Source organism: Xyrauchen texanus, chromosome 43 (genome assembly GCF_025860055.1).
Source record: "Xyrauchen texanus isolate HMW12.3.18 chromosome 43, RBS_HiC_50CHRs, whole genome shotgun sequence".
Lineage (NCBI taxonomy): Eukaryota > Metazoa > Chordata > Actinopteri > Cypriniformes > Catostomidae > Xyrauchen > Xyrauchen texanus.
The window spans coordinates 1,891,997-2,036,175 of NC_068318.1; the positions used below are offsets into that span (position 1 = coordinate 1,891,997).

Consider the following 144,179-nt stretch of genomic DNA (forward strand, 5'->3'; position numbering starts at 1 on the left):
GCTCATTACCATAATGTTGACTGCTCTTGAACTTCCATCTGACGCCCACGCCGCCCAAGACTCGCCGCGCCGCTTCTCGCCGCAGAGAGACGCTGGCTGTCATTGAAAAAGAATGACTTCCGGTCGATTTGACGCTCTCGCCACCTCTGGTGTGAACGTACGGTAAGCTGTCCTCGTATTTCAAAGCGGCTTGCCGCCGGCCGGCCGCGGTCGATTGCCGCGAGGCAACCGCCAGAGAAAATGAAGCGGGCGGCCCGCCGTCTGAACGCACCTATAGCCGACAGCTTGGGGACGGCGGCAAAACGAAGCCGTGCGGACATTTTTTGCTATCTGGGAAATGGGCGTGACGAATTCGGCGGCAAACGCTTCATCCCCGCCAGTGAGACGCACCTATAGCCGACAGCTTGGGGACGGCGGCAAAACGAAGCCGTGCGGACATTTTTTGCTATCTGGGCAACAGACCAACTGCCCATTTCCAATTTATTGTATAGCTGTATGTTCACCAACAGACTAACTGCCCATTTCCAATTGATTATATAGCTGTATGTCCACCAATAGACTAACTGCCCATTTCCAATTGATTGTATAGCTGTATGCCCACCAACAGACTAACTGTCCATTAGCAATTTAATTTATAGCTGTATGTGTCCACCAACAGAATAACTGCCCATTAGCAACTGGTTGTATAGCTGCATGTCCACCAACAGACTAACTGCTCATTAGCAATTTAATTTATAACTGTATGTTTCCACCAACAGACTAACTGCCCATTAGCAATTGGTTGTATAGCTGCATGTCCACCAACAGACTAACTGCTCATTAGCAATTTAATTTATAACTGTATGTTTCCACCAACAGTCTAACTGCCCATTTTTAGCAATTAGCAATTTAATTTATAGCTGTATGTTTCCACCAACAGTCTAACTGCCCATTAGCAATCGGTTGTATAGCTGTATGTCCACCAACGGACTAACTGCCCATTTCCAAATGATTTTATAGCCACCAACAGATTAACTTCCTATTTCCATATGATTGTATAGCTGTATGTCCACCAACAGACTAACTGCCCATTTCCAATTGATTGCATCGCTGTATGTCCACCAACAGACTAACTGTCCATTAGCAATTTAATTTATAGCTGTATGTGTCCACCAACAGACTAACTGCCCATTAGCAATTTAATTTATAGCTGTATGTGTCCACCAACAGACTAACTGCCCAGTTCCAATTGATTGTATAGCTGTATGTCCACCAACAGACTAACTGCCCATTAGCAATTTAATGTTGTTCTATGGAGACTCAACAGCAGGTTCATGGGCTATTCATTTGAAACATTTAGAGTAACATTTACATTCAATTTTATTTACAAAATTTATTTGGCAGCACTCAGAATACACAATACAACAAGTTGATGCAACAAACAACTCATAAACATGCATAATTAGCTTAAGTGTGAGACTCAAAGCTCAATTATTAATCATTACCATTGTAACAGACTTATAGTTGGAGAACCATTGCAATAGACTTGAACATGGAGTAGGGGTTAAGGGCTCCAAATTCAAATCTATACATGCAATTTAGGTTGGAGTGGGGGGAAACAGTATGCTTTATTATTATTAAATAGTACACAACTCAGCACTAAGTTCATAGACAATTCATTTTAAACACTTAGAGTAACATTTACATTCAATTTGATTGAGAAAATCCACTTGGCAGCACTCAGAATACACAATACAACAGGTTTATGCAACTTACAACTCATAAATATGCATTAGCTTAAAGTAGCTTAAAAATGACTTCCCACGAACCATGCAATTGGAGCCATTCAAACAAATTGGAAGTGGGCACATCCTGTAGATTCAGTGAAAAAAGCCTTGAATCATATGCCAGCAACTTCAGTCATCGAGTACTCCTTACTGTGGCCTTCAGATACAACATATAATAAATTCATGTCCCTCAGTGTTAAGCAAGTACTGTAAAAAAACAAAAACTTTTCAAGCACAAGTCAGCCAAATAACCACTTAACGACGTCATTGGGACTTTGTGGAATAAATAATGCTTCTCAACAACTTCTCTGGTGATGTAATGTGGAATAATGAAGGCCTCTTTTACACTTCTTTTGTTGGGGGTAGCCACAACTGTTTCTTGTTCCAAAGATGTTCTAAGGAATGTGTTTTTGTCTCTGTTCTCACGTTTCACACGTAACTGAAACATGTATGTCACCCCCATATAAGGTAAAGAACTATTTCATTGGTGAGGGTCCAGTGGAATGTGGTTTTCTGGACCATAAAACAGAGTGTTGAGACAATAAACTTAGAAGAGGAGATTTGATACCATTGAGTCTCTGTGTCATTTCTTTTCTTCCCTCAGCTGAGCCGTATCGAGATGGGGATTGCAGATCAACAAATAAATTAAATACATTGGATGACAAAATTATCTAACAGACTTGAAACTTTGCACGCTGTCTAAGGACATGTTGTGTTCGTTTTTGAGGAGACGAGTCAAGTTTTCAAGATAAAAATAGTATTTATTAACAAGAAAGAATAAGTACAAAAATAATTTGCCCAGCTGGGGATCTTGTCTGCTATCCGTAAGATCAGCTCAAAAGACCATGTTTCTCCTGTGTTCCCTTCTTTTCTACATTTCTTACCCAGGGTGTGTTCCTTTTGTTCTGTTTTCTACTCTTTTGATTGGCTTATTTTTCCCACAGGGGCATCTCCAATATTCTAAGAGATAAGTTCCAATCATTCCGTTGGTTCGTTTTTGCCGCAGTGGGATTACTGGTTTTGCCTCCCATTGGTTCGTTCTTATCAGTTCCTTGCCTAAAGAATTTCCAATGTAGAAAACCGCCCATCTCCTGTGTCAGAAATGCAGCCGTAATATATCACATCTTCACATTCAATTATCCTTTTAGCGTTTTTGGTTTTAACATATATTTTCTAGTTAGTTACACACATCGTTCATCATTTGTTAGCAGGCATACATTGTTTAAGATTTGTATACATATATACTGATTAAGATTGTAACACACAACAGACACCCTGACGATACACATATGTCAATTTCAAGTCGTTCGGACCTTTCGGAGCCCCATCCATCAACCTGTTGTAGAAAATGAATTAAACAAATTGCACATGGACTTTTTCTAGAAAGCTCCCACAGCCCCCAAATTTCACACGGTGGTAGCCTGACATCCCTCGAAAGACATACTGAGACCACAAGGCTCTAGAAAAAAGGAAACCTTTTTTGGAGTTTGTGCAAGATTCTCTCACAAAGGCCTCTTGCACTTGACAGAGCCTCATGAATGATGAGAGACAACTAGGTTTAGGGTTTGGATATACGCTCAGGAAGGGTCTAGAGACCCCAAATTTTGGTTTCTGATTCGGGGGGACCTGACTCTCGTGTACCAGGAGTTTCAAGATCCTGCGACCTTCTGACCCCTCTTTTCTAGACGTCCCACTATCCCTTTGAATCTAAGCATTTTTCACAACATGTTCGTGGACAACGTCCCTAAATGGGCCAAATTAATGGAAAAAAGTCAAAGGGTCACGAAGCTCTCCACGCTGTCTAAGGACACCCTGATGACACACATGTCGTTTTTGAGTCGTTCTGACCTTTCGGAACCCCGTCCATCAACCCCGTTTTAGAAAATGAATGAAACAAATTGCAGATGGACTTTTTCTAGAAAGCTCCCCCAGCCCCCAAATTTCACGTGCTGCGTAGTCCGGGGCCCCTAGTGTGTCTTAGTAAAAGCACAAGTCTCTAGAATGAAAAATTATTTTTGCTTTAATGCAAGAATCAACCTCACAGGCCTCTTGTTCTCAAAACCAGAGAGAGCCTCTTGCATGTGCAAAGTCATTTGGGTGTTAATTTAAGGTCTAGAGCTGAAAGAGTGCATTCAGAAAATGCCTAGAGCCTCCAAATTTTAGGCCCTGATTTGGGGGCCCTTGGGGCTCCAGAATCCCAAACTTCGAGGTCCTGTGACCTTTTGACCCCTTTTTACAAGAAATCCCACTTGCCCATTAAAGCAATGCAATTCCACAGCGGTTTCATGGAAATTTCACACAGTGACACACCAATTGCCCTTTATCAAAACACTAAGAGCACCAAGGCCTAGGATGCAAAAAAGTATTTTTCATTATTTTCAACAGATCTCTCTTGCCTGTCATAGGAATCAATGAGACAGGCTCAAATGTAGGCCCATGTGCAACAGTGTATTCATCGGAGGCTTTAATACTTAGCAAGCCCCCAGGGCCTCAAAAATTTAGGACCTGACTTGGAGGCCCCTGAGAATCCACGGACCCGCTGTGAAAATACACTGTACAAATTGTATGTGAGATGTGCTCTAACTTTGCTCCCTGAGCTCCAACGGAGCCGAAATTTCGCACAGACTTCTCCTGTGATTATTTTTTTTTTCACCTTCAAAATATGCGTTTTTAAGGGTGTGGGCAGGCACAGCAGCCACCAAACATGTGGCCCTTGAATTCACAGTGTAAATCCATATTTGGGAAATATAGTTGGTTAGGGGGCAGATAGCGGGTCTGTGGGACTCTGGGGGCATGGCACAAGTGGTCAGGGGGTCTCAGGGTTCATTTCGGAAAAACAGTTGGTTAGGGGGCATATAGTGTGTCTGCGGACAGCCCTGCGCCCTCCGGGTGGTCAAGGGGTCTCATTGGTCTATTTTGGAAAAATAGTTTGTTAGGGGGAAGATAGCGGGTCTGTGCGTCATTCCCTGATGGAGGGAACTAGATGTTGTCTTCCCCTTGCCACAACACTGTACCAAGCCGCTGTAATGGCCGAACCTTATTCTTGGCTCCTCAGTGCAGAACCTGACTGAACAGAGGCACATCCTGCCTTTTATACACATATGTCCAGGGGTGGGACATGCAAATTCTGTTCGCCAATTTGGCATTGGCCTTTTTCATATTCAGAGGTATCTGAGGCTCCCTTTTTAATTTACCACGGGAATTCACCACTGTCATTATAACCGGAGTGTGCATTCCCCCCAGCGCTAATGTTAAGGAAGCGCTCCGTGAACTGTATGTGGCTATTAGCGAACAGCGGAACGCTCACCCTGACGGACTGCTTATTGTCGCCGTAGATTTTAACCATGCGAATCTCAAGACAGTGCTCCATCAGCAAGATCAGTATGTCGCCCCCACCTCGGCTACTCCAACCACATCTCTGTTATGTTTATCCCAGCATACAGACCGCTCGTCAGGTACACAAAACCGCTTCAGAATCAGGTGAAAACCTGGCCAGCAGGAGCCATCTCTGCTCCTCTGTTCAGGGAGGCTGCAACATATGGCGACTCTACTAACTTGGAGGAATACACAGCATCAGTGATCTGCTACATCAGCAAGTGCATTGATGATGTCACTTTGACCAAGACCATCACCACACGACTCAACCAGAAACTGTGGATGTCTGCGGAGGTGCGTAGGCTGCTGAGGACCTGAGATTCCACCTTCAGAGCAGGCGACAAGGCGGCCCTAAGAACACATGTGTACACCATCCAACTTTTGCACATGTCCATAGTTGCACTTTAATTCATTGTCACTTTATACCTGGCTGCTACCTCAATAACTGCTATGTCCATAGAACACTTTTTCATAGTATGTTATATTTACATTTGGCATTTTTAGAAAGTGCCATCTTTTTGTACTATTCATTACAAATGTGTACTGTGTCTATTGTCCTGTTCCGTTTAGTAATTTATTGTACTGTCCCGTACTTTTTTAGCACACGTTTGCACGTGCACTTTATGTAGAAATAATATGTAGAAATATTATTTAGTCTGTGTAGTCTCATGTGGTTCTGTGTTTGTCCTATTTTATTTTATGTAGCACCATGGTCCTGGAGGTACGTTGTCTCGTTTCGCTGTGTACTGTACTAACTGTATATGGTTGAACGACAATAAAAACCACTTGACTTGACTTTATATTTATTTTATTAGGTTATGAAGTTTGTAACTCTTTTGTTTTAAATATGTTTTATTTTGTTTTGTGGTGTTAGTCATGTCCACCTTTTTATGGGAATATACAAAAAGTTACTTAATTTAATAAACTTAATTACATTGAGGAAAACTTTTCCAAGCAATTTAATACCATTTTTCCAACAATAAAAGAACTGGTTTGAACTGACTTGTTCTAGATCTAAAACTTAAAATAATTTTTGCCAGACGAACAAGATCAGATCTAATAATTTGTCTTAAGCTGGTCCAACTAAATTCATTTTATTAACCATTAGTAAATGCCAGATGAGCAACTGTAACAATAGTGAACTGTTGCACTGGTAGTTTGATAGCAACTGCTTATAGAGCTAAGCACCACTCATATATCAATCTTCACCAAAAGTGAGAGTCCATCCTCAAACTAAGAACAAGCGCCAATCTTCACCACAATGGTAACTGCAAAAACACCAGCCTAACAAACAATACTTTTAAATGCCAATATAACACAACATTAAACATGAAAAAAAAACTCTTCTTATTCTTATTCTTCACCCCATCCAGTCTCCTGTAACAAACATGCTGGGAAATTAAGTAAACTTCAATTTTACAGTTCCCTTTAAAAAAGCTACACTTCTGATGCTGTGCTGGGAGTGCTTTGGGAACATTTTCATGTGTGTGACCAGCTGTGAATATGTGTGTAACATGTCAATGGACATTAACCAGAATTTATAGCCTCTGCCGGTGTAATCATTGGATGCACCTGGGCCTGGGCTGTAAATAGATGCGTCACCGGAGCATCGTCAAATTTTTTGTCTTCAGAGATCATTCTGTGTGTGTGTTTCTACGAGTTGGTCAAACTTTCTTTTCTCTGTTAGGAGTTAGAATTGGTTAGGCAGTGCGCAGTGAACCTTTTCTATTTCTCTTTTCTTTAAAAAAAAAAAAGTTTGAAAAAGAATGATTCATAAACAAAGCAAGTGGTGTGTGTTCCCATGTTTACGCTCTATGGCTGAAACGGACACACACCAGTTTTTGTTTTGTGTGTTTGGGGGAGAGCATGCTGCTCTTGCATTGGGGCGGGGCAGGTGCGAGCCTTGCAATCTGTTTACAGTCAAAATGCTTCGCACTTGTCTCGCTTACTTCCAAGAGCCAGCGCCCACTCTTTCATCGTGGGGCTCTTGCATATATCTGGCTGAGGAGCGAGAGATGGGTCCTTCCCTATTGCTTGTGTAGTATATTTTTTATCAAGTTAATCAGGAGTAATCAATGAAAACATTATTGATTTATACCACAGTTATGTCTGAGGGGCAAACATGCAGTTTACTCTATGTAAAGGCCTGTGACGTGATGAATGTGTGCTCACATATGTTTGACAATTTGACTGTGTGTGCAGAAACATAAATAGCATTACTTAGGGGGGAGAATTGATCTCTTCCAAAGGACTTTCTGTTACTTCTTAATATGGTAAGACCAGAGTCAATGAAGAGCATGATAGATAATGCATGTAAGCCCCACCTTGTTTGAGGAGGTGTATTTAAGTAAAACCAAATCAGAGATGGTTCAGTTGTTGTTGTTGTTGGTACTGTGGTTTCACCGTAGGCAACTTGGCTTTATTGTGTGATAATAAAGTCTATTCTTCTGAAATCAAAACCCCAAAGATGCTGAGTGATTTTTCACAAAATTGGCATGAAAGGCTACAACAATTGGCGCCCGAACAGGGACAGAAGAGAGCAGAGTCTTTACATCACAGGCTGGCTGGGAAGGCGAACACAAACACGGTGGCCACCATTAGGAGGTAAGCATATTTTGCTTATAAACGTTTGTGTTACTTGCCAGTTCGCCTGTGGTGGTAAGAACGCTCAAAAAGCTCTTCTAAACCAATAAAAAAAGGAAAATAAGAATAAATAAAGGGTTTTGATTCCAGAAGAAATAATTGCATGCAATCATCTGTAAATTTTTGTTAATTGTTTTGTGTTTATAAAACCTGTAGGAACGGGTCACTCAAAAGAGTGTATGTTTATAAAACCTGTAGGAACGGGTCACTCAAGAAGGGTGTATTTGTGTGTATAAAACCTGTAGGAACGGGTCACTCAAGAGGAGTGTGTGTTTGTGTGTATAAAACCTGTAGGAACGGGTCACTCAAGAGGAGTGTGTGTTTGTGTGTATAAAACCTGTAGGAACGGGTCACTCAAGAGGAGTGTGTGTTTGTGTGTATAAAACCTGTAGGAACGGGTCACTCAAGAGGAGTGTGTGTTTGTGTGTATAAAACCTGTAGGAACGGGTCACTCAAGAGGAGTGTGTGTTTGTGTGTATAAAACCTGTAGGAACGGGTCACTCAAGAGGAGTGTGTGTTTGTGTGTATAAAACCTGTAGGAACGGGTCACTCAAGAGGAGTGTGTGTTTGTGTGTATAAAACCTGTAGGAACGGGTCACTCAAGAGGAGTGGTAGAATAGTTAGTGCTCTAGAATTATTTTGTGTTATTGTGAGCTCTGTGTTTATAAAGGCCTTGTGTTTGTAAAAAGTGTGGTCATTTCTGTGGTTTGTGAGAGTATCTGTATTTGTGTTTGAAAGTGTGTAAAGAGCAAGTGTGTATGCACGTGTATGACTGAGTACAGACATAAGCCCAGTACAAAGATTGGACTGAAAGCCTGTCTTGAGAAACTTTGGAATAATTAACTTTGTTAAAATATAGAAAACTAAAAATGTTCCAAAATATCAGCCTGTGCTGCATAAATGGTAAGGGGTATATATGCAATTTACAGCAGAGAAAATATATTTGGGCTATTTTCAACCTTCCATCAATATATGGAGGCAGAGAAGAGCTGATATAACAGGAAGAAAAGGCACCTAATAAATATTCTGGTTGTAAAGTGGAGATAAAACCAATGATAAAGATATATAGATAGAAATATACATTTAATATAGATGTAAAACAAAATTAGGAAAAAAGAAATCAAAAAGTTAACTTACAACTGACTGGAAAACATTTAGTCTTGGCTGTTCTTAGTCTAGCAGCTGTTGATTGGAATGTGCTAGAACATAACTCCTAAACTAGACTGTAGCATAGAAATGTATTTGACTTCATGCAGATAATCTATACATTCAAGAGATATTGTAGGGTGTGTGACCAAGTTAGAGAGACTCAGCTTTGCTGCGTAGACAGAAAGTTAACTCTTAGCTTGTGAGGTTTTTTTTAGACTAGCAGCTGAAAAATATGACAGGCCTCTGAACTACTCAGTCACAGAAGAGAAGTGAACTTCATACAGAGAAGTCAAAAGATATCTGTGCTTAAAGTTTAACCTTTAAAGCACAGGGACAAGTAACAATAAAACATTTGAAATTGAAATTAAAAATTTAACAACGTTGAAGATATTAAAAATAGTTTGAAAAATCAAAAATAGTTAGGAGAAAAATAAAATAATAAATAAAGAGAATAAGAATTAAAGCTTTAAGTCCAGTGTATTGCATTAAACTGAAGTCAACTAAGTAATTGGAATTTAAACAAAGGTTGTATTTAAGATAAGTGTTGTTATATTACATAAGGTAAAACTCCAGTGGAAAGAGTAAAATCTAGAAGTCCACTGTGTAACATCTCAAAGAAATGAGAAAGCAAAATAAATAAATAATAAAGTGACGTGAATGAACTTTGTGTATTAAAAAGTAAAGGTGAAAGAAATTGGGAAAATTGTTTCAAAATATTGCCGTTGAAGATTAGTGTAGAAAGAAATACATTTAAAAAATAAAAGATTAATTTATTCTCTAGATGTATTGATTTATCTAAATTAAGGGTGCTAAAATAAATTTTCATTTTTATATGCCAAGTAAAAATGAAGAAGGAACAAGTGGAGAAATAAAAACTAAAATCTAGATGAAAACTGATCCTAAAAAGTAAATTGACAAACAGATAGGAAATGTATTCATGTATGGGGTATAATAATTCATATATTAGAAGAAGATAAGGAAAATGATTTAGAAAGACATTTAGATTAAACGGTTAAAAAATAAATAAATAAAAAGATAAGAGTAAAAACTAAGAACAGGAAAAATAAAAAGAATAAAGTAAGAGCTATATCCAGAAAGTTTAAAATTCACTGAGAAATATGAGGCAGGCCAGAAAAGCTGAGGCATGCAGAGGAGGGTAAAATGACAGGATACTTTTTAAAAAATACCTCCCTATGTGACCCCAAAGGTCAGCTCCCAAAGGTCAGCTCCAAATACTTTAGATAGAATGTGTATGGTATTTCTCTTAGTGAGGCCAGTAGTTATCAAAGCCACAGAAAATGGGAAAGGGAGATTAAAAAGAAGGATTTTGAAATTGGAATATGAAAAGTAAATCTTAAATGTGAAAATTTCACATTCATGTGTCTGTTTTATGTTCTGTCTAGTCCAATATGAGAGAATAAAATTTTTAACAATATTAAATTAAACTATAATGTCCTGATATATACATTTGAAAACCCATGATTATATGTTTTATTTTTGATGTGTTTAAATATGTCTGGAGAACAATGTACATGTGTGTGCAACTTTATTGGTGTAAACTTGATCAACCAACAAAAATAAGACAGATAGTGTTTATTATTTTTGTTAGAAAATGTCTGACTGGAGAGATTGAGTAACACCTGATAGTGAACGGAGAGGTTAGACCCGGTGTCTCTCATAATGTCTCTAGTCAAACACAGGGGGCGCCCAAATTTAGAAAAGACAGATAGCTTTTAAGATTAGCAATTTCTTTTATTTCTTGTTTTATATAGTGTAGGCATTGGTTGATCGTGGGTACACTGAAAGTTGTAACTGAGACTAGAATAAAGAATAATTTAAATAATTTCATGTTCTCTATTGTTCAAATTAGCTCAGAGAAATTTTTTCTTGGGTTTGTTCTATGACCAGTCATGCAAGATAAAATTGAAATAAGTCCCAATATGTGGTGTATTTGTTTGAAAAAATATTGATAATGCTAAGGAAAAACATGGTAATTGGTACTGGGTGAAACCCATAGAGAAACATTAAGATTAAATTGAAAATCATAAATAATTTGATGTTCATGTGTCTATTCTGTGTGAAATTGATGCTAACTATGTTTTACTCTTTCTGTTGTCAGCATTGTGTAAGTCATTTCAATAACTCATTCTGGAACCAGTCTCTCTCCATTACAGATTGCTGAGCCAGATGATTTATTGAAGTAGCTTATGTTACAGGAGACAGTCCGGAGAAAAGAAAAAAGACTAAGAAATACAGTATGTGGGCTGTTATATGATTGGCCCTCCTACTATCATGAATGCTGGTAATCATTACTGAATTGACATTTCAATTGTGGATTCAAATTTCTCTTCATAAGTTGATTTCAGTCATATATAACTAATTGGATGTTTGATTCTCCAAATGCCATCCATGGGTGCAATATCCATGTCTAAATTGTTCTGAGGGTCTAAATTTAAATCCAGCATCTAATTCCTAATTTGTTGATGTGAAGGTTAAATTTTAAAACTTAATGGCAAAGTAAGAGTAACATATTGGATTGTTTACTCCCCTAAATTTCCCAAAGACTACCCTCACTTTAAAGAAAAAGCTTAATCAGTACTGCAAGGAGTTAATTAAGTGTCTATTTCTAGTAAGCTATTTTTTATTTTAAGTTAAATTCATGAAAATACAACCATAAAGGTATACAGTTTATGCACAGTGACATCTGTCTCTGCTATTTAACTGAATAATTGATCATGAAATGCTGATAAGCATAAGACGATAATAACTGAAAAATCATATTATTAATGGATGATAACATTAGGATATAAACAATGAGACTTGTAAAAATTCAAAGGACATAATGTATTTTACTGATCAATTATTGCAAAACACAAGATATATGTCTGAACTTCCATTGTGCCACTTTACTATTTTATTTTGTTTAGAATCTTTAAGTTATTTTCTGTTAATTTAAAAAGGTAATTTATGTTGGTTTATTTGACATAATGTAAATTCCTTCTCCTGAGAAAGAGTAAGAAAAGAGAGAAAGTAATCATAAGAGAGTTTAAAACGAAAACTTAAATTTCTCAATGGTCTGAATACTAATGCGCATTAATTTTATTGCACGAGGAGGGAAGGGATAAGAGAAGTAGAAATTCTAGAAGTTTTCTTGAAGATGGTTTACAATGGCAAAGGTTGAAAGCAGATAATATAATAAAGTATATTTGATTATATCATTTTATTAAATTACATTTATCACTATTCTCTGTTGTAGAATTACATAAATGTGTTATTGTGATTTTCTAAGGAAAAAAAAAAGGAATAACTGTAACAACAGTGTGAAGGAGTGCAATCTCTCCCTCAAATTCTTTCCCTCTCGCTCTCAGTTTGAGTTTTTAAGTGGGCTAAAACCATATCACTAAATTGTTTTATTTTCTTTTGATTTTATTTTCTTTTATATGGAAAATGATGTGATTTGACAATAATGTTAGATACAGTAATATGAAGGGAAGGTTCAAACAGCTTTCCTCATCATGATTAAAGATTTGTTATTTTCAGAGGACAATTTGAACTGAAGTGTTCATACTAAAGATAAGAGATTTGGTTGAATGTACATCTGGAAGAATAAATGTGGGTTCTAAAACTACTTAGAAATTATTAAATTAAAGTGATGATTTAAATTAAGCATCTTAGAAGCTTGACAGAGGCGACCCTGTATTTTGATTTGTTCTGATGATTAGTCTTCACCAAGAGACAAAGTCTTTTATGACCTTTGCTAAATGAGAAAATATAACAACTTAAATGGAAATTAGTGAACTGTAAATGAGTTCAATTGTTGCATTTTACTTTTCATTTGGACAGTTTCAATAGATTGTTGAACTTTGAATAATGCTTTGTGAATTTAACCATGTTTTGGACTGTCTCAATGTTTGAGCAGTTGTAGATGGCTCCATTGGCTGTGATGGTTCTCAGGTGATGCTCCCTGAAGCAAGGGAAAATATCTGTTTGCTGATACCAGATTATTAAAGATTGGATAATAAGACTGAGCGGTACCGAGAGCAGAGACAAGAGATGATGACCCAATGATGGGGAAAATTCTCCAGTGGCAAGAGGTGACGACCCAATGACGGGTAAAGACTCTCCAATTGCAAAATAAGAGCTGCCTAAGACAGGGCGCCACCGCCCTGGAAACATGCCCAAGAAGGGTGAACGGGGTTTAAGGAAGTGGATGGATGCTTTTAGGAAAGAAGCATCAAAAGGGAGGTCTAGAAGAAACCTGCCAGAAGTTGTGAGTTCCACTCAACCCGACTGTGTCTTAATAACCGCTTTATTAAAATATTTTATCACAGCGATGAATAACAAGCATGCTATCACTGTGTTATCAGGGGATCACACCCCGTGTAGAAGACCAATTATAGATTGATTTTGGAGGTAAAGCTTTGAGAACCATTACATACAAAGAAGTGCCTAAATTTTTAAAGTATTAAGCAAACCTGGGACTGTTTGCATGATGAAGAATTACGATTGGAAAATTATTTTTGTTTATGCTGTTATTGAACTCATGTACATTTTAATAATAATGAAGAATGGAAAAGAATATATGATGGTGACTAAAAATTAGCATGCCCTGATTGCCAAAAGAAATGGGGTGCACAATTAACTAAAATTAATATAATGTCTGGATAATAACATTGTGGAAGGAATAAGATTCTGTTGTGTGTGATCATTGGTAAAATTATTTTGGATTCGAGCAACAGTAAAGCAGATGACTTTGATTGATGTGAATGGCCCAAGGCAATGGCAACTACCCTGAATGGACAGAAAGACCAACTTGGGAGGAAATTGATTCCTTCAATGAATATATAAGAAGATATGAAGAACCACGCCCTGGGTGTAAGTGCTGGTTAACCTCTCCCCAAAGGGTGACCCTCTACGATCGCAAAGTATCTGGGTTGAAGACATCTACACTACAAGCAAGACCTCTTAAAATTAGGATGAATATTTTGTTGATACACTCTACATAACTGTGACAACCAAAAACAAGACCAAACCAGGAGCACGTACATGCTTAAATATGTTAATTTGTGACTATAGAAAGTCACAGAGGAGGGAATATGTAGTATATTTTTTATCAAGTTAATCAGGAGTAATCAATGAAAACATTATTGATTTATACCACAGTTATGTCTGAGGGGCAAACATGCAGTTTACTCTATGTAAAGGCCTGTGACGTGATGAATGTGTGCTCACATATGTTTGACAATTTGACTGTGTGTGCAGAAACATAAATAGCATTACTTAGGGGGGAGAATTGATCTCTTCCAAAGGACTTTCTGTTATTTCTTAATATGGTAAGACCAGAGTCAATGAAGAGCATGATAGATAATGCATGTAAGCCCCACCTTGTTTGAGGAGGTGTATTTAAGTAAAACCAAATCAGAGATGGTTCAGTTGTTGTTGTTGTTGGTACTGTGGTTTCACCGTAGGCAACTCGGCTTTATTGTGTGATAATAAAGTCTATTCTTCTGAAATCAAAACCCCAAAGATGCTGAGTGATTTTTCACAAAATTGGCATGAAAGGCTACAACACTCGCTCTCTCCCCAGATCCAGCTGATGCTTCTTGTAAGCCTCTTCGGTTCACGAGGGGGGGCGCTGAACCTCTGTACATTCCACGCACAATAACAAAGCGGCTGAGAAATTACTTGAGGTGGTTACTCGGGCTGTGGCCAGACTACAGCTAGACTGGCCATGTGAACAAGAGACCCCCCCCCAAACGCTCCAAACTATAAGACAGATAGTCTGGTGGCTAAAAAAAAAAAAAGAGGAAGGGAACACTATATTAGTCCCTTCCTTTCTCTGATGACCTCCATGACAAGCTTTCTCATTCATGGAGGAATCTTTTTACTTCCTGTGTCTTCGTGCCCTCGATGTCGACATATTTGACTATCGTAGGTGCTGAGACACTGGGTTATACGTTGATGCGTTGGGTTATCTCTCGCCTGGCTCTATATCATCACTAAAGAGACCCACTCTCCCCACAAAGCCATGCAGGACTACCTCCATGCTAGTGGGGAGGGCTTATCAAGCAGCTGGTCAGGCTGGTGCTGCTCTGCACACTATGGCAGTCTTGCAGGCATACCAGGCTGACCTGCTAAGGGAACTGAGTGCGGGTACCACGCTCAACTAGGAAGCTTTCTCTGAGCTTCGGGGGGCGGGGCCGTCCTGCTAGAAGAGAGGCTCAAAAACAAAACGTGGCGAGTCGTGCTCCCCCTCGTAAAGACTGGGGGCAGTTTCGTCACCCTTAAAAGCCCACAAAGCAAGACATCAGGTAATTTCTAAGAGGAAGAAACCCTGACGGTCTTGCCCAGCCTTATGGGGGTAGCTCCCCTCGGGACGGGGCGACGAGGACATGTGTATCATCCACTTCGCCCCTCCCGGTACCCCTATGAAACCTCTCCATTCCCGCCACCTCTGGTGTTTCGGGAGTTAGAGGCTTCCAATGAAAAGTTGGGTGTACCGCTGTTTCCTGCCTTAGTCCAGGACACTCGACACCCCCTCAACAGGAAGTGTTAAAATTAATACCCATCTCAGAGAACCTGGCAGCGTGGAAACTTCTGCCAGATATTTTTATGTGGGCCCTAAAGAACAGTAGAAAGGGGCTACAGAATTCAACCACGTAATGGCTAATATATTCACTGAATGTCCACACTGTAATTGTCCTCCCTGTTATTTTCCACCCTGACACTGCCCATTTAACTGGATGTACATCAGAATTTTTTTTGTCATTTAGCTTGACCAGTATTACAGTCTTTCATGATGAAATCTGAAGGTGTTTTTAAAAGTTTCAAAGCCGAAATGCCACCGAATTGTAGGAATGACCCCTAAAATATTATGTACAGAACCGAGGCCTTTATGTTTGCAAGCACAAATGCAAATTTGTGAACACCAACATGTAAGAAAGCATCTAATACTCAAAGGGTTTGTGTATGTATGTGAGCATGTGTGTGTATGCGTGTGTGCGAGCGTGCATGAATGTGTGTGTGTATGTGCGCAGTTTGTGCATGTACGTGAGCAAGTGTGTGTGTGTTACTGCAGATGTTTGTGTGTATGAAAGCCCAAGGCCTTTATGTATGCAAGCACACATGCACATATGTGAACATGAAACATGATGAACATCCTCCTGAACACTCTTATTTTTTATTTCTCCCATTAATTTTCAATGGCTGGTCATTTTTGACCGGGAACACCACAAGTGTGACTTTGTGCCATTTTGTACAAAATAAAAGCAAACTTCCTGGTTAAACATTAAAGCACACTAGTGTGATAAATAGTAAAGGCTGTTTTCATATTTTATTTAATATTTCTAACATTATCAACAAATAATTTTTTTTTTTTTTCAGGTGCATAAGCTCAGGTCAGTGAGGCATACGATCAATAAGTTCCAAAAATAAATAAAAAATCTATGCTAACTGAAAGAACAACCCCCCATGTGATATCCTTTCAGTTGTCTAGAGTCCCGTTTAACTTGAATGTTGAGTATTTACCTGTAAGCTGGCAGAGATATCTGCACAGACAGAGTAACAGATTGTGAGTGCACAGCCTTTAGAACAGGGGTGGGCAACTATTTTTTATCTATTTTTGTAAAGGGGCCACATTGGGTAGTGCATTGGGGGCACATTGTATTCCTTTTGAGATACAATGTTCTGCATTGATTTGGTTTTTGTATTTTTTAAGCCCAGAAATAGTTGTGTACTCAATTTTATGAAGTGTATCTGTGACTAATGGGACTATTCTGCAATTGCCTTAAGTATTGTATTGCTCTACAAAGGTATAGATACTTTTCTAGAAACTGAATAAAGGCTGAGCTTATACATTTATTTTACCATCTCTACTTCCTTGTTAATTTATTATTCAATTTAACAATCTCTACATCGGGAGTTTTAATATAAAAAAAAAAAAATGGAATATTTATAGATCTTTTTAATGTTTGTGAAGAAAAGCATGCAAGTTTAATTAATTTTGTCTAAAACATTAACGGTTTACATGCTAAAAGTGGCATGATATGGGTCTCGATGGTTTGACTTTCAGTACACAACTGCATGAATATGATAAATGATTACTGCAAGAGTTAGATTAACATACAGGTGCCAAGGGACTTCAACATTTCTAAATTGCACAAATAAAAAATACATATACATATTCGTCTCTGGCTTGCTTTTGCTCGCATGTCAATGATGCCGAGATCTACTTTTATATTTAATTTAATCACTGAGAAGGTTTACCTGCAAAGCAGCACCAAACATCACAAGCAGCCTCAAGAATGGACACAGAGTAGCCGTATAACACTTTTCCTTGAGCAGAATATTGCACTACAGATCGCTAAGTTTGTTCAAAGGGCAAAGCCCGATAGAATTAGCGCACTCGCGTGCATGGTTGCCAGATTGCACAAAATAAGTATAACATTAAGCAGAATATTTCCAGTTTGCACAAGTATAAATTTCAAATTGGGGATGTTTCGTCTCTTATCTGGCAACCCTTAGCATGTTAAACACTTGTGGAAACGCGTTAGGTCTCAAAAAACGCTTTTATGATAAATGAGCGGTGGAGGTCATGTGGAGGGCCTGATCTGATCTGATTTGCTTTAGAAGAAGTGTTGCCAAGCCTGTCACATCCCATTCATTCAGTTTAAATATATTCTGTAAAACTATAGAGTATGGGATTTTAATCCACATCGTGACCTTGGTCATTGGAAAATACAATATTAATTTATTGGTTATTAATGTACAGCAGAATTCAAAAGTCTGAGACCACATTGAAAATCTGGATAAAATAAAAAAAGTGAAACAAAGAAAACTTGATTCTTTTTCATTCTGCATTTCTTCAAGGTCATTAATCAGATGCAAGTCATTTTGTGACTTTTGTACAAAAGGTCAGATTTATCCACTTCCATTGAAGCATGCAAGATGCTCTTTGGAACATTCTAAAATCATGCTGAAATAACATGGATTATCTGGTTATGCACAAAGTGCACAACAAAATTAGATAAATTACAACAATGTGTGTGCTTAACAACAGCTCAATTAGTAAAATAAATAAATGTTTCTTTAAAAAAACTAAAAACTTAAAGACAAGAAAAACTATTGGTGCTTTTTATGTAAAAGTTGCTGCAGACACAGGGTTTGACCTGACATCACAGGAGCTTCATGGGATTAGTTCTATTAAGCTCCTTCTGGGCTTTATGTCAGGAATAGAACAATAAGAAGTGGAGCAGTGTCCTGATCAGGCAATGCCACTGTCCAACTGTTTGCCTTTTCATCATTAATTCTCTAAAGAAATCACTTGAGAAACGTGCACTGGATGCCTTAAGGTAAGAACATATATATTTTTGGATATTCCTTAGTCTGACTGTGCCTCTTGTTAGTTGTTATCCTGGCAAGATAAGGACTCTTGCAAATAAAAATAAAGAAAGAAAGAAATTAGAACAACAATTAAAATAAAATATACTATCCTTAGATTAAAAATGTATCAAAATGTTTCACTGTTCATAATATCTCTAATGAAGTAATTCAACACATTTGGAATATTTTCTGTTGTTTTGAGATACGTTGATACGAGATACATTGAAGCAACAATTCCACACTCTTTGGAGTCTATTGAGCAGCATGTAGCTCGAAGCATCACGTTTTTGTCTCTTGGTGAGCTTACACTGATTTTGGAGCAACAGTGTGCCAACTTGGGCATGTGTTTTCAAAGACACATTTTCTAGTCATGAACCTGCATCAAAAATAAAGAAATAAATAATATATATATATATATATATATATATATATATATATATATATATATATATATATATATATATTTACTATGCCTGAATAATTATGTATGCAGCTTTGATGACCTCTATTAGATGAGAGACATGTGGAATTTAATTGATCACAAATTCATTTATCACAACACAGGAGCATTTAAAATGTACAATTTTTTGTTTGCTCACTGGGGGCTTAAAAACACCAAGGCATGATTTTCTGTAAAGCTGCCATGAAACAATAAGTATTGTAAAAAGCATTATACTAATATCCGATGAATATTAACCAAAAATACATATTATAAATGCAAGAAGTTGATAAAAAAAAATCCGTGGACATTTTACGCATCTGCTACAATTCTACCTAGAATTGAACATTTAATGTTGAGTAATTTTGTCATTGTATTGTATCAAGTGTGTGTTTTTTTTTTTTCTTCATGAGTGGTATTTACATTGTAAATGTTCTATTTCAAAAGGCCTTTGTGGTCAAATGAGCATGAGTCTACACAATATTTCTAATAGAGCAGATGTTTATTTTGCTGTAGTGGAAAGAATTCCTGATGCCACTCCACATAACAAAATGAGCAGGAGAAAGAGAAGGAACAGCCGCAGAAGGAAGAGCTCCAGCAGCAGTAAAAGTGAGTGCTGACCTACAAGTGGAGAATAATCCTATAAACACTGTCTGAGTCATGCTTAGCCCATGCCTGCTGTTCCACAGCCAACACACACAAAGACACCAGTGTAGGATTAGGAGGTGATGACTATATTTGTAGCACTAAGCATCATAATGCATCAATTAGCTGTTATTCTTTAAAAAGTACTATTCAAATTAAATGAATGACTCCATAGCATACTTTCACCAAAAAAATTAAGATGAAAAAAAATTACTTTTCACAATATTCAAACTAAATTACAATTGTAACGGATAAATAAAAAAATAAATAAAAAGCACTTATAGTGGCAATACAATGAGTAAATAATCACATAAATAAACAAAACATAAATACTAGCCTTTTACAAATAATAGGTAAAGTCAGAAATGGCCATTTCAATGTGATAAGTATTTATTTAATCTGTTTTTTGTTTTTTTGTTCCATTTGTTTTTTATAATTTTTTTTTGTACAGAAAGTAGCTCTCCATATAATTATGAAAAACATACAAAGACTCTAGTGGACTCTGTGGTTCATGGGGAGGAAACTGCTGAGAAGGGAGAGACAGACTCTTCCTGTAAAGAGAACATACTCTCAGAGTCTGAAGATGAGAAAGAGACTGAGGCCCCAACCAGGGAGAAGAAAAAGAGACAAAAAGAAAGCTATGAAGATTTTCCCAAGGACAAAAGGAAAAAAGCCAGTGTATCAGATCCAGTGGAAAGGGATACAAAATTTAAATTGACTCATTCTGTGACTGTTGATAATTTTGGACTGTCTTCCCAAAGAGTTGTGTTAAAACAATGCCATGAGACTTCTGTAAGAGGAACCATAAGTAGTGTGATAGCAATCACAACTACTGACTTTAAGTGCATGACGCCAAGCATGAGAATTGAGAACAGTGAAGTAGTGACATCAGATGATTTGGATATCAAGACAACTCTCATTCTTCAGAACGACAAAGGTAAAGGAGTACAGACTCATATTAAAAGTAAAACTGAGTCAACTCAAAGTCCCAAAAATTCCCACCTCTACTCATGGAACCAACATGGAATAGATTACAAACAAAATGTCTCTGAGAATTTTAGCTATAAAATTAGAAGTGCAGATCTAGATGCTGCCAAGAATCAAAGCTCATGGGACTGTCCCGAGGATGCGGATTGTCTCAAAAGCTGTTGTAAAAATAACTTTTGTTGGGGAAACACAGATGGCCAGACAGAAACAGATTTCACACTGGTTGATGGATCTTCCTGTTGTTCATCACCTTCTGATTTCTGGCAACCTCAGAATTTTTTTTTACTCCCTTCCAGTTTCAGTAATGAGGCATTATGGGATATTCCTCCCCCGGATGAGTTTGCTGATAGGAAGAGTAATGCACTGGATGATCTTGCAGAAAATGTTGCCTTGTGTCAGATCACTCCCATTAAAAACCTCAATGGTCATTACAATTCCAAGTGCACTCTTATGTCACCAGAGGGTTCCTTGTGCCACAAAGGTTTTACATGCCAGAATTCATTAGATGGGTACAACAGGAAAAATGATACCACTTGCTGTAAACAACTATCCAACCTAAGTCCTCAAGAACCCTTATTCATAAATCCTAGAGATCCAATGAGCAGATCTTCTTTCACTAAAAACTTCATCCACAGTCTTGAAAGGAAGACACGCTTACGCAACAACAGCATCGCAATCCTAGAAACCAAAAACCATCCTTCAAGCTACATGGATACATCTCCCAAAAGACGGAAGACTTTCCCTGGAGTGGCATATCAGAACCAGGGCAGAGACTGCATTCCCTTGCACAGAGAGTCATTTTCATCTGGCACTCTTTCTTCTTTTTTCATGCAGTCACTTCAATCCCAAGCAGAGAGGATGGGTAAATTCTATGTAGAAGATGAAAGACTTTTCCCATTTGGGGTTGAAAGATGCAAATCTTCCAGTAGCAGCAGCTATAGACCAAGCTCAATCTCTACAACTGGTCCTGACTCTTTTAGTCCCAAACTTAAGGCTTACAGTACAATCTATACATCCAGGTCAGATGGGAGTCCAGAAGAAGTCTTTTTTAGAGCTGAACAATATCATAAGCCAACACAGCAAGACGAGGATTCAGCGATTCCAGATGCTGAGATGTTTGTGGATGGGACAGATCAAGAAAGCACTTCAGCAGACCAACTTGAGCAGCACGAGGTGACTGAAAGTGGCTTTGACGAGGAGATGGTGGAAATGGATGAGCCCAATCATGATGGTGACATCACGGACAGTCATCAAATGGAACTTCTTATGCATGTTATTCCACCGTCACTGTGCAACTCTGAAGAACACGTCATTGAAGGGTTTCTCTATAAACTCAAGCTTAACACATGTGAGGAAGAGGAGGCTGAAGCCCCAACAAAACGAAGGGGTTCAGTAATGACAATAATCACTGGGGACTGGGAGCAGAGGTGTCTACACAGCAATTCTTTCATATCACCTGATGAGGATGTTACACAGGAACATCAAATATATGCTTTGAGCACTGTGAGCGAGTCACATTTTGGGTCTCTGGAAGCTGTGGAAGAGGTCCAGGACTTGTCCCAAATTCAGGAGGTCACAACCTCTGCACATTTTAGTTTAGAGAAAGACATGGAGTCAAATGTAAAGATAGACATGTCCTTCCTGCAGAATGGAGAAGCCTTAACAGAGAAGTTAGCAAAGGATGATCAGAAAAATGTTGAGGAAACGGCAAAAGTTAATTCAAACAAGGTTTCCACGCAGTCAAATGAAGCCTCTGATAACAAAAACACAGCCATCTGTTGGACACCCATGATTTATAAAAATGAGTCATCTGAACGGCAAAGTGCCTCAAAAAGTAAGCATTTGAATATTTCTATGCATCCTTCAAACTCTGGTTCCCAACAGATGGGTTGTGACATCTGTTGGGAACCAGAGTTTAAAGGATGCAGATCTGTTCTGATAGCATAGCACAACAGGAAAACAATCACGCTAAATGTTATATGAATTGCAACTAACCATAGTGTACAGTTAGTTAATAATAAACTTCTTAAAAATGGAAGAAAATATATTTTTTTTTGCTTCTAATAATGCGAGTTCAGTCACACTGTATGATTTTTTTGGTGCAATAAACTGGCCATATTTGGTTGATGCAAACATGGACAGGTTGTTTGACATCCCCTCGAAAATCATTAGGTAAGGTGGAAACAAAATGACCCAGAGAACATTAAATATGGGTTCATCTGCAGTGAGAATAAACATGGTTTGTGCCAGCCACAGTTTGTTTTGCGCAGTGAATTATTGGCTGCTGGCTGCATAGAAACATACAAATTTAAGAGATATTTAGAAACCAATGTTGACCATTTTCTTCTTCAGCCAATGTCATTTTAATAATATTGGCTATTGCTAGGCTTATGCCGTTCATGATTATAATACATAAATGCTTGATTTGTTAAGAACCACTGCCTTTGTAGTTCAAAACTGCATCATCATTTTCTCTGGATTTATGTCGCTGGAATCAGGCTGATTTATTTTATCTTCATTTTTATCATTCATAGATTCATTAGAGGTCAAAGAGTGCCTCAGGCCTCCAGCAGACTCAATTCATAAAGATTCAGAGGACAATTCAGACCATTGGGCAAAGAGACGGAAGCTGTTCAAAGAGAGCAAACAGCGAAGTTCTGCAGGAGGAAGCTCCATAACTAGCAATATTACTGAGGAATCAGGTGATCACGTAACAAATATATTTTTAAATTTGATGTGTGTATTGTCTAATTGAATTTTAAGGAAGTTTCTGTGCACATATTCTGCACAGAAGTCGAAAAATATAATAATGCATTTCTTGGTAATTATGGCCTATACTGTAGACTACCAGTTGAAAGATTGGGCAAACCTACTAATTATTTATTATGATTATGATTATTATTATTCAAATTTTATAATAAAGTTTAAGTCATGGAAACCATGAAATAACATTGAAGGAAGTATAGGAATTATGTAAAAAAAATAAAACTTACATTTTAGCTTTTCCACCCTATATTACAGTTCTGCACACTCTGGGCATTATCTTAATCTTCTTAACATTTTGAACGCTTTTTAAACTGTTTTTGAGTTGTTCCAATTAATACTGGACACTTGTTGACTTCTGGCAGCTTTACCCTCTTCTGTTCCCTGGATGCCCGGTGAAGTGTATCCATATATTTATTAAAGAAGATTGTTAACCCTCTTGATATAATACTGTTTTGTGTGTTATTTTTATTAACATACAAAAACAAACAAATGCAAATGCTTGTGATGCTGTACAGTGTACAGTATATACATACTTTTTAGGACAGAATGTGTGTATGCACACAGAATACAAGTATCTCTCAGGTTGGGCAACGCCCATGCTGAAGCAATGTTCAATGATGCATGCACAATGTATTTTCTGCAAATGCATGAGCATTAAGGAATGCTCACGGTAGGCATTCTTTTAAAAGAACGCTGCCACCACATCTATAATTTCCTGCAACACTCCCTCATTGGAACACAGATGGGTGATATGTGAAGCTCAGACATACAACGAGGAGAATTCAAGGAGCCTTCACCCGGCACAAGCTTTGTGGGCCTCTTGCTCTTCATTTGTAGCATTTTTAACCTGTGAATGCCAATGGAATTAGAATGATGATCCAGTTAAATTTGGTGTATCCGCAGACAATATGTGGTGTCTATCTCGTTGTGGAAGGAGAGAATACATGCTGAACACTCCAAAATGTGGTGTGCGCTCTACTTGTCTCGCACACAATTTTTCAGGAGTGAACGCCTCTACCGCGCCCCAGCATATGGTGCTATTCTCACCAAGTATGTATACCGAACTATGCAAAACATGGCGTGCGCCCTACTTGGCTTGCGTGTTTCAGGAGTGAATGCCATTACCACGCTGAACCACATGGAGGACATTGATGAATGGAATCCCAACCCTGTGCTCTTCAAAGAGTTGCGTGCCACTAATACACAATCTCCTAAAAAATCTAAGCTACAAAAAAGCACTCGCAGGCTATTTGAAAAATTTCCTGTGTATTCGTGCTGCAGCTGTTGAAAAGCTGCTTCGCTCGTGACTTTCATCAGGGCCACAACCTGGAAAATCTAATGCTCCTCCAGCTTCAGCCCCATCAAAAGGCACTGATCTGGTAGTGAGACTACAGCACCCATGACTGAGACACAAAGCGAGTTAAAATCATGTGTCCTTGCAAACATGAAAATGAGAGTAAGCAACTCAAAGCTGTTACTCAGATATACAGTTACATACTTGAAAAAAGAGCTCTTTTTCCCTTATCCCTCTGCTGCAAACCCACACACTCTTGGCCAGAAACCGAGGTTCTGTGCCTTCTCTCACTTAACACAAATGCTTTGAGTGTGTTACCAGGCATTTTCAGGTGGAAATCGTGATGTATGGTTACACAGTTAAATGCGTGAAGGAGAATTATTATTTTTTACTTGCTAGCTATTAATTAGCCTGCGGTACCAGCCTCGGCCACCAGGTGTCACTATCAGTAAGCATAAAATCTTCTGCTTAAGGTGGCAGATGACAGCTGTGGTACTTGATCAGTTTATTTAAATTTGTTGTAAAATATGATAGGAATGTTTTGCAAATCTTAATCAAGGAAAGAAACATGGGCTACTGTATATAATGTTTGAGTGTCTACTAATACATGAGATCCCACAATTAAATTAATATACCTCAATGTTACTATGTTTCATATGGCATTTGCTGTGAAGTGTGACAACAGGAGTTCTTTCTGGTTTATTTAATGACATTAACCACCGGGAATATCGATGCTGCTATTGATATTGTGCTTTTTTAATTTGTTGGCCCATGTAAACATGTGCTACATAGACGTCTTTGACCGTTACGACACCTCTCGCTCTCAAATCAAATCAAAAATCAAATCACTTTATTGTCACACTACTGTGTACACAAGTGCAACAGTAGGTGAAAGTCTTGTGTGCAGTTCCGAATAACATAGCAGTACCAATTACAATAAACAACATATTTACACAACACAATTTACATAACAAATGTACACGTACTTACACAACACAATATACAATGTACAGTAAACAATACTCACAATATAGAATACACATACAATAAAAAAAAAAGTAAGGGTATATAAAACACATATACAGTAGTTGAATTGGGGAGAATATATTTGACAGTCCAGTGTGTGATACAAGATGATAATTAATAAAGTGCAGTGCTGATTGTTGATCATTAGAGATCAAGTGTTCAAAAGTCTGATTGCTTGGGGGAAGAAGCTATCATGTAGTCGGCTGGTGCGGGTCCTGATGCTGCGATACCGCCTGCCTGATGGTAGCAGTCAGAGCAGCCCATGACTCGGGTGGCTGGAGTCTCTGATGATCCTCCAAGCTTTTTTCACACACCGCCTGTTATAGATGTCCTGGAGGGAGAGAAGCTCATCTCTAAATGATGTTACTGGCAGTTTGCACCACCCTTTGCAGGTCTTTGCGGTTGTGGGCATTTTGTGTGCTATTGCCGTACCAGGCGGTGATGCAGCCAGTCAGGATGCTCTCTACAGTGCTGGTGTAGAACCGTGTGAGGATGTGGTGGTTCATTCCAAACCTCCTCAGCCGTCTCAGGAAGAAGAGGCGCTGATGAGCCTTCTTCACAACGGCCACAGTGTGGACGGACCATGTGAGTTCCTCAGTAATGTGGACACAGAGGAACTTGAAACTGCTGACTCTCTCCACCGGTGCTCCATTAATGGTGATGGGGCTGTGTTCTTTCTCTTTCCTCCTGAAGTCCACCACAAGCTCCTTGGTCTTACTGACGTTGAGGGAGAGGTTGTGCTCCTGACACCAGCGTGTCAGAGTGTGCACCTCCTCTCTGTAGGCTGTTCTGTCATTGTCAGTGATCAGACCTACCACCGTCGTATCGTCAGCAAACTTAATGATGGCATTGGAGCTATGTGTTGCCACACAGTCATGTGTGTACAGGGAATACAGGAGTGGGCTGAGAACACAGTCCTGCGGGGCTCCATTGTTGAGGGTCAGTGATGACGAGGTGTTGCTGCCCATTCTAACCACCTGACGTCTGCCTGACAGGAAATCCAGGATCCAGCTGCACAGCGAGCTGTTTAAGCCCAGAGCCCGGAGTTTCTCATCAAGCTTGGAGGGCACTATGGTGTTGAATGCTGAGCTGTAGTCTACAAACAGTATTCTCACATATGTGTTCCTTTTTTCCAGGTGGGAGAGAGCAGTGTGTATTGTAGATGCAATGGCATCATCAGTGGAGCGGTTGTTGCGGTAAGTAAACTGAAATGAGTCCAAAGAGTTGGGCAGAACAGAGCAGATGTAATCTCTGATTAACCTCTCAAAGCATTTGCTAATGATGGGGGTCAGAGCAACAGGACGCCAGTCATTTAAACAAGTGATTTTGGCTTGCTTCGGTACAGGCACAATGGTTGATGTTTTAAAGCATGTGGGGACTACAGACAGGGAGAGGGACAGGTTGAAAATGTCCGTAAAAACACCAGCCAGTTGGTTCGCGCACGTTCTGATGACGCAGCTCGGAATGCCATCTGGACCCGCGGCTTTACGGATGTTCACCCATCAGAAGGAACTAGTTATATCCGCAACAGAGACTGAGAGTGAACCATCCTCTGTAGCGTCAGCCGCGAATACTCTCTCGGAGGGCGGTGTTATTGTCCTCAAAACGAGCATAAAATGTATTAAGCTCATCCGGGAGAGAGGCAGCGGTGTTCATGGCAGTGTTTTTATTCTGTTTATAGTTCGTGATGATGTTAATTCCCTGTCACATACTTCTAGAGTCTGTGGTGTTGAACTGTCCCTCAATTTTGTGCCTGTAATGGCGTTTGGCTGCACTGATAGAGTTACGGAGGGCATAACTGGCTTGTTTACGCTCCTTCGCATTCCCGGAATTAAAAGCGGAGGTCCGTGCATTAATCGCCGTTAACCCATGGTTTCTGGTTGGGGTAGATCCGTATTGTTTTGGTTGGCACAACGTCCTCTATGCACTTCCTGATGAAACACGTTATGCTATCAGCGTAAACCTCGATGTCATCATCAGATGCGGACCAGAACATCTCCCAGTTAGCGTGATCAAAACAGTCTTGTAGCGCAGAGTCTGATTGGTCAGACCAGCACTGGATAGTTCTGAGGGTGGGTGCTTCCCATTTCAGTTTTTGCCTGTAAGCGGGCAGAAGCAGAATGGAAGAGTAGTCCGATTTGCCAAATGGTTGGCGGGTGAGGGATTTGTAGCCATCCCAGAAAGGAGAATAGCAATGGTCCGATACCCGGTCCCCTCGTGTGTTGAAGCTGATATGTTGGTGGTATTTTGGTGCTAATGTTTTAAAATTAGCTTTGTTGAAGACCCCGGCAACAATGAACGCAGCCTCAGGGTGCGCGGTTTCCTGCTCACTTATACTCCCATACAGTTCCCTGAGTGCCCGGTCTGTGTCGGCTTGTGGGGGGATGTACACAGCAGTGATAATGACCGCTGTGAATTCCCTCGATAACCAGAATGGTCGACACAGAAGCATGAGATATTCCAGATCAGAAGAGCAGAAAGACTTGATAATATGTACGTTCCTCTGATCACACCATGATTTGTTGATCATAAAACATACACCACCAGCTCTGTTTTTACCTGAGAGGTCTTTCGCTCTGTCTGCTCGGTGCACGGAGAACCCTGCGGGTTAGACGGCCGAGTCTGGAATCTCCGCAGCCAGCCAGGTTTCTGTAAGGCAGATAACGCAGCAATCCCTCGTCTCTCGTTGAAAAGAGGTCAGCGCTCTCAGCTCGCAGAGCTTGTTGTCCAGAGACTGAACATTTTCAAGTAGAATACTGGGTAGCGGGGGTCGATTTGCACGACGTCTTACTCTGATGAGAACGGCGGCTCATTTTCCCCTTTTCCTTCTGCGTTTCCGCGGCCGGGCAGCCCAGACAAAGGGCTCTCCTGGCGTGTTTGTAAACAGCGGGTCGGCGTTGAGGAATTTGAAGTCCGGTTTTCGGTGTGTAATTGCCGAACCAATGTCCAAAATCATTTGTCTGTCGTACACAATAAGGCAGACAATATCCAAGACAAAAAAACACAAAACTGTAAACAAAACAAACAATAAACTGCAGTGTTTTGACGGAGCCCGCGACGCAGCCGCCATACTCGGCGCCATCACAAACTGGGCTACAATAATATGTGAGCAACGTGTATGTACATGTTTGTATTTTTGAGAAAATAATGTTTATGCATGGTTTAAAAAAAAAAAAAAAGGTTAAGTCATTGAAATAAGGCCCAGACTTCTTAGAACTGGATCTAAGAGTTTTTGCTACAAAATGATGTGAAAACCATCCTGATCACTCATTCATACAAAACAATTTAGTAATTTAACTTTTGTAAGACACTTTTAGTGTTAGAATGGTCATATGTGAGGAGGCGTGAATTATCATGAATATTGATTGTAATTCACACCTGAGGAGACAAAGATCCCTCCCCTTATCAATGAGGAATGAGACAGAAAGAGAATGAATGTGAGGACTTAATGATAAAAATCAAGTTTTAAGTTAAAAGAAGTTTGACTATACATTTTCTTTAAATAAAGACTTTACTTAAAAATTTTAGACCTACACTACCATTTAAAAGTTTTAGAAGAAGTCTCTTCTGCTCACCAAGGCTGCATTTATTTGATCCAAAATACAGTAGAAACAGTGATATTGTGAACTCTTTTTACAATTTAAAAGAACAGTTTTCTATTTGAATAAAAATTCAATTTGTGATCAAAGCTGAATTTTCAGCATCATTACTGCAGTCTTAAGTGTCACTTGATCCTTCAGAAATCATTATAATATGCTGATTTTCTAATATGGGCATATTTAAAGTGCATTTTACTCATTTACACCTGAACAGATATTTGCAAGCATAAGCTTTGTTGATGATAATGAGGCAGCATAAACACTAGTTAAAATTGATCTAAACATTCATATTATTTTTATACCATATTACATATTATATTTTTATCATACAGCATACAATATAAATCCCTGCTTTAGCCAAAACAACATTTAAATGTAACTAAAACTTGCTTATTAGGAGTCATATTTCAAATTTCAATACTCTGAATCCTGACTTACAAGCCTGGAAACAGTCCCACAAGTAAATGATGTACATGTTTATATAAAATAGCATGTCAACTAATGTAAGTAAAACTAAATGACTTACACATCAGAAATTGTATCCTCGGCTGGATCAAGTCACTCTTCAAAATGCAAATGTTCATCGGAGTCCCGCTCTTCTTCAGAGGAAAAAGTTAACTCTTCGTCACTATCCAGGAGTTTCCTTGCCTGTGTATCATGCGATTTTCCAAATGCACAGAAAAGTGAATGAACTTGATGTTTTTAAGGCACAGCCGGGGCCGTTTAAAATTTGCATCGATCGTCTTCAGCACATTTCCGTATGAATAGCACCCTCTGCCCGTGGGTGTGATCACATTATGGATAATTAGCTGAGCCAGGGCAAATTGTACATTGCTTTGTTTCATACAGATTACATTGCAGGAGAATATTTGTTATAAATTTGAATGATTTTATTTCAAAGTAGACATTTTAAGCTTTCTTTAGACATATGTTTCATGATTGTGTGATAAGTATTTGCAGAGTTTCGGTTTTGACATGTTTAAGAAATATGGTCGCGCACACAGCTGAAAGTTCACCCCTTTTATTTTCTTTATTTTACAAAAGCACAATGTTTTGTTGTTATTGTGAGTGTACACATATAAACGTAGACTCTTTATAGTCTCTAATGATGTCTTACACTTATCTGTATGCCCCAAAAATGATGGAGTATTTTATGTTGTTTCCGCTGTAATGACAAAAAAAATCAAGCAGAAAGCGCCGGCGACCCCAGAGGGTTAAAGGAAGATGCAAGGCTGCTTGATGAAATGGTGCATACTTCGTGTTCAATTATTGTCTAGCTTTCTGGTTGACCTTGTCTGTTAAATGAGGGGAAGCACTGAGAACTTTTTGTCTCTTAAATATTGCAATGTATGCAGTGCCTGTCCTTTTGTTGTGATGTGTGTACAACTAATATTTACATGTACATTTATTTTACGTTTAACAAAAGTCGTGCAGACTTATTTACTTTGGAACTTCATCACAATCGAAGCTCGACAATGTGAGATAATGAAATACAGGTGAAAATCCAAAGCCTGCATAGAGTTTGCAAACCAAATTGTCAGATCTTAATAATCATATAATGTGGGTTGCTTTTGGACATATGCTACCAGTATGGTATTCCGATTAAAATCCTTCCAGCTCACATTCTCATTTTCTATATTGTGTTCCAGCAGCATGTGGTCAAACATCCAATAAAAGAAGCTGTTGATTTTAAATGCAACAACTCCAAAAGCCAACTCACGAGAAATCGGGGGAGGAAATTCACCATAAGCAAAGATACAGCAATCACAGAAATATAGAGGTGGAGATTCAATTACTAATAATCTATAGGTGGTGAGACAAGTGGCTGGCAAAAACTCATCACATCATCGCCTAGGTGAAAATTCTCAACACAAATAATCAAATACAAACTTGAAATGTCCAGAATTGCAGGTTTATTGGCACATTTGAAAAATATCTCAGAGATCTGCATGACACAGTCATAAGAATAAAGGAATGCCAACACATAATGCTCTCAGAACTGTGTGACGTGCTGTCACTCCCGGACACAAGAAGTTCTTTAGAATGGTGGTTCAACTGGTTTTGCTTTGGGTCCCAGATTTCACAAGTGCAAAACTACAAAACATGAATTTAATGGATCTTGCATGGGTCACCTTTTCTTTTAACTTGCAGTTTTGCTCATGATTTTCAAGTATAAATGTGACAATATTTTTGATTTTGATGTCCAAAACAAAAGTTCCCCTTCTGTCACTCACTTGACGTTGTGTCGATTGTAGTGACACAAGGGGTCTCTTCTGAGAGCCTCGTGTACCTCTGAACTTGAGAAAAGGCCAATGTCAAATTGGCATACAGAATTTGCATGTTCCGCCCCCGAACATACTGGTATAAAGGGGAGCAGGCACGTGTCTGTCAGACAGATTTTTTGTGTGTCACGACTGCTTCACCCACCTCTGTAAGAGAGCTTCTGTTGTATCTGACGGCGCATTCCAGCGGCTTTCTCCTCTCTGCACGCTGTGCACATTTCTGGTAAAAGAGGAACATACACAAGCGAGCATTGAACGTCCTTTTCAGGACGTGTCTTTTTAAAGACGTCCTTCCGCCGCTGTGTAGTTCCTGGATGTGGTCGGTATCTCTCCAGATCTGACGGTCATAGACGCTATCTTGTGTGCCTGGGTAGCGATCACACTGAGGCAGCGTTTGTGGATATTCATGTTCTTACTGCGAGGACATGACCATGGCAATGTTGTGGTCGTGGCTTTCGTTTCTCAAAGTGAATGACACTCCAGCCACCCTCGCATTGCTCTTTCCCACGGGATTGAGGAAGACCCAGCTGGCAATGGAGGCGATTTGGGGATGGCAGCAGTCTCGGTTTCGCTGGGCACCGCCCCACGAACCACCCGCCCCCCTGGCACGCTCGTTTGATTCCGTCTGCACTTGGGACAATGGAGGCTCGCTTCACGGCCAGTTTGCCTCATCCCTGGAGCCAGGTTTGGATGACGACATCGCCGCTGCATCGGAGAGCGTTCAGGCATTTGACGCTGCAGACCCGACCAGATTCCCGTCCTCAGGCCAGCCTGCCCAGTCAGAGTCTGACGTGCAGATGGCCGACATGCTTTCCCGGGCTGCTGTGAGCATTGGGCTGGACTGGAACCCTCCGTCCTCCCCCCAACCCTCGCAGCTTGGCGATTGGTACCTCGGCTCCGTGCGCCGCTACCATTCATGCTCCCCCCGGTACCTTTCTTCCCGGAAGTGCATGACGAGCTGACAAGTTCGTGGAGGGCACCTTTTACTGCCCGCTCGACCGCTCTCACTACCCTGGACGGCAGGGCGGTCCACGGTTACACAGAGTTCTCTCAGGTGGACAGGGCGGTTGCGATCCACCTGTGTCCCGAGAACGCCGCCACCTGGCGGGACCGCCCGGTACTCCCCTCCAAGGCCTGTAGGACAAATTTATCACTGACTACAAAAGCTTACATTGCCAGGTACACCAAGCCAAGGCATTCAAATATCTGCACCTGGGTAGTCCCGATCCCGACGTGCTGCAGGAACTGCGATCAGCCACCGACCTCGCTCTCAGAGCTACGAAGGTCAAAGCGCAAGCACTCGGGTGGGCGATGGCCACCCTCGTGGTCCAGGAATGCCACCTGTGGCTAAACTTGGTCGAGGTGCCTCAAAGCCTGCTTTCTCAACACCCCAATCTCCCAGTTTGGTCTCTTCGGCACCGACGACTTCGCCTAGCAGTTTTCAGAAGTGAAGAAACAGACGGAGGCCATCGCTCACATCATGCCGCATACCGCAGGCCGTCCCCCGTCTGCTCGCCATGGACGCCCCCCTGTGAAGAAACCACCGGCAGCTCTGCCTCAACCTGGGTACAGCTGTTGTAGTAGTTTTTCATGCCAATTTTGTGAAAAATCACTCAGCATCTTTGGGGTTTTGATTTCAGAAGAATAGACTTTATTATCACACAATAAAGCCGAGTTGCCTACGGTGAAACCACAGTACCAACAACAACTGAAGCATCTCTGGTTTGGTTTTACTTAAATACATCTCCTCAAACAAGGTGGGGCTTACATGTATTATCCATCATGCTCTTCATTGACTCTGGTCTTGACCATATTAAGAAGTAACAGAATGTCCTTTGGAAGAGATCAGTTCTCCCCCCTAAGTAATGCTATTTATGTTTCTGCACACACAGTCAAATAGTCAAACCTATGTGAGCACATATTCATCACGTCACAGGCCTTTACACACAGTAAACTGCATGTTTGCTCCTCAGACATAACTGTGGTATAAAACAACAATTTAACTTGATAAAAAATATACTACATATTCCCTCCTCTGTGACTTTCTATAGTCACAAATTAACATATTTAAGCATGTACGTGCTCCTGGTGTGGTCTTGTTTTTGGTTGTCACAGTTATGTAGATTGCATTAAACAAAATATTCATCCTAATTTTAAGAGTTCTTGCTTGTAGTGTAGATGTCTTCAACCCAGATGCTTTATGCATCGTAGAGGATCACCCTTTGGGGAGAGGTTAACCAGCACTTACACCCAGGGCGTGGTTCTTCATATCTTCTTATATATTCATTGAAGGAATCAATTTCCTCCCAATTTGGTCTTTCTGTCCATTCAGGGTAGTTGCCATTGCATTGGGCCATTCACATCAATCAAAGTCATCTGCTTTACTGTTGCTTGAATCCAAAATTATTTTACTAAGGATCACACAGAATCTTATTCCTTCCACAATGTTATTATCCAGATATTATATTAATTTTAGTTAATTGTGTACCCCATTTCTTTTGGCAATCAGGTCATGTTCATTTTTAGTCACCACCATATATTCTTTTCCATTCTTCATTATTATTCAAATGTACATGAGTTCAATAACAGCATAAATAAAAATAATTTTCCTTCATCATGCAAACAGTCCCAGGTTTGCTTAATAATAATTTAGGCACTTCTTTGTATGCAACGGTTCTCAAAGCTTTACCTCCAAAATCAATCTATAATTGGTCTTCTACACAGGGTGTGATCCCTGATAACACAGTGATAGAATGCTTGTTATTCATCGCTGTGATAAAATATTTTAATAAAGCGGTTATTAAGACACTGTCAGGTTGAGTGGAACTCACAACTTCTGGCAGGTTTCTTCTAGACCTCCCTTTTGATGCTTCTTTCCTTAAAGCATCCATCCACTTCCTTAAACCCAGTTCACCCTTCTTGGGCATGTTTCCAGGGCGGTGGCGCCTGTCTTAGGCAGCTCTCATTTTGCAATTAGAGAGTCTTTACCCGTCATTGGGTCGTCACCTCTTGCCACTGGAGAATTTTACCCATTATTGGGTCATCATCTCTTGTCTCTGGTCTCGGTACCGCTCAGTGTTATTATCCAATCTTTAATAATTTGGTATCTGTAAACAAACATTTTCCCTTGCTTCAGGGAGCATCACCTGAGAACCATCACAGCCAATGGAGCCATCTACAACTGCTCAAACATTGAGACAGTCCAAAACATGGTTAAATTCACAAAGCATTATTCACAGTTCAACAATCTATTGAAATTGTCCAAATGAAAAGTAAAATGCAACAATTGAACTCATTTACAGTTCACTAATTTCCATTCAAGTTGTTATATTTTCTCATTTAGCAAAGGTCATAAAAGACTTTGTCTCTTGGTGAAGACTATCCATCAGAATAAATCAAAATACAGGATCGCCTCTGTCAAGCTTCTAAGATGCTTAATTTAAATCATCACTTAATTTAATAATTTCTAGGTAGTTTTAGAACCTACATTTATTCTTCCAGATGTACACTCAACCAAATCTCTTATCTTTAGTATGAACACTTCACTTCAAATTGCCCTCTGAAAATATAAATCTTTAATCATGATGTGGAAAGCTGTTTGAACCTTCCCTTCATATTACTGTATCTAACATTATTGTCAAATCACATCATTTTCCATATAAAAGAAAATAAAATCAAAAGAAAATAAAACAATTTAGTGATATGGTTTTAGCCCACTTAAAAACTTAAACTGAGAGCGAGAGGGAAAGAATTTGAGGGAGAGATTGCACTCCTTCACACTGTTGTTACAGTTATTCCCTTTTTTTCCTTAGAAAATCACAATAACACATTTGTAATTCTACAACAGTGAGAATAGTGATAAATGTAATTTAATAAAATGATATAATCAAATATATTTTATTATATTATCTGCTTTCAACCTTTGCCATTGTAAACCATCTTCAAGAAAACTTCTAGAATTTCTACTTTTCTTATCCCTTCCCTCCTCAGCGCAATAAAAATAATGCGCATTTGTATTCAGACCATTGAGAAATTTAAGTTTTTGTTTTAAATCAATAAACTCTCTTATGATTACTTTCTCCTTTTCTTACTCTTTCTCAGGAGAAGGAACTTTCATTATGTCAAATAAACCAACATAAATCACCTTTTTAAATTAATAAATTAAAGATTTTAAACAAAATAAAATAGTAAAGTGGCACAATGGAAGTTCAGACAAATATCTTGTTTTTTGCAATAATTGATCATTAAAATACATTATGTTCTTTGAATTTCTTACAAGTCTCATTTTTTATATCCTAATGTTATCATCATTTAATAATATTATTTTTCAGTTATTACGTTTTATACTTATCAGCATTTCATGATCAATTATTCAGTTAAATAGCGGAGACAGATGTCACTGTGCATAAACTGTATACCTTAAAATTGATTTTTCATGGATTTACCTCAAAATAAAAAATAGCTTACTAGAGATAGACACTTAAGTAACTCCTTGCAGTACTGATTAATCTTTTTCTTTAAAGTGAGTGTAGTCTTTGGAAAATTTAGGGGAGTAAACAATCCAATATGTTACTCTTACTTTGCCATTTAGTTTTAATATTTAACCTTCACATCAACAAATTCGCAATTAGATGCTGGATTTAAATTTAGACCCTCAGAACAATTTAGACATGGATATTGAACCCATGGATGGCATTTGGAGAATCAAACATCCAATTAGTCATATATGACTGAAATCAACATATCAAGAGAAATTTGAATCCACAATTGAAATGTCAAATGTTCAGTAATGATTACCAGCATTCATGATAGTAGGAGGGCCAATCATATAACCGCCCACATACTGTATTTCTCAGTTTTTTCCTTTTCTCCGGACTTTCTCCTGTAATATAAGCTTCTTCAATAAATCATCTGGCCCAGCAATCTGCAATGGTGAGAGACTGGTTCCAGAATGAGTTATTGAAATGACTTACACAATGCTGACAACAGAGAGAGTAAAACATAGTTAGCATCAATTTCACACAGAATAGACACATTAACATCAAATTATTCATGATATTCAATTTAATCTTAATGTTTCTCTATGGGTTTCACCTAATACCAATCTCCAGTTTTTCCTTAGCATTTAATATTTTTTCAATCAAATATACCACATATTGGGACTTATTTCAATTCTATCTGGCATGATTGGTCATAGAACAAACCCAAGAAAAAACTTATCTGAGTAAATTTGAAACGTAGAGAACATGAAATGATTTAAATCATTCTTAAATTGATTTTCTTTAATTCTAGTCTCAGTGACAACATTCAGTGTACCCATGATCAACCAATGCCTACACTGTATATATAAAACAAGAAATAAAAGAAAAATGTCTAATCTCAAAAGAATCTGCTATCTCTTTTTCCTAAATTCGGGGGCCCCCTGTGTTTGACTAGAGACATTATGAGAGACACCATGAGAGACACCAGGTTGAACCCCTCCTGCTCTTTCTCCTTACAGAGTGCAGGATCGGTTTCTATTAAGAGCACTTAGGTTTCACTCAATCTCTCCAGTCAGACATTCCTAGCAAAAATAATAAACACTATCTGTTTTATTTTTGTTGGTTGATCAAGTTTACACCAATAAAGTTGCACACACATGTACATTGTTCTCCAGACATATTTAAACACATCAAAAATAAAACATATAATCATGGGTTTATATACATTTATATAACATTTATATATCAAGACATTATAGTTTAATTTAATAATGTTAAAAATGTTATTCTCTCATATTGGACTAGACAGAACATAAAACAGACACATGAATTTGATTTACTTTTCATATTCCAATTTCAAAATCCTTTTTTTAATCTCCCTTTCCCATTTTCTGTGGCTTTGATAACTACTGGCCACACTACGTGAAATGACATCCACATTCTATCCAAAGTATTTGGAGCTGACCTTTGGGAGCTGACCTTTGGGAGCTGACCTTTGGGGTCACATAGGGAGGTATTTTTAAAAAGAACCCTGTCCTTTTACCCTCCTCTGCATCTCTCAGCTTTTTCTCTGCCCTGTCTCATATTCCTCAGTGAATTTTAAATTTTCTGGATATAGCTCTTACTTTATTCTTTTTATTTTTCCTGTTCTTAGTTTTTACTCTTATCTTTTTATTTATTTTTTTACATTTTAATCTAAATGTCTTTCTAAATCATTTTCCTTATCTTCTTCTAATATATGAATTATTATACCCCATACATGAATACATTTCCTATATGTTTGTCAATTTTTAGGATCGGTTTTCATCTAGATTTTAGTTCTTATTTCTCCACTTGTTCCTTCTTCATTTTTACTTGGCATATAAAAATGAAAAATTATTTTAGCACCATTAATTTAGATAAATCAATACATTTAGAGAATAAATTAGTCTCTTATTTCTTCTTTAAATGTATTTCCTTCTACACTAATCTTCAACAGCAATATTTTGAAACAATTTTCCCGATTTCTTTCACCTTTACTTTTTAATACTTTTATTGTGCTTCCTCATTTCTTTGAGATTTTACACAGTGGACTTCTAGATTTTACTCTTTCCACTGGAGTTTTACCTTATGTAATATAACAACACTTATCTTATATACAACCTTTGTTTAAATTCCAATTACTTAGTTGACTTCAGTTAAATGCAATACACTGGACTTAAAGCTTTAATTCTTATTCTTATTATTTATTATTTTATTTTTGATTTCTCAAACTGATTTTAATTACTTTACAGTTGTTTCATTTTTTATTTCAATTTCAATTTTTTATTGTTACTTGTCCCTGTGCTTGAAATGTTAAACTTTAAGCACAGATATTTATTTTGACTTCATAACTTTTCTATATGAAGTTTACTTCTCTTCTGTGATTTGACCAGTTCAGAAGTTAAGCATATTTTCACTGCCAGCTGCTAGTTCTAAAAAACCTCACAAGCTGAGAGTTAACTTTCTGTCTACGCAGCAAAGCTGAGTCTCTCTAACTTGGTCACACACCCTACAATATCTCTTGAATGTATAGATTATCTGCATGAAGTCAAATACATTTCTATGCTACAGTCTAGTTTAGGAGTTATGTTCTAGCCCATTCCAATCAACAGCTGCTAGACTAAGAACAGCCAAGACTAAATGTTTTCCAGACAGTTGTAAGTTAACTTTTTGATTTCTTTTTTTCCTAATTTCGTTTTACATCTATATTATTTCGCTATTTTTATTCTTTTTCTTATTATTTGTTTATACTTTATTAAATTTATTTTTCTATCTATATATCTTTATCATTGGTTTTATCTCCACTTTGCAATATTTAGAATATTTATTAGGTGCCTTCTCTGCCTGTAATTATCAGCTCTCTTCTGCCTCCATATATTGATGGAAGGTTGAAAATAGCCCAAATATATTTTCCCTGCTGTAAATTGCATATATACACCTTACCATTTATGCAGCACAGGCTGATATTTTGGAACATTTTTAGTTTTCTATATTTTAACAACGGAAATTTCCTTCCACAGTTTTATGAGACAGCTTTCATTTCAAACATTCATTCAACATATAAATGACACACTTTCATTATGGAACAACTTTACTCCATTCGCTTTGTCTCTTATTTATTTATTGGGCTCATATTACATCCACACAGTGTTCCTTTTATGGTCAACGACTAATCACACATTCCAATCCCTGTACCGAACTTATATTTTTATTCAGTCATACTTTTTCATACACATTCACTCTGCACACTCTTTGAACCACAATTATTCTTACAAGCACAGAAATATTACACTTATTACAAACACAAGGCCTTTATAAACACAGAGCTCTCAGAAGATACACTAAAATTCTAAAACACCCCTATTTTACCATCACTGATTCACTTCCTTAACACAGTGAACGACAACTTTTCACCCCTCTTAGGTGACCTGCAGGATTTATTATTAGTAATTTATCTATTTACTTTTTAATCTTTTATGCCTATTCAGACCTCTTATATTAATATTTCCCAAGAGCGGTATCCGCATATGCCTATTCAGACCTCTTATATTAATATTTCCCAAGAGCTGTATCCGCATATGCCTATTCAGACCTCTTATATTAATATTTCCCAAGAGCTGTATCCGCATATGCCTATTCAGACCTCTTATATTAATATTTCCCAAGAGCTGTATCCGCATATGCCTATTCAGACCTCTTATATTAATATTTCCCAAGAGCGGTATCCGCATATGCCTATTCAGACCTCTTATATTAATATTTCCCAAGAGCTGTATCCGCATATGCCTATTCAGACCTCTTATATTAATATTTCCCAAGAGCGGTATCCGCATATGCCTATTCAGACCTCTTATATTAATATTTCCCAAGAGCGGTATCCGCATATGCCTATTCAGACCTCTTATATTAATATTTCCAAAGAGCGGTATCCGCATATGCCTATTCAGACCTCTTATATTAATATTTTCTTAAACTTTATCTGCCCTTATTTACTGTTATTTCATCTAAGCCCTTAACAGCAAATACGCTGTTGCACGCATCATTGCATGCAATTATTTCTTCTGGAATCAAAACCCTTTATTCTTATTTTCCTTTCTTTATTGGTTTAGAAGAGCTTTTTGAGCGTTCTTACCACCACAGGCAAACTGGCAAGTAACACAAACGTTTATAAGCAAAATATGCTTACCTCTTAATGGTGGCCACCGTGTTTGTGTTTGCTTTCCCAGCCAGCCCGCGATGTAACGACTCTGCTCTCTTCTGTCCCTGTTCGGGCGCCAATTGTAGTAGTTTTTCATGCCAATTTTGTGAAAAATCACTCAGCATCTTTGGGGTTTTGATTTCAGAAGAATAGACTTTATTATCACACAATAAAGCCGAGTTGCCTACGGTGAAACTGGTTTGGTTTTACTTAAATACATCTCCTCAAACAAGGTGGGGCTTACATGTATTATCCATCATGCTCTTCATTGACTCTGGTCTTGACCATATTAAGAAGTAACAGAATGTCCTTTGGAAGAGATCAGTTCTCCCCCCTAAGTAATGCTATTTATGTTTCTGCACACACAGTCAAATAGTCAAACCTATGTGAGCACATATTCATCACGTCACAGGCCTTTACACACAGTAAAACTGCATGTTTGCTCCTCAGACATAACTGTGGTATAAAACAACAATTTAACTTGATAAAAAATATACTACACTGTCAGCCCCAGTGTTGAGGCTGCGTATGACCCCCGTCTCCAGGACCTCTTCTAGGACACGTAAAACCACCAAACGCTCCTGAGACGGTGCACCCAGGAAGCCAGACATTTGCTCCGGAGCTGGTAGCAAGACCACTCCGTCCCCCGGTGGAGGACCGGGAGGAGAATCCTCAATTCTCTCTTTTTCTTTTGCCGTACCCCCTTTGTGCTGCAGTACCAAATTGTCAATAAAAGAGCAATTTCCTCACTTCACCGTTCTCACGGCAACCCGGCACCAAAGATTTGGAGTCCCGGCTCCCCGGACTCGCCTCTGGACCAACGACTGCCCAGCCCCGGCAGACCAGCGCTGACGAGGCTCGAAGACATCCCTACAGGACCACCTCCTCTGTCTATAACCTGCCCCCTGCCAGTTGCGTGAAGCAATGTAAGTGCTTTGAGTTTTTCTCAGCACCCAGGCCTCGGGACATTCTTTTTCCTCCCGATGCACTATTACCTGCTTCCCCCTGCCGCGAGGCCCCAACCGGTATGTCCAAAATGATCGTCCCCGTTAGTGCCCCTAGTACGGAGCTTAGACGCATTGTTTGCGCTTCCCAGCCCATTGCGATGGCTGGCCAGGACCTTCAGACCCGAAAATGCCAGTAATTTATGAGCAGAGATTGCCACTCTGCTACTCAAGGATGTGATAGAGCCTGTCCCTCCAGCCGAGATGAAGAAGGATTTCTACAGCCCTTACTTCATAGTACTCAAAAAAGGTGGTGGGTTGCGTCCAATCTTGGACTTGCGAGTTCTCAACCGGTCTTTACACAAATCTCCCATTCAAAATGCTCATGCAGAGGCAAATTCTAACCTGCATTCGGCGTCAACATTGGTTTGCGGTGGTAGACCTTAAGGACGCGTACATCCACATCTCCATTCTGCCTCAACACCGACCCTTCTTACGGTTCGCGTTTGGCGGCCAGGCGTATCAGTACAAGGTCCTCCCCTTCGGCCTGTCCCTGGTCTCACATCGAGCCTGGACGGAAGCAAACGAGCGTGCAGGGGGGGCGGGTGGTCTGCTGGAATTTACCCAACAAAATCGTACCCGCCAAACTCAAATCGCCTCCATCGCCAGCCGAGTCAGCCTCAATCCCTTGGGAAGAAGGCGCAACGTGGGTGGGTGGCTGGAGTGGTGTTTCCTTTAAGGAAGGAAAGCCGTGACCGCAACGTGGCCATGGCCACGCTCTCGCAATGAGAATATATGACCATCCGAAGCGGAGAGATATCTATCAAAGGTGGAAAGGCATCTTGAAATAGACGCGTCTTTAAAAAGATTTGGCATTGGCCTTTTTCATATTCAGAGGTATCTGAGGCTCCGGGAAAGAAGCCCCTTGTGTCACTACAATCGACACAACTTCGACTGAGTGACAGAAGGGGAACACCGTGTTGACTGTCCCACCTCACTGCTGTTAATAATGTCGGGGCAGCCATTTTGAGAGGTTTGACTTCCTCCATAGCAATTCAAACTAGAAACTTCTCACTAGAATCTATTCCAGAGATACAGTAGGCCTAAATTAGAGCAGATCATTGGCGCAAGTTGTTCGTAAACTCGCATGAAAAACAAGCTTTAATCGCACTGCGAAATTATAGTGTTACAGAGAAGTCTTTTGCATGTATTAGATTATCATTAAATTGGCTGCTTAAAATGTTTCAAAGGGGGAACGTGTTATGTTCCTTCCCTGCTGTCCGTGACCCAGTCCGAATATACCTGTGACCCAATAGTTGAGAAACACTGCTTAAGAGTGTTTTGTCTGCATGCTCTAAACCACAAGGATTTTAGTAATACAGGAGTCACAGTGGCTATATTTGTTCTTTTAAACATAAAGGAAGGAAAATTGTTAAAAAGTGTTATCCTTTTGACAAAAATATGGGACATTCTAAAACCCTTATTGTGAAAAATTATGAAAGTGGCTTTTAATGATAAAGTTCATTAAAGTGCACGAGCACACCAACCCACGTCGATCGTTTATCTCATCTCAGCCAGTCATGCTTCGTTACGGGAGCTGTCCAGTCCAAATATGCTGATCACTTTGGCCAGTATGTCCAGGAGATTGTCTTCTCAACATGAAAATAATATGGAAATATTAACAAACATGGAAGTTCTTTGTAATGTGTTGGTGCCTTTCTAGTGCTCTTCTTTTACAATTTTGATTATCAATTTTAGACCTATCATGTCATATACGCTGATTGCCTATTGATTTCATAGCAATTTTTTCAAAAAAACATTTTATCTGCTATTGCATGAAGGCATTTATCCATGAGTCAGGCTCCGCTGGGTTCGGTCGCATTAACTCATGAGTGACAAAATGCAAATAAGCATTACCTCATAAGTCTGAAACAAAAAAATATTGTGCAAAATTAGAGGAGGTAAGGATGCAAGGCAACGGATTGCTCCAAAATGGTCAACCAGCCTTTGCCACTATCTCACAAGGCTGGTGCTTCACTTCCTTCAAGAGCGTTGGATGCGGGTGTTAAACCCTCTTGCCCATTACAGTCCCAGTGTGGGACCTGTCCATGGTGTTGAAAGCACTATACGGTCCTGCATTCGAGCTATGGGAAACAATAGAATTGCTTGCTGTCTCATTAAAGACCACATTACTACTGCTCCTCGCTTCGGTGAAGCGCAGGCTTTCTCTCCCCCTCCTTTTCAGTCAGAGAAAGAAAGTATATTTCACTCTGCCAAGTGTGATCATTACACATTTACATTGAGTGTACAGGCCAGCTTAGGCTGTCCAGTCAGCTCTTTGTATTCTTTGGAGGCCAGTCCAAAGGCAGAGCAGTCTCTAAACAGAGGCTGTCTCACAGGATTGTAGATGCTATTAAATTAGAATACAAATCACAGGACTTGGAATCCCCTGGGGGGTATTAGGTCACTGGCTTCCTCTTAGTCATGGGCAAAAGGCTAATCCTTATCGGATATCTTCCAAGTGGCAGGTTTGTCTTCCCCAAACACTTATGCTAGTTTTATAATCTAGACGTTTCCTAACCGTCTTACCAGGTGCTTTATGTGAAGGGGAACTAGGCTCTCATCACTGATGAGTAGCACTAAAACAAGCCTTGTGACACAAAATGTTATATACTGCCCTTTCGGGCTTGTTACACATGTATGTCTTTGTACGGCTATGCTCTTAAACCACAAAGAAGGTTTTTTTCTGTTTGGCAAAACAACTCTCTCGGTTGTTAAGCACAGTTTACTACTGCTCTAGTTGCATCAACCTTTTTGTACACTACACGTTTGGTTAGTCACACCGAGAACTCACTTCGGAAGGTTAACCCTATCTGTACCTGTACAACATTTTTACTCTTTCTATTTGATGTAAGAGATCAATCCTACACTCACCTAAAGGATTATTAGGAACACCATACTAATACTGTGTTTGGCCCCCTTTCGCCTTCAGAACTGCCTTAATTCTACGTGGCATTGATTCAACAAGGTGCTGAAAGCATTCTTTAGAAATGTTGGCCCATATTGATAGGATAGCATCTTGCAGTTGATGGAGATTTTGTGGGATGCACATCCAGGGCACGAAGCTCCCGTTCCACCACATCCCAAAGATGCTCTATTGGGTTTAGATCTGGTGACTATGGGGGCCATTTTAGTACAGTGAACTCATTGTCATGTTCAAGAAACCAATTTGAAATGATTCGAGCTTTGTGACATGGTGCATTATCCTGCTGGAAGTAGCCATCAGAGGATGGGTACATGGTGGCCATAAAGGGATGGGCATGGTCAGAAACAATGCTCAGGTAGGCCGTGGCATTTAAACGATGCCCAATTGGCACTAAGGGGCCTAAACTGTGCCAAGAAAACATCCCCCACACCATTACACCACCACCACCAGCCTGCACAGTGGTAACAAGGCATGATGGATCCATGTTCTCATTCTGTTTACGCCAAATTCTGACTCTACCATCTGAATGTCTCAACAGAAATCGAGACTCATCAGACCAGGCAACATTTTTCCAGTCTTCAACTGTCCAATTTTGGTGAGCTCTTGCAAATTGTAGCCTCTTTTTCCTATTTCTAGTGGAGATGAGTGGTACCCGGTGGGGTCTTCTGCTGTTGTAGCCCATCCACCTCAAGGTTGTGCGTGTTGTGGCTTCACAAATGCTTTGCTGCATACCTCGGTTGTAACGAGTGTTTATTTCAGGCAAAGTTGCTCTTCTATCAGCTTGAATCAGTTGGCCCATTCTCCTCTGACCTCTAGCATCAACAAGGCATTTTCGCCCACAGGACTGCCGCATACTGGATGTGTTTTCCTTATCCCACCATTCTTTGTAAACCCTAGAAATGGTTGTGCGTGAAAATCCCAGTAACTGAGCAGATTGTGAAATACTCAGACCGGCCCGTCTGGCACCAACAACCATGCCACGCTCAAAATTGCTTAAATCACCTTTCTTTCCCATTCTGACATTCAGTTTGGAGTTCAGGAGATTGTCTTGACCAGGACCACACCCCTAAATGCATTGAAGCAACTGCCATGTGATTGGTTGATTAGATAATTGCATTAACGAGAAATTGAACAGGTGTTCCTAATAATCCTTTAGGTGAGTGTATATCAAGTTTCTGCAGGAAAGTGCTTTCTTAGGAACATGCGTTAACTGCCTCCCAGTGGTAAGCCAGTTATCCTGTTATTTTAATCTTATATATTAGGAAATATTTTCTATCAGTAAAGAGCTTCCTAAAGAGTGAGCTTTTTCTCAACCAATATTAACTTCTTCCCTACAAATGGCAAAACAGTTACTGTTAGCATTCTATTCTAGTGATTATTCCTAGACTACAAGTAAGAAGAAGTCTTTTCTATCAGTTATAAGAAAGCTGCTCCTCCACTGGTGAGCCCTTTTTTTTATTATTGCCTTAGCTAATTTTCTTTTAGAAAAAAAGCTATTGTAATTATTGTTGGCTAGATTATCCCTAGAGTAGGCTACATAGAAGTCTCTTCTATGTGTTATAAGAAAGTGGCAGCTAATTGCTTTCCAATACTGATAAAACAATTATGGTTATCATTAATCTAGTGAGTTTCTCCATTATTCCACATAGGAAGATTCTACTCAGAGGTGCCCCAGCTGGCGGCTCCTTTTATAACCATGATCATAGGACTGTGAATTCAGTCCTTCCTCCAAACATCTCATTAACGCACTGGATGTGAATTCAGTGGACAAATTTGTTACCCTCTAACTTTTTCTTGCCTCCTTTCAAGGAGGTGTGGAAGGAGGTGTAGGTGTGGAAGCTGGCTTTCTGCAAGCTTTCTACCATATACTTTTTAACAAGCACAGTCAAAATCAGTATTGATGCATTCTGCTATATTGATTTACTGTTGACTCATCAACATAACTTTGAGTGAGCGACTTGAAAGGGAACGTCTAGGTTACTATGGTAAGCCAGTTCCCTGAAAGGAGGGAACCAGAATTTACATACCATTGCCACAATACTGATTGCCTCCAAAAAGTTTTTAGAGATCCTCTCACCTCTTCATTCGAATGTCCTGAGGAAACTGTCTTTCGGCTCTTCCTGTATATGCTTAATGAGCATAGAAGTTGGGACTTCGAAAGACATCTGCCAATGAAATTGGCGTGATGGAAAACCATGCAGAGAGATCGGGGGCTGAAGAGCAACCCCTACCATCGATTGTTCCCTCCTTTCAGGTAAACGTGGTTACCATAGTAACCTAGATGTTTTTTTTATTTGTATTTTTGTGCATTTCCAACATGTACAATCATTTTATTCAACCATTGCAGTTTGCATATAATTATTACAATCACATCGATGTAGTGACACTAAGGTCCTCTACAAAATACCACAACTAGCTGAACTGTGTTTCATGGATCAGCGGTGAGAGACGGGCTGACTACTGTGTGCCGCATAGCCAGCACACCGTGACAGTACGTAATCTCCCCTGACGCTAGTCTGAGTGTCGAAACAGCCCTTTGGGGATGAGTCAACTACCTAAAGGATAGGGACAGGCTAGCCCAGTTATGCCTCTTCTCTCTTTTTTCTTTTTCCCCCAAGAAAAAGAGAGAATTCGATAACCGACCGGGACGCCAGTGTCTATGTCTGGGGGGTATCACTCCCAAGGGGAAGACACTGCAGAGACCACACCCCACCCAGGGGTGGCGGGGGGTATTTTAAGTGGAGATATGTCACATAGTCTTGCCGAGTCTAGTCGGAAGTATGCCATGTGGAGAAGTCCCATGGTAGTCCTACCCAATGGGGTGGGGCTCTATGAGCATGGTGACTGGGGCAGAGGGGTCTCTGCCCAAGGAAGACACAGTTTGCCAACAGGGAAAACGGAATATACGCCGCAAGGGGTTACCTACGGGGAACCAGCGCATGCGGAGCACCTGTCCCAGTAAGGGGTTTAGTTAGCACAAGTACTGGGTTGGCAGTGAGTTTCTTCGCAAACTCACCTGCCACAGGGCTTGGAGGAAGTCAACCAGGGAACACATTTGTGAATGCTGCTGGGAATCAAAAACACACATCTTCAGCTCAAGGGATGTGAAAGATGCTAAGCACAAGCGATATACCCAGCCGGTTGATCCGGCCTTACCTGTTCATTCCTGCTAAGACACGAGACGAAACCGTCTAGACCCGGAGATTGTAGAATTTCGGAAAGGTGTTGGGTGTAGCCCAGCCCACTGGGCTAGGAAGAAGTCAACCAGGGAACACATTTGCGAACGCTGCTGGGAATCAAAAATGCACATCTTCAGCTCAAGGGATGTGAAAGATGCTAAGAGCAAGCTATATAGACGGCCAGCTGATCCGGACTTACCTGTTCATTCCTGCTAAGACACGAGACGAAACCGATTGTAGAATTTCGGAAAGGTGTTGGGTGTAGCCCAGCCCGCTGCTCTGCAAATGTCTGTTATAGGAGGTGCCACTGGTCAGAGCCCAGGAGGCTGCCACACTCCTGGTAGAATAGGCTCGTAGCCCTGCCAGGGGCGGCATATGCTGAGCTTGGTAAGTGATAGCTATGGCGTCAATGACCCAGTGGGCGATCCCAAGAAGACAACGCTTCCTTTCCGCTGTCCACCAAAGCAGACAGAGAGCTGCTCAGAGACTCCAAAGCTCTGTGTGTGATCCAAATAGATGTGTAAAGCATGCACCGGACACAGCAACGTCAGGCTGGGTCTGCCTCCTCCTGGGGCAGTGCTTGCAGGTTCACCACCTGATTCCTGAATGGGGTCATGGGAACCTTGGGCACATAGACCAGTCAGGGTCTCAGGATCACGTGAGAGTAACCTGGACCGAACTACAGGCACGTTTCGCTGACAGAGAACGTTTGCAGGTCCCATACCCTCTTGATGGAGGTGAGCGCTGTCAGGGGGGCACTCTTCAGAGAGTGCCTAAAGCTCCACTGACTCTAAGGGCTCAAAGGGAGCTCATCGTAGGCCTTGTAGAGATTCAATCTCCTGCGCTGATGCTCAGTTTGTGTTTTCCTAAGGACTTACCACCCACTGTGTCGTGGTGTGCCGCTCTAGCGGCTATTTACACCTTCAAGGTGGAGGGGGACAGCCATCCCTCCAACATCTCCTGCAGAAAGGAAAGCACTGAGCTGACTGCGCACCTCTGGGGATCTTCACGTTTCGGGAAGAACACCACTTAGCGAACAGATGCCACTTCAAGGCGTTCCAGTGCCTTGTATTAGAGGGGGCCCTTGCCTGTGTAACCGTGTCTACTACGGCAGGTGGTAGGACACTGAGGTCTTCCGTGTCCCATCCAGGGGCCAAACATGGAGGTTCCAGAGGTCTGGTTGCGTGTGCCAGATGGTTCCCTGTTCCTGAGAGAGAAGGTGCTTCCTCAGGGGAATTTGCCAGGGAGGGTCTGAATTGAGGAGCGTGAGTACCGAGAACCAAGTCTGGGTGGGCCGGTTGGGTTCTACTAGGATGACCTGCTCCCCATCCTCCCTGACCTCACCTGAAGTGGGAAGCCCGGCCAAGGCTTTCGAGCCTGACAGGATGAACCTGCTCTCCGATGCTGTGTTCGAGAGCTCAACACTTTCGTGGGCACGAACAACAGGTCGAACTTGCCCTGGGACGAGGGGGCACTCATCCTCAAGTGCCTAATCGGAGCAAACGATCATTCTGGGTAATGGGAGGTCTGTGGGTATTTACAGTGGAGGAGGTTGTGGTCCCCAAAATGCCCCAGAACTTGCCGTGCTGGCCTCATAGGTAGGAGGACCAAGGCAGGGAGCTGCTGGGGTGGCTTGAAAGTGAGCCGTGACCGCAACGTTGCCATGGTCATGTCCTCACAATGAGGACATGATGCATCTACGAAAGATGTCTCAGTGTGGGCAGTGCCCAGGCACGAAAGACAGCGATCTTGGCTGTCTGAATGAGAGAGATATCGACCACATCCAGGAATAACACACAATCGGAAAGGGAATTAAAACTGTTCCAATGTGTGGCACTCTTTTAGAATATACTCTTTTAGAAATGAAAATACTCTTTTAGAATACACTCTAAATGATCTGCCGATCTCTGCAGTGCACCCATGCAGAGAGGGGAGAAAGCTGCTGTAATGTGGTGTAAGGATCCAGCAGAGGTGAATGGAAGCCGTGGGAATTCAGCTCGCTTATTACTCTATGAAATAGTGACCGCTCAGCTCCAAAGAGAAAATCTGAATGAGCGATATGCACGCCCACACCTTTATATCCACTCGCCAATTCCCATTGAATATACTCTTTTAGAAAGGAAAATACACTCTAAATGATTTGCCGAGGCACCCAGGGGCGATCTCTGTAGTGCACCCATGCAGAGAGGGGATAAAGTTGCTTTAATGTGGTGTAAGGATCCAGCAGAGGTGAATGGAAGCCGTGGGAATTCAGCTTGCTTATTTCTCAATGAAATAGTGACCGCTCAGCTCCGAAGATAAAATCTGAATGAGCGGTATGCACGCCCCCTCCTTTATATCCACTCACCAATTCCCATTGGCCTTTTTATCAAATATCAGAGGTGTCTCAGGCTCCCAAGTGTGACCCCTAATGTCACTACATCGACACAACGTCGAGTGCGTGACAGATAGGGAACAAAAGCAATCTCCTTCTATACACTTCTAGCAGCAAAGTTAGACCTCATTTGTGATACATATTTGACCCAATTTACCTAGACATTTTGTAAAGAAATTATGTAATAAATTAATGTATTAATATTTGTCTGCAAAACTACTTTCTATAATTTAGGCTAAAGCCTTTGTATTTAAGATCATGAGAAACATAAATGCAGTAATGTGAAGTTATTTGGTAGTTTGTCTTGTGTTTTGAGAAATGTTTTGTGAATTTTTTTTTGACTGTGTCAGAATGTGCAGTAGATAGAAAGTTATTTTATATTAAATCTTGTCTTCTCTTTAGCTAAACTGTCATTTGAATCTTTATTTGCAACTAAGAAACAATGAACTCTGAGGACACTCGATCAGTGGAGATATCAATGCGATATATTGAGGACAGAGGATTTTACACTGAGACATTTCACTCTGCAACATGGATATACCGTGGAGATGATGTTAACCAGAATGAGAGTCCACACTGTCACAGCAGCCACACACGACCAGCAGCAAGTAGGTTCTAAACATTTTAAGAAGTGTATCAGTTACTATTGGATGTATCTAATAAACAATGTTTAAATATGCATTATTTATTTCAGTTTGTGAGCGGACGGTGAAGATCAGCAAAGGCATGGGCGAGTATCCCTGGGGCTTCAGAATTCAGTTTTCCAAACCCATTGTGGTCACTGAGGTGGACACAAGTAAGGGATCAAGATTACAGATTTTATCAATGCTGTTTGCATTTCATAGAGGGACCCCTAGTGTCACTACATCGACACAACGTCGATTGAGTGACAGATAGGGAACGTCCTGGTTACCGTTCCCTGATGGAGGTAACAATACACTGTGTCCCTTCTGCCACAACACTGACCTACCCGCTGAAATGGCAGGGACCCTGTCTCGGCTCCTCAGCACAAAACCTGAATGGGTGGTTGTGAGCCAGCTCCTTTTATACCCGTAAGACCAGGAGAGTGGCATGTAAATTCCACTCGCCAATTCCCATTGGCCTTTTCTCAAAGATCAGAGGTGTTTGGGGCTCCCAAGGACAACTCCTAGTGTCACTACATCAACACAACATTTTGTTCCCTCCATCAGGGAAGGGAGATTGTGAAAGTAGTCAAGATATTACTAGCCATGCTGTAGGGTCTTTCAACAGAATTTCCAATAAAATAGACCTTTTTCCCGCTAACGCCATCTTTGATTTTTAATGGGAATGACAATGAGGGGTAGACTTACAGTCACTTCATTGGGCTGTACTACAGTTTAAAGTGTTTTTGGATCATTCCGCTCACATAACATTGATAAAATATCTGTCAAAAACATTCAGTATACAAATAATGCCAGACAAAATCTGTTATCTGAATACCGTTCGTGCCATTGAATAGATGCCTCATTGTCATTCCCATTAAAAATCAAAGATGGCTACAACTTTTAGGCATCTGGAGCTCTCAAAGTGAAAGATACAAGTATGGGACTGCAGAAGTGCATGACACAGACTCAGTAAGATATTTCAACAATATATATTGTATAATGGCAAAAATGCACAGCATAATTTAATATATCGATTAAAGTAATCGATTAGTAATTGTGATATTCTAGTTAGTTTTACCACAAGAAGTCAGGCTTGATAATGAACTTTGCTTCAACAGAAATTGCATACTGCATCTTAAATTAAAATTATATATGTAAAGCAAGGATTCAACATCTTTATAAAAAAACAAAGAGTACTCCATTACAGTTATTTTAAAACATGTTAGCCCTGACATTGTTTCAGAAATGTTTAATAAGTGTAGCATTCAGAGCTCAAAGTTAATAGAGGTGTTCAGCCATGATGTCATTTTGTAGGTGAACCCAGAAGTCTAATTCACCATGAGTTTCCTCTGGATTTTCCTATGGGGTTTTATAATGTGGTTCCGATTCATGGAACTTGAGCTGCGTATGATCGCTACGGGACACCTGTCTGAGTGTCACATGGTCTGAAACCCTTTTAATATCATGCCAATGGTTGATGGCGCTTAAGCAACGACCCCTACGGAGCTATGTCACAGGGTCCATAAAGGCACTCGCTTTGGTGCCATCGAATCAGATTTTCTGTTCTTCAATGCACTAATTGTCTAAGTCCCTGTTTGTTTCTAGTGACTCAAGTCGAAGCAAGGATTATTTTTCTCCCTTTACAGTGGAAAACATGTAATAACTTTGTTAACAGCGTAAATTTCAGAGCAATTTCAACGTGGTTTTTCCAAACATTACAAGGGACCAATGAGGACAACGGCGCTTCATCAAGGCTTGCAATTTCTCACCATGAGGTGTTATACCCACTTGTTCCAGTTCTACCACCTCCAGATTTGGAGCTCCATGTGCTGGATCCATATGTGATTGTGGCTTTGTGTCTGAGAAGATAGGAGTCAAGTCAAGTCATTTTTATTTGTATAGCAATTTTCACAACAAGTGCTGCTCACGGCAGAGTGGATCATGTATTGACCGGTGAGCCCGGCTGTATAGGAACGGCCCATAGGAATGCTGGGGCCGTTGTAGCTGACCAGCTTGTTCCCAATATCCCCATGTTCATACACTCTTCCCCACTCAAAATGCCTGGGAAGAGATTTGATAAATGAATGTCCCTGCTGTATACACACTTCAGGGCCGTTTTTATACATACCTAGGTAAAATAAAGGCAATTCTCCCCACAATCTTAACTGTTTAACATGCCAGGGAATATGTTTGAACTAGGTGTTCCCCTTTCAAAAGAGAAAATCTTAGGGCCATGCACTTCTATCGAGTTTCTAGGCATCACCATAGACTCCGTCTCCTTCCAAGCATCTCTGCCTCCCACAAAAATACATTGCATATCACTGCTCTTATCAAATTATCTTCTAGCAGTCAGGTGCACAAAACAACATCTGCGCTCCTCGGTCACCTTAACTATGCCATCAGAATAATCCCCCAAGGAAAATCTTTCCTTTCCAACCTCCTAACAAAAGCAGCAACAATCCCCTTCTATGACAAAGTCTCTCTGGACTAAGCTTGTAAAATGGAAATGCACCCCTGGCAAAAATTCCTGTCTTCATGGAATGGCATATTCTCATTATATAATGACTACATCACTCAACACAAAGACGTTCCAGCTGTACACAGATGCAGCACCTTCCACTGGCTTCGGGGGATACTACAGCGGTCGTTGGTTCACTTCCAAATGGCCGCCCGAGTTTAGATGCTTTGTCCTACAAACAGATGTTCCCTCATCATCCGCACTCTATATGTTCTCTATATTTATCCAGTCATCATAGCAGCTATCCTTTGGGGGCACGAATGCTCCAGACACTCCATACTAATTCACTCAGATTACTCAGCAGTAGTCAAAATCATAAATAAAGGCCAATCTCATTCCCCGGCCATCATGCTATTCATTCACAGACTAACACTAATATCCACCCAACACCAGTTTCTCATTTAAGCAGCTCACATTCCTGGCTACCACAATACCATAGCTGACTCTTTGTCTCGTTTTTCCTTCCAGAAGTTCAGAACATTGACTCCAGAATTAGACATCCACCCCACGCAAGTTCCACTGGTTTCAGCCTCCATCTTCAACTAAATCCACAGTTGGAAGTTCTTTCATATACTTCACGAGAAGCAATCCTAGACGGCCTTGCCCAGAGTATTCTCTTCGCTTACCTGACTGGTTGGAACTGTTTCAAGGCATACCACTCCTTCTATGGACACCCTTTTCCCCTAACAGATGTTTGGTCCATTTGCAACTTCATCACTCATGCCCATTCCATTCAAAAAATCTGTGGATCCTCCATTCAGACCTACCTATCTGGAATCAACTTTATCCACAAACTACAGTAAAACTGACCAACTTGGAGTAATTTCCCATCTACATTTTTTTGTCTCAACTCCTTCCTCAGTCCATACGAGCAACTTTCCAGATATGCCAACCATTCATCACCTCAAGAACCACTTTCTCGTAGAGAAGAAAAAAATGGCTACAAGATTCTGATTTAACAAACACTTTTAAAATATCCTCAGCACCTCCGGCATATCTCCCGAACACTACTCCATCCATTCCTTCCAGATCAGAGCAGCCACCACGGCCACCAGCACAGGTATGGACGAAACAATCAGAGTCCTAGGTCGCTGGTCATCCGAAGCATATCATTCATACTTATGCAATAATCTCAATGATCTCTGTCGAGCTCAAGCCCGTATCTGCTCATTCAAAACCTTGGGGGGTCTTATGGTCACCTGGCTTGCTACCTTCCAAGACGAAGCCCCCACTCTGAGTTTCCCTGACCAAGACTCCCCGATCGGCCAGAACAAGGACCTCAACATCCTTTCCCTCCCTATTTCATTCAAACACAACCATTTCAATAAAATCCTTTATCTTCATCGTTGTGGCATGGTCCATGCTAGTGAACACTATCTTATTGATCCTTCAAATTCAACAATCAGATAATTATCAATTATCAAAATCAATAGAATATTAATAAGGTTTAATATCACCGGAGCACCACAATTAATAATCAATACAATGCAGTCCATAAACTTCCGACTTACAACTACAAACTAAACAGTGACATGATTAGATATGATAACCAAAATAAGCCTATAACAAATGAGAAGAATGTATGGGTGTGTGTGTGTGTGTGTGTGTGTGTGTGTGTGTGTGTGTGTGTGTATGTTTAAGGAGTGATGCAAAATGGTGGACGTGACTCTCGTGGAGATTTCTGGGCAGAGAATATGGCTGCGAATGTGGGCGGAGAGAAGCCAGTTAATGGCGTCTGCCTATTTACCACGTGTCTCTGCTTGTACGATAAATTAGGGAAAAAGATGAGCTTTATTACCAAGTTATCTATTAGCCAAATGTGTGTACGGGTTTGTGAGGGGTTAGTACGAGAGCGAGAGAGAGAATAAAGTGGCGGCACTGAAGCCGGTTTTGCGCTCGTGGGGGAGAAAGCAGCTGTTAATTTATCACTCAGAGACACGGTGAATGGCTCGTAAACCGTCCCACGGTCTTTGGCTCTTTAATGGATAAACTCAGTGTGCCGGTCTCACCCGTGATGATGTGATGGAAACAGTACATTATATTAATACCTTAAGTTTATTAGCATGAATAAGCGGAATATAAACTGTACAAGCAATAACCTTGATACACAAGAATAACACACTATAATATTCTATCTCTGCCCAGACGTAAACCTTTTACTTGGATCACGTGAGGACACAGGTAGAATGTGTGTTCATCCGCCCTTTAACTCCGATTCAGTTCCTCAAGGCTCGGGTGATGATGGAGGGCAGTTTCCTCGCTCTCTCGGCGGGCGGTACGGCTGCTGATTCTGTTTTTCGGTGTCCAAGCAAAGAGTCTCAGTGGCTTATTGATGCAATTTTGAGTGCTTAGGAAGTGTGCGGTTTACATTTGCCTTTGGGTATTCCAGCCCATTCTACGAGGAGCATGGCATCCTCATGAGATTTGGCTAGAGCTGCGTCCTTGGAGGACATTTGTATGGAAGCAGGGTGGCCCTCTCCACATATGTTTGTTAGATTTTATAATCTGGACGAGGGTTTTGACTCCTGCTTCCCAGGTCTGTTGGAACAATAGTAAATTCATAATTCCTTTTAATTAGATGTTTTAGCTTGCTTGTACGCCACTGTATGCTTGGCACCAGGGCTTAGACAGTTGGGAGCTACTGTTTGCATGGCGTGAATGTATTTTGTTCACATAGCGATCTTACGCATCTCGAGTCCCACGAAAGGGAATGTCTCAGTTACGTTTGTAACCATGGTTCCCTGAGGGGAGCGAGATGCTGCGTAGCTGGCCATACTCTCTAGCAGCTGCATAGGCTCATGCCTTTTGCAGAAAATCACACTTGATGGGGCGAAAGCGAGTACCTTTATGGAGCCCGTGATGTAGCTCCCTAGGGGCATCGCTTAAGCACCATCATCCATACAATGCCATGATTGTATAAGGGCTTCAGACCATGTGATACTTTAGTGATCAAGCACAGCGTCTCGTTCCCCTCAGGGAAACAAGATTATGTACGTAACAGAGACATTTTTCAACGTGAGTAAAATAAGGTCTGTGGTAAACATTACTTCATGATACATGGACGTTTTGTTCTACAACGTACAGAATATTGCAAACTTTCACACCTCAAACATGAATTTTGAAGCCGCCGTGTGATTTTTAAAAAACAGTACGCAATTTAAAAGAGCTGCAAAATTCACGTTTGTGTTATGAAAGTGTGCAATATATGTTGTAGAACAAAGCGTTCACATATTGTCAAATAATGTTAACCACTGACCTTATTTTACTCATAAATCAAAAACTCCATTATAAAACCCCATAGGAAAATCCTGAGGGAACCCACAGTGAATTCTCTTCTGAGCTTGTGGACTACAACCTTAACAGCTCTATAAGATAAAGATGTTGCCGCTCTGTTTCAGATGGAGCAGCAGAGGAAGCGGGGCTTCAGGTTGGAGATTATGTGCTGGCAGTAAACAGCACTGATGTCACCAGTGTACCACACTCAGAAGCAGCTGACCTCGCACGGCAAGGTATAAGGAACACTTAGTTCAAGACACAACACTACAGCATATGGGATTATCAGTGTCTCTCATGGATAAGCTTCATTTGTAAACCCCAGTAGTAGTGGAGACCAGGCCAAGCTGTCACACAGGGAATCTTAGTATTTTGGAGTCAAAATCCACAATATGTATTTTTTTAAAGCAGTAATTTTGTATGTTGGTTTCAAATACCTAGTTCAAAACTTTCTTTTATAATATTATACTAATATTTGTGTATTATTTTCTCTAAAGCAGAGGTATCAAACTCAAAGCTTGCAGGCTGAATCTGGCCTGCCACCTCATTTCAAGCGGTTAGTTCAGAAACATTGACTGGCATGTGAACACGCCTCACTGACGAATCAGTTAGTGCTTTCCTCATCAATATTAATGAGCCTTCCCCTGTCAACCTAATCTTACTTCTTGGAGCACATTTTTGCTCATTCCAAAAGCAAAATGAAACAGCATTTGCCGGACCATTTATCAGCACAGCTCAATGGATAGAGAGCCATGAGCGCAGAGCAGGTGTGGACCAGTCTCAACCAAACAACACATATCATTTTCAACAGTGCAAGTTTCAATTATCAGTACAACAAAATGAAAATAATGTAGGTGTGTGAGCGCAAAGCAGACGAGTATGTTTGCGGACTGGTCTCAACCATTAAGTGCAAGCAATTATAAACAGTGCTTGTGAGAAGCACGGATCACGAAACCCGTTTGAATGCAGCAGAGGAAATGCCTTTATCACAGTCCGTGTGTCATCACATAATAATAATACAATACAATACAAAAATACAATAACTTTGCACTGTGGGGACTGCCATTAGCTGGGTTTCCATCTAAATGTTTCTAATTTCTTTAAGTGCATTTAAATTTGACTTGAGAAAATACAAATTGTTGTGCATTTCTATCCACTACTTAATGCGCATTAACTTAAGAACATCTAAATGACCTCGCTTCTAGGAGTTTTGTTTGCAGGATTGTAGCAATTGTACCTCGTTTTATTAAATGCTGCCAGTAGATGTTACAGAATATGAGTAATATCTGACATAATGGGGCTGAAATAGCTGCGATACCCACACTCCGCCATTCTCCGCATACAAGCGCCCACTCTCAAAACAGTTTTTCAAACGCAATGTTCAAAGAAATTGTGTGCCAATGTCGGACCTTTCTGAGGGCTAGTCACATCAACACACTCATAACACATGCACGAATGGACAAAACATGTCATCGTTTTGCAAATAAACTGTTTCCATCACCGTGCACATTATGCACATTTTAACTAATGCTTTTTTAGATCTACAGTTCTGCCCATTCTAGATCTTCACATCTTCAAGTCAGACAAAGAGATAAAGTAGCACTATGATATAACAGTTTTTTGGAGATCAAAACTTTTAAAAACTGTGAATTTAAATAATCGATCCAGAATAATAGTAACATGATGTAAAAGGTTTGGCACTCCTCAGAACATGTAATATTTAATTCAAATTCTTTGTTATTTTCACATTAATGAGGAATGAGGAGTTGCTGACGTGATAGTTGTAAAAGTAGCACTTACTGTACATGATGTGGAGGAAATCATCCAAAATGCTCCAAACCTGTAGACTTTGACCTCTTAGACATCCATATGTTATCCATTAAAGCTGCACGATTAATTAATTTAAGAATAAAATCGCTATGTAGCGCTACACAATTGCAAAACAGCTTTGTTATGAAACAGTCTCCAATTAGAGTTTCAGTAGCGATGTGTGATCACTGGCCACCCTCTAGCTGTTTGCTCTAGCAGGACATTTTGAACAGTGAAGACATTTTTATTTTTCATATTACAATTTAAATCGTCTTGCCTCTTCTTGCCGGACAGCAAAAGATGCAATTGATGGTTACCTTCTTTCCACCTTATACAAAACAGCTGAATGTCAAACTATAGTTTCCTCACAAGTGCTCTGGGAAAGTAATAAGGGGCTGTTAACACTGGTGTCTTTTCTGTGTTTCCTGTAGCACTTCACAGTTGGTTTAAAGATGGCACTGCATGACTGATGATGCCGTTTTGTGATGTGATGGTTAATCCCAGCTCTGAAACTATATACTGCCATCCCAAGGTCATTGTGCAAAAAAGGTCACAGAGGCAAAAAACTTTCTCAATATGGAGGACAGCAGAGTAGGTGCATTAACATAGAACAGTGATTAAAACTGACTGGAACTACCTGTGCATTAAATGGTTTTAACACAGTTATTCCAACCAATCAGAATCAAGTATCTGAACAGACCATGGTATAAAGCCTATTATACCAAGACAACAGACAACAGTGTTCATCAGCCCCATATTACTCATCCAGAGCACTTGTGAGGAAAGTATCATTTGACATTCAGCTGTTTTGCACGAGGGGAGTGAAGGTAACTGGGACCCATCAATTCACAGTCTAGCAAGGCAAGACGATTTATATTGTAATATGAAAAACATCAACTAAAATTGCTTCACTGCTCAACATGTGCCAAAACTAAAAAGCTTAAAGCTAGAGGGCTGAAAGCTAAAAGCTATGGGCACCCACAATCACACATTGCTTATGTAAACTCTTAAAAGGAGACGATAGGTGTAACTAGACCTTAGGCCCTAATTTTCATCTCTGCTCCTCTAAAAAAAGTCTGTGACTTTGCAATAAGAACATAAGTATTTAAACAGCTGCAGCAGCGACGTTGCACTTGTTTGAAGCGTGAGGCGCTTTGGTGGCTTTTACACCAGCAAAGACTGACTAAAGTGTGAGCCAACAGCACTGGAGTGTGGGCTGTGAAGGAGCATATCATTGAATTGATCCACTGAATGAATACGCCCCATTTACTTCATTCAATTAATGAATGAGTGGGTATCAGTAAGCATCTATTGAGCATAGACGGAGAGGAGACATGTTGCTCATTTTAATCGGTAATCTCGTTTAGAGAAAGGGGCTGGATTAATTAAGAGCAAAAGTGACTAATGACGTTACAGTGACATCAGGATGTAATTAAAACCTGTAATTACTTACAGGCTATGTTGGCCTTGTTGTATATGCTACCTTGATTGTCATGCACAGCAGTTCACAAAATGATATGCTTTCTTGTCATTTGCAGGGAAAATATTTAAGAAATTTAAACACTACCAAAATCTCTTAGTAGACGTGCTCATTTGGGATGTATAGTCATGTGTTTCACAACTGCACAGTAGAGTCTCTAGCTATGTTAGAGTTTTGCACATGTTCACTCACTCTTTGCTCCTATAGTGAACTGTTTGGCATTTGCCATGTAGTGAATAGTGAATGAGTGAGTAGATTCAGACACATAGATCAGGGGCAACATTTTCTGTCCTCTCTTTCTATAACCACAGTGTAAAGAGGGCCACACCACTGGGTCATTGGCAGAATCCAATGGAGTGGCACAGGTCTGTGCATGTTAATCTTTTCTGGCGTGTGTGTGGTCTATTCTCATTATTCATTAATTAGGAACCGGATGTTGCTTAGAGTCATGCACCAGCCAAATTACTATGCAGATCTCATGATAGTGAGGTTGCCAGTTAACTCAAATTCAGTTATTGAACTAATCGGTTAACTAATATCATTCAGTCAAGCCACTTACTGCTTGCTCATATCTAAATGATTCTTAGTCACGTACTATATATACACCTTGCTTAGCAGAGCGATAAGCCAGTGACAGACAGTCCCAAAAATGATGCCCCTACTGCTTCTTTTATTCATGGGCTGCAGTAATATTCTTATCCTGGTCATATGATTGTGGTAACACCAGACTTATCTAATCTACTGGAAATAATGAGTTCAGGAGAATCCTGAATAATCTAAATTAACAATTTATTTCCCAGGTAGGATTAAAGCTTACGTCAGAGAATCAATCTATATAAATTCAATCCTAGCCAATTCACAAATTATTAGAATAAACATAAAATACATTACAGTCAGAGAAACATACCTGGCAGTATAAACAGCACACTCTGATTATGTGGGAGGTCTCACATCTCCTAAAACCTTTTCCTTGTTCTTCTGAAATATTCAGACAAGAATAATTGCACAAAATGGAAACTATAGACTATTCAATGTTTGAATTGATTGGAATCCCGCTACTCAGGTGGTTACTCCTTTCTGAGTGTTGGTGATCATTAGCATTGAAGACCCCATGAAGACACACCTCAACACAGAGTCATAATTTCTCTAAATCCTAAAATCTTCTTTAAGGGGGAGTGGGATGCAATGCCCCCCAGAGACCACTGTGCCAACCTGGTGGTCCACAGACCCACTATCATCCCCCTCACCAACTTTTTTGCCCAAATTGACCAGTGAGATCCCCTGCCCACCCGGAGGGGGCGGGGCTGTCCATGGACCCGCTATCTACCCCCTAACCAACTATTTTTCCAAAATTGACCAATGAGACCCCCAGACCACCCTGAGGGGGCAGGGCTGTCCACAGACCCACTATCTGCCCCCTAACCAACTGCTTTTCCCAATGTTGACCAAATAGTCCCCTGGACCACCCGATAACCAACTGACTGCTAACCAACTATTTTGCACAATTTGTCCAATGAGAACCCCAGACCAACTATACGGGTTGGGGCTGTCCACAAACACACTATCTGACCCCAAACCAACTATTTTGCCAACTTTGACCTGAAAGAGCTAGATGAGTTGGGGGGGAAAATCACCACTTATGGAGGACTGAGCCCAAGTGCACAGGCTCACCTGAAAAGGGGTATACCATGAGTACCGAGCCTGGCAGTGTTACTCCTCCGCGAGTTCATCCACGAACAGTGATTAAGAAATTGAAAAGGTGTCTATTGTTCACCAGTTGCGGGGAACTGTTGCACACATTATCACCTCGAAAGGGGAAAGGTGCTAATCCAAGCGATACACCCAACCAGCTGCCTGGACTACCTGTTGTTATCCCGTAACACTCAGGTCGAAACCGGTTCTAACAGGAGGTTGTAGAACCTCGCATAGGTATTTGGTGTAGCTGAACCCACTGATGTCTGTTAGAGAGGTGCCCCTCGTCAGCGCGCAGGAGGACGCAACATCTCTGGTGGAGTGCGCCCAGACTCCCAATGGGCACGGCAGGTTTTGTGACTGGTAAGCCAAAGAAATGGCATCCACAATCCAATGGGCCAGCCTCTGTTTGGAGACAGCTTTCGCCTTCTGCTGTCCTCCAAATGAAACAAAGAGCTGCTACTAGCACCTAAAGCTCTGCGTGCAGACCAGATAGATGTAATAGGCATGAACTGGAGACACAAACTAGCAAGGACAAGGCAGGGTCTTCCTCCTCTGAAGGGAGCACTTGCAGGTTCACTACCTGATCCTGAAAGGGAGAGGTGGGTACTTTGGGTACGTAAATGGGCCGGGGTCTCAAGATCACGTGAGAGTGTGCCAACCTGAACTCCAGGCATGCGCTGGTGACAGAGAGTGCCTGCAGGTCCCCAACCCTCTTGATATAGGTGAGCACAGCCAGGAGGGCCACCTTCAGGTACAGAGTGCTGAGCTTGGCCTTCTCCAGGGGATCAAAGGGGGCTCTCTGTAGGACAGGTAGGACCATAGTGAGATCCCAAGAGGGAATCAGGTGCTGCCTAGCAGGATTCAATCTCTTCATGCTGGGGTGATGGTCTCCCATCCAGTGTATCATGATACGCTGTTATAGGGAGACAGACGTCTCTCCAGCCCCTCCTGTAGGAAGGACAAAACAGACCCAACCACGCATCTCTGTGGATCTTCACCGTGGGAAGAACACCAATTTGTGAAGAGACGCCACTTCAGAGTATACAGCCACCTCGTGGAGGTGTCCCATCCAGGAGCCAGATGTGGAGGTTCCAGAGGTCTGGCTGTGGGAGCCTGTCCTGCCCCTGAGTGGGAAGGTCCTGCCTCAGGGGAATGCACCAGGGAGGGACTACTGCCAGGAGCATCAGGTCTGAGAACCAAGTCCGGTTGGGCCAGCACAGCATAACCATCAGGACTTGCTGCCCATCCTACCTGACTTTGCACAATGTCTGTGTAATGAGGCTCACTGGGGGAAACGCATACTTCCGCAGCCCCCAAGGCAAGCTGTGTGCCAAGGCATCCGTGCCAGGTGAGCCTCAGACAGGGTGTACCAAGGGGGCAATAAGAGGACTCTCGAGAGGCGAACAGGTCCACCTGCACCTCCCTGAATCTCTCCCAAATAAGCTGGACTGCGTGGGGGGGGGGGGTCTCCATTCTCTGTGGAGCATTACCTGTTATGAGAGCACATCCTCTACACAATTGAAGATGCCTGGGATGTGAGTGGCTTGCAGAAACTTCAATGTTTGCTGGTTCCAAAGGAAGAGGCAGCGGGCGAGTTGCGACATGCAACGTGTCCACTCTTGTCCTTAGGGTTGGATATTATAATTTTTGTACTTTTAAAAATAATTTCTTATTTCAATCATCATTGTATTTTCTTACATTTTCATCTCTTGGTTTGATGTTGCACAGAGGTTGTAAACTCAGATTCGAGAGACAGGACAACATTTGAACACAAAAGGCTTTCCCAAACTGGTGTCAGTCTCTGCTAACGCACCCTACAAGTTCACTACAGACAGCGCTACAGACAGTCGCTGTGTTGTCAGTCCGGACCAACATGTGCTTGCCCTGAATCAATGGCCGAAGCTTCCGCAGGGCCAGCGATACTGTCAGCAACTCTAGGTAGTTAATATGCCATTGCAGGAGCCCCAATACTGCCTGTATTAGTATTACCCCAATATCTGTCATGACCATGACGCTCCTTGAGACCTGCTCTGAAGGAAACCCTGCCCATATAAAATACAGATCTGACCAAGGGCTGGAAGTATGGCGGCACCATGGCATGATAGTCACATGCTGGGTGCCGTGGTTCCATGCCCACCTCGAGACTCGATTCAGTAGCCAGTGCTGGAGCAGTCTCATATACATCAACCAGAGGGGGAGTACCGCCACTGAGGATGCCAAATGCCCCTGGAGCTTCTGAAATTATTTCAATGGCACTGCTACCCTCAGCCTGAAGGACTTCAGGCAGGCCAGCACCGACTGTGCACGCTCGTTCGTAAGGCATGCCATCATGGTGACCAAATCCAACTCCATACAGAGAAAAGAGATGCTCCACGCAGGGGACAGCTTGCTCTTTCCCAGTTGACCTGAAGCCCCAGTCGGACGAGGTGCTGAAGCACAAGATCCTTGTCCATGTGCACACACAATAGATCTCACAAGTGAGCTAGGATCAGCCAGTCATTGAGATAATTGAGGATGTGAATGCCCTTATCCCTTAGCGGGGCCAGGGTAGCCTCTGCGACTTTGGTAAAGACGCAAGGAGACAGGGACTGACCGAAAGGGAGGACCTTGTAGTGGTATGCTCATCCCTCGAAGGCAAACCAAAGAAAGGCTCTGTATTGAAGAAGGATCGATACGTTAAAATACGCGTCCTTCAGGTCGATGGCCATGAACCAATCCTGATGTCGTACTGATGCCACGATGCGCTTTTGCATCTGGAAGCCTGTGCAACCCACCCCCTCTCTTGGGCATGATGAAATAAGGGCTGTAAAAGCCCTTGTGAGACTCGGTTAAAGGGACGGGCTCTATCGCTCCCTTTGCCGGAAGGGTGGCAACCTCCGCCCGAAGAACCAAGGCATCCTCGCCCCGCAACGCAATGGTGAGGATTCCACTGAACCTGGGCGGCCGTCTGGTGAACTGGATCGTGTAGCAAAGATGGATCATTCTGATGAGCCATTGCAACGGGCTGGAAAACGCTAACCAGGCTCCCAGCCACTGCACTAATGGCACCAGGGGGATGATTGGTTATATCACGCCCAGGGATGGGAGGATTGCAGCGAGGCAGAGCAGACGGGAAGGACGTCCGGGGGAGTGTACTACCCCATGAGCCCGCAAGAGTGGCTGGGGCGGGTGAGCGGCCCAAGAACTGCCGCACTTACATGTTTGCTGGCTTTCTTTTGATGGAGAATAAGGGAATGCAAGATAATTGTGTCCTGCTCATTGACCGGTGTAAGGGCATTGATGACCTCTTGGACAAACCTCTGTTGGGGACAGCGTCCCTTTCCGCTGTCCGCCACAGCAGACAAAGAGCTGCTCGGAATCATCTAGAGCTCTGTGTGCATTCCAAAATAGGTGACAAAACCTCTGTTGGGGACAGCGTCCCTTTCCGCTGTCCGCAAGAGCAGACAAAGAGCTGTTCGGAATCATATAGAGCTCTGTGTGCGGTCCAAAATAGTCCCTTTCCGATGTCCACCACAGCAGACAAAGAGCTGCTCGGAATCATCTAGAGCTCCGTGTGCATTCCAAAATAGGTGACAAAACCTCTGTTGGGGACAGCGTCCCTTTCCGCTGTCCGCAAGAGCAGACAAAGAGCTGCTCGGAATCATATAGAGCTCTGTGTGCGGTCCAAAATAGTCCCTTTCCGATGTCCACCACAGCAGACAAAGAGCTGCTCGGAATCATATAGAGCTCCGTGTGCGGTCCAAAATAGGTGCGCAAAGTACACACTGGACACGGCAACGATAAGGCTGGGTCTGCCTCCTCCTGGGGCAGTCACTTGCAGGTTCACTGTCTGGCCCTGAAGGGGTGGCCGTAGGAACCTTGGGCACATAGCTCTAGGGGGTCTCAGGGTGATGTGAGCGTCTGCCGGACCGGGCTCCAGCCAAGTGTTGCTGGCAGAGTGTGCTTGCAGGTCCCCGACCCTCTTGATGGAAGCAAGCGGAATCAGGAGGGCCATCTTCAGAGGAGGGAACACAGAGGAGGGGTTCTACTGAGGGCCCACTGGGGGCGCAGAGAGACCCTGTGAGTGGAACAGGCATAGCCTAGGAGGATTCAGCCTCTGGGCACCTCTTAAGGGACCTGATGACCAGGTTGCACTCCCGCAGGGGCTTAACGTCCACTGCATCACGGTGGGCCAGTATAGAGGCTACAACACCTTCAAGGTGGAGGGGGACAGCCACCCCTCCAATCTCCTTTGCAGAAATGAGAGCACTGACCTGACTGCGCATTTCTGCGGGTCTTCTGATCGGGAAGAGCACCAGCTGTGAACAGACGCCATTTTAGGGAATGGAGCTGCCTGGTAGAGGGAGCTCTGGCTTGTTTGATTGTGCCCATGACAGCAGGTGGTAGGATTTATTGGCAATTTATGTACGCTACCGTTGTGGTGTTGTCTGAACGGATCAAGACATGCTTGCCCTGAATCAGCAGGAGAAACCTGCATAGGGCAAGGACTACAGCCAGCAACAGGCCGATGCTCGCAGTCACCCAGGCAAGCATGGCTGCCAACTCAGCATCCGCTTCGCCCTGAGCTCTACCACTTGAGAGCGGGAGCTGAGTAGACTCCGAAAGCAGGAGCCCACCCTCTGATTCTCCAACCGATATCTCGAGCCCCGAACAAGACATTAAATCCGCCCTGAGGCAGACCGCCTGCATCGCTCTTGAGCTCTACCAGCAGAACGAGTGTGCTGGGGGATGGGAGGACCACGGGAACTGAGCCGGTGGAAACACTCCCATATCCACATCCAGATTGTTCACGGCACTCGCCGACCCAGCCGCCTGAGTTTCAACTCAGGATGGACTGGGTTGGGAAGCAGCTGCGGTGGCTCTCTGCTTCACAAAGAAGGACCACAACGTTCTCATGGACATGTTCTCACAGTGAGAACATGTCCCCTTCACAAAAGCTGCCTCCGCATGCTAGTGACCCAAGCTGCCAGTAGCACAAAGGCAAAAGGACATCTTTAAAAAGACACCAATTGTTTGTGCGAGCTCTTTTAGAGAAAATACTGACTCTTTTAGAGTCAGCTGATACGTGCCGTAATACCAGCAGCAATAGCGAGGTGACGGGATCAACACACTTGTGCGCTCTGCTCCGAAGAACAATTCTGAATGAGTGGTGTACACCATGTCCTTTTATACTTGTATGTCTGGGGTGGAGAGCGGCATGCCAATTCTATAAGCCAGTTTTCATTGGCCTTTTCTGAATGAAGCAAATGTGATTGGGGTTCTCAAGAGCAAACTTCTAATGTTAACACAATGTTGAGTGACAAACAGGGAACATGCATAGTTACATTCTTTGCTTACATCAGACGTGGTATTTTGTACACACAGGTCTTAGGTGGGTTTGAGGTAATTCTGTTATGAATGGTGGTAAAACGAGCAGATGTGGAATCACAACAATGAGGAGCGAATTTTCATTTTTCGCTAAGTGGGTGGGGTGTCTCATGTAAAAATGCTAACTTAGTGAGAGAGTTCTCATGTTGATTTTCACTGAAGTTGTTTGTTTTCACAGGAAGTACAGGCGACTTTGCACCATCTTATCAAAGCTTCTGAGTAGTAGTAAAAAAAGTGTTTTGCTGTCGTGCTGATGCTAAAGTCACTACTATATAAGCTGATGTAGATATCAGATATATAAGACATACTGCACAGATCCATATTCATCTTTTTCAAAACGACAGTGTGGGCAATCAGTCTTTAAAAGAAGATTAAAAACAAATCAGTTAAGTGTGCATTTGGCATCTAATTGTTTTTATTTGATTTCTGGTTTGACTAGGTCCAGACCTTTTAACTCTGACCATCGGCTCTGATATTGGCCGAATGCCTAACACTCCACGGCCAGCATGTAGGGGTTATCTGCATAAGCGAACTCAATCCAGTTTGCTAAAGGGCTGGAGGAAGAGATGGTTTGTTCTCAGACATGACTGCTGCCTCTATTATTACAGAAACAAACGTGTGAGTTCACTTGTGAGTTTCATACTGGCAGTTTGCACATTTTTGACTTTCTAGGGTGCCAAATTCAAAAACAGGCTTTTGTTACTGTTTGGCAGGATGAAGGGAAGAGCCGAGCACTGTCTGTGGTGAGCTTGGAGGGTGCGTTAGTAGAGGCTGATACCAGTTTGGGAAAGCCTTTTGTGTTCAAATGCTGTCCTGTCTCTCGAAACCGAGTTTACTACCTCTGTGCTACATCAAACCAAGAGATGAAAAGGTAAGAAAATACAATGTTGATTGAAATAAGAAATTATTCTAAAAAATAAAAAGAAATAACATCCAACCCTAAGGACAATAGTGGACAGTGCTATGTATAGCCTTTTGGTGGGGTGTGTAAACCTTTACTACAGGGATACTTAAAGATTTGGCTCACAAGGCACTTTCTGAAATTTAGTCACTGAAATGATCAGTGACTAAAACAACCTGGTAAATCCTCGTACACTTCACTTATTTGGTCACCTTTATTAAAACAATCAAACTGCTGATCAGACACATTTTATTTTCAGAACAATGTAGTCAGTGTTAAAGTGTATAATGTATGTATATTTTATTTACACATAAATTCAAACATTAAACTTTGTGGCTGTAGTTCATCACTCCTTTGAATAACAGGCATAATTGTGGTCTCTTTTCAAAGTGGACACTTGGAAATTTGTTGTCAAAAATCTTAATTAAGAAAAGTCATGAAGAAAAATGTATTTATGTTCATGTGATCAGCAATACATTTCCATAACATTTTTTAATGAAATAATAAAATATCACTGATCTTGTTGATGAATATAAAAACAATTGCGCTAAAGCCACAAGTCTGAAAATGCCATTTGAGGTTGATAAATTAAAAAATCGTAGTATAATAAAAACATTTCTAAGACAATGTCATTTAATTTTGCCCATGTATAGCCTTACCCATACAAAAAATCTAGAGTTGCAAACTTGAGAACTGCGAGTGTAATGGTTCTTTTCTCCTGTAACTGCTATAAATACCAATACAGTTGTATAGTTTGTTTAAATTGTGCTTGTTTAACTAAACAAGAGTAAATAATTTTCACGTTTGTTGTCATTACATCATATATTCGGGTCTCAGGGCAATGTCCACGTTCCCAGATGAAGTATGTCTTCTGTAAGAATGTAGAAACATAAAAGCTGTAGTATGAAAAAATTTATTCATACTACCCTCCTGCAAAAACATACTTTTTCAGTACTTACATACTGTGGCAGTAAGCAATTTTGGATGCAGCCTTAACAAGGCTGCATCCAAAATTGCTTTCTGCCACAGTATGTAAGTGACCTTTACCACCTTGTGCCCTTTAAGATTTCCAGTATTCCTAAAGGATTGTCCCTACTGTAAGTGTAGTATATTGTATGGTGATTTAAAATGTACATAGTATTGAAAACATTTGCTAAATAACAAGTAACCTATCTGTTTCTCAGGTGGCTGGAGTCTATGGGCAGAGCCGTTCATCCCATTACTCAGGTAACCGCTATCCCTCATTCTTGATTGCATAATAACCTAGAGCAAACACATAATATTGTATGTGGAAGCATATATATATATATATATATATATATATATATATATATATATATATATATATATATTTTATTTTTTTATTAAAACCTGATTAACAGTGGCATTACTGCTAAGTGGACACAAAGATTGTTAAATTATTCAGTATCTATAAGCATAAAATTATGTATTAATACTAAATAGTTAGAGTTAATAATAGTTAATAATGGTTTATTGATATTATTTATTTATATAATTAATAGTTAACATGAATTGATCGCACCACTTAAGCAACATGTGTGTTTGGAATAATTTATTCCTATTCCCAAATTTATTATAAAGATCCGTACATTTACAATTTTTAGAAATACAGAATCTTTGTTTATTTTATAACAACATTTACTTCGATGTTCGGCTTTGAAACATTTTTATTGGATGGCAATAGATAAGAGTGCTGTATTGCTGTGAATAAGTGAGAAGTGCGAATGAGACAAGTTACAGCCAATGCTACACATATTTTTGTATCATATATTGTAATCCATTTTAAGGTGGGTTTTCACTACAGTGGTTCAGCAGTAGGATGAAATGATTAGAAATGTTAACAGCATGGTAGTATAAAACTGTGCATGTCTTGTCTATTACCACCTTCTGTTACTTAAAGTGCATCTGGAAAGTATTCACAACGCTTCATTCCAAAATTGATTAAATTCATTATTTTCCTCAACATTCTACAAACAATACCCCATAATGACAAAAAACACGTTCATAATTATTCATAGCCTTTGCTTAATACTTTGTTGAAGCACCTTTGGCACAAATTAAAGCCTCAAGTCTTTTTGTGTATGATGCTTCAAGCTTGGCACACCTATTTTTGGGCAGTTTCTCCCATTCTTCTCGCAGGACCTCTCAAGCTACATCAGGTTGGATAGGGAGTGTCAGTGCATAGACATTTTCAGATCTCTCCAGAGATGTTCAATCGGGTTCAAGTCTGGGCTCTGGCTGGGCCACTCAAGGACATTCACTGAGTTGTCCCGTAGCCACTCCTTTGTTATCTTGGCTGTGTGCTTAGGGTCGTTGTCCTGTTGAAAGATGAACCCTCGCCCCAGTCTGAGGTCCAGAGTGCTCTGAAGCAGGTTTTCATCAAGGATGTCTCTGTACATGGTAAATGGTCTGCACATATATAGTGCCTTTTTAAGCCTTAACGGTATTCAAAGCACTTTACACTGTGTCTCATTCACCCACACACACACACATTCATACACCAATGGCGGCAGACCTGCTATGTAAGGTATGTAAGCTAGTGTCTTGTCCAAGGACACTTTGGCATGTGGAGTCGTGTGGGCCGCCCTGCGATGAGTTGCTGACCCGCTCTACCAACTGAGCCACAGCCGCCCATCTGTACATTGCTGCATTCATCTTTCCCTCGATCCTGACTAGTCTACCAGTTCATGCCACTGAAAAACATCCCCACAGCATGATGCTGCCACCACCATGCTTCACTCTAGAGATGGTATTGCCAGGTGATGAGCAGTGCCTGGTTTCCTCCAGACATGATGCTTGCCATTCAGGCCAAAGTGTTCAATGTTTTTTTTTCATCAGACCAGAGAATTTAGTTTCTCATGGTCTGAGAGTCCTTCAGGTGCCTTTTGGCATACTCCAGGCAGGCTATCATGGGCTTTTTACTGAGGAGTGGCTTCCGTCTGGCCACTCTACCATACAGGCCTGATTGGTGGAGTGCTGCAAAGCTGGTTGTTCTTCTGGAAGGTTCTCCTCTCTCCACAGAGAAACGCTGAAGCTCTGTCAGAGTGACCATAGGGTTCTTGGTCACCCCCCTGACTAAGGCCCTTCTCCCCCGATCGCTCAGTTTGGCCGGGCAGCCAGCTCTAGGAAGAGTCCTGGCGTTTCCAAACTTCTTCCGTTTACGGATGATGGAGGCCACTGTGCTAATTGGGACCTTCAATGTTGCAGAAATGTTTCTGTACCCTTCCCCAGATCTGTACCTCAATACAATCCTGTCTACAGACAATTGCTTGGACTTCATGGCTTGGTTTGTGCTCTGACATGCACTGTTAACTGTGAGACCTTATATAGACAGTTGTGTGCCTTTCCAAATCATGTCCAATCAACTGAACTTACCACAGGTGGACTCCAATCAAGTTGTAGAAACATCTCAAGGATGATCAGTGGAAACAGGATGCACCTGAGCTCAATTTTGAGTGTCATGGCAAAGGCTGTGAATACTTATGTACATGTGATTTTTATTTATTTATTTATTTTTAACAAATTTGCAAAGATTTCAAACAAACTTCTTTCATGTTGTCATTATAGGGTATTGTTTGTAGAATTTTGAGGAAAATAATGAATTGAATCCATTTTGGAATAAGGCTGTAACATAACGAAATGTGGAAAAAGTGAAGCGCTGTGAATACTCTCCGGATGCACTGTATAAAGCATTTCTTAACCTTATTATGACCTTATTGTAATGTAATACACTCACCTAAAGGATTATTAGGAACACCTATTCAATTTCTCATTAATGCAATTATCCAATCGAACCAATCACATGGCAGTTGCTTCAATGCATTTAGGGGTGTGGTCCTGGTCAAGACAATCTCCTGAACTCCAAATTGAATGTCAGAATGGGAAAGAAAGGTGATTTTTAGCAATTTTGAGCGTGGCATGGTTGTTGGTGCCAGACGGGCCGGTCTGAGTATTTCACAGTCTGCTCAGTTACTGGGATTTTCACGCACAACCATTTCTAGGGTTTACAAAGAATGGTGTGAAAAGGAAAAAACATCCAGTATGTGACAGTCCTGTGGGCGAAAGTGCCTTGTTGATGCTAGAGGTCAGAGGAGAATGGGCCGACTGATTCAAGCTGATAGAAGAGCAACTTTGCCTGAAATAACCACTCGTTACAACCGAGGTATGCAGCAAAGCATTTGTGAAGCCACAACACGCACAACCTTGAGGCGGATGGGCTACAACAGCAGAAGACCCCACCGGGTACCACTCATCTCCACTACAAATAGGAAAAAGAGGCTACAATTTGCAAGAGCTCACCAAAATTGGACAGTTGAAGACTGGAAAAATGTTGCCTGGTCTGATGAGTCTCGATATCTGTTGAGACATTCAGATGGTAGAGTCAGAATTTGGCGTAAACAGAATGAGAACATGGATCCATCATGCCTTGTTACCACTGTGCAGGCTGGTGGTGGTGGTGTAATGGTGTGGTGGATGTTTTCTTGGCACACTTTAGGCCCCTTAGTGCCGATTGGGCATCGTTTAAATGCCACGGCCTACCTGAGCATTGTTTCTGACCATGTCCATCCCTTTATGGCCACCATGTACCCATCCTCTGATGGCTACTTCCAGCAGGATAATGCACCATGTCACAAAGCTCGAATAATTTCAAATTGGTTTCTTGAACATGACAATGAGTTCACTGTACTAAAATGGCCCCCACAGTCACCAGATCTCAACCCAATAGAGCATCTTTGGGATGTGGTGGAACGGGAGCTTCGTGCCCTGGATGTGCATCCCACAAATCTCCATCAACTGTAAGATGCTATCCTATCAATATGGGCCAACATTTCTAAAGAATGCTTTCAGCACCTTGTTGAATCAATGCCACGTAGAATTAAGGCAGTTCTGAAGGCGAAAGGGGGTCAAACACAGTATTAGTATGGTGTTCCTAATAATCCTTTAAGTGAGTGTATGTAGCATTTAAATGTTTAATTTTAATATTATATACATAGTGACATTAAACTAAACATGGATTCAAAGTGAAAAGGGGTTATTAATAATACAATCTTAAGAGGTTATATTAAATGTTTACGAATGTAGATTAAATTATACGTATGAATTATGTATATGAAACCAGTAGGTATACGACCTGAGTGGAAGATAATGAAAGCAAGAAAGAGATAGAAAGGGGTAGAGAGATTGAAATGCCATTAAGAGCTGGAAAATTGGCCTGATAGCCTGTAACCCAGTTGCCCAAGAGCAGAGCCCAGAGAAAAGAGTGAGACAATGAAAAGGATCAAGAGAAAAGACCCTGAACACAAGTTACAACCCACTTGTATCCTTTATCCTTCTTTGCCTAAGGAAATGGGAGTTGCAACACAGAAATGAATTCCTTTGTTCATTATCAACCCTACACCACACAGAGTGTTAGATGCGGCTGGGGCCATCTAGCTATAACACGCATCAGGGAAGGCGTTCTTTTCCAGTCCTATTCTATCAGGGGAAAAAGACCCAGCGGAGATTACATCCTGCCCAGGCTGGGGGGAGGTAAAAATGTAGCAAATACATCACATGGGTTTTCAGGCTACATGTGGAAGTGGTGCGGTGGTAGATCCTATCTAGCGAGGGAGGAGTTGCTACAAATCATGGTGACTGGGGGGCAGAGGGGACTGTCCAAGGGAGATACGGGCCACCGGCAGGGCAGACCGTACCGTGGAAAATACGCACAGGGGTATTAGAAGTCCCGTGATACAGAGTTTCACGTGCTCGGACCTGAAGAAACACAGGTCAGGGCCGACTCAACTTTCGAGGCTATTGATCTCACAAGGGTTTTGGGTGTTGCCCAGCCCACTGCTCTGCCCATGTCTGCTAGAGGGGTGCCGGTGGCCGGTTCACATGAGAATGCCACGCTCCTCACAGAGCGTGCTGGAACCTGCAAGGGTGCTGGCTCAGCCTGGGTCTAGAAGGCCGATGTAAGGGCATTGATGACCTCGTGAACAAACCTCTGTTGGGGACAGTGTCCCTTTCTGCTGTCCGCCACAGCAAAAAAGAGCTGCTCAGAATCATTTGAGTGGCGTGCAGCGACCTCAGCTGGTGCTGACTACAAAGGAGGAGATGGCGGTCGAGTTGTGACATATGACGAGGCTTTGAATATTTCCCTAGTCTCTGTTCCAGCTGCTGCTCCATCCCCATTTGACGTGGCTTTCACTCTATCCTCATGCCTGATTTTAAGAGCGACCTAACAAGTCCTCACCATTGTCAAGGGAGTTTAAAACTCTTGCAGCTGTCTAGGATGGAGGTAGCATTTCTTGTGATTCCCTGTCTTCAATTGACCTGTCAATTGCTGCTGTGATCACATCACCCAGATTACTTCTTGGCATCTTGGATGGGCTTAACAAGAACTGCTGGGCCATGGACAGGATTATTCAAATGTTACATGGTGATGTTTCCCAGACAGTTTGGTCCCAAAATGTGTTATACTTCAGCTCTATATAAATCAGCTGTTGCATGGTCTCTGTGAGTCACCTAGCCCAGTGTAAATAGCTGAACAGCTGCTGGTTTCTTATACCTAATTAAAGGTTTCAAATTGGCAAGCAAGTACATTGGGCAGATTAATGGATTGCTTGTGTTCAGCAAGGTATCACCTATGGCTCTCCCCAAGCTGCAACCAGCAGAATATGTGTACTTGCTGTGGCATCCTGTGGTACCTTCAGCAATATTTGGGCCAGGTGCTGTTTAAACCATTGTAGGGAGCATGTGAAGCACAAGAAACTAGGGTATTTCTCCATGGTCCAGTACAGACACCAACGGGGACTGGTAGAAACTGGTCAAGATACACCTGTTCTCGCAATGACGGCCAACAATCAGCTGCGAGGTGTGATGGCATGGATTCAGGTGAACTGAAAGGACAGTTGAATGCCAGAAGGTGGCACAGGGGTCCTTGGCAGCCTAACAATAGAACGCAGCCTGAGACGGCTGCACAGCCAAAGGATGGACCTCCGCCATGTTCCTGATGGTTTTCAGAGCCAGCTGAGCCCCCCTCCTGTTTATGTTTGGAAGTCGACACATTGCCCTCTCTTAATCTCACTGGAAAAAAGCAGACACCACTAGGGAGTGATACCTTACCACAGGAGTGGCCTTGTGGTTTCCTGTACACTTTAACTCTTTCGGATTGCTTCCTCCTCTGCTGCAGAGGATACAAACACAACTGGTTGGGGTGATTCTTGTGGCTCCCCATTCCCTGGTTCTCAGATACAACACTTTTCATGGCAGGTGTACAGTATCTTCTCTCACAGACTCAAGGAACACTGCTCCACCTGTCGACCTCATTTCTGCTGGCTGTCCTTTCAGCTAAGAAAATTTGTTAATTGCACTCCCTGTCAGTGCATGCAGACTGCTGCAGATTTCTGTTCCCTATCTATTGGAATCAGGTGATTGAACTTCGTTCCTTCCCTACCTTCCTTGAAGAGGATCAGAACAGATGATCACCCATGCTTTGCTTTGAGGATCTACTGTACATAAGGTGAACAATGCAGATCAGAAGCACAGATAAATTGTTTGTCAGCTTTCAGACTGGGAAGCTTGGCCAACCTCTGCCTAATGCCAGGCATTCTCAGTGGGTGTTGATACCAAAAGGAAGGCATACAAGTATGCTGGTTTGCATGTTTCCTCTTAGCTTCAAGCACACGCTATGTACAGTGTTGCCACCTCATAGGCCCTGTTTAGGAGGGCACCTTTGAGTGATATTTGTTCCGCAGTTTCTTGGGATGTTCCATCTACCTTAACTTGATATTACAGAGTTAATGTAGCACCCCGGATATCTTTTTCAGAGTCTGTGATGGGATTGTCTCAGGCTTGAAATCTGGTACCTTTCTACCATTATTTTAGAACCATAAACCATATGTATGTGGAGATATAATCTCTCACCCAGAGAACCAAGGTTACAATGTAACCATATGTTTTGATACTTTGGGGGTTAGAAAATGTGTTTACCTACAATATAGAATCGTTCACATGTAGGAGTTGAAATTAAAATAAACCATTCTTCATCACTGGCAAATGACAGGATGCATTTGTAGGTTTTGTTTCAACGTATAAAGTTCCTCTTTAAATATCTACTTAATCCTCTCACTCAGTTTGCTCAATGTGTTATAAAGAATCCCATTACTGGTTTACTGGTGAGAAAACACTCAAAATATTTTAGGAGCCATCAATATGGTCTGAATAAATTGTCTGATAGTAATTCATTTGTGACTTTGGCATCACTAGTTCTGATTCTAAATAGCCATCAGAATAAAACAGTTCACACAATATGATATATATTGTAAAGGGAAAGTGTTTGCCCCTACCCACAAAGTGTATCAATGCTTTGGGGAGAGACCATGATATCAGATCATCAGAACCATACAAAGTGCAGTTTGTTTGACATACTGAAATGGCCTCAGTGAATCGACACCCCCCAAAAGATGGTGCCTTAGGTGGTCACCTATGTTGCCTAATGGGTTTACCGACCCTGCTGACTCTAGAACAACAGCGGGCAACTATGTCCTACATCCTACATTGTTTGCTGCATGTAAGTGCAGAGAAAATGCCTGCTTTTCTGAAATAATGATACATTTAATAAATAAACAAAAGCATTGTGATTAAAAATTTTTTTACAATTATTGTAGCCCCAGTTTATCGAAGTATACAGTTTAACATGTTAATAATATATCTATTGTTTATTACACATGTTGCTTGCTAAGCATAGAGAAAAAAAATCACACATAGAGTAGACAGTATGCTTGCTCGTGAGTCTAATAATCACTTAAAAAATTTCTATTGAAAAAAAAAATACATAAAATTAATTAATATCTACTCGCTTCACAAAATGGGTGTTGTTGTAGAGCTTAGAAGCTGGAATTTATAATGCATATAGGCAATGTGACCAACTCTAAAGAACTGCTTTTTTTAATATGCTGACAAATTAAAAGTGTTTCGATTTAATAACTTATCAAATATGATTATTTACTCTCTGTGCAACATACGGTCAAGCATACCATATGGTCAGAATTGGGCTGGATTGAGGTTGTGTGGGTGTGACGAAACAACTCACACACGTTATGTTTGGAGTCAAATTTGACTCCATATAGGAAATTAATGGGGTCAAAAAACTTGCATTTTTTAGGTGAGACCACATCAAGAATGGAGAACACACACACAAAATTAGTTATCACTGTTCATTCCTGTTCATTTCTGTTTATTGCTGTTGGATTTATTGACATTTAAAAAAAAAAAAACTGACACTTCAAAACACCTAAAAAAATGAAAAGAAAAAAAAAACACCTAAAAAACGAAATATTGACAAAAATACTGATTTTTTTTTTATGTCTTTAATAATGTCTAATTATATCCTGAAGCAGAACTTGTGTTAAGATCAAAAAACAATAAAAACAAAAAACAAAAAAAACTGTTTGCAACAACCAAGCAAAAGAGTGGATCTCTGCAGTGATTTACTGGTTATAATTGTATAATTCCATGTCATTTTAATTTAAACATTTTTGTTTTTCTCCAGCAGATAGAAGCAATCTGCCACTAATGCATGACACCTTTTTCATATTTTCTCCCTGAATTGACAAATGTAGATCTGAATGTGACATAACATTTTCTTAATTTAAATGAGTTTAGTCATTTAAAGCTAAAGTAAAAAAAATAAATAAAATGCCACAACCCCCCAAAAAACTGCACAACTTCAGAGTTATTAAATGAGAGAATTTAGTGTTATTAAAATTGGAAATAAAAGAAAATAAATTAAAACTAAAGCTGAATTTCAATTCTGTCTCTATTAATGTAATATTTAGTCAAATTCTTTATAAAACAGATTTTCTTCGGAGCCGAGCAGACGTATTCACAATATTACAGTGCCCATTCCACATGGAGACCTGGCCTAGGGGAACTCACCTCCATCAAGAGGATAGGGGACCTGCAGGCGTTCTCTGTCAGAAAACCGTGCTTGGAGTTTGGTCTGGCTTACTCTCACGTCATCCTGAGACCCTGACCGGGCTATGTGCCCAAGGTTCCCACGACCTCTTTTAGGGATCAGGTGGTTAACCTGCAAGCACTGCCCCAGGAGGAGGCAGACCCAGCCTTGGCATTGCTGTGTCTGGTGCGTGCTCTTCGTGTCTACTTGGATCACAGATAGAGCTTTAGAAGCTCCAAGCAGCTCTTGTCTGCTTGGGTGGGCAGCGGAAAGGAAGCGCTGTCTCCAAACAGAGGATTGCTCACTGGGTCATGGATGCCATTAGTATGGCATACCATACCCAGCATGTGCCGCCCCCTGATGGCCTGTGAGCCCTCTCTACCAGGGGCATAGCGGCTTCTTGGGCATTGTCCCACAGCGCCTCTCTAGCAGGCATCTGAAGAGCTCCTTGGGTAGGACCTACCCTGGTGCTGCTCTGCACAATGTGTTACTCCGACCCGGTAAGAGCATGTGTTGTATTCCACTTAGAAGTCCTCCTCCCCCTTCTCGGGGCCGGGTGTGGTCTCCGCGGTGTTTTCCTCTTTGGAGGGACACCCCCAAACATGGACCCTATATGGCCCCAGCTGATCAATTTTGTTTTCCATTGGGAACCCTAGTGTCAACTCATCGACACAACGTCTTGTGAGTGACAGATAAGGAATGTCATGGTTACTGATGTAACCTCTGTTCCCTGATGGAGGGAACAAGAATTTGTGTCCCTCTTGCCACAACACTGAACCAACCGCTAAAATGGCCGGGTCTTTGGCTTGGCTCCTCAGTGCAAAACCTGAGTGTGTGTTTGCAAAGCTTTTATACCCGTATGTGGCATGCAAATTCCACACGCCAATTCTCATTGGCCTTTTCTCAAATATCAGAGATGTCTGGGCTCCCAAGGGTGACCCCTAGTGTCAACTCATCAACACATCTCATTCCCTCCATCAGGGAAAGGAGGTTACATCAGTAACCATGACGTTATTAGTTGCATTTCAGATTTTAGTTTGATGTTGCATTTTCACTGTGAGAATGAAAGTGAAAACGAAAGAATGTTTTTTTTTCTCAGCACAAACTTTGCGGACACTGCAGTAAGAAATATTTATTTGTGATGAGCTGAAGAGTTGGATAGCTAATAGAGGCATCACTGATGTTGTTATGGTAATACTTAAGACTCTATTGCTGGTTTTTGTTGAAACAGAATCACGTTTGGGTGGATGTGACTCGACACAACTCTAGTCTGCCCCCTCTGGCAGTCAAGAACCCAGAATGTCTTGGGTTACTCCATCAGCTGGACAAGATCAAGGACACCTGGGTGCAGCACTACTGTGTACTGAAAGATGGATGCCTCTATTTCTATGTGAGCATTCGATCAACCTGTGCTATAGGTACGTCATAACTGCTTTACCAATATATCATTATGAACTGTGGGAGAATGAAGAAATCAGACACCACTAAACAAAATCTATGCTTCTCTATTCACACACAACATTTGTGTAACCTTACAATGAGTGAAATATAGCCCTTGTAACAAATTTCCTGTGACATCTAGCTCAGTCTCCCCTACCTTATTTCATGTACTGTAGGTGAAAGGTTATAGCTTTTTTTTTCTATAATTTCTATTGCCACCAATAAGAACTAATACCTCCCATTGGTCTTACTGCAGGAGGAATCTACCTGCACGGCTACACAGTGCGGGACCAGCCACTGGGATCCAAAAGATCCACTATTGAGCTCAAACCTCCATCTGAAGAGTTCAAAGTATTTTACCTCTGTGCAGAGAATGCCAACGAGAACAAACGGTATGAAAAAACTATTTGAAGAAAGAATTTTAAGAAGTTTAGTTGTCAGAGTTTAGTCTAATGAAAATATACTTGTAAAAAGGAAATAGTATAAAAAAAAAAATAAAAAAGGACAAGAAGCATTTGATATTTAATTTTTCATTTGAAAATAGATACCTTTGTAGCATCTTATAATGTTGGTCAAGGTTATTTGCCGTAAAACAGTTGTAATTTAGTTTTTCATGACCATTTTCCACAGTCTCTTAAACTGGCTGTTTTTAAGAGATGTGTACAGTATACTGACATTTATAAGGCCGAGTTGCTGAATAGGAATATGAACATAAACTGTTAGTTTACCTAAACATGCACTAGATGGATGTCTTTCAGAGTTGCACAACATCACTGTGTTTATTTATTCACTATTAAAAATGCGTTTAAATGCACGCCTCATATGTATCACTGTATCATTTAATGTTTTCCAAATTCTTCAATAGAATTTCTTTAGAAAGTTGCATTTGCAAGGTTGTATTTTTTAACATTAGTTAATGCTATAGTTAGAGTCCCCTAGCCACTGTGGGTTGTGTCAGGAAGGGCATCCAGTTTAAAACCTGTGCCAAGTCAAATATGTGGATCATGGATGGTCTGCTGTGGCAACCCCTAACGGAAGCAGCCGAAAGAAGAAGAGTTAACGCTATAGTTAACGTGAACTAACAATGATTATTCTAACATTTATTAATCTCGGTTAATGTAAATTTTTACATATATTGTTACATTTTTACAATAAAAGTTGAATATGTTATATTCTTATATAATTATATAGGAACTATCACACGTAAACAATGAATATTATTTTGATAAATTAACATAATTTTATCAGATTCTAAAATGCTGTAAAAAAAAATTTATTGTTCATTGTAAGTTCTACTCATTATCTAATGTAATGAATAAACCCTTATTTTAAAGTGTTCCCCCTTTTATTTTATGGAACATGGTTAAAACCATAATTTACTAGTTTAATTTAAAGTCTCAAAAATGGAGCAAAAGAAGCAATAACTTTTTTTTTCTTTCTTAAAAAATACATTAAAAAAATTGCCCAAACCTGGTCTACAAAGTACATTGAACTCTTATCTAAAACAAGGAGTTTTTTTTTTGCAAATGTGTGAAAGGCTTGTAACTTAAAAAATTAGCCCTTCCCAGACTTCCTAGGTTGCCTATTAAAGCCTGTAGACTGAATTTCATGCAAAGGGAGCGGGTCGCTTTTGCCGGAAAATCCAAAGGATGTGACATTTATGTGCGCTCCCGAGGGCCTTGCCTCAGACAGTAACTTGTCTTCCACTATTCAACAGCGACGACAAACTGCAACACTAGGTAGCGTAATCTTAGAGATGGAATCCAGCAAACGTCCAGCTCCCAGCACAGCACCGACTCCTACACAAACTCAGAGTAAGAAGAAAAAGAAAGAAATATTTTTTTTTTTATCTACTTAACCCCATCTGGCTAAGCGGAAACATGATTGTGGTTGAGCGAAAACTAGAGTGAACATCAGCATGGTATTTGATTCCTGGAGGGACCTTCATTCGGTTTTGGGGATAAAAACTTCTTATTGTACAGATAAGCATATATAACTGCAATGCATGTGAAATGTACAGGTGAAACTCGAAAAATTAGAATATCGTGCAAAAGTTCATTAATTTCAGTAATTCAACTTAAAAGGTGAAACTAATATATTATATAGACTCATTACAAGCAAAGTAAGATATTTCAAGCCTTTATTTGATATAATTTTGATGATTATGGCTTACAGCTTATGAAAACCCCAAATTCAGAATCTCAGAAAATTAGAATATTGTGAAAAGGTTCAGTATTGTAGGCTCAAAGTGTCACACTCTAATCAGCTAAACACCTGCAAAGGGTTCCTGAGCCTTTAAATGGTCTCTCAGTCTGGTTCAGTTGAATTCACAATCATGGGGAAGACTGCTGACCTGACAGTTGTGCAGAAAACCATCATTGACACCCTCCACAAGGAGGGAAAGCCTCAAAAGGTAATTGCAAAAGAAGTTGGATGTTCTCAAAGTGCTGTATCAAAGCACATTAATAGAAAGTTAAGTGGAAGGGAAAAGTGTGGAAGAAAAAGTTGCACAATCAGCAGGGATGACCGTAGCCTGGAGAGGATTGTCAGGAAAAGGCCATTCAAATGTGTGGGGGAGCTTCACAAGGAGTGGACTGAGGCTGGAGTTACTGCATCAAGAGCCACCACACACAGACGGGTCCTGGACATGGGCTTCAAATGTCGTATTCCTCTTGTCAAGCCGCTCCTGAACAACAAACAACGTCAGAAGCGTCTTACCTGGGCTAAAGAAAAAAAGAACTGGCTGTTGCTCAGTGGTCCAAAGTCCTCTTTTCTGATGAGAGCAAATTTTGCATCTCATTTGGAAACCAAGGTCCCAGAGTCTGGAGGAAGAATGGAGAGGCACACAATCCAAGATGCTTGAAGTCCAGTGTGAAGTTTCCACAGTCTGTGTTGGTTTGGGGAGCCATGTCATCAGCTGGTGTTGGTCCACTGTGCTTTATTAAGTCCAGAGTCGACGCAGCCGTCTACCGGGACATTTTAGAGCACTTCATGCTTCCTTCAGCAGACAAGCTTTATGGAGATGCTGACTTCATTTTCCAGCAGGACTTGGCACCTGCCCACACTGCCAAAAGTACCAAAACCTGGTTCAATGACCATGGTATTACTGTGCTTGATTGGCCAGCAAACTCGCCTGACCTGAACCCCATAGAGAATCTATGGGGCATTGCCAAGAGAAAGATGAGAGACATGAGACCAAACAATGCAGAAGAGCTGAAGGCCGCTATTGAAGCATTTTGGTCTTCCATAACACCTCAGCAGTGCCACAGGCTGATAGCATCCATGCCACGCCGCATTGAGGCAGTAATTAATGCAAAAGGTATTTTGCAGTAAAGTACTGAGTACATATGCATGATTATACTTTTCAGAGGGCCGACATTTCTGTATTTAAAATCCTTTTATTTTATTGATTTCATGTAATATTCTAATTTTCTGAGATTCTGAATTTGGGGTTTTCATAAGCTATAAGCCATAATCATCAAAATTATATCAAATAAAGGCTTGAAATATCTTACTTTGCTTGTAATGAGTCTATATAATATATTAGTTTCACCTTTTAAGTTGAATTACTGAAATTAATGAACTTTTGCACGATATTCTAATTTTTCGAGTTTCACCTGTAGTGCCATAAGGATTGATCTGTGTAATTTTAGCTAACTTGATCTTGCCTGCTAATGCTGACGAATTGCAAGCTACCTTGCTTTGTAACTTTCAAATAATTTCAACAATCTTCTCTTTATACTACAAGTCAGGTAAATGTCAATGTTAATCTGTAATTGTTCAGCAAGCAAACTACAATAATACATTAAATGAATGCTACACAATGTTTAAGATAATGCAAAAAGCTCTATTCATTAGTGTAACATAACTTGGTTATACAGAAAATGTATACAATCTATTATTATGACAATAGCGCATTCATATATCAAAATGGCAGTTATAAAGGAATCACATCAATACTGAATTGTGTCAACATATTTATAATGTACAGTCTATTTTATAAACAGCTACTGTCATCATCAACCAAATTTAGCTAGCTAACGCCGACATAGGCTGTCATATAAATGCAGTCAATGTATCGTGCAAAGAAAAGTGATTATTTCAAATTACAGTCTCACATAGTCAGACCTATATCCACACTTTGTTTTAGCCCTGTTCCAGCACTGGAGAGTCAAATATAATATGCAGTCTAGTTTGTAATAAAACAATCATAACTGTGTCATTTTAATTATGCCACCTCAGCTGTCAGCACGATGCCGGTGAATCATATTCAGCCTCTTTGTACGTTATGTCATTGTTTTGTGCATGATCACAAGCAACAAGTAGCTGGATGAAGTATCATTACCACTTTCTTTACTGTTTCTCTAGGTGGATCAGTGCAATAAAAACATCAATTGGAAAATGGCTGCCTTTGCATCAGGCAATTCAAGACTACATGAGTCGTCCACCTGAGGAAACTAGAATGTGAACAAGACTAATTACAGATCTTGTCATAACTGAGCTTTCTCACCAAATGATTAATTCAGGGACAACAACATTCAAATCAAATCGAATCAAATCAAATCACTTTATTGTCACACTACCATGTACACAAGTGCAACAGTAGGTGAAATTCTTGTGTGCAGTTCCGAGCAACATAGCAGTCATGACAATGACGAGACATATACCAATTACAGTAAACAACATACTTACACAACACAATAATTATACACTCACCTAAAGGATTATTAGGAACACCTGTTCAATTTCTCATTAATGCAATTATCTAATCAACCAATCACATGGCAGTTGCTTCAATGCATTTAGGGGTGTGGTCCTGGTCAAGACAATCTCCTGAACTCCAAACTGAATGTCAGAATGGGAAAGAAAGGTGATTTAAGCAATTTTGAGCGTGGCATGGTTGTTGGTGCCAGACGGGCCGGTCTGAGTATTTCACAATCTGCTCAGTTACTGCGATTTTCACGCACAACCATTTCTAGGGTTTACAAAGAATGGTGTGAAAAGGGAAAAACATCCAGTGCGGCAGTCCTGTGGGCGAAAATGCCTTGTTGATGCTAGAGGTCAGAGGAGAATGGGCCGACTGATTCAAGCTGATAGAAGAGCAACTTTGCCTGAAATAACCACTCGTTACAACCGAGGTATTCAGCAAAGCATTTGTGAAGCCACAACACGCACAACCTTGAGGCAGCTGGGCTACAACAGCAGAAGACCCCACCGGGTACCACTCATCTCCACTACAAATAGGAAAAAGAGGCTACAATTTGCAAGAGCTCACCAAAATTGGACAGTGGAAGACTGGAAAAATGTTGCCTGGTCTGATGAGTCTCGATTTCTGTTGAGACATTCAGATGGTAGAGTCAGAATTTGGCGTAAACAGAATGAGAACATGGATCCATCATGCCTTGTTACCACTGTGCAGGCTGGTGGTGGTGGTGTAATGGTGTGGGGGATGTTTTCTTGGCACACTTTAGGCCCCTTATTGCCAATTGGGCATCGTTTAAATGCCACAGCCTACCTGAGCATTGTTTCTGACCATGTCCATTCCTTTATGGCCACCATGTACCCATCCTCTGATGGCTACTTCCAGCAGGATAATGCACCATGTCACAAAGCTCAAATCATTTCAAATTGGTTTCTTGAACATGACAATGAGTTCACTGTACTAAAATGGCCCCCACTGTACTAAAATGGCCCCCACAGTCACCAGATCTCAACCCAATAGAGCATCTTTGGGATATGGTGGAACGGGAGCTTCGTGCCCTGGATGAACATCCCACAAATCTCCATCAAATGCAAGATGCTATCCTATCAATATGGGCCAACATTTCTAAAGAATGCTTTCAGCACCTTGTTGAATCAATGCCACATAGAATTAAGGCAGTTCTGAAGGCAAAAGGGGGTCAAACACAGTATTAGTATGGTGTTCCTAATAATCCTTTAGGTGAGTGTATACAATGCACAGTAAACAATACACACAATATAGAATACACAATATACAATAAGTGGGAGTATATGAAATATATATAAGTAGTTGAATTGAGGAGAATATGTTGACAGTCCAGTGTGAGATTATAGGTTAATAAAGTGCAGTGCTAATTATTGATCCTGATAGATCAAGTGTTCAACAGTCTGACTGCTTGGGGGAAGAAGCTGTCATGTAGTCGGCTGGTGCGGGTCCTGATGCTGCGATACCGCCTGCCTGATGGTAGCAGTGAGAACAGACCATGACTCGGGTGGCTGGAGTCTCTGATGATCCTCCGAGCTTTTTTCACACACCGCCTTGTGTATATGTCCTGGAGGGAGGGAAGCTCACCTCCGATGATGTTTCTGGCAGTTTGCACCACCCTTTGCAGGGCTTTGCAGTTGTGGGCAGTGCTATTGCCGTACCAGGCGGTGATGCAGCCAAATATCAATAATATCAATACAGAATTGACTGATTTCTTCATTATCTCTAAAAGTTGCCAAGTGAATCTCCAAACAATTGACCTGTTTGCATGATAACATGCCCCTAATGACTTAGAAAGAATTAGTCTAGTTGTTCACTGTAAACTGTTTACTCTTTCAAATGTCTGATTTTAAAGTATGTATAATTTCTCAAAGCCTTGTTTTAAATTAGTAGTCAATTTAACAATAAAGGTTGTAGGGTACAACAGAACAAAAGGCTATGCAAGGTAAAAGGCATTTTGTTCTTATTTCTTTTCACATAAATAATGTTGCTCTATCAATATTCAATGAAAATAAATGTATGTCTTGAATCTTGATACACTTAGTGGCAATAAAACATTTTCCTTAAGGTGTGCCATTAGCCCCATTGTACCCTACATGTTTATTTTTTTGCATGCAGAATACAGATAATGTAAATGCTATGGTCTGTCTTTCCGTTTTCTAATGCGTTTTGCATTTTAAGTAAGAATTTGTCATTTTAAGACACTACCACTGTTGACAAAACGTGTTGTGTAATTGTAAATGAAAAACCAATTTATACTGTATATAATTTCGTTCTGTTTTTGCTATCCTTGCCAATTCCATGTAACATTTTAGCACACTTTACATACTGTAGCCTGCAGAGAAATAACCTGTGTGTTTTAATTAATTTATACAGTTGACAGCAATATAAGCACTTTTCCAATTCTTTGGATAAATAAGAATACTTTTCTAGCTATTTTAGTTGACGATTTTCTATAGATATGGGGAAATCTAGAATTATTCCCTTATAATCTGATGTATGTAGTCTTATAAATTAAGTGTTTATATTATATGTAAATAGCATATATGCATCAAATCAGTTCAATATAGCTTGTCACTCACACATCACTTCATCGGTATACTGTATGGAGTGTGCAAACAATAGAATATTTGAATGCATCCCACAAACAGTACATGAAGCACTGCCACCTGACACCCTTAATTACATTGTTTACGGGCATATAATGAGAACTAGAATGTTAATTAGCATGAAACAGGGACACCAAGAAATGTTGGAATCCTAGCTCTCATTCAGCTCTTTGATACCCCTTTTCCACCAACAAGGTTATGAGTAAGACTTGTAAACAAAGACTGTGATGTCTGATGTTTGTTTGTGGGCAGGTTATAAGAAAGAATCACCTTTTAATACAAACAATTGTTCCCCATCTGTCGCTCACTTTGACGTTGTGTCGAAGAAGCGACACTAGGAGTCTCTCTTGAGAGCCTAGCTCATCTCTGAACTTGAAAAACGGCCAATGAGAAATTGGCAGACAGAATTTGCATGTCCTGCCCCTAGACATACGGGTATAAAGGAGGGAAATGAGTCTGTCCATTCAGATTTTTCCTTCGGAGCCGAGCGGTTGTGTGATCAGTGAGCTGCATTCACAGACTATTCACTTCATCTCAACAAGCGTACATCCCCACGAACCATCTGCCCCCAGACACACTCGTTGACTTCAGCCCGGGCTCGGGGTGACAGCTGCTTGCCTCCCAGCCAGCCTGCTTATCCCCTTGAGCACCCCGAGCTGGATGATGGACTCACCGCTGCAACAGAGAGTGTTCCAGCGTCTAATGCGGAAGACTCGATTGGGCTGCCACCCTCAGGTCGGCCCGGGCTGCCGTCAGCATGGGATTGGACTGGAACCCTCGGTCCTCCCCACAGCCTTCATGGCTGGATGACTTATTCCTTGTGTCCCCACTCCCCAGTTCCTTTCTTCCCAGAGGTGCATGATGAGCTGACAAGACACGCTTACTCAACGCCCCCGTCTCCCAGTTCAGTCTCTTTGGCGATACCATCGAGGACTTCGCCCAGCAGTTCTCAGCAGTGAAGAAACAGACGGAGGCCAACTCTCACATCATGCCCCTTCATGCCACTAGCACGGGCCATGTTCTATCTGCTCGCTGAGGGCATCCACCTGCTTCTTCCAGGAAACGTGCAGCTCTGCCACGACCTGGGCCCAGCTCTCAGCCCATCTCTCAAACATCCTCCAGGACCCGGAAGGCTCCCAAGCGTTCCTGAGATGGACAACCCAGAGACTGAGACGTTTGCTCTGGAGCTGGTAAGCAGACCACTCCTTCCCCCAGTGGAGGACCAGGAGGAGAAACCCCAGTTCAGTTTGTTTTCTTTGCCACACACCCTGTAGGCTGCGGTACCCACATTCTCAATAAAAAATAAATTTCCTCTTTCTCTGAGTCACCTGGCCCACAAATGCCATCAAGCATGTCTTGATCCATACATAAATCGCCAAGATGGCGTGCGCTCCCGTCACATGTCACAACTCGTCCGCCATCTCCTTTGGAGCCACATCGCTGCACGCCACTCACATCCAGGGCAGCTTCCATGTCTGGCCTCTCGATGGGATGCAGAAGATCTAAGTGGCCTACCACCTGCCATCGTAGACACAATTAACCAAGCCAGAGCTCCCTCTACCAGGCAACTTTACGACAACTCGCTGAAGTGGACGGCGAGTTTTTGGGTAACCACGACTTGATTATCAGGTTCCTTAGAGGTGCCTGGAGGTTGAACCCTCCCCGGCCAAGCCTGTTCCCCTCCTGGGATCTCTCAGTGGTTCTCTCTGGCCTTCAGAGATCCCCCTTCGAGCCACTAGAATCAGTCAAGCTCAAGGCCCTCTCCCTGAAGACGGCCCTCCTGATCGTGCTCGCTTCCATCAAGAGAGTTGGGGACCTACAGGCATTCTCTGTCAGTGACACCTGCCTTGAGTTCGGTCTGGCAGATGCTCACGTCATCCTAAGACCGTGACCGGGCTACGTGCCCAAGGTTCCTACGACCCCCTTCAGGGACCAATAGTGAACCTCCAAGCACTGCCCCGGGAGGAGGCATACCCAGCCCCTTCATTGCTGTGTCCAGTACGTGCCCTGAAAACTTATGTGGACCACACGCAGTGCTTTAGACGCTCTGAGCAGCTCTTTGTCTGCTTTGATGGACAGCGGAAAGGGAATGCTTCCTCCAAACAGAGGCTCTACCACTGGGCTGCCCCCTTGCGGGTCCGAGCACACTCGACGAGAAGTGTGGCATCCTCGTGGGCACTGGCCAACGGCACCTCCCTAGCAGACATATGCAGAGCAGCGGGTTGGGCAACACCCAATACCTCTACGAGATTTTACAATCTTAGGCTTGAGTTGGTTTCATCCCATGTTCTCTCAGGTCCGAGCCGGTAGAACTGACCGAAACAACTGACCGGGTGTACCGCTTGCCTCTAGCACCTTTCCCCTCCACTGACGCAATCACGTCCGCTCTTATCCCAGGAGACCCCACTAACTCAGCTCCCTGGATGACTCCTCCCTAGCCCTCTGGTCCACTAATTCAGTGGAGGAATTCCCCGACCAGACCCACTACGGGTACTGAAACTACTCTGTACTGGAATAGGTACACAGGATGGGCCCCTGTTTGGGTTAATCCTCCTGTGTGTATTTTCCGCAGTACTACCACCGCTCTTTACCTCCCCTAGCCTGGGCAGGTGTGGTCTCCGCAGGGTCTTTTCCCCTTGAAAGAATAGGAGTTGGAAAAGAACGCCTTCCCCGATGCGTGTGATAGCGTTAAAATGGCCTCAGCCACTTTAACTCTATGCGAGAAACATTGAGAAAGAAAAGGCGCGGCTGGTGCGGCTTGGCACATTGCCTTGTTCCCCCCTTCGGGGTGCCGGGAACCAGAAGGTTATGACGATTTTATGGGGCGTTGGGGAAGCGTACGTGCAGTCTCAGCAGTGCACGTACACGGTTCAGTGCATGGCGTGATAAAATATGGACCCCTAGCGTCGCTTCTTTGACACAACGTTGAAGTGAGTAACAGACGGCAAACGTTTAGGTTACTATTGTAACCTCCTTTCCCTGATGGCGGGAACGAGACTTTGTGTCCTCCCAGCCACGTCGTTGAACCGAGCCACTGTTATGTCCGAACCTCATTCTCGACTCCTCAGGGCACAAACCTGAATGTACAGACTCATTTCCCTCCCTTTATACCCATATGTCCGAGGGCGGGACATGCAAATTCTTTTCTCAAGTTCAGAGATGCATGAGGCTTTCAAGAGAGACCCCAAGTGTCGCTTCTTCGACACAAGATATCGTTCCCTCCATCAGGGAACGGAGGTTACAATAGTAACCTAGATGTTACGTCGCTTGGCTGGGAAGCTGCATGTTCAAAACAATATCAGAACAAATTGCAATGAAATATTTTTCTTATACAATGTTTATACATTTTGTAAATTGGAACAACATTTCAGATTGGTGTGACCCCTGGAAATGGAGTGAACTTAATCATTCATTTAAAAAAATGTTTTCAAACACATTTTTCAAGGTAAAATTAATTTTATATATATATTTATTATGAATTTTTGAGTAAAAAATATCACGTTTTCTCAGGGTTTCACCACATGACCTGAACAAAATGTGCCCTTTTTACAAAAATTTCAAAATATATATCAGAGGTTTTGTGGGTCTAAAGGTTCCCACTTTGTTTTATGGTTTTTGTCAACATAAATAATAAAATTGCGCCACATGACTTTGATTCGGTGGACAAAAGCATTTTTAAATGCTAATAATATTTTAAAACAGACTGCTTATTATTGTTAAGAAATAACAATAAATTATTTTTCTGCACTAGGCATGTTAACATTTATTTTTTCAAGAAGTTTTTGCTTTTAATGAGACTTCGACTTTTTATTGTCTCTGGATACCACATGACATATTTTACTTCAAGCCACAGAATATACTCTAAATATCCAAGTGTATTCAAGTAAAAGTCACATCATTGACCCATACACATGGTCATAATATGAATCTGTTACCCTCACTATAAAAAACTGGACATAAAATCAACAGTAACTTACTGGAAACAAATAGCCAGCAAGCTGCTGTATTCCATATCACATTAAAATTGCTGTAAAAATATCTACAGTAGTTACAACATACTGTATAATGATTTACAGTATAAGCTGTACTGTAAAATTAATAACGATAGTTGTTTGTATGATGTATATTCAAATACAGTATATTAGCTGAACAGTAAAATTAATTATGCTAATTGTCCATACTCTAGAACTAGTCACAGTAAGCACAGTTTTAGCTTACGGAGTTAGAATAACTATCTTCTATTACAAGTAAAACTAAAAAAAGAATAAAACAATTGAAGCCTTTTTGCAAACCTAATATTTATTACACAAAGACAACTCAAATATCACATAAATGTTACTCATAAATGTAAATTATGACTACACATAAAATTCCATTTAATATTAAGTTCACCTGATGTCCAATTAACTGAAAGAACACGCTTAATTTTTTTGCCTGTCCATACATAGAGAACAAGATACAAAAATAAATTCAAATCATGTAACTTCAATTTTGTTTTTATATCAACATGGCATTTAAGCTACAAGAGGTTGTTCATCATTCAGAAAGGATTGAGATGGTAGTTACTTACATACATATAGAATAAAATACACAGCAAAACATTTACACATGTTATATATGTGCATAAGATAACTTTATTTTAGATGGACAGTTCAAATAAAGTGGCTAGTGACGTTCAACTAAATTTGTTCATACACAAGTTAATTTTGTTACTTAGTACTTCAAAACTTATAAGTGCTTAGTCCAATACTAAACAGACTGGCCATAATAACTAATGCTAATATCTGAGAATGTAAACTTTATCATTACAAAGCTACATTTCAAAAATGATATGCAGATCCTCATTGTCAAATGATTCATGTTTGAAATAATTATTATAAACTGCTAAAAGATGTTTTGTGCAATTTTTCTTTTTATGCTCAACTGGTTCAGTTGAAAAAAAGATTGATTTTGCTTTTTGCAAGACTGAAGTGATGAGCCTAGTGCAGGTCATGCAATTTAACAGTAAATTATTGTAATTATTTTCCTGCTCATGTTTTCAGAAGGAATACAGCTCAGTTTGACAGTAACATACTGTAATCAGTTTCTTCAATAAGGCATGGTTGAAAATACAGCAATAATACTGAAAATACAACAACATTGACAGCAACATACTGTAAACAGAATCTACAGTAATTTGCAGTTGGAAATACATTAATACTACGTTCAAAACTACAAAAATCATTTACAATGCCGTTATTGTATTTTATGATGACATTTTAAAAAAGAATCTATGTTGATCATGAAAAAAGTTAGCTTCAGATTATACACTTCACTCAATGTCACACAAACACATTTTTTGTCTACTCCAATAACTGAAAAAACAGAAGTTAGAAACTTTTTGACCAGAAAATGGTAATTTTGGGCATGGCCTGCAGCGCCCCCTTAGGGCGAATGTGGGCCATTCTTGGTTTGTGGATTCCTGTTGGCCTGTAGTATCAATGTACAAATTAGAACATTTTTGACCAGAAAATGGGAATTTTGGGCATGGCCTGCAGCGCCCCCTTAGGGCGAATGTGGGCCATTCTTTGCATAGTACTTAAGAGTAATGTCATCTTGAAGAATGTTAGGTTTGAAAAACCATCAGTCAAAATACATTTGATTTATTGACACATATACTGATGCAATGTAGACATTTACATAAATATGCCCCTTTCAGCCATTTTGTGTTTTATTCATTTTAACTAAGTAACAAAATGAAAGACATGAATTATACACATGGGCACCAAATTTCAAGTCAGTTGGAGCTACGGTTTAGGATAAGAAGATCTTTGTAGGTTTTTTCCAATTTTTCTCTGTACAGGAAAATCTAATATTGTGGAAACTATGGGTCATTCAGGCTTTTTGTTCCCCAAGAGAAATGAGGCATGTACATTAAGTTTCAGAAAAATTTGACAAATTGTGTGAAAATGTCATCAGTTTGAAAATGGGATATTTGGGCATGGTCTGTAGCGCCCCCTAAGGGTGAATGTGGGCCATTCTTGATTTGTGGGTTCCTGTTGGCGTGTAGTATCAATGTACCAAATTAGAACATTTTTGACCAGAAAATGGGACATTTGGGCATGATCTGAAGCGCCCCCTAAGGGTGAATGTGGGCCATTCTTGGTTTGTGGATTCCTGTTGGCCTGTAGTATCAATGTACCAAATTAGAACATTTTTGACCAAAAAATGGGAATTTCGGCGTTGCCTGTAGCGCCCCCTAAAGGTGAATGTGGGACATTCTTGATTTGTGGGTTACTGTTGGCCTGTAGTATCAACGTACCAAATTAGAACATTTTTGACCAGAAATTGGGACATTTGGGCATGGTCTGTAGCGCCCCCTAAGGGTGAATGTGGGCCATTCTTGGTTTGTGGATTCCTGTTGGCCTGTAGAATCAATGTACCAAATTAGAAATTTTTTGACCAGAAAATGGGAATTTTGGGTATATCCTGTAGCGCCCCCTAAGGGCGAATGTGGGACATTCTTGGTTTGTGGATTCCTGTTGGCCTGTAATATCAATGTACCAAATTAGAAAATTTTTGACCAGAAAATGGGAATTTTGGGCATGGCCTGTAGCGCCCCCCTAAGGGCGAATGTGGGCCATTCTTTGCACCTTACTTCAGAGTGATGTCATCTTGAAAAATGTTAGGTTTGAAAAACCATCAGTCAAAATGACATTTGATTTATTGACATATATATTGAGGCAATGTAGACATTTACATAAATACGCCCCTTTCAGACATTTTGTGTTGTATGTAAAAGACATCAATTCTACACATGGGTACCAAATTTCAAGTCAATTGGAGCTATGGTTTAGGAGAAGAAGATCTTTAGGTTTCCCCAAATTTTCACTGTACAGGACAATCTATCATGGTGGAAATGATGGGTCCTTGAGGCTTTTTGTTCCCCATGAGAAATGAGGCATGTACACCAAGTTTCAGAAGAACTGGACAAATGGGGTGGAAATGAAATAATTTTGAAAATGGGACTTTTGGGTGTGGCCTGTATCGCCCCCTATGGGCGAATGTGGGCCATTCTTGGTGTGGATCAATGTACCAAATTAGAAAATGTTTGACCAGTAAATGGGAATTTTTGGCGTGGCCTGTTGCGCCCCCTAAGGGCGAATGTGGGCCATTGTTTGTGTGGGGGTTCCTGTTTACCTGTAGTATCAACGTACTAATTAAGAAAATTTTTAACAGAAAATGGAACATTTGGGCGTGGCCTGTTGCGCCCCCTAAGGGCAAATGTGGGCCATTCTTGGTGTGGGGGTTCCCATTGACCTGTAGTATCAATGTACCAAATTATAATTTTTTTTACTAGAAAATGTGACATTTTGGCCTGGCCTGTAGCGCCCCCTAAGGGCGAATGTGGGCCATTCTTTGCACAGTACTTCAGAGTGATGTCATCTTGAAAAACATCAGTTAAAAAGACATTTGATTTATTGACACATATATTTTGAGCCAATGTGTACATTTACATAAATACACCCCTTTCAGCCATTTTGTGTTGTATTCATTTTTGCTGTTACATCCCAGGACATATTTTTTTGGTTCCTTCCATTGTCAACATATTTTGTTGACTTACATCTATAAATGTAAGGCATTGGCCTTATTGCAATTGGAGATTTTGTCCACTTTATGTTGTGGATTTCCTGTTTTGTTTCTCTCTATCTCTCTCTTCCTCTGGCCTTCTTGCAGGGTGATTAACATCAGGTGTCTGCAATGATGATTACCAATCACTACCCTGTCTGGATGGGTTGGTGAGGAGAGGAAAAACAGGACAAATCCCAAGCAGATCTTTACTGCAATGGAACTTCCTTCCCCCCCATCCCAGACAGTTGTGTTTGATGTATTGCTGCTACATAGTGTTTTTGTGGTGGTCATCATTTATTGTTGTAAATAGTGAGTTGAAGGTAACTTGTTGACATTAACCTTAATCACTGTGTAAATATTGTAAATAGTAAATATTGTAAATACTAGTTAAGTGTGGAAACTGTAGGGAGGTGGGTGCCATTTTGTTCAACCTTTTATCTTTTCGTTTTGGTTAGTGAGGGAGATATTTAAGTTTTGATTTGATATTTAAGTTTTGTTTGTTGTTTTGGCCTGACTTCCTTCTCTTGTTCTGATTAAATAAATGATTTGTTTTGGATTTTAAACTTGAGTGGTCATTTAACACTGGGATGTGATAAGGGGAACCCCAAACCTTTTAATTTTGTTACACCTCCCCAACCCTAGACTGGGGTGGGATTTAACATTGCTAAGTAACAAATTGAAAGGCATCAATTCTCATTGGGATTAGCATTCATCAATATTCTCAACTCTCTTGGAGTCCGACTAAATGTAACAGGATCAACTCATCGTCATAATCATATGCTAGATTAACTTCTCTCATATGGAGTTGAAGTTGATACAATAGAATTTCCGCTGCAGAGCGATGACATCTCGGATCATTACCTCAGTACTGTATACTGCAATCAGCAAATGTTACTCACTCTACACCATGCTATCGTTCACGTAGAACTGTTCTTTCGACCACTAAAGATAGCTTCACTAATAATCTTTCAGATCTATCTCATACACTCAGTAAACCCCAAAGCCTATAAGAACTTGAAATAACAGAATATATACAGTCATCTCTAGCACTCTTGTTAGTTTCATCCACCAAAAATTAAAAAAAAAGCCCTGCAGCATGGTACAATTGTCACACTCATGCTCTCATTAGAGCAGCTCGGAAAATGGAGCACAAGTGGAAGAATACAAAATTAGAGGTATTTCACGGTGCATGGAAGGTGTAGTTACAGACAGGCACTAAAAGCTGCCAGGTCAGCATATTTTAGCATACTCATAGAAAATAACCACAACAATCCTAGGAGCTTCTTCATTACTGTGGCTAAATTGGTTAGGAATAAAGCCTCAACAGAACCAGATATTCCGTCACAGCATGAGAGTAATGACTTCATGAATTTCTTTACTGATAAAATTGAAATAATCAGAAATAAATGTGGAATTATGCAATCATCTTTCACAGTACCTCAGAAAACAGTGTCTCATAATTTTCCTAAAGTGCAACATCAATCCTTCTGTAAGATTATATATGCAGAAGAATTCCAGCAACATGATTTGAAATGAGGAAAAACCCAGCCTTTCAGTTTGGAATGTTTCAACGTCACACAGTTAAACCGGGCTGTTCTGTGAAAGGTTAAAAGGACCATCAGATTTGCACAACTCTTAAGACATTTCATCTTAATCTAGCCTTGCTAGATAATGCTGAAAATCGCTTTGAACTGTGGTAACGTTTGTACTTGACAAATTAATGGTTATAGCCTGATGTACCTCTTTAAAATGTGTTTAGTGATGTGCAATCACCTATAATTTATAAATATAATCTTTAATTTTGTATGATTCATCTCATTCTACTAAGAATGGTAACTATATGGCTTAACTTGATAAAATGTTGTATAACCCATTAATTAACCAGTATTATTTTGTAAACAGGGATTTTCATGTTTTGTTACCTACACATATAACATCCATGAAAAAAATGTAATGTTTAGTAAGCGTTCGCTGTTGTATACAAAGAAAGCTGATGACAACAAATATCACGTCTCTTGTACCATTCTCAAGATATAAAAGCTCATGATTAAATATGCACTATTTTTGAGAGGGACATTTTGAAGTGTCTGAAACGAAGGACCATAACTCAACTGTCGGAAAAGACAGCTCAGTTGACCATGTGACTCAGAAAAGTCACTTCTGATTGGCGCAGGACACCTTTGGGGATGCGGCCAATTTCAGTTAAAATATTTCCAAACAGCAAGAACACGCTCTTCTCTCTTGCCTCTTCTCCTCTTCATCCTCTCTTCTCGTGGATGCCTGCATGTGCTTCGTCTGGTCACTCCACTGGCGGCCTGGCTCCTCGCTATGTGAGGTCCAAGAAATCTCAGGACTCAATGTCCCCAGAAGGAACGAGAAGGCCTCGCTTCACAGCTAACCTCATCATTCATACAGACAAAATCATCATTCATACAGAGATCCAAAACATCGAAGGAACGAATTTTCCACCAAGAACAAAGCAACACAAAGAATGCAAGGAAAAACCAAAGACACGCAAGTACATCTCAAATATTGTGCTCAAAGTGCTGGTGTATTAATTAAATAATTTGGGTAATCCGATAGCAAATCGATGTAGACTCAAAGAAGGATAAATGGTTCTTCAGGTATTCATTTTTACTGTACTGATCATTTTATTTCACATTCTGTCACTCATTTTCACCAACCTGTCTCATGTATATATGGGTTAGATTAGATTTTAGAATAGTAATAAAGTTTGTTTGTGTTCAAAGACAACGTGACTGTGGTATATTTTGATAAATAATCTCATTCCTGTGTAGCGTGGCCACATAAGGGATGAATATTTATATTGCTGTTAATTATTCTAATTATTCTTATAAGACAGCTGCTATGTTCTAATTATTCTACCTGTGTTTATTGCCCGGTTATGTGTTTGAGTTCCCCTTTTACTCATGCGAGAGTTCTGTCGCGTAGCTCCAGGGAATCCCTGTGACGTCACTCGAATCAGCTGAATGACTTTTCTTCCATTTAAAAGGAGCCGGTAAACCGGCGTTAAGGAGCGACACATTGATGCTCAAAGGGATTAGCGATCGATCGCGCAAAAATCACCCTATCAAGCTGTTCCAGACTGTGACTGAAAATACATTGTGAAATTATCTTTATTTTCTTGGATTTTTTGCCTTTTGGATGTCATCACAGAACAGCACTGCTTCACATCGAGCTCCCGGTCTCAAAACGTATCAACCGGTGAGGCCGATTCAACACCACACACACACACACACACACACACACACACACACACACACACACACACTTACAGTACATGGTACAGGACTTTTATAGACAATTCCTCCGCTCTCTTTCACAAATATATATATATTTTTTTTTTCTTTGTACAACATGTGTGTATATATCCTGGTACATCTTGATGTTTTTTTTCTTCTACTTATTGTAAATACACTTGGGGTTTAAATCGAGTTGTTGTTATCCAAGCCTTCTTTTTTGATAAACATTCAAACACAAGTTTAACGAAGGGTAAGACCTTAACGTTTTTTTGTGTATCATCACCTATATAATCTAGGCTGAGCGTTACACCTGTTTCTAAAAAGATTTTGCTTCAAAGATGTATCACAAATACATGTGATATTATTTTCAATAAGCCATGAGAATAATATCACTCCAATAAGTTAATCATAATTCACGTATTAAAGCTAATTCCTTACAGTAGAAATTGTGAGCTGATACAACTAGACGTTTGTAACACAGTTAAAGGATGTGCAAGGAGGAGGCGAGAACTGGCTTGTCAATATAAATAATATTTAATTAAACTCAAAACAAAAACACACACATGACGGACATGCCCGTAATTCTCTCTCTCTCGAACCATCGTCACCGGCCACCTTTATCCCTCGCGCGCATCATCAGGCCGATTGGGGAACGGGCGCGTGATATTCCGACCTGGCCCCGCCCCCCTCCGCTCCACACTCCTCCCGCCGTTCTCTCAGGCCGGGGTGCCACCGGCATGACGTACACCCCCCCTATCCCTGGGGCGGGGTGTATCATGCGTCCCGCGTGGTGATCCCCGCCTTCCTCTCCCTGGGAGGAGACAGGAGGGGAAAAAACAACAACAACAAAATAGGCGAGGGAAAAGGCCAACACGGTGCGGAAGGGAGAGAGAGAGGAGAGAGAGAAAAAGCTCACTCACCGGTTCTCTGATGTACCGTCGCGTGGTCCTCGAACACTCCTCCACACTCAGGCGGACGACAGCCGCTCCAACCCCGGGCGAACCGGAGTCAAACCTTCGATCCCCAGCGGGCAGAACGCCCCTCCACTTTTCTGGCAGCAAATGGGGACACTTCTCCACCCTGGCAGCGGCCCTACCGCTCCGGGCGGTCGGAGAGTTTCTTCATTCCTCCCCTTGTGGACGGCGGTCTCCCTCGACCCCTCCGCGTCTCTGGGGACGGCAGGGCACTCCTCCGCCCCTGGCAGCGGCTCCCTCGCTCCAAGCGGTCGGGCTATCCAGTCCCCACTTGCCCCTCGGACAGCGGCCATCCCCGCATCCAGGCTACTCCGTCACCCAGCAGATGGCAGCGGCGCTCCCCAGGGTGGACGGCAGTGTCGAGGACTCTGCGACGGGCATCCCTCCTCCTTCCCGGGTTTCGGCACCAGTGTAACAACCCTCACGGGAAGGAGGACAGGAAATGAGACTTCAACAAAAAGGTAAGGCTTTAATTGCTTGTGTTGTAAAGTTTACACAAATACAACACTAGCACACTGGGTTGGCTTGTCGGGTTCTCTCCCCAGGGCCCGTTCCTGCCCCACGCAGGCGTGGAGTGTATGTGCGACCAGCTTCCCGGCCTTGGGAGAATGTTCCTTCCCCGTCCTTCAGCCGCTCTCCTCCTCAGGTGGGGGTGCCCGCCAGCACAAGTGTGGGCGTAACACCTGGGCCGGCCGGTTGGAGGTGCGGGGACCCGGACCACTTCCGGGATCAGTGTCCGCTGATGGAGGTGGGGACGGTGGTGCGGGTCTCCGACGTCCCGCAGGCTGCCCCCGATCGGGCTGGAGCATACCGGATTCCGGTAAGGATCAGGGGGGTATTTACCAAGCTTTGCTGGATACCGGCTGCAATCAGACCACCATCCACCAACGCTTGGTTCAACCCAGGGCTTTGGGTTTAGCTAAACTGGTGAGGGTGAGGTGTGTGCACGCGGATGTTCACAAGTATCCCATGGTGACTTTGGCGATTAAATTCAGGGGAAGAAACCATAGTGTGGAGGCAGCGGTTAGTTCCCGCCTCACTCATCCGCTAATCTTGGGTACTGATTGGCCAAATTTTAGAGATATTTTAGAGGGTATTTGCGCGGATGGGTCCTGCATAAAGAGGTGTGTGATGCTTTGGCAAGGGAGGCGGAGCCGGGGCATCCTCGGCTGCTCTGAATGACGAGGGAAGGGGCGAGGTGGCCACCCCTCCTCTCAGGGAATTCCCTGAGGGGGACTTTCCTCTAGAGCAGTCGCGGGACGAAACCCTTAAACATGCTCTTGACCAAGTGAGAGTAATTGATGGTCAACAGCTCCGGCCGGGCATCGCCATTTCATACCCATATTTTGCCATGATTAAAGATCGGCTATATAGAGTGACGCAGGACGCTCAAACAAAGGAGGAAGTGACACAATTATTGATTCCACGGAGCCGCCGGGAAATGGTTTTCCAGGCGGCTCACTATAATCCTATGGCCGGTGACCTAGGGGAATGAAAAACACTTCTCCGTCTAATAGCCCGTTTCTATTGGCCAGGCATTGGCGGTGACGCCCGCAGCTGGTGTGCGGCATGCCGTGAATGTCAGCTGGTAAACCCACCGGCCACCCCAAAAGCGCCATTGCGCCCTCTACCATTGATCGAGGTCCCCTTCGAAAGAATTGGGATGGACCTTGTCGGGCCATTAGAACGGTCAGCACGCGGACATCGCTTCGTGTTAGTCCTAGTGGATTACGCAACGCGATATCCGGAAGCAGTGCCCCTGAGCAACATCTCCGCATGTAGTGTTGCAGGGGCACTCTTCAAGATAATCTCCCGGGTGGGGATTCCGAAAGAAATCCTCACCGATCAAGGCACGACTTTCATGTCACGAACACTCCGCGAACTTTACGAGCTCTTGGACATTAAGTCGATTCGCACCAGCGTTTACTATCCCCAGACCGATGGCCTAGTGGAACGATTTAATAAAACGGTCAAGAATATGATCCGTAAATTCGTACACGATGATGCTAGAAATAGGGATAAGTGGCTAGACCCCCTGTTGTTTGCAGTACGAGAGGTCCCACAAGCGTCCACAGGGTTCTCCCCGTTTGAGCTGCTGTACGGGCGACGCCCACGCGGGGTCATCCGCGAAGCTTGGGAGGAGGGACCTTCTAATAGCAAAAATGAAATTCAGTTCGTTCTTGATCTTCGAGCAAAACTCCACACACTGGGGCGACTAACACAGGAGAATTTGCTCCAGGCTCAAGAACGCCAACGCCGGGTGTATGACAGGGGTGCTCGGCTACGGGAATTTGCACCGGGAGATAAGGTGCTTGTATTACTCCCAACATCCAGCTCTAAATTGCTCGCCAAGTGGCAATGACCCTTTGAGGTCACTCGACGAGTAGGTGAACTCGATTATGAGGTTAAACGTACCAATAGAGGGGTGCACGTCAAATATATCACCTCAACCTCCTGAAATTATGGAGGGAAGAGGCGGCCTCTGTGACGCTGGCTTCGGTAGTTCCGGAGAGGGTGGAGCTCGGACCGGAGGTAAACAAAAACACACACATGACGGACATGCCCGTAATTCTCTCTCTCTCGAACCATCGTCACCGGCCGCCTTTATCCCTCGCGTGATATTCAGACCCCGCCCCCCCTCCGCTCCACAACGTTGTATTATGATTTCAATGGTGGAGAATCTATTAAGAAAAATAATCTAGTTATTTGTAATTTATCTCTTATAATGTTTGTCGAACGTGACTATTTCCATTTTACATTTCATTACCTAATAAGGTACAATAAGGACAGTTTAATTTAGTTCATAGCTCACATATTTCAAGACCCTAAATTCCCTTATAAATTTAGCATACCAAATATCCTTTCACATAATGGTGTGAGAATGAGGGCAATTTAAAGTTCCCTACTAAATTTCGCATTTCCTTTATGCCCTATACACTTCGCTGTCATAGGTCATGAAGAGCTAACAAAACTTATCGAAACATCAAAAGCCACAACATGAATGTTAGATCAAGTACCAACCAAGCTCTTAAAAGAGGTATTCCCAGTAATCTAAGATCCTCTTCTTAATATTATTAACTCATGTTTCAAGAAACTTTAAACTGGCAGTTATCAACCACTTATTAAGAAGCCATAATTTGATCCTGTAGAATTGGCTTATTCTAGACCAATTTCAAATCTCTCGTTTATGTCAAAAATACAAGAAAAGATAGTATCCTCCAAAATATGTTTATTTCTAAAGAGAAATAGTATATATGAACAATTTCAGTCAAGATTTAGGCCTCATTACAGTACAGGCTATACTTATCAGACTAACAAATGACTTGCTCTTATCATCTGATCGTGGCTGCATTTCACTTCAGTGCTTTTAGAACTTAGTGCTGCATTTGACACAATAGATCATGACATTCTCTTGAAAAGAGAATTATGTTGGCATTTGTGGAGTTGCATTAGCATGGTTTAGGTCCTATTTTGCAGACCACTTCCATTTTGTCTATGTAAATGAGGAATTGTCAAACCAAACAAAAGTAAAGTATGGAGTGCCACATGGATCAGTTTTAGGGCCTCTCCTTTTCTCCTTGTATATGCTTCCCCTGGGAGATATTATCAGGAATCGTGGAATAAGTTTCCACTTTTATGCTGACAATACCCAACTTTATATTTCTTCAAAACCTGATGAGATTTCACAATTCTCCAAATTAGCAGAGTGTATCAATGATATAAAAGATTGGATGGCCAGAAATTTCCTTCTACTCAATTACGACAAAACAGAGGTACTAATTATTGGACCAAAAAACCTCTAAAAACAAGCTGCTAAAATATCATTTGACTCTCAATGAATGTACTGTTACATCATTTTCAAGAGCAAAGAACGTATATTTGATACAATTCTGTCCTTTGAAAATCAAATTATCAATGTTTGTATAACAGCATTCTTCCACCCAAGAAATATTGCTAAATTACGACACATGCTCTCTTTGGCTGATGCCATAAATCCAGTTCATGCTTTCTTTACCTCAAGACTAGATTACTGTAATGCATTACTGGGAGGATGTCCAGCAAGATCAATAAATAAACTACAATTGGTTAAAAATGCAGCAGCCAGAGTGCTGACTAGAATGAAGAAATATGATTTAATCATCGTTACATCGGCTACCTGTTGCAGATGCAGACACACTCCCTCAGTTTAAGTCTAGACTCATCTATTTAGCCAGGCATACACCTAATTTATCCTTCAACTCACAATTAGGCTGCTTTAGTTAGGTCTGCCGGAACCTGAAACCAGAAACATTGATCGTGATCTATAACTCTGCAATAAATTGAATGGCATCTATGTTTCTATTTGTTTCCCTGTCTCAACCTTGGGACTCCTATCCTGAGGTCACCTGAACCGGTTGGATCCAGCTCCATTCCTGCTTCGTGTTGGAGTCCACTGCTACGTGTCGCTGAGTTATGATGACAAATAGCGGCTACTGTAGTGCCAGCCAAACATCACTTCAGTCTCCCAGATAGCAAAAAATATCCGCATAGCTTCTTTTTGCCGCCGACCCTAAGCTGTCGGCTATAGGTGCGTCCTACTGGCGGGGATGAAACGTTTGCCGCTGAATTCATCACTCCCATTTCTTGCGAGATGCCGTTGGCGAACAGCTGGCGGGCCAACTGCTTCATTTTCTCTGGCGGTTGCCTCCATCTAATGGACTGCGGCCAGCTGGCGGCAAGCCACTTTGAAATACAAGGATTTCTACTCTCAAAATCGACCAGCCATGTTGGCTATTATTATTTTTTGCTCCAAAGGAGGTCTATAAGGGTTTATAACAGATTCTTGATTCCATGATAAGGTAAGGTTTAGGAAATGACATTTAAATTACTTTGAAAATCTGAAGCGATTATACAGTAATATATGTAAAATATATTGAATTATTTTATGCACTTAGGTGAAAATTGTTTACATTTCTTTGATTGATGCACATTTGAGACATGCACCAATAAACCAAAAAGAATTCCTTTTGTAAAACTTACTTGGCAATAAATATCTTTCTGATTCTGATTAGGTTTTAAAATAGATATTTAATTCATGGAATGAACAATTTAGCAGAATAAATTGATGACCTTAGACTTTTCACCAATGCCTGACTATCAGTGAACAGTGAAAGACATCTGCAACATGGCCAAAATCTTGGTTATACTTTATAATTTTTTTATTAATTTGCAACCATGGTGATATCTATCATAAACATGAAAATCCCTGTTTTGACGTGAAGGATAAACTCAATGAAAAAGCTAAATTATCCTCTGGTTTCACAGTTGCGCAGAAATTTCATTTATGTCTTTAAATTTTTTCCAACCTCGATTTTTTATTTATTTAACCTTTTACAGGTAAGGGATTCATTTGCAGTTATGACCTGTACAAATGTTTAAGAAAGTGTTATTAATCTTTTCGACATGGTCATTAGTAACACTAGTAACATGCCCATGCCCCCAATCCCTTCCGTCATGCAAAATAAATATGGTGGACAGATATCTGGGCTGGATGTGGTGTATCTGGCTAGGGAGCTAACCAGTGCACACCAGGGTCTAAGCCACAGATTACCAAATAAAAAAACAAAGAACAGAAAAAACAAGGGAAAGAAAAAGGGGGGCAACCAAACTTGACTTATGTCCTGTCAGGTCATAACCAGACTAGGTGAGCTTGGTCTGGAGGTGCCTGTTATGGTGCCCCATCTTACTCTGCGGAGGAAGACTCAGCGAAACATAGAGGCGTAACTGTTGGGGTTGGGTGTCGCTGACGGTGGGGGGGTCTATGTCAGGGAGGTCTGTTGGTTGTGCTCACCGGCAGCAGTAGAATGGCTCCCAGCCCTAGAGAATAGTGTATATTCACAATAATTTTATTTACTGATCTATATGTATTATTATAATTACTATTATTATTATTATAAATACAGTGCTACCACTACTCCTACTACACCTATTATTATCATGAATGCTGTTTGTTGCCACTGCTACCGTTACTATCGCTACTATTTTTTATCTTTGTTATAATTATTATTATTAGTATGAATACTGCCTCTACTTCTACTACAATTCTATTACAATTACTATGAATATCTCAATATTGCTTCTATCTAAATCTCTAAAATATCCCATTGCTTAAACTTAAAAATGTACCTGCATACATCACTAGATCGATATATTTATATTTAGCTTTTTTTTTTCTGTCGTGTTTTTTTTTTTTTTTTTGCTGGTTTTTGTTTTGTTTACTTTGTGTGTGCTCCATGTACGTCTTTCTTCCTTTTGTATGTGTATATAATTCACTGATTTTTTTATCTTGTATAAACTACAATGTTTTGTTAACTTGCAATAAAAAAAAAAAAAAGAAAGTGTTAAAGTCCCTGTAAAGGCAATAAAAAAAAAATCTAAACACATTATAAATGTTAAAAATGTATTGCTAAAACACATTACAAAGACTGTGAACTGTGAAGTACTGAATAGCCTACGTGCACAAGCGTAGTGACGAACTTCCGCTGTCGCCAGAAGTCGGCATATCTTTTTCTGGTTTACTTGGGCATCACCCAAAATGTCTGTTTTTACTCGATGTCTCCAGGATCTTCTGAAAATAAGCGGCAGTGATCTTCATCGCATTGTTGATGCCTGCTAAGCTAGTTCGCCACGTGTTCATTTTTAATATAACGTTAGTATAGAAGCTTGTTTTTTCTTAGTTTTAAAGCAAACTGTTTGTTAATTTTTGTGATAATTGTAATATCAATTGTATTAACTTGCTCTCCTCTCAGTTTCTAATAAAGATCAGGGCACAGGTGAAGTCACTGTCAGGGCATTGTTCTACAGGTCCATGAGGAAAGCAGAGAAACCTCACAGTTTGAATGTATGGTGAAGCTAGAATTGATAAGACAGCAGTTATAGGCTTGTTACTTTAATAGCCCGGTGTTCCTGATGTTCCTGGGGACTTGGCTAAGGTTATTCATGTTTAATGTAACTCAAATCAAATGAAAACAGTTATTGTAGGTAAGTTTCCCTAGCTGGTCCCCTCCGGGTAAAATGCGTTCTTATTCAAGTTTTCAACTCGGTCATTCGTTTAAGATGCAGTCTTGTGTTATAAGTATTAGGCTATCATGATTATACAGTGAGCAAGCTATATAAATAAGTATTTAATATAATAAAAGTGCAGAGCAACAACCGAGGGTTTAAGGTAAAGGCTGAATATTGTAGATTTATTACAATATGTTGCATGTTTGAATTAAAATACCTGTGGATATGCCACTTCCCACTCATGAAAGTTTTATGTTCTACAAAGGAGCACACTCTACAAAGGCCTGACTGGAGATTTGCCTGATCTATCCATCCTTCAGGTGAATAGGGATATAACAATACCAAATTTCACTGTACAGTATGATATATCAACCAAAATCTGTATACCAATATTTCATTATTTTCTTTTTCCTCCCCTTTTACAAACAAATATTCTGCTTCAAAGAAAAAAAATGAAATTGAATTGATGTTCTCATAAGGGTCCTTCATTATGAACTTGTATGCCATGCATAACATACTGTGGATAGAAATTACAGGGAAAGTTACTGGTATGATAATTGTGGTTATATTATATTACTATTATACACTCACCTAAAGGATTATTAGGAACACCATACTAATACTGTGTTTGACCCCCTTTCGCCTTCAGAACTGCCTTAATTCTACGTGGCATTGATTCAACAAGGTGCTGAAAGCATTCTTTAGAAATGTTGGCCCATATTGATAGGATAGCATCTTGCAGTTGATGGAGATTTGTGGGATGCACATCCAGGGCACGAAGCTCCCGTTCCACCACATCCCAAAGATGCTCTATTGGGTTGAGATCTGGTGACTGTGGGGGCCATTTTAGTACAGTGAACTCATTGTCATGTTCAAGAAACCAATTTGAAATGATTTGAGCTTTGTGACATGGTGCATTATCCTGCTGGATGTAGCCATCAGAGGATGGGTACATGGTGGCCATAAAGGGATGGACATGGTCAGAAACAATGCTCAGGTAGGCCGTGGCATTTAAACGATGCCCAATTGGCAGTAAGGGGCCTAAAGTGTGCCAAGAAAACATCCCCCACACCATTACACCACCACCACCAGCCTGCACAGTGGTAACAAGGCATGATGGATCCATGTTCTCATTCTGTTTACGCCAAATTCTGACTCTACCATCTGAATGTCTCAACAGAAATCGAGACTCATCAGACCAGGTAATATTTTTCCAGTCTTCAATTTTGGTGAGCTCTTGCTAATTGTAGCCTCTTTTTCCTATTTGTGGACACTATGGACACAAAATGGACACTATGCTGCAACATTTCAGTGCCAATGTGTCTGTTGGAGAGTTATCCCTGCCAGGGGATCTGTTACTCCCCCTAGACACCCAGGAAGATTTGGCGTTGCTTGACAACAGTTTGAGGCAGGATAAAGAGCTCCAGCAAAAATTTGTAAGTGTGCTGATTTAGTTTATAACGCCATAGGGTAATCTAAAAAGTAAAATTAAGATTGTACACTGCATATTCTACAGTCTGAATCCACAGCCTGTCACATTATAAATGTATGAGACGCTTCAGAGAAATGTAATTTGTAACAAATTTTTTTGGTATTTTCAGCTTCGGTTTTTGGCAATCAAATTTGGGAGGGACCTAAAGACAACCGTGTGGCGAATGCTTCAGAGTATCTTCTCTTATCACCTTTCCATCAATACAACCTGGACTGGTGTAGGGGATAAAGTTTGTTTTAGAGACATGTCCCTGAAAACCATTGTTCAAAGTAAGTTGGATATTTTTTTATATATAAGTAGATGTGTATGACCTTATGCCATTCAAATGGAATGACAGATCTTTATTTTCTACAGGAGCTATCCGGAAGAACCCGGCAACCCAGGATGCCACTGATGAGGCGATCCAGGTTAACGTTACGCGTTAACTGAAAGGAGCATCTGAAGTAGGGACCCACAGCTGAGAGGGACCCACACCCGACCCCTTAAACCTAGGCTGACTACTGACACCCCAGCATCACTGACAACTGGAACCCTTTCTTTATCCTGCAGTCAGTAACATCAAGACCCCTAAAAAAGCCTGCTAAAAGTGTCAGACTACACTCACCCAATCCACACTGTTCACTGTGGAAATTGCTCTTTTTTTTTTTTTTCGTGACCCTGTTTTGAGGGTAGCTCCTTGGATGAATATGGGATGGTTTGTCCTTTTATACAGGCACACGAGGAATCACTGAAGATTTGCAATTTGCACTGCCTCATTCTGGAGGTTGGGGAAAACTGTGATTCTTAGCCCACTACGCCACGCAGACCCCAACCACTCCAGACATTCTAATTGGCTGTGTTCTCTACAGCCAGATTTTCTGCTGTTAATTGTATTTGTTCCCACTTGTTGTCATGTGTAAGTTGAATGTCAAAATGTATATTATACCTGTTATCCTGCACATTCTTTGATACCAAAGATCTCAATTATTTCATATACAATTTGCTGCTTATTTCATTGTTACAGTGCCATTCTATTTTTAAATACAGCTTGTAAATCCTTGTGCCACAGGTCAGCATGGCAGTTATAATGGTATATTGTACTCCAGAGCTTTACTCTAAATTATTACCACTTATCCTATTGTTAGAAATTGCTTATGTTTACTGGTAATTATTTTCATCCCAGAGCTGACCTCTTTATATTATTAACAATTATTGTAAGTGTTACAATAGTGTTTTTTTACAAAAGTGTTGTTTTTTTTTATACCAAAATTTAATTGGAAACCTGCATGTTCTTTAGTGAGTGTGTGTGTGTTTGTATTTTTCTGTTATTTAAATTTCAGTGATCTGACATCTTGTTTCAATGCAGTGGGGATTTCTTTAAGACTGCAAGGGAAGCTCAGCTTCCCCTATAATGTCAAAAAAATAATGGTCAAATATGTACTATTGTGTAAACAATTTATTGACTAAAAATGCGTTAGAACACGTTCATCTCGAAGACGAGTTCGTTCAGAATCAGCAACATTACATATAGCAGGTCGGCTGACTCGATTTACTTCTCATACATTCCCGTAGCGTCAGTGCATTTCCCTGTTGAAGCCGAGCGTCCATTGACTTCAATGTGGCTGCTCTGAACAGTTTTTTCAGTGCTCGAAAATAGACGGTCATTGGATAAATGCTGCGATTATGTCCCGCCCACGGACGCTCAGCGTCTCTGGAGGTGAATGAGGAGTGGGCTGGCCCGGACTCCGGGCTTCCGCGTGATGATTGGAGGATCTGTCGAAAGACTGCATCTCCTTTTGATTGACAGCGAATCTGTACTATAAGAAGTCACTGAAGCTATTTCGCGCTCAGTCCCATCGCGGATTTCTCAAGTGTAGTCGAAAGACAAACTGCTGCAACCTATTTCTTTATATTTGTTTGGCGAAATTGCTATTCAATTTGCATAATACATTTCACACAATTATACACCACATTCCTTGTTTCAGTTTTACCAAGTTTAATATATTTTGTTTTAGAGCGTTCGTTCGTTCGTTCGTTCATTCATACAGTAGGCTAGGCTAGCGTCGTACGGGTGAAACTGCGCACGATGGCAGACGGTGCTAATATTGTCGACGCCATTTGAAAGTCTTCCTTACGAGGAAAAAATTTGAATTAAACAGCAGGGCAGATCAACACCTAAGATTGATTTAGTGCAAAAAATAGGGTAAATAAGTTTATAATGTAGGCCGAAAATGAGCTTCCCCTCTTTGAAAGACCAGCAGCCACCACTGTTTCAATGACAGTTACTGTACTTTGAAATGTGGAATTAAAACACCAAATGGAAATTTGTCTGGTTTGATCAATCATTATTCTTGATAAACTGCATGCTATAAATATTAAATATATATATGTATACACACACAATAAGTGGCGGCAGATCGCTCGAAAATAGCGTTTGCCTCCGACGCCCCGCGGAAGGTCCTCCTTCGATATAACGGTGGCGGAACGGCGGATGGCCAGTGGGCCGGCCGCGGAACGAAGGCGGTAGGAAGGCGGCTGCCGCTGGCGGTACGCCGTCAAACGTGTTTGCGATAACGCCATTCTGCCGCTTGTACTGCCTCCGCCGACTCATTGCTATCTGGGCTGTTACTATTGACTTCAGAGGATGAACTGATGCCAACTCCAACTATCAGACATGGGATACTTCAAATGTTATTGTCTGAACCTTGAATTTAGGATAGACCTCAGTGAAATTACTGGCCAGGTTGAACTGCGATGCACCTGATCTCTGCCTACATCACCTCAGTATAATGATGGACTACACTCTTGAAATGGAATACATAAACTATCAATTATTTGCCAACAAAACCATTCATCAGCCAACTAACAAAGACAATTGCATATATGTGAACTTCTGCAATTAATCAAGGATGAACTTCAAAGACATTGGTCATTAATCTTACAGTTCATACAAAATCTTTGTTTAAACACTGACCCTTAACACTTACTTAGTTTAATCATTTTAAACCATGACTTGCACTATACATAAGTGATATTTGTGATATTTGTTTGTGTTAATGAGTGTTTGACAAGTGAAGGTGAAAGAAAGATTTCTCCCGCGTCCGTGCGTGAAGCGGAGTGTTTGGCTTGATAACACGCAATCAGTCGCCGTCAGCGGAGTTAAAATACTCTCGTGTTTGTTTGTGTTTTACATACAGTTGTTTTGTTTTATTTGTTCAAATGAACTTAAAACCGCAATGGATGCCGTCGCTTATCGTGCGTTGAGTTGAGTCAACTTCCATTCGTTGAACTGTGATTAGTGAACCGTCCAGCTAAAGGGATTCATACACTTCATGTTTGTGTGCATTGAACATTTTGAATCGTGAATTCGTGAATGGACTGAAACAAATTTTTTTTCCATTGTTTTGTCCTGGATTCGACGGTGAACTCATTTTTGAACTGAAGCAAAGTGATCTTTTTGTGTTTTTGAAATGTGAATTTAAGTAAACTTTTAAAGTGAACTTATTCAAAAGTGTGAGGTAAATGTTCATGTGAAACTTTTCAGTGTTGTTAAAAAAAAAAAAAAAAAAACTACACTGAGTACACTGTTATTTTGTTTGAGAATCATCTGGAACTGACACAGAATCATTCATTTTCATATTTTATTGATTTATACATTTTTATTTCATTATTGTTGTAATTGGAATTTAAATTGATTCACTTTTCCTGTGAAAACAAAACAAAATAACCTACTTTTAATTTAATAAGTATAAATAAATGTTTTTGTTAATTAATCTTAATTTGTCTCAAGTCACTTATACTAAGGAGTGGGGTGTCTTACCTATATTGTTAGATCCGGTGAGGGTAGGTTTTTGCAGTCTACTACACATACTTTCTGAGTAAACGGCAGCCACCTGAAGTGTGTGTGTGCAGAAAACTGAGTAAACCCTGGAGCCAGCCGCACCTCATCTTGAGCATTTAAAAGTGCAACACTATAGGTGCAACATACAACTAACCATTGTACAAAGACTAAAAGTATTGGGTGGGGGACTAAGATCCTGTTGCTCACTCAGTCTTCCTTAATTAAGTCCCGTATACTTCCCGCCGCTACATATATCAAGAAACGTGGTACACTGAAATGTCTTCTGACTTATATAATATTAGTTTAAAAATAAATCTGTGATTTCCAAAATTATTATAGATAATCAAATGTCAACTTATTTTTTATATACTAAAAATATTGAAAACATATTTGTCAAGTTGCCAGGCATGATTAAATGTCACATTGGTTTAGGGATATGTTTACATATTTCTGGAATTATATTATGTATTTATTTTTCCATTATCCCAGTTTCTGTCTAGCCTCATTTTATGGCTGTGTCCGAAAACTGCAAAATGCTGCCTTCGGGGGCTGAATTCTAAGGTAGGAGGGCATCAAGGCACCCAATATGACAAGTTATCAAAAGAATTTTGAAACTGATTCATTGTCAAACAGTTTGCCAAAATGTACATAGTCGGTGGGGCCCCTTTTACTAAAACGGTTATAACTCTTGAACGGAATGTGATATCACCAATTTGGTATACTTATATACGAGGTCATTCTGAGGACTCACACAAAAAATTACACACCTCTGCCTCTATGCTATCATATTTCGAAACAAATGTGGCTCTAACTATGGAACCGTTGGTCCGATCAACTTGAAATTTTGCATGCAGTGTCTTTGTCCAACGTACCATCAAGGTATATGAGGTCACTCGCATATCTTTAAAAACATGGCCACCATCGACCAATCAGCAGCTTTTATATAGGGTTAAATAAGGCCAACTGGAACAAAACTTGGTAGGCCTATTTGTCCCTTTGACCAAGAGGTCTATGCAAAATTTGACAAATATTGGCCACTGGGAGGCGCTATCACGTTTTACATGTATGTAAACTGTAGTATACACTGTTTTTTTAAAAAAACAAGTTATTCAGACCATGATGTAAACCTCCTCATTCTGAACAACTTGCCTAAGTACCATTGGTTTGAAACAAAATGTTAAATAAAGTATACACACAATGAAAACGTAACAAATCTATAAAAACACAAACTCGAGCTCTATTACTTATGATTTACAGTCAGTCAGTAGCAGTAATTTACAAAAGTTGAGCTAAAAAGAAAACATTAGGGGAAGTTAGTAATAAGAATTTTTATGTTGTGAAAACTACAATTTGACTGTTTGTTCACTTCTGTATGCTAAACAATATTGGTAGGGAATAATGGCACCACTTAAGCAAAATGTACTTTTTTTCTGGTCACTAATTTATCTAAAAAACAAAAACAATCAAAACATTTTTTTTATTTGTATTGAATATTGATGGAGCAATATAATTTGTGTTCAAAGAAATAATAACAGAAGGTCACTTTTAAAATATTTTTTTAGATACGGTGGCAAAGCTCCCATACTTGGTGTAAAAAGCCCACAATATGGAGTTATAGGAATGTTGTGTAGATAGGGCAAAATCTGTCAACTTATGCATATACTTTGAGGCAGCATGATGCTTTTTTTCAGTAACAAATGAAATAATGCTTATTCAAAATAACCACTTCAGAAAATGGTAAATGGTCTGCACTTATATTTTTTAACCTCAGAGGTTACCAAAGCGCTTTACACTGTGTCCCAATCACCAAATGGGTGATTACCCATTCACACACACATTCACACTCACACACTAATGGCGGCAAAAAAAAAGGTAATCAAATTTGGCATTTCATAATACCTAAAGCCCTGTTGTAACATACTATGTTGAGTTGCTACTTAATGGTCAATATAAAATCTAGTTGCTCAAGCAAAACCAGTTGAGAACACAACATTGTTGCAAAACAAATATTTCCATAAAATCAAATCATTAAGAATAAACTGATTAGACAGATTTGCAAACCAGACATCACTAATGTCCAGACTAGTGGTCGACCGATATATTGCAGAGGCCGATTCGGAATGTATTAATTATCTGACATTTTCCCATTTGGCCGATTTGTTTCTTAAGGCCATGAGGGCGCTGAGAATCACCTGCTTGTATGTGAACTGAGATGTAAATTACCAATCACAGTTTGTTTTGTTGTTATGTGCCATCGAGGTACTACAACAATAGGCCGGTGTGCAACACAGTCTCATTTAAACGGTCTGCATATCAGAACCGTGATAGACACGTTTGAGCTCAAAATGTTAAAGGGCTCGACTGTTTCATTTTCCCTCTCTCCTCAACAGTTCCCTGTTTCTCTTAACTGTCTTGTCTAATGATTAAAAAGGCAAATATAAATAAAGCGAATGTCGTGTGCGGATACCTTATTTAAACAGGTGTAATACCCAAACCTCACAAAACATGAGCAAATACAGCATGCTATAGAGCACTCACATTTCTTTCTCTAAAGCATATTTGATCAGCCTCTCCTCAGCAGTTCCCTGTCTAATGATAAAAAGGCAAATCAATAAAACTCGTATCATATACTGTCTGCAAATATGTGGATATCTTGTTTAAACAAATGTTAAATGTTATTCATGAACTTCACAAAAATACAGCCTTTTCTTGTCGAGTGCTCATTTAATATCTTCTGAAGTGCAAGTTCCATCAGCCAGAATCAAAACTTCTGGATAAGGATCCTGAAAAGTTCCTCTAATAATTCACAAATCATGACTGTCAGTCCATAACAATCGAAGTAGGCGATCTATGCCGTCTAAACTCTCAGTAGATTGCTGCTGTTCTCGCTAGATGAGCACGAGCACGTGAGTTCAACTTCAAAGTAAAAGCGATTCATGTGCACTGAGTAAATGTCAAATTCACTGCGTACTCTATGCACAATTGGTTTGATTTGGTCTTTTGTGAGAAAATGTGATCGCTAATGAACATATGCCATCCATGGCTGCTGTACTTCTGTTATTCCCTTCTTCCTATTATATTTACAATTTCTTCATGCAAAAATAAATTACAAAAATTGACTGAATGGAAATCTATAATTTAAAATACAATATATATTTTTAAAGATAATGTTTCACAAAGTTAACGTTTTTTGCGAAATTTTGTAAATAAAGTGCTACGTAAGAGTTAATTAATTTTTTAGCAATTTTATGTTTACATTAATTTCTATATTCAATTGTGACACATCGACATTGTATCGGCCATTAAAAAACCCATATCGGCTGACCTCTATTCCATACCATGTCACATGATTAGGGTAAGAAGCCAGAAAATCTAATCCACTGTAGGACTATTTAATGACCAATTACTCTTAAAATTCTATTTTCTAATACAATTTGTTGGAACTTCATTCAGCATTTATAGGTGAGGTGATTTCTGAGCCACCAGCATCACCAAATGGAATGCAAAAATAATGACACTCCCTCATCTGCCTCAGGTTGAACAAACAGAAGGTCCCAGCAAAAACATTGGTTGAGCCAGTGTTGCTGGTCAGAATGCTCAAAAAACAGAGTAATACACTTTTTGGGGGACCAATTGTCTCTGCATATAAACCTGGGATACGAGAATTACAATAACAGTCAAGGAAACCGAAGTGCTAATTCTGATTGTAATTACATATATGTATGACAAGAGATGATTTTAAACAATTACATTTCATGTTGAATCTTGTTTGATGAGACCCTCATTCATTAAATTAACAAAAGATAATAAAATTAGCTGCAGCAACAATGCATTCATGACAAGTTCTATGCAGCAAACTTTTTACATTTTGACATTTAAATATACAAGATACAAGTAACATATTCTTCTGAAACATTCAGGTGAATGAACAGGTTTTTATAATATGATATCTTTTGGTGTCCCACGTTTACACATTGACCATTCATGAAATGAGATGACTGAATCAGTAAAAGCTATTAAATTTGGCATGTAACTTGCTCTATGAAGCAATCCCTTGTTGGTGTATATATATGTATTAATTGTCCATGATATTTTACCATAGACTGTGGTGCTGTACCTAAGAAGTCCTTGGCTTGATAGCCGTGTCTGTAATTGTGTTCTGGTTGGGCGAGTGTTGTGAATTTAGTCCACTTTGTGTTTCCTGTGTGGTGGTCTGCATATGGCTGTGATGTGACAAGGTCTGACATGATTTTGTAATGCATTCATTATCCATAGCAAGGCTCTGATAATCTGTTGGGTCACTGGATTGTTGTTGGGTTTTAATGGAGCAGTCATGAGATTGAGGTGGTGAAGTGATCCAGATGTTTGGAGCAGGGTTGGTCGGCTTTGTCGCGGAGCTCAGAAGTGAGGTTTTTCCATCACTAGCACCATGCTCTTCAACTGCTCTAGGTTGTCTAGCTGGAAAACCATCTTGATCTAAAGTAAAAAATATACACAAGTTAAAAACCACTAAATGACACTGGACATGGAAGGTCAAATATTTCTTGTCCTTAATCAAATTGTTGATTTCTGAGGAAAAACCAGCCTGATCTCATGAACATTACATGACCTTTTTACATTTTGCTGCAGTTTCCAAGTGAAATGTCAAGCAGGGGGTGCCAAAAGCTAGTAAAATGGTGTCCTAATCAGACAAGGTTTTTAAAGTGAGGTTTTAATGAGTAAAGCATACCTCCCCAACCTAAAACTTTAACCTAGCCAATAGTGATCTAAGAGCAAATGAGAGTTAAAAAAAACAAAACAGACATTCTTAGCCCAAAACCAAAACCAACACCTAAACCTAACTGATAGTGTCCAAAAACAAATAGCAAAATTAAAAGCTAATATACTGAAGCAACAATTTTGTGTCTCTTCAATTATAGTTTTGTCTCACGTTCCTGCTTGTGTGTTTGGCTGGGGTCGAACAGCAGACTTTGAGTTCAAAGTCCAATACTCAAATCAGGTGAAACTGCTGAAACGGATTACATTGGAATAAGTGTGTCTGTAATACGAGTGTTAAAATGTAAAGTTTTTAAAATGATGTGTAATTGTTAAAGTGTAAAATAGCAGTGTGTGAGTAACACTGTAAAGAATAAGTGTTTATAAAGTCATAATCAGCAGTTGCAGTTATGATTTGTGTGCAAGTGAATAAAACGCACAGTTGTTGTGGAGCCTCTAGTGTAATTTCACCAGGAAACCACAACGAAATGTAGATTTCATCACAAGACTATGTTGGGAATAACAGGTTTCCCACAGTTGACCAATTAATTAATTGGCCAATGAAGGTTCTATAACCTTTTCAGTCACTTGGATAAGGATTTATTTTTTTATTATTCAGACTGATTCACTAATCAAGCATTCAGACTGATTTGTGAATAATTTCCACAGATTAATTGAAAAGTAACTCTGAACAATTCCTTCTAATATCAGACATTGCTATGGCTTGCAGGCAAGTTCTACTAAACTTGCAACAAAATTAGCACAATAAGGTTTTATAGATCAACACATCAGTTAACAAATAATAATAATGAACAAACTAAAAAAGAACAAAAGCCTTACAGCATTTATTAATATTTTTTAATGTTAATTTCTTATGAACTAACAATGAGCAATAGTATAATTAGAAATTCATATTAACCAAGATATTCAGGTTTTCCATGACTGTGAGAACTAGTGAACATATCCATATTACATTGGATATTATGACATTATTACATAAAAATACAGCACTTTGATGACTTTTGATTGCAACTGACATTATTACATGTATTAATTATAAACGCTACCAGTCAACAGCTTGGACACCTCCTCCTATATTATTACTATTTTCCAAATTTTTTGAAAAACAGTGAAATCACAAAAACTATGAAACAGCACACAGGAATAATGGGAAATAATTTGTGACCAGTGTTGGGTAAATGACTTTATAAAAATATATTAACTATACATTACTGATTACTATTTTAAATTATCAGATTACTTCACTGGTTACTTCATAAAAAAATGTCACATTACTAATTACTTTTATAGTGTATCAAAAATAATTATATTAATAGTTTTTATTTATCAATTAAAGTCATACAAAATGCAGTAAACATTATATATAAAAACATAAAAATAAAAAATATTTTGTGTGACCACTCTTGCCATCAAAACAGCACTAATTCCCCTAAGTACACCTGGTACAGTTTTTCAAGGTTGTTGATAGATAGTTTGTTTTAAATATCTTGTCTAATTTGCCACATATCTTCCATGTATTTATGTCTCAATTGTTTCGGTTTCTTCATGTAATGCAAGACTCGATGTTCAGTGGGGGACTCTGTGGGGGCCATGCCATCTGTTGCAGGGCTCCCTGTTCTTCTATTCTACTTCTATTCACAAAAATGTTTTTTAAATATAAAATTTATATTTCTTGAAACTATCAAGCAGATTATATAAAATAACTGTCTCAAGGTTTTGTAAAACATCTACTGTGCTAAAGGCTTTTGTCAAAATCAAATACTGTACATATTAATGTAATTAAAATCTTAATGTATTCTACATAATAATATTATTTTAGAAATATGAGTAAACTAAGTAATGTACGTAAAAGTAATTAAATTAATTGAACGTCAGTAACTGAAATCTGATTACAAGAACGCACAATGTAATGTTACATAATTTTTCACTCTAATTTGATTTCAGTAACTAATTAGTTTTTAATCAGATTCCACCCAACACTGGTAGTGACCCCAAAGAATGTTCAGCAAATTAAAACTCTCATAATCAAACTTCTTCAAATTAGCCACCTTTTGCTGAGATTACAGCTCAGCATACTCTGGGCATTCAATTAATCAACTTCATGCGGTGCATTCTAGTATGCTTTTTAAACAGTACTGTAACAAACAAGGTTATCCCATGTAAGTTTGATACTTGTTGGCTGCTTTTCCATCATGAATATCACTAATAAAAATAAAACAAAAATATATTGGTTGTGTCTGCAGAAGTAATTTCAAGCATTTAAGTACAACGTTTTAGATCAAAAGATTTGACAACCATTAAGAACATAATTGTGTCCATACTTTTAGCTAGCAGCGCATGTAATAGCATGTCCAATGTAGCATTTGTTGTTGCAAAGCACTTGTTCTAATTCTGTTGGTGATTATAACTTGTATTGAACATGCCTGATGTGCTCCACTCTGGTGAGCATGTTGGCGTCTTCTTGCCAAGAGACTGGGTGAATTTGCAGGGCAAAACCTTTGCTGGAGTGTACATGTTTAAAGAAGCCTTCTTTGTAGTCACAGCTGAGGGTTACAAAAATAAATACAGGATAAAACAGATGCACACTGCATATTTAAAGGCAAAATATTTTTTACAGTGTAGTCTTAATTTAGCTTTTGTTATTGTAACTTAAAATGTAGAATAATTGCCCTGGACGGATCTTGTTGAGAACTCAATTATTAATGTTTTTGTTTTATTAACTTTTGCTAAGTTATTACATTTAAAATAACTACGCACATTATGTTCAATCATGGATTCCCAGCTTACGCTGCACCATGAATAAATTATGCAAATTACAGTGTTACCATGCTTTTATTTATGATATTGTTGTAGTTTTTGTTGTCATTTCTGTTATTTATCATGTTGTGATTATTCAAAGCTCAACTTTTTAGTTACTTAATTCTTTTTCATTTCACCATCATTGCGTGGCACCCTTAAGTCAGAGTAGGATAGAGGCATTAGATGTTGATCGCTTATCAATTGGCCATTTGTTCTAAAATGGCAGTAGCACAGACACATGCTTATTCCAGGTTGAATATTTTTTTACATGTATGCAAATTGCCAGTTAGTGTACCTGGGGAAGGTGCAGATATGTCCAGGACTGCATCATGGGATATGGCTATGGAGGCAAGGAAGTCATCCACTTGTTTGAGAGACAGGGAATTATGGAGGGTTTCCAATGGGCAGATTGAAGGAACCATGGAGTACAACTCAAAACCTTCAATAAAAAATATAATATCAGAAAAGAAGAAAAACTGTGGCTGTAAATACTAATTTGGCAAGATCTTTAAATAATAATCTTGGATTCATTGCAGTGACATGGTGTTCCATTTCCTTAGAAAATAAAATCAAGCAACAACACCATCAAACATGAGTTTGAGGTGGCCAGAATGGAGGCAGATGGTCACACAAAGAATAAAGCCCAAAGTATAATTCAGTCAGATGCTAACGCTAGGTGTATATGCCTACAGGATGCATGACAAATACGTTCGAGCACTTAACATGCAAGGCCCGATTTTTCTAACCACGTATACTCTGAACTTTGTTACGCAAGACATTTTTTGCATTAATTAGTGAGTCCACAAGGTGGCAACACTCACAATTGAAACATTGCTGTCACAAAGAAGCATCAGAAGATGTCATCACCGGTAAACAACAAGAGACAAAGTTGGAAACAACAACAATGGATGTGCATGTCAAGTGCACATGTGTGAAGGGTCAGGAGATTCCTGCATTTGTGTAACTCGAGTCTGAAGGAATATAAATACATTTTTATTGGTCTAAACTCCTGATGCGTAACAGTCCAGTATCTCATAGAAGTCATAGCGTGCAAGCGCCTGTGTATGCGTGCAGTCAAATGAAGTATACTTTGAATGGCTAGCATTCAACTATACACAGAAGCCAAGTTAACATCAAAACCAAAGTATATGTTGGGCTTAACTCAACCATACAAAAATCTCAACCAACCAAAAACATCATTCAGCCATGATGGGTTTGAAGCGGAAGTGATATTCTACCTACTTTGTACAAATATTTACATTGCTCAGATGCAATTAGTGACACAATATAATCATGATTTGTTCCATTTAATCATTCACTTTGGGACATAATGCCTGAATATATATATATTTTTGTCTTTTAATAAAGCAATAAAACATGTGGCAATGTGTTAGTGACTTTACCACATGTAAAGGGTGTTCTTAAAATAAATGTAAATCACAACTTCAGCTTATTGCTTTAATAAACGGCAGCAACAGAAATATGATAAAATACACCAATGTTCAATAGTTAAATGTATTATTAATAACCAAAATAAACAACTCTGCTGCCAAGTAAAAGTATTCATTAGCCTCACTGTAGGCTGTTTACAATTCTTGTTGTCAGGCATTGTAGAAACCTGGTGCATTAATATAGAATGTGCAGCCAAAGGTGTGATTATCAGCATATCTTTCCCACTTCACACCCAGATAAATTAGCTAATGTTGTAAAAATAAAAGTAAAAAGTAAATACCTATTAGCTATAAAACACGCATATTAAAAACTGAAGAGTTAAATGAGCCAATGACACAACAATATGAGGTAATAATTCTATGTTCAGATTATTAGGTTTTCATGTTTTAGAATGAATAATGTGAGATAATTTTTGAGCAATTATTAAAAATACAACAATCATATATATATAAATAACAAAAATTCAATGGAACATCTGCAATATGTGTTACTATTCCTTTTGTGTATGGACCAAACCAATATCTTATATTGGAATGATTATTCCATACATTTAAAAAAATATATAATTATTGTGGGTAAATACATACTTTTAAAACCATTAAAACTTTTTACTGTTCTACTATTATGGGAGAGATCCAAGTAAATAAGCCCTTAAAACTAACTAGATGTCAATACTACAAAAGCTTTGGGGACCAGAGACTAAATAAACCAACAAACACTAATTACACAGGATATAATGTGATTAACACTTACCACTGAACAAACTGGAAAACACTGACCCATTTAGAAAAGCAGATTAAAAGAAAAAAAACAAACAAACAATAAAACTGATATGCTAAAAAAATGGGCAATTTCACATGACAGCTTATTTCCAAAACATCAATTTAATTATTAACTTAGAAAACACTGCATTGCAGCATTATGCACTAAAAATACTTTACATTTCACCTATTCACACAGAATTTAGTACCAATTTCAAAAGTGAATGTTAGGAAATCTTTTATACAACCCCTTTTTTTTGTTGAAAAGTTGGGACAGTATGGAAAATGCTAATAGAAGCATAAAGGAGTGATTTTGTTTTAACCCTGAAATATGAAATTGTCAGAATTAAACTGCATGTATTCATGTATGTATGATGTATTTTATTATAACATCAGCCTGCCCAGGGACTACGGGTGGAAATTAACTCTTGAGCTAAAACCTGGTACTATGCATCTTTCCCCTTGAGGTTAATGTTTATTGTACGCTGTCCCTGTTTCTCTAAATAAAAAAAAAAATAAAAAACTCTTTTTAGTACAATTAGACAAACTATATATATATACACATATATACTGTGTGTGTGTGTGTGTGTGTGTGTGTATATATATATATATATATATATATACATACATACACACACAGACATATATATATATATACACACATATATATATACATATGTATATGTATATATATATTATACTAATCCTCCTGAGGCCCAGCAATACATTTTTTTTATTTAGGACATTTTTTATTTAAGTTATTCTTAGCCTATACAGAGGTAAATCTTGGTGTATTATCAGAGGACTCCTTAGGCTTTTCAGAGATACCAAATGTTTGAGAGTTTGGCCATAACTTCCTCTTCTTGGTCTATAAATATGGACAGAAATGTATCAATGTTCAATTCAGCACATCAAATACAATATCAATAAAATATTCTTTTTGTAATAAACAACATTTATCATATTAATTTTATGCACCAAATACTTTATTGACATTGTAAAACTTTATTTGCTGGGTCTAAGGAACTTATGGTAATATGACATCATAATTGCTTGTAATGTAAAATAATGAGATCTGTATAATGACAGCAGGCTGTATATATGAAAATACACAGAAATATTAGTTCAAACTTTGAATATATGTTAGAATTTTTAAAGTGATTTTTCTTTCGTGATCCTACACACCCGGTCCGTATTAGGCTAATCAAGCCTCCGAGAGGGATAAAGGTCGACTGCAGAGGATCGTGCAGGAGAGAGAGAGATCGTTTACGGATATGTCCGTCATATGTGTGTGTTTGTCTTTTGTTTAAGTTGTTAATTAAAATATTATTTACATTGACAAACCGGTTCTCGCCGCCTCCGATCCGCCCGGAGAGGCGCGGCTGTCATCCGATAGAGGGTGGAGGAGTGGCCAAGGAACAAGCTGCGGCGTATCGGAGAACTGGCGAGTAAGAGTTGTTTTTTTTTTTCATCTCTCTCTCCTCTCTCACTGCAGCTCTGCGTTGGCCTTTTCCCTCTCTTTTAAATTTTACAGTGTTTTTTTGGGGGGGGTACTACACTGTTAAAGGAAGTACCCCCCCAGTTTAATTATTTCTGATTCCCTCCCCTTGTCCCCTCCCTCGTTCAGGTAGACAGGGATGACCTGCTGTCAGACGGGGCTTAGGGCCCTCCCCCAGGGAAAGGGGGGGGGGTATACTCCCCAGCCTGAGAGAATGAGGGAGGAATGTGGCAGGGCGGAGGGCGGGGCCGGGCCGTTATCCTACACACCCGGTCCTGTATTAGGCTAATCAAGCCTCCGAAAGGGATAACGGTCGACTGCAGAGGATCGTGCGGGAGAGAGAGAGATAGTTTACGGACATTTCCGTCATGTGTGTGTTTGTCTTTTGTTTAAGTTGTTAATTAAAATATTATTTACATTGTCAAGCCGCTTCTCGCTGCCTCCTTTCCCTTGAACTACGTTACAATCATATTTAATACATATGGATTTAAACTGGGCTTTTCAATAAAACAATAAACAAAATTGTAACTACATACATTTTTTGGAGAACGAGTACCAGACATGGGGACTTGTGACTTGGACTCGAGTCGACTCGAGTCGCTATTTTTATGACTTGTGACTTGACTTGACAAAAAATAAAATACTTGAGACTTGACTCGGACTTGGAAGTTAAAGACTCGGGACTTGACTTGACTTGAGACACGAAGACTTGAATGACTTGAGTGTTAATCACATCATGTTTTCAGTTTGAATATAAAATATATAAATTATTTAAAAAAATCAAATTGATCCAGCTGGAGCGCAGGCTGAGAATAGTTTTGTCATGACTGGATCACGACACTATAGGCTATCATCAGCCATGCCCTCTCGTACCTTACGCACACCACGCCCACTTAGATCAGATAACACATCAACATGTCAGCCGGAGGGGTAGCGTTACCGAGGGTCATCGCTTTCGGCTTCAAAAATTATTATCAAGATGGCAAAAGACGAACAGCGCTTTGCAAGACATGCAACGTTAAGATCGCGGACAGCCAGACGACAACCTCCAATTTCGATCCGCCATTTGAAGAGCCATTCTGCCCAGTAAGTGCTTGTCAATTTGTTAATTTTATCTGGTTAGTTGGTAGTTAGCTAATGTAATAATAGCAGGGTTCCCACGGGTCCTTGAAATCCTTGAAAGTTTGTGAATCTGAAAAATAAAATTCAAGGCCCTGGAAAGTTCTTGAAAATAAACATACATAGATACAGGTCCTTGAAAGTGCTTGAATTTATTTTGTGCAAGAAGTTTTCTGGAAAAAAAAAATTTGTCCATTAATTTTTGATTTCGCCAACACTTCGTGGCTTATGCTGCATACAAGCCTGCTTGATTTATGTTAGTTACGCGCATTTACGTTAAGTGTTTCCCACGCGAGGTACTTTGTTTTGTACGTTGCCATGACGTTCACGCGCGCTGGTACCTCAACGTTTCCCACTCACAGACACTGCAAAAATAGGCTTATGGATATACTCTGTGTGAGTGAGTGAGTGAGTGAGTGAGTGAGTGAGTGTGGGAGTGTGAGAGCGCGAGAGTGAGTGTGTGTGTGTGTGAGCGCGAGAGTGAGTGAGTGAGTGAGTGTGGGAGTGTGGGAGAGAGAGTGTGTGTGAGAGTGAGTGTGGGTGTGGGAGAGAGAGTGTGTGTGTGAGAGAGAGTGTGTGTGAGAGAGAGTGTGTGTGTGAGAGAGTGTGTGTGTGAGAGAGAGTGTGTGTGTGAGAGAGAGTGTGTGTGTGTGTGTGAGAGAGTGTGTGTGTGAGAGAGTGTGTGTGTGAGAGAGAGAGTGTGTGTGAGAGAGAAATGTAACAAAGTTTAATGTACGTAACTGTGTTTGAGAGAGAGAGAGGGAGGTGTTCAGAGAGGAGTCTGTTGGATGTTAAGCTGTTATTTGTTTTATGGACTCAATGTTGAAAATTTAAAACATTTCAAACACTGTTGGCAGAAGTGAAAAATAAATAATTTTATGAAGTTACAATTTTGTTTGATTCCATGATGTATTTTACTGAACATGAGTATTGTAATTTACTGACAGTTACTTATATCTTGTCTTTTCACTTTATTATGATCAGATTCTGCAGGTAAAATTACAATAATAAGGTGACTTGACTTGGACTTGACTTGACATAGCCTGTGACTTGACTTGACTTGACATAGCCTGTGACTTGACTTGACTTGACTTGCCCAAGAAAAAAATACTTGGGACTTACTTGAGACTAGAAGGTTAAGACTTGAGACTTACTTGAGACTTGCACATGTGTGACTTGGTCCCATCTCTGACGAGTACCAATACTTCCATTTCAGTACTCACTGATAAAAACAAATTATTAAAAAAAAGAAAAAATATATTTATTTAAAAAAGAAAAACTGTATAAAATCAGAAAAAAGTTATATATAAATAATAACTGTAAAGAAAACCATTAGAGATGAACCGTTAACTTAACTGGTTTCAGTTATTATAATAAGATATAAAGACTTCTCTGTATGTTAATATGTATGGCCCTATGAAATCCACTACAATTTATCTTTTTATTTCTTTCACAAATTCCATATTTATCAGTTCAATTCAATGTTATCATTAAAGGGTGTCTAAACAAATAAATTTCATAGAACAATTATCAGTAATTTTTAACATACCTTGACCATTTTTTTTTATTTCTTACAGATAATACAACTAAAATACAACTGTCAAATAAAGTGCTGCACAACAGAGCATAACAGATGTGAGGTATTGCTTAATATAACACAATTATTATTTTATTATTACGGTAAATAATACATAATTATAGAGTAGTGATATTTTTGTCTATTAAAATGGAACTCTTACTTTGACGATTTACTCAGCAATGCCGCTTCATGACCTCATGATTCACAGTTGAGAAGGCGCATATCGATGGTGATTCCAAGTGAATTTAAACCTCTAAAGGCAGCGATTTAATCAACTAACCGAATTTGCACATGCAGCTTATATATATTCATTTAATTAAATTGCAGCCTTTGCTGTTTAATATTACCACGAGGACATATTGTGGATTTAATTTGTGCACTGTACGCTTACGCAAATTACATTCATACGTCAGATGGTATGGGATTTTGGTAACTGAGCCTTTTTAGGAGTACAAGTTCGTGAACACAGTTTTTGAACTGATTGCAATACCAGTGTCGGGACATCCCTAATTTGAACCAAGCACAAATTGTTATATATTCAGCAAATACTGATTTTAAAATATCAGTAACAATATAATAATTAATGTCACTTTTACTCTATTAAAATAAGATGCCATTTATTCCAACATAAGAGCAACTTTTTGCGCAAGTCCGCCGTCATTCTTAAGATTGAAATCACTTTTTTTCCACAAATAACCACTTTGTAAACATTTGGAACTTACATATCATAGGTCATTTGGCTCATCAGCTTGAACAGAGAATGAAACAGGAGCTGTCAATCGTGTATCTCATTTATCTCATTATACAAAAAAAAGTTAAGACAGTGGCAATTTAAGACTAATTACAATCTGAAGAGTTGAAATAACAAGGTGATGTGAAAGAGGAGATGTAAAGCAGGTGGGGCAATCATGTTATAGTAAATAAGGAGCCTCCAAAAAAGCCTAGTTCTTAAAGAACAAGGATGGATTGAGGCTTGCCAATTTGCCAACCGATGCAAATTTATTCATTGAGAACAATGTTTCCAAAGACAAATTGTGGGATTTTGGGCATTTCACCAACTACACCGCACAATATAGCTGAAAGAGTCAAGGAATATGGTAAAATCTTGGTCAAGGGCAAGGCCTAAAAATCACTTCTAACTCTCCGATCCCTCAGATGTCACGGTAAAAAAATAAGTTAAGCGCCTGTAATAAATATCATGACATGAGCTCATAAATACTTCGATAAACCTTTGTCAGTCAACACCATTCACCATCACATCCACAGATGCAAGTTGAGATTTTATTATGCAAAGCAGAAACCATACATGATTCCAGAACATTGGAATCATGTTTTGTGGCTGCGTAGGCAGTGTGCGCAACATTGGCCTGCCTGCTGTCCTGACCTTGCTTCAAATGCCTGTGGAGCATTATAAAACACCCGTAATTGCACAGCTGAAGACCTGCATAATGTATAAATGGGCGAAAATTTCGTAAGTCTTCTGTGCTCAAACGCTTTATAAATGTTATTAGAAGAAATGGTGATATTACACAGTGATAAACACTATTTTTAAGAGCGTTGCAATAATTCGATTTTAAAAGTGTATATTGAGAAAAAAAAAAAATTATAAATTCAAAAGGTAAAACATGGAATAATGTGTTGTAGAGCTTTCATTGTAGCACATGGTGAATTTAATTAAAAAGAAAATCACTCCTTTTTGTTTTATTAGCATTTTCCATACTGTACCAACTTCTTCGGAATTGTGGTTGTATTCCTGATAAAATAAACAGGTTAAAAAAAAATTCTTTAATAAATATTTATAAGTCCAAATGTGGCAAATTCTGTTCACCTGAAAACTCACATTTCATCAGCTTCTAAGACCAATTGCAAATCAACTACAATAAAGCAGGCAAACACTTAAATATACAGTGACCCCCAAACCTATTTTGACACTTAAGCCACAGATAAAAATGTATAAATGTCTTTGCATTGTATAAAATAAAACACTGTTAACCCTCTGCTGGATTTTCGCTCTTCGTCATTACAGCGGAAACATCATTTTGGGGCATACAGATAAGTGTAAGACATCATTAGAGAATATAAAGGGTCTACTTTTATTTGTGTACACTCACAATAACATCAAAACCTTGTGCTTTTGTAAAATAAAATGTGCTTGCAAGCATATTTCTGAAACACGTCACAAAAATGAACTGAAACTCTGCAAATATTTATCACACAAACATGAAACACTAAAGAAAGCTTAAAATGTCTACTTTTAAATAAAACAATTCTAATTTAAAACAAATATTCTCCTGCAATGTAATCTGTATGAAACAAAGCGATGTACAATTTTTCCTGGCTCAGCTAATTATCCATAATGTGCATAAGTGGGCAGAGGGCGCTATTCATACGGAAATGTGCTGAGGCGATCAATGCAAATGGTAAACGCCCCCGACTGTGCCTTAAAAACATCAAGTTCATTCACTTTTTGCGCGTTTGGAAGATGGCACGATACACAGATTAGGAAGAGTACACATTTTATTCAGAAGAAGAACGGGACTCCGATGAACGTTTGCATTTTGAAGAGAGACGTGATTCAGCCGAGGATACAATTTCAGATGAGTAAGTCATTTAGTTGTACTTGCATATTAGTTGACATGCTATTTTATATAAACGACATGCTATTTTATATAAACATGTACATATTTTTCTAGTGGGACTGTTTCCATACTTGCCAGCCATGATTCAGAGTATTGAAATTTGAAATATGTCCTAATAAGCATGTTTTAATTACATTTAAATGCTGTTTCGGCTAAAGCAGTCATTTAAATTGTATGCTGTATGATATAAATATGATATGTAACATGGTATAAAAATAATATGAATGTTTAGATTATATTTTAACTAGTGTTTATGCTGCCTCATTTGAGCTTGCAAATATGTGTTCGGGTGTAAATGTGTCAAATGTGATGTAAATATGCCCATATTAGAAAATCAGCACATTATAATAGTTTCTGAAGGATCCACTGAAGACTGCAGTAATGATGCTGAAAATTCATCTTTGATCAAATTGCATTTTACAATATATTCAAATAGAAAACTGTTCTTTTAAATTGTAAAAAGAGTTCACAATATCACTGTTTTTACTGTATTTTGGATCAAATAAATGCAGCCTTGGTGAGCAGAAGAAACTTCTTTTAAATGGTAGTGTAGGTCTAAAATTAAGTAAAGTCTTTATATAAAGAAAATATATAGTCTGATTACTTCTTTTAACTTGAAACTTGATTTTGATCATTAAAAGTCTCCTCACATTCATTCTCTGTCACATTCATATTATTCATAATAATTCACGCCTCCTCGCATATTACCTTTCTAACACTAAAATTGTCTTACAAAAGTTAAATAACTATCTTGTTTTGTATGAATGAGTGATCAGGATAGTTTTCACCTCATTTTGTAGCAAAAACTATAGTCTACAAGATCCACTTCTCAAAAATCTTGTGGACAAATATTTAGTATGTTTTATATGGCATTATTTCAATGAGTTAAAATTTTAGATTTTTCAAAAACCATGCATAAACGTTATTGTACACATTGCTCACATATTATTGTAGCCCAGTTTGTGTTGAATACAGTGTTATCAGACATTAGCCATTAATATGTTTTTAAGCAAATGAAAAAAGCACAAAAGTCAAGGCATGTCAAAACCTCTCCAGGGCCCAAAACACCCTCAGACCCCAGAGGATTAAACCCAACAAATGCCCATATTAGCATGTTTAAGCTGACTTAATGTGCAATAATTTTTAGAAGTTGTGTAACTTCAGTAATTAAACAATGCCTTGGTTACTCAGAAAACCATAGTTAGGATAACTTGATTTGTATATGTACCATTTTGTCATACCATATCTCAAAACATGCCAGTCATCTCCTTCACTTAGAATGTAATCTATTTTATTGCCATCACTCATTTTTCCAAAGTCAATTGAATGTTAAATAGTAAATACGATTGAAATTGTTGAGAGAAAATTATTTTTCATGCAGTCAATTAACTGGTTAAAAAAAAAAAAGAAAGATGTTAGCCCCTTTTCCACCATCGGGTCGAATGGTTCTGAGCAAGGTACGGTTACAGTAGCATTTCCACTTGAGCATGGTTCTGCACGGCACGCTTACAAACCATTCTCAGTCTGGAATTCTCTGCACTGTTATCTAATCATACTAAACCATTCTCAACCATGCTGGTGGAATGGGTTTAGTACGTAGTGACTTTAGTGTATCTTTGAGATTTTATTATGATGGTTTACGATTATTGTAGCCTATATTTGTTTTTCTACATGTCTTTTTCGTCAGGGAAGTAGATTACTAGCACCTTTAAACTTAAAATACATCAATATATTCTCATACACTATTTTCATATAATAATTTTATGATATTTTGTCAATATATATCCTTTTTAGTTAGTATGGAAACTTTCTGCATATTCATTTCAGGAGGCAAACAAACCTTCAGCAAATGAAACCTCTCCCCTTATTCGCTTTCATTTTTCTGCAGTCCTAAAAACTGGAATATGCGATCCACAGTGCGCCACAATCATTTACCTTTCAGGGTGTCCCAAACAGATGGATCTGTTAAGTACATTCTCCTGATTTCACCAGATCACAGTGGAAAAAGAAACCGTAACCTTGTCAACAGGCCAGGATCGGCATGGAAAGATACAGTTTTGCAATGAGAACTGTTCACCAATTTGGTTGGGCACTTGGACCTATTCTGACTTTGCTGCATTGTGTGAAACCATTCCAGACAGCATGGGATTCCAGCTGTTCAGAGCGGATCGCACCATTAACGCACCATTATTATTCTTAGGGATTTTAACAAGGTAAATCTCACACATGAACTGCCCAAATAGAGACAGCACATTACATGCCCCACCAGAGACAGAAATATACTGGATCACAGCTACACAACATTAAAGGATGCATATCGCTTTGTCCCTAGGGCAGCTTTGGGACTCTCTGATCACTGTCTAATTCATCTTCTTCCAATCTACAGACACAGAAACTAAAATCAGCTAAACCTATAGTAAGGATTGTAAAGATATGGAGCAATGAAGCAGAGCTGGAACTACAAGCCTGCATTGACTGCACTGATTGGAGTATTTTTGAGGCTGCAGTCACAGACCTGGATGAGCTCACATATACTGTGACATCATATATCAGTTTCCGTGAGGATATGTGCATTCATACTAGGACTTATTTAACATACAACAATGACAAATTTTGACCATGGTTTACAGCAAATCTCAGGCAGCTTCCTCAGGATAAAGAGGATGCTTACAGAAGTGAGAATAAAAATTGTATAATCAGGCCAAAAACAGACTGACAAAGGAGATCTGAGTGGCTAAAAGCCATTCCAAGCTATTCTTAAAAAAACAAAAACAGTTTTCAGCTAAAGACCCTGCATCATGGAGAGGCCTGAAACACTTCAACAAGACACCATCCCCCAACACTGTAGGGAATCAATAATTGGCTGACGACCTAAATGTGTTTTACTGTAGATTTGAAAAGCCCAGTCTCACACCCCAAACCCGTTCTGACCTTGACAGCACACAAACATTTACACCTCCTGTAACACCCGCAGTTGAAGCAGTTGGTAGGTCTGAAAAGATTTCAATCCAACTAATTTTATGCTCAGGCATACATTTTGAATTAACAATATTGAAAGATTTACTTTGTTTAAAAATGTACTCTGTCGATGCAACTTTTAAACACATATTTTAAAAGTGTATCCCATGTATAATGACGTATACATGGATGTCTAAAGGCCCCGGATGTCCACTGACCCTAGAACCACCATGAACATTACAAAACAGATTAGCCTACTAATAGAAAAATTAAATACAATAAAAATGGCAAATGAAACCAGAAAATAGTAAAACAATACAACTACATAATTTATTCAACAAATGCACCAATTTATTAGTATCTACTCAGAAAAGAAAGAAGAGTAACAAGTACTTATATATATTTTTTTTAACTAAGACTTCCTTTAAACATGATATAATTTGGTGAAGGCAGTGAATTTGCAGATAATTTTTTATGTTAACAAATTTTTTTTAGCATAAACACTATTCAAGCAAAACATTTAGCAAAAAATAATTTTGTTACTATAGGTTTCAAATTATAAAACCATAGATATTTAGATCAAAAGGAAGAAAAAACATTATGTGGACACTTTCTGGTTGAAAAACATTGAGTAATATGTACATAGTTAATGTGAGGAACTACACCTGTGGTTACTCTATATGAGAATTTGAGAGGAACAGAAATCCTCTTGACACCAAAATGATTTAAAGTCATTAACAAATGTCTAAGAAAATAGTCTAGCATTATTCCCTTGCAGAAGTCACTTGGTTCGATATTTTGTATCTAATGCAAATAACATTGAATAATTTTAAAGCGTGACCAAGAGTCCAAATACGTCTTAGGGTCCACTGTATGCAACAACAAAAAAGGCCAAATATCAGGTTTAAACATATACGTTTGTACAGATGAAGAAACAAAACTGACGGCAATTTTGATAATCCGTGTGATGAGATCACTGTGTTACGGAAACAAAATGCTAATTGTTTAGCATTGATTGTTCAATGGGTATTCTAGTCAATTAAACAATAAACACCACAATCCCTGTGCAATGTCCTGGTGCTGAGGAGGGAACTCTACATACAGAAGAAAATAAAAATAAATCATAAATAATGGATTTGAGGGGAAACCTGCAAATTAACAAAAGCAAACATACCATTGGTTGGATGTCGTGCAAATGAGATAGAAAATCTTTTTACAGCAGAATCATGTGTGGCCTCTGAGAAAGAGAAAAACAGGCACCTGAAATGTATAACAGCTAAAAGACAGAGGGTTAGAAAAGGGCAAAGAAAGCAAGTGTCATGGCTCATGCAGAAAAGACGGGAAAGAAAAGAAAAGGAGTGCTGTTTAGTGCGTTATTGGGATAGTGATTAACAATGACAAACCATTCCACTTTCAAAACATAAACAAGTTTCCTTCTGTTCGTCAAAACGAACCAGATTCAACCAATTATTGTGTCATACTATGCAATCCAACAATCTAGGGCTGCAAAAATAATCAGAAAAATTGTATAGATTAAAATTACAGCTACCACAATTTACAAATAGTGAGAAGTGTCAATTACCCCATTACATTTTCTTTTTCAGTAGCAGCTAAGCTATGTAACTAATTACATACATGTACTTTAAGCACAGGCGATCATGAATCTGAGACATTTAAATGAATCTAATAGGCCTATCAGTAATGCTAACCTGTTCTAAGTGAGTTTTAACACTTCTGTTCATATTGGCAAATAAAAACTGTGCAGTGACAGCTTTTGATTATAACTGAATAGGAACTTTCGAGTATTGCTAGTATTTTGATGATAAGATGGCCAATGTAAAGTTTAGGCACAGTCTTGATTTACTGATGCAGAAAACGGCAATAAAGTAACATTTCCTTTAAAAACAGTTTTAGTTGGTTTTGGACGTGTAGCCTGCTTGACAAAATTCACACACACATTAGAACAATGCCCACTATCCAACAGGGTATTGAAAAAGCATCAAAATAACCCCCGCTTCATATCGACAAATAAGAAAGAAGAGACATGCACACCAATATGCTGATTACTCCCAAAAATCAGCTTATTTAAAAAAATCTGACAAAGCATGTAATCTGCATTTACATGACATTTGAAATAAACACATTATTCTCTGCTTTTGATGTCAAACTAAGTCATGCACTCAACACGTGCACATTGGATAAGCTGGTAAGAACACTGGTTAAGATGTTTACATGCCACACAAAATCGGCATAATGGGCAAAATCTACCTGTGTTGATCGGTATATGCTTTCACTATTTATGACCTTACGCCAATAAAAGAACACAGTTTATTGCATTTACATTACACTGCACTAACCAACAGGGTAGTGAAACACTGAGACATCAACCCTCCTTTGCAGCCAAAATATAAGAGGAGGAGTAGGAACTCATTCGGTCAATTTACATGCCTAATCCACTTACATGGCAAAGCATGTGCAGATTCTTAGCCTCACCTGACTCAAACGGAGGAGAGGAGAACAACTGCAAAATGACAACTTGTGCCTTGAAGGGAGTGGCCAACAATTTGGGCACATAACCCTCCCTAGGATTGAGGGAGGGGAATCTAGCCAGTAATATGATATCTAGCACAGATTGCAGCAACCCTTGAGTATCAGACAAGCCCCGTTCAGGGGTCAGACACAAAGTCTTCTCAGCTTCAGTCTACACTTATATAGCGCCTTTTTTAAACGTAACGGTATTCAAAGCGCTTTACACTGCAACTCATTCACCTATTCTCGGACCACTTGGCCGAGTACTGCACCCTTTTGGTAGAAAGAGGGCATTCTCAAAATAGCTAAGGCAGCAACAGTGCCACATCAATAGTCAAAGCCACAGACAAACCGAAGAGCAGGAACTTGAACTAGTATGAACTAGACCTCTCAAAGGCAAATCTCCAGAAAGGCCTGTGGCAAGGGGCTATTTGAACATAAGTGAACATCATAAATCAAACGGACAGACATGAGACAAAATCTCTCTCTATTGCATCTTTGCCAAGGAGAGATGGTACCTCTGAATGCAAAATCAGCATTTTCCTCACAAAGGAGAACAGAATGCTGTTGAAGTGAAGTGGCAGCCTCACAAGCTGAAGCACATATTCATGTTCGACTTTGTTCAGCACCCAGCTGGAGACCCCATGAAGACCGCGCCAAGTGTTGTAGAATATTTTTATAAAATTGCATTTTATAATTTAAATATAGCTATTTTATTCTGCAATATTTCTGATGGTCAAGCATGTATCTTACTTTATGTGTCTGTGTAGAGACCTGTGTAGGAAATGAATGCGCTCACATATGGTAAACTGAGTCTCTTGTTTTACTAGAGAAAATATATGGTGAGGTCCCACCACAGAGGTTTCCTGTCCACTTCTTAAAAAACAACAGACTGGAGTCACAGAACAAAATTATAGATAATAGTGACATGTATGAAATGTATTAGCCAAGCCTTGGTAGATAATATGTATATAAGCTCTGGGTAGAAACCAAGATGCTTCAGTTGCTCTGCAGACAACTCAGCTTTTTTTTAATATATATTAATAATATTCATATTAATATTGTAATAAAATTTGAGCGCGGGGATCGCCAAACTGGATTGCGCAACCTTAAAGCCCAGGGCCCCTGGTAGTCAAGGGTCCCTGGGCACTGGCCCATTGGTAATCCATCCCTGATCTTTGGGAAATAAACAACTAAAGCGATAACTCAACCAAAAATGAAAATTCTCTTATAATTTACTCAACCTGCCATCCCATATGTGTATGACATTCTTCTTTTTCTTCTGATTTTTATAAGAATATCTCAGCTCTGTAGTTCCATGCAATGCAAGTCATGATGGTACAAAACTTTGAAGCTCCAAAAAGCACAAAGGTAGCTTCCTTTTTTTACTGTAAATCCTGACAAAAGCACTCTCACTAGCGATCTGCATCTGCAAGATGTACAGTGAAAAAAGGAGTTACATTTTGGTCTATTCGCATCCAAAACAGTTTAAATTCTTCGGAAGACAGGAATTAAACCACTTAAGGACTACTTTGTTACCTTTATGTAAACCCTGTTGACATGTGTTGTATGTACTTACATAGCTGAGATATTTCTATAATATATTTTCTTTCAGCAGAAGAAAGAAAGTCAAACACACCTTGGATGGCATGAAGGTGAGTAAATAATAAGAGTTTTTTCATTTTTGGGCAAAATCTCTCTTTTAATTTCTTTAACCTTTTTGAGGTTTTAAATTGCTGATTTTTTTAATTGGGATACATAACAGAGCTTATTTCATAAGCAATGGTAAAGAAAATAACATAAATTTGAGGTGTAATGTTTGTAAATATTACATTATGATTTATGATATAATAGTGTTATAAAATAATAATAATACTTTGTAGATATGTTCTAGACAATAATTTTCCTTTGGGATTTTGTCAAAAGAGGGTCTTCAAAGTTTCTAATTTCAGTTTTAAGAATTTCTTCATTTTTGCTTTTGTCTAAGGTAGAAGATATACTAACCTTTCTTCAAAAGGTATAATGTCAGGTTATCATAATTAAAAGCACCAAGAAATGTAAAATTTCCAAAAGTGTCCTACTTTTCCCAAAACTAAAACAGAAATTAATGTAAGATCATTTTCTAAATCTTCTAATTATCTTCTAAAGTGAAGAAAAATTATTTTTTCAAATAATTTCATTTATTTTTTATTTTAGTTAACGAAAATGGTTGAAGTTCTTTTATTTTTATTATTAAAAATAATAACACTGGTGTAAGCTCTTTCGCCCTGTGTACACTAAACAATAATAAATGCATCAGCAGCTAGAAAAACAATTGTATTGCTAAAAACACTGCCATTTTATAATGCACAGGAATACAGAGGCACCACTCATGTAGTTTTTAGAAGTAGGCAACTTTGTAGTGTTGTGACACCAATATTGTAGAAAACTTTAACTATATTTCACCCTATGTCAGTAGGGGTTCACAGTCACACAACTACCATTACAACCATATACTTAATTGTTTTTCATTGTGCTCTGCGCTCTTCTGCCATATTTTAATCATTCAATCTCAAATCAATATTTCAGTTCACAGGGTGCACACAAGAAGATCATGTTTTTGTTTTACCAGTCTATCTTTGAAAGCCTAATCAGGTATGGAATATACTCATGCAGATCACTACTAAAACAACTGGTTGGAATGAACATTAATGCATCCAGATATTATACTGCACTGTCTATATCTTCTTCCTTCAGGTTCACTTAAAACTTTTATAATATATCATTTGCACAAAAAACAGTCATAATAGTACAATTTTTAACCTATCTTTGGCCCTCTGTCTGAAACCCTTGATTTTCTGTGTAAAATGTTCTGCATTCACAATAGTACCACTTTCAGTGTTGCAGTATAACATCTGATTTTTCTCTGTCAACTCATAACAACGATTACGTATTTTGTGGAGGCGGGGACTTTGGAAATGACACTACACTACACTGTGACGTTACAATGTAGCTGATTACAAAACCAGTCATTTTTGCAGGGTGGAAACAATAAATGCCATTTTGGACTGGAGAAGAACTTTGAGTTCTAAAACATATAGTACGTTTTTGTGTAAGAGTGATCTCTTATATGTCAAAATGTCAAGGAAAATGTAATTCCACACATCATGGCCTCTTTAAATAAAGCTCCTTTGAGATTAGTATTTTATGATGCTTGCTTATTATCCAGTACTTATGTTTTATTCTGACCAACGATTTTATATTGTACTAGTTAATTTTTAGTTGCATTGATTTTTAGTTTATTAGTTTGTCATATTTTACACAGCAGTCACACCATTTTACAGTACTGTGTATGTTTTTGTGTGCAGTTTTAAAGTTGTGTATTAGCTGCTGTGCTGTGAGTCCAAAACAAATGTCCCTTAATGTGGCCATAAAGCATGTTTTATTCTATTCTCCATCTATCCTTTTGGCCATATTGTGAAGGACAAAAATAAAAATTGCTCTTTTTTTTTATATGAAAGTTATAGACAATATTATTATTATTATTATTATTAGGAGCCAATCACGAAAGGTGGGAAGCCCAATCTGTTCAAAGTTGAACATGCTTGTAACTTTTCAACTTCGCCAATGATTACTATGGTACAATTTCTGCTAGATTTTCCATGATTTAAATTTTTAAATAAAAACATACTTTTCAAACTCCTAGGTCAGCTGTCCAATTTTCACTAAATGTGGCTTGTGTAATCTAGGGATTGTGTAATCTAGGAATCTAGGAAAAAATTATTAAAAGCTTTTTGATAGACCAAACCTTTCTCGGATAATGTTTCAAAGTATTTGAAGGCAAGCCGTGCAAAATGGACGTGAGGCTTTAACTTCTAAAAAAAAAAAAAAAAAAACTACCTAAAAAGTTTGGTGCCACCGCCACCTTGTGATCAAAAGATATAACAAAATGTTTAAAAATGCCTATAATGCTTGATTAGTTTGATTAACACAAAATGTATTAACACCTGTCATCTTGGGACATTCACAACAAAATATTCTAAACATTTTGAATAGACCAAACGTTTCTAAAAAGCGCATCAATGAATTAGATGTCATTGTCACGACACCCTTACCGCAACATATAAACTTTGTGACACCACCACCCATTGGTCAAAAGTTAAAATAAATTGTATTTTAACTTAAGCAATGGTACTAGTGTTTTTTATACCACTTTTCTTAAAATCAAAATCAGTGATGTCAAATCATACTTCCTGATATGCCATTGGTGTGCTTGGCCCTGTAACTGCTGCTTGCAGCTATATTTATTACTATTGCAACTACACGTGTACACAATGTACAGATCATAACATAATTTCTTTCAAAGGTCTATGAGGTGGGGATCTACAGAAATAGATGCCGATTTCAGACCCGGCTTGTTCTGACAAAATAAAGCCCAGTCGGTAGTAATATTAATAGCAATAAAAAGTCATTTTTGGTTTTCATTTTGCATTGTAAATAAATCGATCATCAAGATGGGCATGTGCGCAAAAAAACAACAACAAAAAAACAGGATGAAATATTCCAGTTATTCCGATGCATCTCAAACACTAATTGTTTAGAACCAAAAACACGGATAAGATTCCAGGACTCCTCTATAGAATGGGGAGCCACCTTGGAAGGTGTGTGTGCGTGTCGGCACATACCATCTAAGAAGCCAGAGGAGGTCAGCTTTTTACGGTGTGCGTGAGCGTAATCTTGTAGGTTAGGTGCACTGGAGGAACCGCCCAGCACCATGGTGCTAAACAGGCCAGCACAATGAGATCCTGATGGAGTTAGAGAAGATTCATACAGCACTTGTGTGTTCCAGGAGACACACCTTGCAATGCATGCAGCATGCATTTCTACAAGATTCTTGCCACAGTATAAATTGTGCAGCCTCACTGAAAGCATCCCATAATGACAGTAATGTCTTTTGTCATGGTTACTAAATAAGGTCCTCCCAGTTTCAATTTAACTGAAAGTGACAAGATTTGTAAAGGCCTATTCACAAAGGATACATTCTAACCATAAGATGCTCAAATAAGTCAATGCATACCTAACGAGTGTATCACTTGAGTTACATTTTGCCATAACACATTTGTATTGTTGGAAGGGTTGAATTTTGCTGAAAAGCATTTGAATAGGGCTGAAACGATTAGTCGACGTTATCGACAAAGTCGACAATAACAAATTGTCAACAAAAAATGTTCATTGTCGAATAGTCGTTTGATCTCATTTAATGTAACATGAGATCATATGAAATTCTAATGATGACGTGAGAGAGCAACACTGCAGCTCATGCCTAACTGAGGAGAGGAAGAATACACATGTCCAGATGCACTCTAAACTTTCCAAACAGCTTAAGGTGATGTAGATTCCAAAATGCAAAATAAGGAATTACAGAAGCACTGTCATTGACAACCATTTAGCCACATCTCAAAGCAACGAAAACACAAAATCACACGTTTCTCATTTTGTTAACTTTAAGGTTGACATAGGTTAAGGTCTTCTGTGCTACTAACAGAGACTTTCCACAATAAGGGCTAACTAGTTTGGGGTCAACATTTGGTTTGTAGTTCTTGATGAAATTTTCCCATAAATTAAATACAAATATTAGTTTGACACACATTATTTTTGGGTATAAGATAATTAACCGGACTAGATTAACAAACAGTTACCAAATAAGCAAAATTACACAGTAAGGAAAAATCGTTTTTTTTCCAACCATGAAAATGTGTGTATATGTTGCCTACAAACACACAAAGGACATTACAAGCATATATGAGAGACTGAGTCAGCGCTGTATTTGTCGGCTGTGTGGCAAAAATCTTAGAATACAGTGTGTTTTAGAGTAAGTATATCAGGAGTATTACAAATTACATTCAACATAACACCAAAATTAATTGATCATTGAGTGTGAAAGAATCAAGAGAGAGCAGCCACATCAACATCACGCACAACAGAGAACTGAAATAGAATGGCAAAACATTATTTTGAAATTAAAAACTAGGACAAGTGTGTCACAATTTGTGTTTATGATATAATGAATTGTAGAGACATCTGAACATCCAGGATATTACAAAATATATCTGAAGGGCTCAACAATAAGGAGGAGCCAAGAACCCAAGGCTAGTTAGCAAGAATTTTGGGCCAGTTGATGGAACTGTCATTTATCCTGTTGGGCCAGTTCTGATTGTTACAACAACTTTATTTTTATTTTTTTATTTATTTGTATGCCTTGCATATTTGAAAAATTGTTGATTTCAATATGTCACCAGGGTAACATAGATTAAGTAGAAACTGCAAGAATGACCTGTTATAGTTTTCTAAGCAATAATTAAAATACTGTCATCATTTTCATGACAATGATTACATCAATGCCATCTTTTTCCAGCAAAAGTGTTCTTTGAATTCTTTTGTGAAGTTATATTTCAGCTGTATAATTTTCCAAGATTACAAATAAATAAATACATAAAAATTGTGTTGTTTTTTGTAAAAACTTACATGTGAAAATAAATAAATAAATATATTTGCATACATGCATACATTTTCTTTTTTCTTTGGTGTGGCCAGTAAAAATGTTGGCCGGAAAAGTACAAATATGAACTATTTAAACAAAAACAAAAAATACTTATTGTTGAGCCCTGATCTGTTATGTTTATTATATTAACATTATAAGTGTGATATGACATCTGTGAGGGCTTGTCTTACCTATTCCTGTGGTGTGCTTGTGGTCTGTGTGCAGTCTGCTCAGTCTGGCATGACTGTTGTTCTCTGACAGGACCTGATAGAGCACAAGCAGAAAACAATACCAAATCAACACAACTGTTATGCTTCTTTCAAATTTGATCAATAAGTAGGTATTTTCCAAACAGACATGTTAATTAAAAGCATATGTCAGCTCACACAGAACAAAAAGGCAACAAATAAAAACAGCATGAAGAAACAGATGTGCATCATGCATTAACCCGTTGCCACACAGACACCATTCCATATCAGATACAGGAAACAACATCAGGGATGAAAAGAGGTATGAGAACAAACATGGCAACAGTTTACAAAGAGTAAATTCACAAAATCAAAATGTCACAATTTAAAAAAATATGCATTTTCACCCAACAACAGTGAGGAGAAAAATATACATATATATATTTTAAAATGTTAAATTCAGCTTCATGCAAAACCAAAACCAAATTCAAAACCATTTAGGAAAAGAGAAGTAATCCTTAGCAAGGGGGTGGGGGTTGGGTGTTATTGCAGGGTCAGCACAGAGATCTTTTTCTCCACAATCAAATATTTACCTGAGGCATAGATCAATCTTGACATCTCCTAGAAACCCTGATAGTCACCTAATGGTTCCCCAGTTCCTAGATTTACTAATTTTACTATCCATACTCTGAGAAAAACTGTAAACGCTGATTTACGATATAGTGGACCCACTATACCCACAAGTATTTGTACAGATAAGTCACACTTCAAAATTTATGAATGTTCATGCATATATAGTAATGTGCAAAAGTTTTAGGCACTTAGGAAAAATGTTGCTTAGTGAGGATGTCTTCAAAAATGTCATAAATAGTTTTCATTTATCAATTAACGTCATACAAAGTCCAGAAAAAGCTAAATCAATATTTGGTGTGACCACTTTTGCCTTCAAAACAGTGCCAATTCTCCTATCCTAGCCTAAATAAAGTTTTTCTTGGTTGTTTTCACTTTTAATTGACTATGTCACAATTACAGTGGGTCAAAAGTTTACATACACCAAGTTAACTGTGCCTTTAAGTAGCTTGGAAAATTCCAGAAAATTATGCCAAGCCTTTAGACAATTAGCTTCTGCTAGGTGGTGTACTGAATTGGAGGTGTACCTGTGGATGTATTTTAAGGCCTACCTTCAAACTCAGTGCCTCAATGCTTGACATCATGAGAAATTTAAAAGAAATCAGCCAAGACCCCGGAAATATTTGTGGACATCCACAAGTCTGGTTCATCCTTGGGAGCAATTTCCAATTGCCTGAAGGTACCACGCACACTTGTAAAAACAATAGTGAGCAAGTATAAACACCATGGGATCACGCAGCCATCATAACGCTCAGGAAGGACATGCATTCTGTCTCCTACAGATGAACACAGTTTGGTGCGAAAAGTGCAAATCAATCCCAGAACAACAGCAAAGGACCTTGTGAAGATGCTGGAGGAAACAGGTAGACAAGTATCTACCACTCACCTAAAGGATTATTAGGAACACCATACTAATCCTGTGTTTGGCCCCCTTTCGCCTTTAGAACTGCCTTAATTCTACGTGGCATTGATTCAACAAGGTGCTGAAAGCATTCTTTAGAAATGTTGGCCCATATTGATAGGATAGCATCTTGCAGTTGATGGAGATTTGTGGGATGCACATCCAGGGCACGAAGCTCCCGTTCCACCACATCCCAAAGATGCTCTATTGGGTTGAGATTTGGTGACTGTGGGGGCCATTTTAGTACAGTGAACTCATTGTCATGTTCAAGAAACCAATTTGAAATGATTTGAGCTTTGTGACATGGTGCATTATCCTGCTGGAAGTAGCCATCAGAGGATGGGTACATGGTGGCCATAAAGGGATGGACATGGTCAGAAACAATGCTCAGGTAGGCCGTGGCATTTAAACGATGCCCAATTGGCACTAAGGGGCCTAAAGTGTGCCAAGAAAACATCCCCCACACCATTACACCACCACCACCAGCCTGCACAGTGGTAACAAGGCATGATGGATCCATGTTCTCATTCTGTTTACGCCAAATTCTGACTCTACCATCTGAATGTCTCAACAGAAATCGAGACTCGTCAGACCAGGCAACATTTTTCCAGTCTTCAACTATCCAATTTTGGTGAGCTCCTGCAAATTGTAGCCTCTTTTTCCTATTTGTAGTGGAGATGAGTGGTAACCGGTGGGGTCTTCTGCTGTTGTAGCCCATCCGCCTCAAGGTTGTGCATGTTGTGGCTTCACAAATGCTTTGCTGCATACCTCGGTTGTATCGAGTGGTTATTTCAGGCAAAGTTGCTCTTCTATCAGCTTGAATCAGTCGGCCCATTCTCCTCTGACCTCTAGCATCAACAAGGCATTTTCAGCCCACAGGACTGCCGCGATACTGGATGTTTTTCCCTTTTCACACCATTCTTTGTAAACCCTAGAAATGGTTGTGCATGAAAATCGCAGTAACTGAGCAGATTGTGAAATACTCAGACCGCCCGCCTGGCACCAACAACCATGCCACCCTCAAAATTGCTTAAATCACCTTTCTTTCCCATTCTGACATTCAGTTTGGAGTTCAGGAGATTGTCTTGACCAGGACCACACCCCTAAATGCATTGAAGCAACTGCCATGTGATTGGTTGATTAGATAATTGCATTATTGAAAAATTGAACAGGTGTTCCTAATAATCCTTTAGGTGAGTGTATATATATATATATATATATATATATATATATATATATATATATATATATATATATATACACAAACACACACAGTACTGTGCAAAAGTCTTAGCACATAAGGCGGCACATAAGATGCTTCACAAAAGTATTTGTCTTAAGATGGTTATTTATATATTCAGCTTTAGTGTGACAATAGGAAATATAAATGTTAAACTCACAAACATTACTTTTGCAAATACAAAATATTAGAATAGAAGAACAGGGAGCCCTGCAACAGATGTCATGACCCTCACAAAGAACTGAACATCGTGTCAGTATGAGATTACATAAAGAGACAGAAGCAACTGAGACAGCCTAAATAAATAGAAGTGTGGTGAATTCTCCAAGAAGCTTGGAACATCCTATCTGCCAACAACCGAGAAAAACTGTGTACTGTTTTAAAGCAAAGGTGGCCACAACGAATATTGATTTAGCTTTTTTTATGTTTACTGGACTTTGTATGACATTAAGTGACAAATGAAAACTATTTATGTAATTATTTTTGAAGACATCCTCACTATGCAACATTTTTCGCAAGTGCCTAAAACTTTTGCACATTGCTATATATATATAGGTGTGTGTGTGTGTGTGTGTGTGGGCATGTTTATGTGGTTTATGAGGACAATTTTTTAGGTTGCAAACTGGTAATTACAAGGGTATTATGCTATAAATGTGGTTTATGAGGACATTTCTAGTATCCTCAATTTAAATAGCTTAAAAAACATATTAAAGTTTTATTGAAAATTTTAAAATGCAGAAAGTTTTTTGTGAGGGTTAGGTTTAGGGGTAGTGTTAGGTTTAGGATATATAGTGTGTACAGTATAAAAATCATTATGTCTATGGAAAGTCCTCATAATGATAGGTAGACCAACATGTGTGTGTGTGTGTGTGTGCATGTGTGTGTTTGTGTATATATATATATATATATATATATATATATATATATACATACACACACACACACACACACACACACCCATATATATATACACACACACTCTCTCTCTCTATATTAATATATATATATGACATTTATTTTAAGCAAGGATAGCACTACCGCTTTTTAAACAAAACATTTAAAAAAAGTTTTCATATGATAAAAAATAAATAAAAAGATAGCTCAAAATTAAGAAAAAAATATTTTTGGACAATTTGAGATGAACAACACCTATGGTTTGTTATGCCATCTAATGACATTCAGACATTACTAAATATTTGGGGCCACTGTCTTAGGCTTCCACAAGTTTAACCGACAGTTAGGTAACTGTTGACCAAGGCTCCCACTTTATGTAATATGTCAGGAAAACCATTCTTGATCATGACTGACAGTGGACAGTCAAAACAAGCAATAATGTATTGTAAATAGCACCAACATCAACTGTAAAGCATAAAAAATTGTGATGTTCCCTAAACAGTAAAAATGTCACAAAATATTAACACCACCCACTCACTGTAGGTATCACATAATAACATATTATAGTAAAACATAACCCAATTTAACCAAATTAATGTAAAAGTCAACATGAAACTGTATTTGCAAATGTTACAAGTGAAACAGGATATCCAATGAGTAACAAAATGTAGGACAGGACTTAATTTTTCCATGAAGAATTTACTGGATTGTTAAAAGTGGGGAATGCACACAAGAATGGAGCTCATCCACTTCTGAAGAAGCTTTTTGAGCAGGTTGTTTAGGCTGAAGGTAATCAATCATAATTTGCTATTCATCTTATAACCTTAAATGACTGTGTTAACTTGTGATGCCCCGATACCACTTTTTCCACTGCCGATCCGATTCCGATATAGGAAATCTCAGTATTGGCCGATACCAATCCGATAACAGTGTTGTTGTTTTTTGCATAATCGGTTTATAATATCTTTACATTATTGTGTGGAAATAATTGGGTGTACTCTTTAATATGTAAAGAAACACAAACCTTTACCTACACATTATTTCAATATAAATGTATAGCTTAAGAAAGACTTTATTATTAACTAGTTTGCTGGATAATGTAGCAGCAAAATAAACAGTAATTCCAGTATAAGTCTGGTTGTTAGCTATCACGCGTCTTCAAGTGGCTTTGAATAAAATGCACGAGTCATATCACTGCTTTAATGGTGTTTTAACAGTTCTTTTATGTCATCTTTTGAGCCTGACAGTAACGAACATGACTAAAACACAGTATCGGATCTGGTTCGGGCTCGTCAGACCGATACCCGATCAGTCTATAAACGTCAGTATCGAAACCGATACCGATCCAGGTATCAGATCGGGACATCCCTAGTGTTAACTACTGGAAATGTTGCATTAACTACAACTGTAGCCTAAAACAATGCCTAGATTGCTGTTAGACTAAGATATTTGGTGATATATGGACATACGGTTAAATTAGAAGCTAATAATCCAGAACACATTCCAATTATGTTCCCCTTAAAAACCTATTAATATAGGTTGAAATATAATA

The 144,179-nt window shown here is 39.6% G+C and overlaps 2 protein-coding genes across 7 annotated transcripts in view; one reads left to right on the forward strand and one right to left on the reverse strand.

Annotated features, from left to right (window-relative positions):
- The first annotated feature begins 22,091 nt into the window (after window positions 1-22,091).
- pdzph1 (PDZ and pleckstrin homology domains 1) lies at window positions 22,092-85,372 on the forward strand. Its single transcript, XM_052116282.1, has 11 exons — window positions 22,092-22,219; window positions 22,920-23,087; window positions 49,973-50,143; window positions 50,230-50,331; window positions 56,078-56,188; window positions 66,743-66,921; window positions 67,017-67,174; window positions 68,389-68,431; window positions 78,397-78,583; window positions 78,862-78,997; window positions 82,974-85,372. Exons 1-11 carry the CDS (start codon window positions 22,174-22,176, stop codon window positions 83,071-83,073), a joined length of 1,401 nt encoding a protein of 466 aa, XP_051972242.1. The 5' UTR covers window positions 22,092-22,173; the 3' UTR covers window positions 83,074-85,372.
- A 26,024-nt stretch (window positions 85,373-111,396) lies between these two features.
- Window positions 111,397-144,179, reverse strand: part of ppip5k2 (diphosphoinositol pentakisphosphate kinase 2) — a 217,798-nt gene continuing 185,015 nt past the window's right edge. For 4 of the 6 annotated variants that reach the window (XM_052116271.1, XM_052116268.1, XM_052116270.1 and 1 more), the window contains 5 exons: window positions 138,966-139,038; window positions 136,919-137,038; window positions 118,015-118,158; window positions 117,344-117,463; window positions 111,397-114,620 (listed from right to left, as the gene is read on the reverse strand). In XM_052116271.1, coding sequence (XP_051972231.1) covers window positions 114,262-114,620; window positions 117,344-117,463; window positions 118,015-118,158; window positions 136,919-137,038; window positions 138,966-139,038 — 816 coding nt within the window. In that variant the 3' untranslated portion in view covers window positions 111,397-114,261. The remainder of the gene's footprint in view (window positions 114,621-117,343; window positions 117,464-118,014; window positions 118,159-136,918; window positions 137,039-138,965; window positions 139,039-144,179) is intronic. The other 2 variants (XM_052116272.1, XM_052116269.1) reach the window with 1 other exon arrangement.

Excerpts from the sequence above, each read along its gene's own strand:
- pdzph1 (XM_052116282.1), top strand. The coding sequence starts at position 22,174 with ATGATTTATAAAAATGAGTCATCTGAACGGCAAAGTGCCTCAAAAA. Across the intron at positions 50,332-56,077 it reads GGTCACTGAGGTGGACACAA|ATGGAGCAGCAGAGGAAGCG; the intron begins GTAAGGGATCAA and ends GCTCTGTTTCAG. Across the intron at positions 78,998-82,973 it reads AATGCCAACGAGAACAAACG|GTGGATCAGTGCAATAAAAA; the intron begins GTATGAAAAAAC and ends CTGTTTCTCTAG.